This window comes from Drosophila rhopaloa, unplaced genomic scaffold, assembly GCF_018152115.1.
Source record: "Drosophila rhopaloa isolate 14029-0021.01 unplaced genomic scaffold, ASM1815211v1 contig_155, whole genome shotgun sequence".
Lineage (NCBI taxonomy): Eukaryota > Metazoa > Arthropoda > Insecta > Diptera > Drosophilidae > Drosophila > Drosophila rhopaloa.
In genome coordinates, this window is record NW_025335034.1 from 2,604,422 (window position 1) to 2,713,479 (window position 109,058).

Sequence of the window (109,058 nt, forward strand, 5' to 3'; positions counted from 1 at the left end):
TTGTGTGTGAGAGCGCGAGAAAGTTTCCAGCGGAGAGCCAGAGCCAAGGTTGTCTGTCCTCTCTCCCCCACCTCACACGCACACACACACACACTCACACAGGGAGAGACCCCAGAAGACGCGTCTTCCCGCAGAGTCTTATGCTCATCTCCTCGTCTAAAGACACACGCAGACAAAGAGATATAGTTGCTTCTGGAGCCTCACAGATTACAACACATGAGGTGATAAACAGGTGCTGCGCAGCTTAACCCTCCACACACCTCGCCGTCCCTTAACCCCTGCGTGGCCCCCTAGACTGCCCTCCCCCCACCATATGTGTGTCATATATTCTTCTGTTGTTTTGTTAATTTTTTGAACGCTTTTGTTTTTCGGGCACTTTGCCGCAAGAAATGAAAGTTGTGTGTATGATATTTTCATACTACTGTTATTTCTGGCCCCTGGTCTGTATGTCATCTTCGTTTAAGACCCCCTACCCTCTCCGTTTCCATGAAAATAGTTTTGTTTACCGCATGTGCGCGCCTTGAAATTACTTTTCATTTTCGTGACTTTATTGCTGGTCTGTTTTTATTACGCAACATAAAGTGTGATTTATAATGACAGTTATGTAAGGACTACTGGGCTGGAAAAATAGGATAGCAAAGGGCAGGATCTACCGCCCGATAGGCACGTCCTGTTCGGGTCTTTTCGTTGGGTAGTTCGAGTACACAGGTGAAAACACCTCTCCGGGCATAATCATAAGAAACGGCCTGACTCGGCAATTGTGACACATTAGTCAACAATTTGAGCTTAGCAAAAGTGCAAATAACAGCGCGCTTCAATTGCTCAAGTGAAATGAAAGAGAAATTACACGAAAAGCTAACAAAAACGGATGCGCGCAAGATGCGAGATACTCGCTGATGGACTAGTGCACTGACAGAAAATATGAGCTAAGCATGCTATAATTTCGGCAAGGCTCCCGCTTTTAACAAGTCAACATCACACTTTAAGCATCACTTATAGCTAAAATTTTTATCAACAATTGAATTGATTCATTTAAGTAAGAGAAAAAGATTATAGATATTAATATAACCATTATATGGATTTGCTTTCAATTGTGTTTATAAATATCCTAACTGACATTCAGTTTTTTTAATGATTTTTTAAAATTATTGGTCTAGTTTTTACAGAAATGTAAGTAAAATAGTAAATAATATTTTATATAACAATTCTTGAACAAATAAAAGAAAAGAAAATAGAACTTTAAAGTAAAACATATTTTGTGTATAAATATATTAAACACATATACCAAAAAAAAAAGATATTTTAAACTATTCTGTTGATTTTAAAGCCAAACTGATGTTTGTAGTATCATCAAAGAGCCTTTTTTAAATAATAACATTTTAATATAATCTATAATGATTTTCGTAAAACAAATAGCTTTCATTTAAGATTTTACTACAAAAAAATTGGATATGAAACTATCGATAAAAAATTAGATAATATTAGATAATTTTCTTTCGGTGTGTTTGGATGGATGGTTGCTTTCTTGGAAAGATCCGAGCTCCCGTTTCAAGGTGAATGTCTGTGACTGACGACATCCGACACTATCATACGGATCTGCTGCGGTGGAGCTTACGAAACCCCTGAATCATCCGCATAATGGGTGCCAAATTGTTGATGGGCGATGGGGCGTATGTGTAATTTGCTACCACAATTAAATCAGCTTTCAGTTGGCCGTGTGACGTCAATCGATATAGGCGTGCAGCGGTAAAAGTGTGAAGCATTTCGTAACGCAACATCAACAGAAAAATGGGTGCAGCCTCCCAAAGGAGAAAATCAAAACAACCGATGCGATCTTTAAGCTGGACTTCCGCTTAAGGTTTTCTTCGGCCCCTGCCGCTAAAAATCGGCATACATTCGGATGCAAATGGGTTCAGAGCAGCAAAAAACACGTAAATGCCAATGCCGCTGCACATCCGTCTTAACAGCCGAACTTATGTCGGTTCACGCGCCGAGTGTGAACGCCTCCATTTGTCAGTTGGCATGTGCCAACTTCCAAACTACCAACTACCAAACGACCAACTTCAGACGGCCAACGGCCAATGGCCAAGAGCATGGCCAACAGGCTTGGCCATTCATGCGAAAAGCAGCCGTCCAAGTGTCCAATGTGTGTGCTTTTTATGAATGAATTTCGCTCGTAGTTGGACCTGGCATGTAGTTGCTGTTGCTGTTGCTCATGTTGCTGCTGTCGCTGTTGCTAATGTTGCTGCTGTGTTTGGGGTGGTGCTGTTATTGTTTATGGCTGCCACAGAGCAGGGTAAACAAATCGACAAGTGTCTCGAAAAAAGAAAAACAATGTATAACTTGTGCTGCTGGCATATTACATCAGCAACTGACCCAATGGACGTAAACACTTGTGCCATAAAAATACACAGTTTTTGTCTTTCACAGTATTTAAATTTCCCGTCAATTATTGTTTTCATTTCCCAAAAATAAAGGATATCTAAGCAACCAACTTAAAAAGAAAAGTGACTATCTTGCTCTCACACATACAAGTAAATTTATAAACCCTTTGTTTCTTAAAAACGGCAATATATATTCCTCTTAATCCTCCTACAAAACGAGGATTTAAAAATATTTTGCTTAAGCCCTATGGTAGCGCATATGCAAAAACAAAGGTCAGCTTAAGAACTTTACGTCACAAGGATGTGAAGTCAACTGCATATTTTGTATGGTTCACAAAGGGATTTGTTATACCGAATGTGCATTTTAAGATCCTTTGACATTTTGAACAGCTCAAATCCCAATAGGAATGTCTTTATTTTATCTTTAGCAATGACTTTATATGCAACAAAAATTTTATTATTTTACTTGATTTTATTAATTCCATTTTATGCATTTAATATTAAAAATCGGTTATCGTCTTATTAAAATATCATGTTTTATGAATTTTGGATAAGCAAAGTTTATTCAAGAGTAAATAGTTTAAATGTTTAAATTTAATTTCACAGATTTTTATTTTTTTATCGCGTGATTGCCCATGTATGCCCTATTAATAGCGCATTGGTAGAAACGTGTAATGTTTCTTAGGTTAACAAAGATTTTACCTCCGGCATATACTTGCATTTTCACCTGGTCAAATTATGTATTTACCCACAAAAAAACCTTAATGTCTTAAGAAAGTTGGTCACAAGCCTCCAAAAAGCTAGTCAAATACCATCGCGTAGAAAATCTCAATAATTACACTACTTATTAGGCCAATGGCTGAGTGGGCTTCAATCAGCAGATCGAAGATCCGAGCGCTCGTCCGAGTTGATGATTATTTTGGGCCCGGCGGAGATTTCATCGTGTTCTCACTTTCATTTTGCTTGACATCAATTTGGGCCTGAGACTCATTAGTGGAACGAGCGGCGACGATGATGGCCGTTGTGTCCCACACAGAGGCCATTTTACTGTATTATTTATCGGCGGAGAGGCCCTTTTTCTAGCCGTTTGAATTAAATTAAAGCCAATGGTTTAGCCGTGAAAGTTTTTTTCCTTTTATTTTCTGGCCAATTTGCATAAGCGACGAAAGCATCGAGGGCGTGCATTACGGAATTCTGGCGATCGCCGAGCTTGATATCTTAACGGGGCACTTAATGTACCGTACCGAATCGACAGAAAAGTTTCGACCAATTGGTAGCACAATTTCACATTGTTTGCTGACATCTTTTTCACCCGGCTCGTATTTTGCCAATCAATTGCCACTTTGTGGGTGTGTTTGCACTGCGAAGCTAAAAAATTTCGTGTTGACTTTACATTTAATTTTGTTTCTTTTTTCATCTTTTTGCCACGGTCATGCAAAAAGAATTTCGTGTACGCCATGTAGGTATGTTTCAGGTTTTATTGAACGGCAGCAAAAAGCAGAATGGACAACAGCAGAAGCATCCGCGGAGGCATCGCAGGGCAACATCAGCGGCAAAATTTTAATGAATAAATAACAAAAATGTTTCGGTGAAAGTCGCGGTCAGAAGTGAGCCATTTACACACAGCACAGCACAGCAGCCATGGCAACAGATAAATGTGTGTGTATATATATGGCAAATATTTGCATTCAAATTGCCGAATGGTGCCCAGGAATCAAGGAAAGTGAAAAGCGATGATGCAATTTATTTTGCATAAGCCGGAAAGCAATGATTGGGTTAAAGGAAGGACTTATTAATTGAACCCCAGCCCGAACACATTAATTACTTTCCTTTACTTTGCTTCCGATTAGCATCGCTGCTGCATATTTTAATAAGTAAAAGTAAAGTTAGCCCAAGAAACACACACCCTAAAAATAAAGCGGAGCGGACGAGAGATTTCACAAAACCATAAAAATGTCAAGTTAATAGAACACATTTTCCCTTTTACGGCCATTTGAATTAATACGAAATTTGCATAATAATACCGGAAAGGGGATTATGTATACAGACTCCACCGGGCGGCAGTAACCGATACGGCCAGCATTTCGAATAAAGAATTTGCGGTATTTGGGTTAAATATTAATTTACATGTGAAACGGAGGACGGGCGCGCAGCATCATTGAAAAGTGAAATTTTCGAGGCAGCGGCTCAAATGTAGGCTGCGTGACACTTTCAGTCAGTCATCCAGCCGGGCTTGGCCGGCCTGGTCATTTTCCAAGCTCATCGAACGACGATTAATCAGCTAATTTCTTTATGAACTTTCATTTATGCACTGGACTGGAGCTCCAGCATTCACACACGTCTTGGCAGCCATCTCATCATCATCGTCGTCGTCGTGCTCATAAACCCATAAAGCCGGCAGCTTTTATTGTCAACCGTCCTGTAAAAATCAAAGCGCACCGTTTAGAAAATCAATTCCAGGGCAAGTGTGCGCTTATATAAAGCAGCAGATCATATACGAATTGTAAAACAACAAATTTGCCTTTATGAACTTATTTTATAATTTAATTACGGCCGGCAGACGCGCTCGTAAAATGCCGTTGAAAAGGGAAAGTTAGCAGAAGAGCGATTCAACAAAAGAAGCAGCGCAGCGGCACAAGAAGCGACCACCAGTAGACAGAGCAATTAGGCGGCGGTACAAGGTTCGGAAAACCGGGGAAAGAGGTAGAGCAAGTTGCTCTTGGCCAAAAGGTGTAGTGGTGTAGTGGTGGCCGTGTCCCTGCCGGCCGCTTAACGGGTTTTGGCCGTTCAAGTGCTGCGGCTTTAATGGTATTGTGTAACAGAACGCACATCTTGTTTTTTCGGGGTCTGTCATGGCTGTAATTTGTGTTACTGTTGCCCGCGGCGCTTTAGGTGGTCGGAAAGAACCGTTGGCGCTGCCAAAATACAGTGAAAGTTGGCCACGCATTATGCAAATTCAATCGGAGTGCTGCCCAGCTCCACTGCGCCAGTGGTCGTGTACCAGATTCCACGGAAAATAAGAGTTCGGTCGCCATCTGAAGCGCAGATCAGCAGAGAACCCGCAGAAGAGCTTCGGAACTCTGATATCCGGTATCTGGCGACTTCATCGATAACACTGCACGAAAGCGGGCTGACAAATGACGACACCATGCACAAGGAGGAGGAAATGCGGGGTTTCAAATAGGGCGAATGCGAACTAAGATGCTCTTTCATGCAAAGAGAATAAAACATTTGAAAAATAAGGAATTTTAAAATAAATCTTTTGTGACTTCACTTTTTACCAAATTCATTAAAGTCCAAAATTTATTTTTGGAAAGCAAAAAAAAGTGGAAAAGTGCTGACTTTGAGTTTCATTGCTGATTTTATTTTTCTTGTTGCCAATTGCTTTTGCCAAATTCTGTGATTTTGATTACATAAGTCAGATATCTTGATTTAGGCATCAAAGAAAAAATATTCTTCACTGCAAACACTGCTAGAATTTAATGTTTTAAATTGTAACCTTTATTTCTTATAAATTATTTGTCAATTCAAACTAATGAATTGTATATACAAAAATTGACCCCGAATTCCAATCAATCTAAAAATGATTAAGCTCTCTAAGACTTAAAAATGGATTGGTTAAATAAATAAATTTTATTGTGTATAGTTATTCGAAAACTTCAACTGCCTTCCAGGGATGAACCCCGGAATAAAACATTTTAATGCCAAAAAGGCTTATAACTCAGTGGCAGGGTATAGCCACAAATACAACCGTTTCGAACATGTGTAGGTTGCCTTCTGCTGCTGCGGATGCTGATGGCTACACAATACGAGCTCGACTCAAATAAACTTTCACCGATTTCATAAACCAAAGAGCGGCATCCGAGGCAGCAGCAGCAACATCAGCCGTAGCACGACATCAACAGCAACAGCAACAGCAACACGACTGCCCAGAGCCGCAGCAACGTCTCGAGTGGCACTGCACTCGATTCGATTGCAGCGGGGATAAAAACAACTTGCAGCTGTTGCATGATGGATACATTATTAAATTACTTAGGTGCTACATAAGAACTAACAAAACACACAAAGAGAGCATCAGTACCAGTCCCTGTAGGCCAAGGGTTGTTGGCCGGACGACCGGCGCCTTCTCTTGTGGTGATGTCCCTCGCCAGTCACATACGAGATGCTGTGACTGCTCTCTCCGCCGTTCTGGGCCGCTGTCTTCAGGCCCACCATCCCGGCCATCATTAGGGCCACCAAGGACACGCCCAGCGCCTTCATGGCCAGGGCTGCGATCCCGCCCAGGCCCATCACCGCCATCATCTTTCCAAACATCAGGGCCATTGCCAACAACATGCCCTGGCCTTTGTCCTTTTTGCGGGCCTCTGAAACAATCAAAAATACATTTGTGACTTCTGTCTATGCAGCGGTATTTGTTATTTTGTTTTTTGGCCATTTGCCTTTGGGTTCATGCAAATTATTGGCATTGAAATGGCAAATGCGGGTTTGATTTTAGAGCATTGCGACAGTCATTTCAATTCCAAATATTAAACTACCCTTAAAATAATTAGCTATTAGAAGGGATCCTGTTTTTCTAATATAAAATAATGCAAAAATTAAAATTCGTCTATGAAAAATTGATTACAAAGGCAATTAAAAACACATTTATGATGTTAATTCTGCAACGTTGCTTGCCAAGCTGATTTTCAGTATCAACACTGTTTTTCTTGGTCAAATGGCCCTTAATGATTTGTAGGCGAAAAATTACAATTCATGTTTAAAATTTAATTTAATATAAATTTTTTATATTTTATTTAAATTAATAAAAACATTTGGAATACAAATAATTATGGCGAATTACTTAATAACCGTTAAAACCAAATGAGTTTCATTAAAATTTAGTTGTTCAAAATGTTTTATTAATTAAATACGTTATGTATGTTTTAATAATTAAATAATACTTAAATTATAAGCAATCTATCTATGATTAAGATTATAAGAAGGGGACATAAAATTAATATTAAAAAAATGCAAATAAATAAAACGCAAAAAAAAATTATATCTGCTACTATAGTTTAAATACATCCTTTGGAAACCCGATCAATTTAATTTAACTTAATTTCCTTTTTTTCCTACAGCACTTGATTTTGAATTCCACTCACCTGAGACTTGAGCTTCATCCTCCAGAAGATCGGCCAGCTTTACATTGACCTCGTGGGTACGCAGATAGAAGGAGAGACTATCCAGCAGGCTTTGGTCCTGTTCCTGCTCGTCCTCGACGAGTGAGTTGTTCTGGAGCGGAACTATCTCAAGACCCTTGACTACCACAAGAGGCCTGTCGTTCCGATTCAAATTCCGCAGGACATTCCGCAGAGCCCGCTCCCCGCGACAATATAATGTGGCACCCGCATCCTGGTCGCAGTTTTCCGAACGGACAGTCGAAAAGAGCAGCAGACAGAGCAGCGGGAAAATGCGGAACATGTTGCCAAAACGCTTGAAGTTCAACTAAAAGCCTTGACAATTGCATGGTCATATTTTATAGCTCCCATTTCCACGGGGCACTTTCCCAGGGGGAAAAACGGAGGCAGTCAAGCATCCCCGGCCGAATTGTCACAATTGTAAATTAAAACAATGGTGCTTCTGGAAAGAAAGAAAAATGCTTTCAGTTCGCGTTTCTCTGCTTTTTGCCTTGGCCGTGCAATTTTCTTCTTCACTGGCCGTTGCAATTTTTCCAATTTTCAACGGTCAGTTGGTCGGGCAGCCGTGGGATGCGCTTGGCTGCCGCCCGTTCCACCAACAACTTGGCCTTTGGTTCACTCAACTCGGCGGCTCTCGTCCAAATTATACAGATTAGAAGTGGTTGAAGTGCTGCGGGCTTGTTCCTGGCCCACACCTGGTTCCTACTCCACTTCGCACGGTTCTCTGTCTACCCAAACAACTCCATTAGCCGGCTGGCGAGCGTGTCAGCCGAAAAAGCGAAAGTTACCCCGCCCAAAAGATGAGCAATGAAGACGTTTAGTAGCAATTTGCGTTGGCCAGCTCATGCAATGGCCATAAAAATGGGTCGCCAGACCGTGCGAAGGGTAACAGGGTGACCAGTGCGTATCTTGCTACAATTGGAAATCGAAAGCAAACTAGGCCACACATTTTTAGATGATTTAGGTTATTCTATATCGGAATTTATTGGGTTTGCGCACCACCCTTGGCTCCGCAAGCTGCTGGCATACTTTGATATTTCACCAGGACAAAAAAAAAAGCTAAAATTAAAAAATATACGAAAATAAATATAGCCCAAAAATATGAACAAATTTCAAAGATCTTTATTTCGGCACTTATGCTCTAGAAACAACAAAATTAAAAAAAAACTCTACTTTGAAACTAAAATTTTTTTTGCAATATTTACAATATTTTAAAAACATAAAATTTATAACTAATTTTTTATTTAGGTTTGTCTGTATAACAATTTCAAACTTTCATATTTCGTAACTCTATCTTAAAGGAAATTCACATATTTTTCAATATTATTTAAATAATCATAATGCAATTGACTGTTTTAAAAGGGGAGGTGAAAATTGAATTCGTAATGAGAAGCAACGGTCAAATAAACCAAATATTAATGTTATTGTTTATAAGACACGTTTCTTGCACATTTAATTGTGTTTAACTTCTTATCTGACACAGACCATTTTTCAAAAGTCCGCTTTCGTTTCTTGTGATTATCAATTCTGTTTCTATTATTCTATGTCTATTATTATGAGTTTTCTTAAAGTGAAATCAAGTGATGGCAAAAGGTGATACCATTAATATTAATTATGCACTTAAGGGAACATTTCCAATGATGGGTAACATCTAAACTTTCATCGCTGGTGTCCAAATTTTTGGTACAAACTTTTTTTCCTGAACATAAATAAATGCTTTTATAAGTTGTAACGGCGTATGGAAATTCTTAGGGGTGACAATTTAACCATATATAATATGGTTACAAAATTAATTAGCGTTCTTTGCCTTAAAAATTGAGCAGCTGCCCGTGTGCAACATGGAGTCGTAATTCAATTAGACAGAGACACGGCCAACAGTCTTGTGGGGATTTCATAAGCAGTTTCTCAGTTTTTGGGTATTTTGTAATACCGCCAAACTTATTAATCAAGTTAACGTGACCGGGGTCCATCGGGCGAGCGAAAGAAATCAACTTGGCGGCATCAAAATCCCGCTTCGTTCGTCATTATCGCCATTTCTCTCCCTGCCACGAAGCTGCCGGTGATGATTATTTGAGCGATGATGATGATGACGATGATGATCGACTGCGCTCCAAAAGCAATAACTTTCACTCTCAATGTATTAATTTTTATATTTATCATATTGTTGTCCAATACAAACATCACGCACACACACACACACTCACCAGGGCTCTCACTTACACATTTTCTGGAAATTTTGAAACCCCAAACGATGTAAAAAAATTAAACACATCACCGCAGCAGCGGCAACAAAACAAGTCGTACGTTATTGAGCCGAACTGGCAGCGAGTCAACCAAAAATTGATCTGAACTCGTTACGTTTGCCTTGTGTCGGTGTCGGCAATAAAAAGAAAGTATCTCCCCCTGGCAGCAGATCATCAGCTCCATCTCCGCCTCGAATCTCCGATTTTGAAACGAGGAAAGCAGCCAGGTCTCGATTCGATTCATTTGAGTGGGGACTTTGTAACCGTTGTTTGCCGCAGCTTGAATCTGAATCTGTATCTGTATCTGTATCTGAATCCCAGTCCGAGTCCGAGTCCGAGTCCCATGTCTCTGACTCTGCGGCAACTTGTTATAATTGATTGTTGTGCAGCATCATCATCATCGTCATCGTCATTAAAAGAATCTCATTTGCCGCACATTCAATTGAGACCACAATTCAATGTGCAATGTGCATTGTGGTGTACGGAATCGAGTTGATTGAATGAGACAGCAGTTGTGGCTCGAAATTGTCGGGGGAGTAAGCAGGTGTGAGGCCATATGTCCCATGGCAAGTAAACAGATAGTTCGGATCGAGTTTCAGCTGGGAGTCTAAGGAAATCAAAGGATTTGACGACTAAAAAGGATATTATTTATTTACTTATTGAAAACAAGAATCCAAGCATTCAAATTACAATTAGTGGCTAGAGTCTAAATAAATGTCAAGAGCCAATTAAGATTTATGTTTGTTTGTCTTAAATTAACTGTTTCGATTTACTAGACACAATTTGTGGATTGGATATTAGTCAAGGGAAAAGTAAAACAAAATTGTATATTTTATTTAGTTAAAGCTAAAATAGAAGGGCATAGTACTAGCTACAAGAAAATAATAAAATAATTTATCTAAATTGTCACAATTTATCATAAATTTTATCATTATTTTCCATGTTCTTTAATGATAATAATTTGAGAAACTCATTTCCATTATTTCCATTTCTCATTAATCTTAAAATAAAACCACACTTAGTAAGTTTCACAAATCGAAGTCCCACTGCATTGGGTTTTCTCCTGAAAGTCTACCACAATTCGAGATATCTGTGCCAAGCCCCGAAAGTATACAGCACAACTGTACACCACAAAAAATTAGCTTATTGCATCGCAAACACCACGATTTGCAAGTCAACATCCTGCGGCTTTTTAGCTACAAAATATGGGTGGGGCTGCAAATCAGTGGCAGCTAATTAAAGCGCCCAGGAGCTATGGAAACTGGAAAATAATTCGAGCTGAGTCGAGCCGAAACCGCAAGCTTTTTGCTTGTGACACGCACAGGTGAAATCAAACAGAAGTATGTTTTAATTATAAAACAATTAGATTAAAATAAATTAAACGTATCGCTGGGCTCAGGCAATCGATTAGAAATGAAAGAAAAACAGCCGAGGAAAACAAACAAGGTGCCGTGCGATTCGAAATTCGTGCCGGTGAAAATAAAGCTGCAACATAAGCAAAAGCCGCAGAAAAATCAACATCAACAAGGCCAGCCAAACAACCGCAGCCTCAAAGCCACGTAATTGGCTTTAAAATAAACAATATTATTATTATTGTTATTGGCCAGCAAAATACAAACTCCTCGGAATGGCTTTAATTGCGCTTATTTCCAGGCGACTTGCATTTCTCGCATGACTCGTGACAATTTCGCTTTGATTGACTGCCAAACAGTCAATTTGGCTGTCAGCCCTGACAAATCCATGTGATCACGGTGCGATGAGAGTCTGCAGTACGCAGACAAGCCGTTTTCAGACCCACTTGGCCGGCTATTTAGGATGGCTTGGATTATGAAGTTCCAAGGTGAACGATTCGTAGAGAGTCCGTGGCTCTCTCGGGGATTACGGCAAATATTTAACAACTCTAAGCGGCTTTAAATGGCAAATGAAACTCGTCCTGGCTGCGGACAAGCCCTCGTAGGATTGCAATTTAAAGAGAAAGCACTTGCATACCGTGCAAATGTGCTATATTAAAAACACGAGTGACTCAACAAAATCTGTGACTCTCATAAATTGTTCCTGCAAAGTAATATCTTCAGTTGTGCTTTTGAGTTCTTGAAACTTTTGCTCTAAATTAAAAACTCTCTGTGGCTCTGCTACATTACCAAACGCGCAATACAATTGCTTTAGTAAGCTTCCACTTAGGTTGCATTAAACTATACATTTTCAACAAGTGCACTTTTTGCACAGAAAAAATAACACGCACAAAATTGTAAATAAAAGTTAGCAATATTGGGTACCTGTTCTTCAAAATTTGCGTTTTGTTTTTAAACTATTGAAATTAACTTGACTTTTAAAAGAAATGCACAACATATCATTTGCAAGCATCAAAAAATAATATTTGACATTCATAAGATAAAAACAAGAAATAACTCCTCAGTAGAATATACCGATATACCCACAAATTTGCTATGCTTCGAGATAAGTCTCCCTAATATTAAGTTAAAAACTGAATTTCAAATTTTTTTAAGGCATAATTGTATAGAGGGTTAGAAAATAAACTGGATTTCATAGATCAATTTTGTTCCTTTACTTGTAAAAAATTGCTTTCAGCCTTTACCAATATAAATAAATAATAATAAATGAGAGGGTAGACAATCGTTAAGTTGGCAGTGCATTTTTCTCAGTGTGATTTTGTTACATCTTTTAGAAAACACCAAAGCTTATTGCCTCTTCTATACTACTTCTTTTGGCAGCAGACAAAGTTTCCGAGTGCAAACAAGTGACCAAACAATGCTCAGCGAACAAGTATTTTCGGCTGCCAAACTTTCAATCTCCACTCGACCAAGTTCTTGATTGGATTAAAGAATGCAGAGCGATGCCTTGTGCGCATTTCAGTGTATTCTTTTGAGAAGCTTGGTCTAGTTAAAACTCAATTAAAATGTGTGGCCGGATAAAAGTGAAAAGCCTTTGGCCGGCTAGGGGATTAAATTGGCGCTGGCCACTTTTAGTTTCTGTTAAGTGCATTGGAAGTATTGAAATCAGAGCCAATTAAGGCGAAGAAGCCGCTGGCCTTTGGACCGGACTCCACCCAACGGATCAGGTTGCAGTCAAGGATCATTAAACTTTTGTGGCACACGTAAACCCAAAGACGGGCACAAAAAACTGGAGCAGCTAGGTGGGTGTGGACGGTGGGTTGGATCGGGTCGGATTACCGCTTTCGGACTGCGTCACCGCTTTCCTTTCGATGTCCATCTGGGCCGATGGCCCCGGCCTTGGCCATTGTTGCGGCTTTTGGGCCATGTTGCTGCGGTCGCCAGTTGCCAGTTGCTACTTGCCAGTGGTTGGCTTTCTTGGCGAACCGCCTCGCATTACTTGCGCTTTTGCGGCATTGACGGCCGATGGTGTCAAGTTGCGAATGGCGCGGACATCCAGATTACAGTCATCACACTCCCAGTGGCTCCTCGGATCTATAGATCTTCCAGATTGGGCCGGCGGATCGCCGATTAAACGGTGCCACTGCCAAAGAACGGTCGAGGTCTGATTGCCACTGCCTCGAAATTGGCCACAATTACCCAGCCCGCCTGCGTGCTCACCTGGCTGGCTGAAAAAGTGAATATTTATTAGTCCCGCTCATCATGCACCGACGAAAAGTGTTTTATTGGCTGCACTTCGCCTGCTCAGCAGAATGTAACTGAGCCGGCGATTTATGAAAAACGAGAGCTAATAGTTCGTTTCACTTTTCTTTTATTATTTATTTATTTATGGTGTTCAGGCGGCGAGGCGTGGCCACATCTTGAGCCTCCGCCTCTGCCTCAGCTTCAGCCTCCCACTTTTCCACCCACCTCCCCCCAAGATGCAACTTAATTGTACTCGTACTCGAACTGCACTTTGCTTTTACTTTTGCCTGCGAAAATTGTTTTCAGCAAATTGCGGGCAAATTAATGAGCAGTAAATTAGCCGCATTAGTACAGCGACTACATGCCGCGGACTCCATTAAACTGGCTATACCGCCATTCTGCCACTGCCACGGCCACGATGGCAAAAAGTCTTCGACCAGGAGCCGTGTGAGCCGCCCACCTATGCAACCCTAGCCTAATGTCATGTGGTTAATGAAATTGCGGCTAATTAGTTCACCCTTTGAACCTTTCGGGAGTGCAGCTGAAAAACGACGCTGGCAAATAACAAAGCAAATTGATTACTACTGCGTTGGCATTTGCACGTACAGTGGGACATATTCGAATTGCGAGGAGGTGGCAGCTTATTTTATTCATTGCAAATTTTATCTTATAACTTATATTTTCAAGCGAGAGGGAATGGTATATTGCTTTGTACCCTCTTGTTTTAAACAAAAGTTGATTTATCCGCTTGCCTGTTTCTATGCAATGTATTTAACTCTATAGTTATTTCAGTGGGTTGATTTGTATGAAATAGACGTAAATCGTAATTCTGAGCAATATTGCCAAAGGAACTATGTGTTCGAACACACTTTTGTCACTTTATTTTTAAAAATTTCTCAGTAGCAATTAAATTGGGTAAACTTAAATATAAATAAATTAAAGGTCGTAGAAGAACGCAATCAAGCCAATCTATTGACCACTTTCATATTTCCCAAAAATCGATGTATTTTTTTTTTACTAAATGTAGAAAGGCAAACTTGGGCTACATTTTTGCAATATTGTTCAAAATATTTACTAAATTCGTTTTCCGCTAAGATTTTTGGGTACCGAAATCAACACACCCTTATAGTTATATATTTTTTCGCAATATATTCAAATGCAAAAGGCAGTTGGACCTGTTCATAAAATTTTAGAAAATAATTCCATTTTTACTTGGTAATTGATTTTAATGGACAATTAAGAACCTCTTGTTGCAGAAATTTGTTGTATTTAACAAAAATAAATTAAACGGTTAGTATAAACATTGATGAATACAATTTGAAAACTGACTCCAGCTTTAACAGTGGATTTTAAAATAGTTAAAATAGCTTATGTTTAAATAAATAAACGGCTTATAATAGTGGGGATTTATTAAGTTTGTATCACTTACCTAAGTTACTATTTTGAGGATTCTCAATAGATGGTTATTTATGGATGTGCTGTATGTGACGTCCGTGATGTGGAACCACTGTGCGCAGTTGATACTCCGGTGCTCCAGAGCTTTGGTGCTCCGATACTGCAGCCTGAAGCCCACTGAGCGGTGGCCGTCACTCAGCTGGTTGACTTGAAATCAAAACTGTAGCAGAAAAGTGCACTGTTGTTGGTGGACGTGGATGTGGATGCGGTGGAAGTGGAGGTGGCGGTGGTGCAGTGGAGCAGCCAGTGGTGCTGCACGCAGCTTGGTCGGATGCTGCTGCTAATGTTGCCGCTGCTACTGTTGCCGATGCCGCGGCTGCTCCAATAAAACTGAGTTGCATGCAACGGCTGGTAATTAGTCTCCAAAAGGCGCTGCATAAGCTGCCATCGAATCGCGTCCACTCGCATCCATGTGAAGGATACGCCGCGTTCTCGTCCTTTTTCCAGTGTCGTGTGTTGTGCGGTGTTCTACAAAACGAACAAATCGAATAAAGCTTGAAAATGCCGAGCCATCTAGTTGCCAGTTGCCTTCTGTTGGCTTTGGGCCTGAACATGAGCCTGGCGGCCATTCACAAGCGCAGTGGGGCCAATGCCAATTCGCTGGGAGTGGATGTAAATCCTGCCAGCAAGCCGGTGGCAAATCCTGCGGCCAGTGTGGAGAACACGGACCTGCTGGATAAACTGAGCTGGAAGTGCGCCAACAACGCGAGTTGCCTGTACGGCGTGGCCAACGGCATTATGGCCTCCTATCGGCGCGGCGAGACCCTCAAACTGGGCCTCTTCGACCTGGTCAAGTTGCCCGAACTGGATGCCTCGCACAAGCGCAAGTGGGGCACTGGCCGCGGAATCTCCAGCTTCATGGACTTCGTCACGGGGAACGCCATCAGGGTGCCCGTGGGGCCCATGGTGTTCAGTGTCCAACGGGCCGAGGACGACAGCGAGTACATCGAGGTGGCCCTGCTGAAGAAGGCCTCCAGCGGAACAGGTAATGAGACGAGGGTGCCAATCAGCGAATGACAGGTGCCCGACATCCTCGGGAGTGCCATTTGAGCCTGGAGGAGCGGCTTAACCAGCTGCTCCTGCTTGGCATGCCGCTCGCATGTGGGCGATTCGTGATACCTTTACCAGATCCTGACAGATGCCTACACTTGGGAAAAGAAAATAGTAGAGCAATGATCTGGATTCGTAGCAAAAAAAAAGTTATGCCATGTTTAGTTATTCAGTTAACTGCTGAAATGTGCATTCCTTTAGGGATAGAGATTTATATTATTGCATAGTTTAACCAAACTTTAAACTATTTCGAAATAGACAAAACTATTTCTTGGATAAAATGTAAAACTCTTTCATGCTCTACATTTTATGGAAAGTTAAACTGATGACTTTGTCAGCCTTTCTATGTTACTTTTGATAATAAAATATATAAGCAAAGGGTCCTTGTAAAAAAAGTATCCTTTATAGGTAAAATTTGGGTAATTTGATCAATGTTATTTTTTTTAAATGGTAAAATTACCTATTTTTAGTACAGTTCTTTTCATTAATTAAGGTTAAAATGCCATATGAGTTGAAAATAATTTTTTTATAATAACAAGTAAAAAATGTGCTTTATATTAAAAACAAAAGGTTTCACAAGAAAAGAAGAAATATTTTATTGTATTTAAATTTTTTTGTTTTAATTCGAACAAGTTAAATAACCCCATTCTTACCAGTGCACACTTCTGGGCAGACTTACCAAACTCTCCTTTCTCACCCAATGCATATCAATGACTTTGCCCGGTCCAAACTGCCATTACTTGCCCCTATTTAATCTGACATTCGATATACATGGCGGCAGCGCATCAATCATACCGCATCCTGTGACAGGAAAGGGGCGGGCCAATCAAATCCTGTGTCGCACTATTACGTATACGTACGAGTGCCATTAAAGCCGTAAAGCCTAAAACGTGTCTTGTTTCCCAAAATTCAAATACAGGCCGCCTGCAGGGCAACGGAGGTGGAGGAGGACTTCTGGGCGGAGGAGGTGGCTTGGGAGGAAACGGTGGCGGGGGAGGCGGATTGATGGGCGGCGGAGGCGGCGACAACGGAGGCGGAGGCGGCCTTCTGGGCGGACGGAGGCGACACCAGCACCAGGACAAGAAGCAGTTCCAGATGTTCATCCCCATGTACCTGGCGGCCACAACATTTGGCTGGACGATGGTGGCCGCCAAGGCGGTCGGGCTGCTTACCCTCAAGGCACTGATCCTGTCCAAAATCGCCTTCGTGGTGGCCGCCATTGTCCTGATCAAGAAGCTCATGGACAACGCCAGCGAAAAGTGAGTATTGCAAGTAAATATGAAAAACACAGAGCTTGAGTTGTACAAATTAAAGCGGCAAGGCAAGAGCCGGCGATTTAAATTTGAAAAGTTTTTCAAGTAACTTAATCGAGAAGTAAATGGATGAAAATATAAACGATTTAAAATCAAGAAAAGTAAGCTTTTAAAATTTGTTTTGTTAAAAAAAGTGTTTTCCCAAGAAAAAGATGGAAGTGTGAATAGGAGCATAAAAAGTTAAACAGCTTAAAGACTTGAGCCCGTTTAGTCGTGATAATAATTAAAAAGTATGGAGTTTTGCAGTAAAATCCTTTAATACTTTGAGATTACAAGAAAACAAAAATTTCATTAAATTTTGTTTGGGAATAAAAAATTTCTATAATTAATGCCTATAATTTTACATTTTTAAAAATATTAATTAATCTCAAATTGGTTGACAGGATGATGTACCAGTTTCCGGAGCAGACCCCCTACATGATGCCGTACGGCATGGACTACCCGCTGCATGGTGCTGAGATGTCCCCTGAGATGTACCCGGGCTCGCTGCATCACCTGGCGATGGCGGGTGGCGGCCAGCTGCCGGGTCATCCAGGACATCCGGGCCTGGAGAGCCTGAGCGCCGAGAGCCACCTGCACTCCGCCCAGGTGTCCGGCGACGGCAGCAACAACACGCAGGTGCTGGCCGCCCTGGGCGGACTCGGCGGCCTGGGACACAAGATCAAACGTGAGGACTCCTGGATGGCGAAGAGTAAGAGTAAGTTGACCCAGCCTCTCGCTATTTCAGATAGTCGGGGCAGGGGTGGGGCCCCCAGACCTCCCAAATCCTCCCCATCCTTTCACCTCTCCATGGCCAGAGTAAATTCCCTGAATGCGGCAGCGGTGGCAGCAGCTGCATCCGAGGGCGCAATTGAGGACGACTATGAGGACGAAGACTGAGCAGAGTACATATTACTTACATTTGTCACCGAGCACGCACACATGAGGTGTGGTTTTTCGAGGGAGTATCTCGAGGCCAGAGCACATTTATTTGCATTCTAGGTGTCAAACAAACTTACAAAATTAAAATTGAGGCAATTTATTTAGAATTTGTTTAACGAATATCTCTGAAAGTTTGTGAAGGTTATATAATATGGGATTTTATTCATCTAACTTTTAAAGCATACCAATATATGCAGCTATTAAAACGCCTTATTCTGCCAAGTATTAGTTGATGTTTTATATTAAAGTTGGAATAAATATGGATGATAGTACCTCAGGAGAAACAAGAACAGAGTTCAAAAAATAAAATGATCTACAAAATTATTATTATTTACCAAAGGCAATTTTATTTAAGATTCAAACTTTGTTTAATTTAATTTAAAGCTTAGTTTAAAACAAGAAAGAAAGCTAACTTCGGGCGGAGCCGAAGTTGATATACCCTTGCAGAATATTCTGTAAATTATATTCTCCAAGACCGGATCGGTTATTCATATGATGCGTTCTTAATACTCATAAAAAATCCCAACTTCCTAACTTTAAAAACACCAAAGTTATGTCATTTCCAATCGTTCAGTTATATGGCAGCCATAAGATATAGTCGGCCGATTGATTGGCCAAAAATAAAACCCATAGAAAATCCCAACTTCCTAACTATGCAAACACCAAAGCTATGGCATTTCCGATCAATCAGTTATATGGCGGCTATAGGATATAGTCGTCCGATCCTTATGAAATTTGGTAGGTCGGATTGATTAGCCTAAAATAAAACCCATAGAAAATCCCAACTTCCTAACTTTAAAAACACCAAAGTTATGGCATTTCCGATCGTTCAGTTATATGGCAGCTATATGATATAGTGGCCCGATCCGGCTCGTTCCGACTTATATACTACCTGCAATAGAAAGACAACTTTTGGGAAAGTTTCAAGCAGATAGCTTTAAAACTGAGGGACTAGTTTGCGTAGAAACGGACGGACAGACGGACAGAAGGACGGACAGACGGACATGGCTAGATCGACTCTCCTGGTGATGCTGATCAAGAATATATATACTTTATAGGGTCGGAAATGTCTCCTTCACTGCGTTGCAAACTTTTGACTGAAATTATAATACCCTCTGCAAGGGTATAAAAATGAAACCTATAGCAGTGATTAAGATAAGTGGAGTGCTCGATTATCAGTTGCAAAATAGTTGCATACTTTCAAGCTGCCTTAGCTATTTTAAATCTGTCTGCACAAGCAAAACGGAAGTTAGAGGATTGGGTTCGATTGAAACCTTAACAAAGTTTAAAAAAGTGCAATAATCTAACCATGAGCATAAGCAGTAACCTTGTTAGAGCAGAGGTGTGGAATTCCCAATGCGCTCTAAGATGAATGTGATGCACCCTTAACACCTAACTGAGATCCACATCGACCCCTTTCACCTGGGCACTTTGGAATTTATTGCATCATTGCACATCGCAACACCTTACACCTTAGAAGTGGCCCTGGCCAACCAATTACTTGCCTGATTAACGACGAAACTTGTGTTGCAGCCACTCCAGCCCGACGACCTCTGATCTACAACTACGTGCAGCCCCACATGCCGTACTACCGCTCCTGAGGCGACGATTAGCCAATTAGCAGCTACCAAAGACCCCGTGGGTAGTAGGAGGTTGCTCTGCTGCCATAAGGACCGAATATCAGACACCGGACGTCGGACATCTTGCATCGGATTAGCAACCTAGCGAGCTTGCGTATTGTTATTATTTATTGAATCGTTTTAGCTAAGTGAAACCTGGCGCACACATTTAGTATAGTATAATGTCTCTGTAATTAGCAGTGAAAATGCTACAAAAACTAAAAAAACATTAAAGAATTGGACACAAAGTTGTTCAGAAATTATAATCGCTGGCATATGCTTTTTATTTGGTAATAAATATAAATAAATAAATAAATTAAGTGTAAGTGTAAATTTAAATAAATTACAAACGAGAGAATGAGCATCATTGAGAAAACGGAAAAGTGAAAGTGAGCTAGAGAACAACAAAGAGATGCAAAAGAGTGAGTAAGAGAGAGAGAGAGAGAGAGAGAGAGAGAGAGAGAGAGCGTAATTCTAGGGGAAAGTAGTGAAAGTTGAGAGATCCAGAGAGAGATAAGAGAGTGAGAGCGTGAGAGGAGTTACCCCAAGCCAGCAGGAAAGTGTTAAAAGAAAACCCAATTTAGTTCATTCCTGATCTAATGACATACATAACAAGTTAGTCAGTAACTAGCTTTATTGCGCCACTTTCCCCGGCTGCTGGCCACTGTAGGCCAGCTTTTGGGCCTGATCCTGTGGCTGCTGCACCTCCTTGGCCCAAACGTCGGCGGGCACGTCCACCAGTCCCTCCACGAACCCATCGAAGGCCCTCGACCACCCGGAACTGTAGCTGTCGTGGTGCGACGGCACCTCCACGATGGTCTTCTTGCTGGAGAGCAGTTTCTTCAGCGAAATAATCACCGCCAGCAGCAGGGCGATCTTCGACACAATCAGCGCCTTTCCGGCCAGCAGGAAGAGGCCTTTGAGCAGGAGAGCTCCCACCATTCCGGTCTTGGCCGCCATCATCATGAGCATCGGTCCCATGTTCTTCATCTTGCCACGCCCCTCCTGCAACGCCTCCAGCGGGCGCACGGACACGCCCACATTCAGACTGCCCTCCGGATCGCTGTTCATCACAAAGTCCGCGTTCTCCGAGAACTTGTACCGCAGCGATCGCGACCGGATGAACTTCCACAGCTTGTTGGCCATCAGCAGGGCGAAGGTCTCCTCGTCGGAGCCTATAGAGCGGGACAACAGCTGATCCACCTCCGGATCATCCGGCACCATCGAGATGTTCCTGCAAGAAGACAATTTTGATCAGCAAGATATTGTGATTACCGCTTTTACACTTATAAATATATTTTAGTGTAAAATAAAGAAAAAATAAAAACATACCCTTTTAGCTGTTACAAAAATTAAATATCTATATTTCGATATCAAATACAAATACTTAAATACAATTAGGCTAGGTCGATTATCCGATAAATTTGTTAATCTTTTGAATGACAGCTATATGATACAGTTGTCAGATTTCTATAAAAGTAGAACCGCTTTCTAATAAAACCGTAAATTGTTAATAATGACTATACCTCGGGGCTTATAGATATATGCTAAGAAACAGCATATATTTATATTTATATTTCCCTGTTTTTCCGATTGTTTCCAAATAGCTTTAAAACTGAAGGACTAGCTTGGGTAGAAACATACGAGCATTGCTAGATCGACTCGCTTGGTGATGTAGATCAAGTATAAACTGTATATGGTCGAAAATGTACCCATTGTAAACAGTAGAGCTCAGTTGTATACCCCAAGTAAAGCAGACTTTTTTGACAACCTACAACCCTAGTATATATATTTTTGACTAAGCGTTATGTTCGTTCTTCTGCCTGACCGCTTCTACTCAAAACTGATTTTTTTGTAAATTTGCCATAAGTGATTTTATTGCATTTAATTTATGCTAGTAAGAATGCTAGTTGCTGCCATAGGAATAATCAAAGAATATAGCAAAACAGCAAACATTTTTTGTATTTAAAATTATAAGCTTAAAACTTCTGATAACTTTTAACAATTCCGAAAACGGTTTAAATTTATAATTTTGTAAAAATTTTGCAAACGAATTTATTTATTTACATTTACAAGCATAGAGTGCTTTGTAATAAATACATTCAAACTAAATTGATGCTGTAGCTAAGGTCTTAAGATAATTACAGTAGAAGTTTTTAGAAGGATATGGGTAGAAAAATTAAATTTAATTGTATATCGCATCTTCCAAAAATTGATATTGGAGAACGTTTGCTTTTGTATAATTTTAAAGTATTCGAAATGAAAACATCGCAGGCAATTCGGTTGGACTGTACATGTGACAGATTATTTGAAGGATATTTTACGATATAAACAGGTTAAAAACATAAGCTTGCATTCGGTGATAAACTCCAGCACATAAAACTACTTATTCAAACAAACTATTCAGCAAGATTAAATATAAAACTTCTAAATTTGGTTTCAATGAAATTTGGTTAGATTTGGTTATTTTTCGTGTTCTAGGGGTCTGACTGTCCAAAAAAAATTATAATCAGCTTCCTTAAAAACATTTAGCTACAAAAATTAATAAGAGTACACACTTAATTCTCAATTCAAAAATATTTTGGTTTGAGCTTACTTAAATTTTAGTATATTTTTTTGTTAAACTATTAGAAATTAATTTTTAATCCAATTAATTTTATTTTAATACTTATGCTCTTAACATATATAATTAAATTTCTTAAAATATATATATAAATAACTTTTTTATACCCTTGCAGAGGGTATTATAATTTTGGTCAAAAGTGTGCATCGCAGTGAAGGAGTCATCTCCGACCCTATAAAGTATATATATTCTTGATCAGGATCACCTCCTGAGTTGATATAGCCATGTCCGTCTGTCCGTCTGTCTGTTTCTACGCAAACTAGTCTCTCAATTTTAAAGCTATCGAGTTGAAACTTTGCACACCCCCTTCTTTCCTTTGCACGCAGTATATATGTCGGAACGGCCGGGATCGGCCGACTATATCCTATAGCTGCCATATAACTGATTGATCGGAAATGCCATAACTTTGGTGTTTGTAAACATTCGTCCTCATAATAATATTTTGTCAAACTTAGACTCACCAATTTTCCGTGACCTTGACGCGGTCGCCTAGGTCAAGTCGGGTGTTCAGGTACAGGTGGTTCATTACAATCGACATCTTGATCATCCTGCAGGCGCGATCGTCCTCCTGCCTGCAATTCTGTTTCAACTTGGCCAAGAGGAAATCTTCAATATTCCGACGCTCGCTGTCCGTAATCTGTAAGATGATTAAAAGTTTTTAACTTAAAAAAATAATAGTTCGCACTTAAGATAAATTTCAGACTTGAAAAAAATATAAGCCGCCTTTGTAAAGGACTTTGACTTGTTTTAGATGTAGTAGTTTTCATTGAGAATTATTAGCTTTGTCTTAAAAATATATATTTTAATATCTTAAATTAGGAACAAATAAATTTCTTCACTTGAGTTATTACTGAAAAAAAAGATTAGCTTTATTTTATTGATGTTTGTATAAGTCCAGTTTATAAATGGTTTCACTTCTAAACCTTTTTTTATCATTAATCGTTTAATTTTTCTCGGTCGACCTTTAATGCGAACTTTGAAAATGCTATTTAGATGGTCTTCTCCTTTGGTACGGTAAACAAGCCAACCCTACTTGGATTTTAATCCTTGGATATTTTCTCTAGTGACACTGGCGATGAACTTTCAGATAAGGCAATAAATTCGGACGGCCAAAACAAAGGTCACTGGCTGTGTTGTTCTGTGGGCCAAAACGTTATCCTTGTCACTGGCAATTAATGCCCGTTCTATCACCCACTTTTGCCACTTTTGCAACTTTTTCCGGACTTTCCCGGACATTTCCTTACCGTAACGGGGCCATCCCGCCTTTTGCTGCCGCGGGCGGAAACGAGGACGAAACAGAACGCCAGCAGCGCGCAGACCTTAAATGTTTGCATCGTCGGTCTCTGTTTTCGGCTTTTGTTTAGCTTGACCCGTGCTCTGTCTGAACGTACAGTTTGTGGTTGTTTTCTTGGGTCTCACTGGGTGTCACACACGTATCTTGGGTATATCCTGGCCGTATCCTTCTGCTGATAAACACACACACTCTCACTAACGCCCGCGTCTTCGCTTTGCTGGAAGTGCTACGCTCTTGCTGTTGACATCGTCGCCTTGATAGAAAACCTAATGCGAATTTTCCGCCAGTGAATTCGATTTTATATGAAAAGCGGCCAAATGCGCTGCAAACACAATACAGGTCTCTGCCGCAGTCGACGGCGACTGTGACGCCGGCTTTTGTTTTTGCAGGCACTCGATGTTGACTTTGCACCTGGAACTGGTCGCCAAAAAGACCAGCTCCTTGACTGAAGACCCACTCGTTTGGCCAGTTTTCGGATATTCTGCCGGCCGCGGAGGCTGGCTTTTTATGGCCTTGCCTCTGAACTTGCCACCACATTCTGCCACCCATTTTCTTCGACGACAAGTTCTGCTCTGCCTTTGTTGTCTTTGCCAGCGTGGGTCGTCAACAAAAACAGAGCCAGTCGAAAGTAAACAACAGACCTAATTCCCAACAACAAAGAGGCCAATTTTCCCACACAGCCTCAGTTGGAAAAGTGGGCAGAGAATTGGCAGCGAAAACTAGACTGCCATTGACAACACGCATGCAAACCTGAAAGTTTTCAGTTGCTCCAATTAGTCAAAGGCTCTTCATTCCACGGAGCACTTATTGACAGGGGCGCAGCCCAAGGGGAATCTAGGGATCTAGGTTTGGTGAGCTTTAAATATCTATCCAAAACATGCTTCAATTATCCAATGTATTGACATAAAAAGACAGACAAGATATTGAGCAAATACAATAATATTTAATACTAATATTAATTTGTTTATTAGTTCACAGGACCTACCATAGCTCTCTAAGCTCGAAGTCATATTTTTATTGGCATTATGATTGACATATGGTAGTTCGAGCTATGTTGAATATAAACACAAACAGCTTTCTTTAATTTAATTAACAATAAGTTTTACAAAAAGTGTACAACAAATAACAGAATTCAGAATTTTCAGAAAGAATATATGGAGTTATAGTTATAAATTACTATATGTCAATTTGCTTATTCAAGCGGGTATTTTATGTTGTGTTTGCTTAAATTTTCTATTTTCCCTATAATTTGTCTACCGCAAGTTTAATCTTTAAATCAACCTATGTGCTTATTACAATACATTTTCCGACCCCCATTGTAGCTATCAACTGCAGCGATGCGGTGAAAACCCGTGCTTTTTCTTGCCACCGCCGAGGGACCACCCTTCTTTCCATGTAATTTTAACTCGCCACACGCTGCGTTTATCCGGGCCTTCTGCTTTTAGCCGGAACAGATTAAGAGCAGGTGTAATTTATTGCATTTATTACGGATCCAGCCGTGTCCCGGGGGCGTGACGGCCCAACAGGTTGTGCGTCCGTTGGCCATTTGCCGAGGAAATTCAATCAATTTACCCGCCAAGACCAAAAGTTATTGCACACACCGAAAATTGGCGGCCAGCCGCAAGTGCCACTCGAATTTCCACAGAATTTTCACCGATCTGGAAGTAGGCTAGCCGGCTGGACAGTGTGCCACCAAAGTGGGACGCCTGACCACGAAAGTGGTGTGTTCATGTGGTCGCAGAAAACCGCTAGGCGATCTGTCCATAAGCCGATTTGCTCCTCCGATCGCAGCTCCGAAATCAAATCACACCAAAAGCCAATTGCGTCCGCCCAGGCCTCTTGAAGCAACATATACACAGAAAAAATTGAGTGATACCTATTTAATTATTTCTCTTAGTATTTGTCACCTCAAGCCATTACCATGAAATAGTTGAAGTTGAATTTTTCAAGAAACTATGTCAGTTAAGTCAGATTTGAAATTACTTATTTAGGCTTACTATTAAGATTAGAGATAACATATTTTAGTTCAGAAATGTAATAAAATAATTTAAATGTACATAATGCCGATTTCAACGACTTAAAAATATATATTTATACATATAGACAAAAAGTTAGCTTTGCTTTATAGAAATCTGTGACCAGAAATGTCTGTGAATATATGCTTGACAAACTTAAACATAGGTATGGATACCAAGGTTTTTCCTTTTTTTCGCGGTGTCAGTGCCTAACTATCCCCCGGTTGGAGTCATAACAATTTCTCAATCTGAAGCAAGCCACTTGGCAGCCCAGTAGTGGCGGCTGCTGCGCTTTCTTTTGGAAAATGTGGTCCAGGCCAGTCGACTCCTCCGACGGTGTTGACAACGCTAGACACAGGCTTCTCGGGTACCTAGCTACCAATATATCTGCCTCGCTTTTGGCATTGACTTTGAAGTTGGCCAAGCCAATCGGAGGAGGTTTGAATCGTTTTGAGATGGCTCGGGTAAAACTAACCATCTGGATTTTGTTTAAATGAATAAGCTAAATCATTCTATTAGCTGATTTTCAAAGGAAGATACATTTTTTGGGTCGGCTAAATAAATATAAATAAATTTAAAAATATATAATATTTGAAAATTATAAATTTATCTTAAACTTAAATTGTTATTGCTAAAAACTATTATTTAAGTTAAAAAAAAATGTTTCTCTATTCTGGCTGAACGCGGTCTAATACAAATTTCCTTTATCAAAAATTTACAAAATTATGAAAAGTAGTAGTTCTCTATTGTCATTTGTCTTTTCTTCGTTATTGATTGAAATTCGAGAATAAGCAAGTAAATGGTCGAATAATTTGTAAAGCATAAAACTAAATAATACATTTAATATCATATTAATCCATTGTGGAGCAAGTGAAAAAATATTTAATTTTTTCCTAAACCAGAAGGGATAAATATATGTTTAATTGGGACGTCTTAGCCCAAACTTTTATTTTATGACTTTTATTTAAGGTAATTCTTAAATAACTAGAACAAACAAGTATAGTTAGGTTTGGCCGTTATGAACAATTAACTAGAGTTTGACCATGATTAATTGAAAATGTTTTCAATGGAAGCCGTTGCGTTTTTAAATTTTATCAATTTTTACTTCACGTAATTTAATTGAAACCGGAAGAAGAAAGGCGTTGAGTATATTGATTTTACATCAACCTAACTAATGCTTACGAAATTAATATCACACGAAACGACAGCTTTAGCTACTGAAACCTTGTGCTTCAGATGATTTATTACCATTTTCCCGAGCTCTAAGGCAACCCTCGAACAGAAAAAGCAAAACTAAAAAACACGCCAGTCCACTTTTCCTCAGTTTCTCGCCTTGGCATTTCATTGCCTTAATTAAAAGCTGCATTTTATTTGTATCGGCTTCAGTGTGAGTAAAAGCAGAGCAAGCGCAGAATTTGGAGAAGCGTTTTGTAGTGAAATTTTGCCATTAATTGGAAACTTCCATACCCACCCCCGGCACCAATGGTTTCCTTTCTTCCCAAAATACAAAACTAATTGGGGTTCATTTAAAACTTTGTTTTATTTACAATTAGCGTAATAAATACTCTTATAGGAATGCAACAAGGCCGATGGCCAAATAAATAACAACGTGGTCAGAGTCCTCGGAGTTAGCTCTTCTGAGGCTGCTGCTCGGCGGCGATGTCCTTGCCGGAGTTGCGGCCGTAGTAGCCGTTGTAGGCCGCCTCCTGGGGATCCCCGAAGCTCACGGAGTTGCCGGCGACCTGCTGGCCCTGCACCTGCTGGCCCTGGCCCTGGTAGCTCTTGCTGTAGTAGTCGGTGTAGGGCTTGGCGAAGCTGGGCTCCTGGCGGTAGTAGGGTCCTGGGGCACCTCCGTGGCCGCCCTCGAAGTGCTCGTGGTGGTGGTAGTAGGTAGCGGCGCCCACTCCCTGGGGATTGTACTCGGGGAAGGTGTTCTTGCTGCCAAACAGGCCGGACAGTCCACCGCCGAAGCCTCCTCCAACGCCACCTGGCGGGCGGCAGAGCTTGAAGTAGGCGAACAGACCCGGCAGGATAATGGCAGCCAGGCCAAGGATCTTCTTCAGGCCAGCGATGCCCAGGATGAAGGGCAGGAAGAGCAGCAACTTCAGCTTGAAGATCTTCAGCACCAGCAGCAGGGGAATGATCATCTTCTTCAGCTTCTTGCGCGCTGCAAAGGGGAATACGGAATTAGTAAATGAGCTAAGGTAAGTATTATTTAAAGGAAAATATAAAGATTTGAATAACTTTATTTTTGATATCTCAGAAATGGTTTTGGCTTAATTAAAGAACATTCATTTGGTCTCTGTTTAATTGGAACTTCTGCTTATTTTTGAAAGTCTTTAAGTTTTTGTGCCCATTAAGAACCGACTGTATAAATGAAGAAAAACACTAATTTGCATTTTTATTCAATATCCTTCGACATTCAAGCTGCTCTTTCTCAACCGAAAAACGTAATAATTTGAAGACTTACAGAAGTGTCCAGCACGCTGTCCATCATCAATAAGGTCCAGCTCGCCATCGATGTCGTTTCCGATGAAACGGGCCTCGTAACGACCGGCTTCGGTGAGCTCCTCCGGCCACTCGACCTCCAGAGCTGTGGACTTGATGAAGCTGCAAAGGAGCAGAAGAAAAACGTGTCAAAGAATGGGCATTTACATTTTCATAAAAATCTCATGTTTTATGCAAAAGCCCGGCCAACTGCGCGGGCACAAAATTAATTTGCATCCGGCACGAGCCGCAGTCATTTGGCTAATTGTGACAGCTTACCGTTCGGCCCTTCGCAGTCCATATTTCAGCAGTTGATTCCACGGGTCATCGTCGCTTCTGGACTCCTCAGAGTACTCGAAGGGTTCTTGCAGGAGGGACCTCTGCTGGGTTTCCGGCAATCGCACCACGCGTGCAAAGTCGGTGAGCCTGGAAAAATAATGAGATAGCTTGATTAACTTCCCTGTCAAGTGGTGTATGAAGAAGGAAAATATATTGCCATAAATTATTTCGCTACAAGAAGCTTTCACTTTAGAACTTTTTACTGAAAAAAATATATTCTATTTTGGGAATTTAAATGTTTGTTTATGAAAGGATGTCACTTTTAATAGGGTCCATCCTTTTCGAAAGATGTGAGAAAGTTGATTTGCCTTTTTCGAGGACAGATGAAAGAAAAGGGGAAGGAAAAAATCTTTTTTTCTTTGCCATGAAGCGATATCAAGAATTTAAAATATTCGAAGAAATTTTTGTAGGTAAAGGAACATTGCGAGTAAGTAAAAACTTAAAGGGAAACAATGGACAGATAGTTTCTGAAGCGACGAATGATATTGATTGTTAAAGTGGTCCTTACTTGTATTGGTCCTTGAAGAAGAACTCGTCGAAGGTGTTGAGGGCCTGGGTCTTGAAGCACTCGGAGAGATCGCCGCCGAGGCAGTTGCTGTTGGTCCTGGCCAAGTAGGGATCGTTGTCGTTGCCGAGTCCGAAGATGCTCAGCAGGGAGGACCTTCCTCGCTCCTCGCCGACTCCGGGCTGCTGTTGCTGTGGGATCTGCTGGGGCTGCTGGATTTGCTGGATCTGCGGCTGGGGCGCATACACCTGCTGGATGTTGTTGGACGACTGCTGGTCCGGCAGCCGGAGACCTTCGCCGGCCACCAAGGTGAGGACGGCCAGTAAGACGAGCGCTCTCATTGCCATGGCTGTAAGCAGGAGAAGATGAAATGTCTTAAGACGCGATCGGTGGCACAATTTTCGTTTCAGCCGCTAAAGTTTTCTCTCAATCACCCGATTATTCCAGCCTCTTCGGCTCTGTCACGCGATGTCAGAAAAGCGTATGTATATAGAAGCCGCTTTTTTGGCAACTGCTTATTGGCTTAACGGACTGGCTATCCACTTAAAACTGACACACTTTTCAGATGGCTCGGAGGCCCCAATGGCACAGTGTGCAATTAGCCGCAAAGACGTAATAACTCTCGCTTTCAAGCCAACTTGAGCCACAGCTCGCCACTCTTTGCTCTTCAATGTTTACTGTTAGCTTAAGTTTGCTCAAATTTCTCGGGGCGAGCTTTCTGCACCCAAAAATACAGATAAAGCCACAAAAGAAGTTGGCTGTGTGTCGAGCGGGACCAAAGTGAAATGCAGGCGGACCGGTTTGGCCGCTTAACCCTTTGGCGGCAATGAGGCGGCAAATGCACGTAATTGAATCCCGTGCTAAGGCGCATAAACAGCATGCCTAATGTGCTTTAAAAAGGTCGACTTAGCCTGGTCAACCAGAAATGCAGTAAAGTGTGCCTAATGCGCGAAATAGACAGTGGGGCGATTAACACAGCTGGGTGGTCGAAATAGGATCTCATTACTAGGGAATCGAAATTTTCAGTATTGAATACTTCAAATATTTTGAAGTATAATTAGTCATTACTTTGGATAAAATTTATATTCATTGATAATGAATTGAGGACTTTTAACCGGAAACCTATTTGTATTCAATAATTAAAGATTAAATGTAAATAAGATTACTATACAAAGCTCCCAATCCAACTGGTCAAGTTTTTTGTAATTTTTTTGAAATTTTAATTCGCAAAAAAGAAATGATTGGGTAAAATTTAATAAGGAAAATACCACTTTGATTTTGTTTATGGCCACTGTATTAAGATGGGCGCCAACTGAAATCGCACACGAAAACTTCGTTATGCTCGAGGGACTTTTTCGAGCAATCGCTTTTACTTTCGTTACGCTCCTATTTGGGCCAAACCTAGATTGGGACTCATCAGCACGACGATTGTGTGGCAATCCGCTGGAGGTTTCGCTTAACAGAAGTTCAATGTCCAGGAGGAAAGTTTCTGCTGCGCCAAATGGTATGCAGCGAAGTATGCTTTATATCAGGGGAGTGGAAAGTTTATGGCAACTACAAGTCGAGCGCCCGAAAGCAGATAAGAAAGCCCGGATATTTATGTGGCACGGTGATGGAATGGGTGCGGAAGATTTATGGATTACTGAATCAATTAATGATTCATGGCGAACATTTTGCGCAGTCAATGGTCTCCGAATGGGATGTCGAAAGCGAATACGAATTTTGGTCACTAAGCCGTGTTTGTTTTGTCTTTGTTTTGCTTTTCCATTTACATTCGCCAATGAAGGTCAATGAAATGTGGACTGGTGATGGTCGAAATTGCGAAATTACAAAGGCGATAAATGGAAATGATGACTTTATCGGATTGGAAGATACAACAATTTATGTACACCCTTGAACTGCTTACCATGTTGATATACATTTATTATTAATAAAAAACGGTCAATATGTAAAAATACGTTTGCCAATAACTATGAACATCTGAGTTCGAATTATCTTGGTGTGTTAATGAAAGTAATAACTACTGTTTAAGTTAAAAGTTCCTGATTATTTCTTGAAAAAAAAAATTTGTTCCGATTGGAAAGTTAATAAGTGGTTTTTGGTGGCTTTTACTTTGAATAATTGGTGTTGCACAACTATTATATTGGATAAGAATATGAAGAAGTGGCTAATGAATTTAATTTGATTCTGTAACCTCCTTTCTACGAACTATATGAATTCAAAATCGATATTACTTAATTTCCAATAACTGCTTTGGGCCACACTTGAGAGCACGTTTAAATCGACAATATTAGCGGTTCCCACATTCATTTCTTTTGCATATTACACAATTTTTTTCAGTTCATTTCACTTCACTTCACTTGGTTTTACATTATTATTTTTCGGTTTTTTCCTCTGTTTACCTTTTGCTGTTTCCTATAAATGCCTGAGGTGGTTTTTGGGTGTGTGTATCCTTGACGCTTTTTCCAAGCGACTCTGTCTTGCTGCTGGCCAAAAGCGACTGTGCCGTGGCTGCTGGCCGGCAAAGATTTTATATGAAATGCGAGAAGTGGCCAGAGGAGGAGTCGGCTGAGCGCCGAAACAAAGTCAACATGGAAACAATGGCCCAGACGCTGTCGTCGCTTTTGGCCCACAACGATGATGGCTAAGAGGCAGATCTCAACACGCTCGCACTTGCGGTAGGTTGTGGATACGATCGATCCACCGATCGGGTTTACCGTGGCTCAGTGGCTCAGTGGCTCAATGGATCCGTGGGTGAGAGACAACGACCTGTGCGACAACGACTTGCGTCCGGCTGGGCGAGCATTCGCATTCGTGTGCCTTGAGAAAATCCCAAAATTATTGTGGCGCACGTCGAGGCCTTGGCTTTAATTTGAGTTTGATTTAAAGAGACAACAAACTGCTGAAGTGACTCATTCCGGGAAAACGTACGTCACAGCCACCGGGGGATTATGTAATTTTTGGCCTCTTGCCTCACAGACAATCATTACTTTTACTGCAAACTGGTTTTCGGAAACGCCCACGTTTAAAGTCAGGGCGAAATGTGAACAAACCGTGCGGAGAAGCCTGCATCTGGTCTGGTTTTCGCATTCTCTGCAATTTCCTGCGTTGGCATTTGTGGTGCAACTGGGGAATTTCCACCAACTGGCTGCCACAAAAATCAAAACAACAGGCAGCGTTACTGCGGCTTTTCCCGTTGCCACACTTACACGATTTCCCGATTTTTGCCGGTCGGCCGTGGCACGAACTGCCAACGAGGCCGCAATCAGAAACCCGCCCGCGGAAATTGTTTCCGTCAGTTGGAGGGTGTGGTAGTGCCTGGGGGCGTGGCTGGAGGCCAGTCCTGCGGACGAAGATTCTCCTGTTGTGGCGGACATGTTGACCCCCGACGCGTAATTGAATTATCCAGTTGGACAGTCCTTAGGGGAAATTCATGAAATTCAGAATGGATGAAAATTACCAATGCACGTTAATCTCATTTCAGTTAGAAAATCCAAAAAACAGAAGAGCAAAACTAAATATGTGCAGGAACATCCCAAAAAATATGCAAAAGCCCTCACAGTGATAAAGGAACTCTGTTACATCAAAAAGTAATCAGTTCACTTAAGGCAGTAAATATCTCACAATATCTCACAATACTCATTGTCGGACTTTCAAGTGCCCATTTAAAGTAAATTTTAAAGTATTTAAATGGAGTCTTCCGAAAGTACACTCGCCAATATATTTTTTAAGGACTTTCGCAAGTAGGATTGTACTCCGTAAGTAGTTTCACAATATCTTAAAATAAAGATATATCTTAAATATCTTCGGACTTAAGATATATATATTTCGTCTTTAAATATAAATTATCGTTTTAAGGTATCAAACATATATCTGCAAAATAAAAACGACAACTAAAATATGTGTTATTGAATTGGTTAAGTTATAATTTTTAACAAAAAGCTGCACAATCACAATATTTAAATTAAATATTGTCGGCAAATACAAATTAAAACAAACATTATCAGTGGGTATATAAAATATAAATGTTAAAAACAAAGCTAAGCAGATTGTCAACTAATTAATAGTTGTTGAGATCCTAAAATCCTACGTTAGAATAGTTTGAACAAAAATATTTAAGTGTAGAAATTTCAACACCTGGTCTTTAAATTGCATTCATTTCACAAAATCTAGATGCTTTTTTATTTGCATATCTGAGTCTTAACCACTTGTTTGCGTATAATTAAGTTCATTTGGCTTGCAATCCAGGTAAAGATTTCTGTGTAATGCAAATATTTGCAATGAATCTGGTATGGTATTTCAAAGCTCGAGATGTCAGAAAAGCTGCTTCTCCTTTTCGTGAACAGAAATCAATAATACGCTTAAAGGCAATTCCCCTTTCTAATTAAAGGCCTTACCCCTTGCAATATTCAATTCAGTAATTTTGGTGGTACAACATAATTTTATTGATTATTTAGGACATTGAACAACTCTCGCTGACTAATCGCATAACAACAACAGAATAAATATTTAAAAATAGAATAGATTAAGTTTAAACATAGTCGTAGGCTAGAAATAAATACTTAAGAATATTCATCTAAATGGCTAAATACAACAGCATCATCCAGTAATTGGTGTTCGCGCTAATTAAACTACGAAACAAAGTTTTATATTTACAGCGTATTAATGAAGCCCCGCCCTCGCCCCTGCCACCACACCCCCTCCCACCGCTGACAGCTGCCGCCGGTGGAGCGTCTAACGAACTTTAATATATGGCTAGGCTATCCTATCTAGAGTACGATTTGCATAATTACACCTCCCAGTCCCAGAAGACAGGGGCCCAGTCAGTCGGAATTTAGACGTGGCTCCTGCGAACTCTGCTGTCATCTCGACCTTAATCAGAAATATTCCGTGTGACTTTGCGACTCCGACTACGTCAGCTTGCGGGCCTGGACCAGTTTGTTGATGTCGTTGTAGGTGGACAGCATGGCCGGGTTCTCGAAGTCCTTCAGCTCCTTGCACTTGGCGAAGGACTCGTCGCAGTCGACGCCATCCTGGCCGTCCTTTGCCGCCCGCATGTACTTGAAAAACCGCAGAATGTCCGGGTTGTCGGAGGTCGGTTTTCGTAACTCGTTCAGTTCCCTAAAAGTGGAAAGGGCATCACATAAATTAAGTCATATACAATTTATTTCCGAATTAATAAACAGGATGCCTCTCTGTGTCAATATGTACACTTCCGAGAAACAACTAAAATATTTAAATGCATATAAACAATACTATGCATGTAAAATAATTCAATCTTTGAATTAAAGGGATTAAAAGGGATTTTTATCCTATTTACTTAGCTATCCAAAACTTTTTTATTTTACTGCCATACTTAATTTTATAAGTGAATTGAAATAAATAAACCATTTTTTCCTTATATTCTTTTCTAATTTTTAATGCCTATGAATACTGACAAAAAACTTCGGTCCCAAAAGGGAAAAGTCCATGTAAAAAGTTTTTGGGTTTAAGTATGTATTTTTAAATTTTTGGCCGCATGCTATTCTTATTGAATTTGAAAATTAGGTCCTTTCTTAAGTTTCTCATTTAGTTGCTAATGATTTTTGTTAATTTGACAATTAAAAGGTGCTTAAGGCGGAAACGGCGGTTAAGCTTGTGTACCTCTAATCGATACCCCACTGTAATTATTCAGTTTCCCTAAATTACGGCATACTTTCTGGCGAACTGCAAACTCACCTGCTCAATTGGGCGGAAACCAGGTTGCTGAACGGAGCATACTTTGCGGGATTGGCGTACATCAGGCAGATGAGTTTCTCGCGGCAAGCCTCGTTCTCCGGATTCAGTTTTAGCTGGGCAAAAACCGAGTCCAATCGCGACAATAGTGGACTGTAGAAGGGATCGTAGTTGGACAAGAGCAGCGATGAGCTGGGCACCTTCTGGAAGCTCTGGAACGTGTTCATCACCGCCGGCGTTGGCTTCTTCGTCATCCCTGGAGCAGCACCACCACCAGCTCCGGCACTGAAGGATCCCGACATGCTCTGAGAGTTCTTAAAGGACGCAGCACCAATGCTCTGCAGGGCACTGAGATACGTGTCCTGCATCATCTGCTGACCTCCGTAGCGCGAAAGAGTGGCCTGATTCACCGAATTTCCGTTGACCTGAGCATATTGCGCCTGCTGCTGCGAAGCCTCTGCAAGGTAAGCAATATTCACAATCAGTATTATCAGAATACACCCTCCTATTTGCGATAGCCCACCTGCATTGTACTCGTAGCCAGCTGGAGTCTTTCCCTCATCGCCCAGGGAAAACTTGCTGTCGTCATCGAAGTTCATGCTGTTGTCCCGGAAGTCCAGTTCCTGCGGCGGTTCCATGGGGCGGATGAACAACGGCACAGAGCCAGCCGAGCCGGATGTGATACCTGACCCAAATGAATGCAAATATTTAAATTTATTCTAGTTCTCGAAGCTTTTATAGTTACCCTTTCCAATCAGTCGGCTAACACTGCTTATAATGGTCGGCAGGAACATGGCAAAGAGCACGCTCTTCAGCACTTGCAAACCCATGTAAATCGGCCACATCACCTTCTTCAAACCTAAAAGGGGAAAATGCTACGTCGTTAGGAAATATACACAAGCCCAGACTTCAAGTGCACGTTTTTAATACCAGAGTCTGTAAGCGAGCAGTCAACATAATCTTTAAGCTTGATATTTTATAAGCAGACATCTGAATTAAGTTTTTCATAAAATATTCTGTATAAATTGAGTTGGAATGCTTTTATTGCAAGTATCTATGGTATTTTGTGAAAAGCTTATATATATTTCATTTAAATTTTCATTTTAAGTATAAGAACAAATAATTTATGAAATGTTTTAATTGCAAGAAATACATGACCTGGTTTCTTTGTTTAGGTGTGCAAAATGGCACTAAGGTAAAAAAACATTCAAGAAAGTTTTCAATAAATATTGAATAAATTACGTTGGGAATTTCAATGATTTGACTTTTTTTAGCTTAAGCCCTTTACTTACCGCTAAAGAAAAGCAACCGGGCACTTTCGAAAGCTCTGGGAACATTCAGCTCAACATTGGTGTCCTCCAGGATGCTGCGGGTGGTGCGCTTTCCATTTTGCAGTTGTGGGTGCGAGTGGTTCTGCTGAAGGGCCAGGACCAAGCCGGGAGTGGGTTCGAATTTGCCCTGGCTGAAGAACTGCTCCACATAGTCCACCAGTAGATCCTCCAGGCCCTTCAACTCGGCTTCGATTGAGGCAGAGCTGTTGCTCGCGTTGACTGTTGGACCCTTGGGCTCCTCTTTTTGCGGCTTTTCCGATGGGTGCTTGAAGTTCCTGCGCCTCATGGCCACCGTCAGGCGGAGATCGCTCTCACTTTCCGCCGGCTGGAAGACCCTGTACTGTCCCGACTTGGTGAAGACATTGCGGGAAATGAACTCCGGACTGATGTCGATGGGCAGGATGGGTCGGAAGGTGTCGTCGTTGCGCGGCTGACCAGCCATCGTGGTGAGGGGTTGACTATAAAGCGCTCCGGATTCCGATGCGTCTGCTGGCATCATCGCTACTTGGCAGAGCAGGATAATTCCGCACAGCAGCGGACTGCATCGCCGCTTTCTGTGGCTGTTTGCTTTTAATTTCGCCCCGTCGATGGCCTGGCTACACATTTTCATTATCCTTCGCCTTGCAGCTGCACTCGCATGCCAAGGTCCGCGATTCGATTAAGCTCTGCTCTCTGTAATGAATAATTGCGCTGTTGAGAGGGGGATTCTGCTGTTCGATGCGAGGAAGTTTGGCCAATTTCCGCGAACTCAGCGGTTGGCACACGAATAAATAACTTTTTGAAACGTGACAGGCAGCCAAAGAAAATTCACAACCTGATAAACGCATTACGTGCGTCCTTGAAGGGATAAAGGTACAAGACGACTAGATGTACAGTTGCGAAACATTTTTCACTCCATTCACCAAAATAAAAGTTGTTTGGGTTTAAACCATGTTTAAGGTAAACCATGTTAAAGCTAGAACTATCAACTTTCGTCAAAAAAAATAGAGCAAACATTTAAATAAACAGATTTTCATAGATTTTCATAAGATTTTCAAAGAATAATCTTTAATCTAAAAAAATTTTAAATTATCCTGGTATATTAATTGCTGCTTGAGGTAAGGTAATTAGACATAAGTGTGCGCTTTGAAGCTATGAATACTAACGAGTAAATTAAGTAAAATCGATTAAAAAAATGAGGCCTATAATAGGAACCTGCTTTTACTGAATTACTGAATATAGGCTATTTTTAATTAAACTGAATAAACAACTCCGAGCTCTAGAAAATCGATTATTCAATTTTAAATATATCTGAGATTGTATAAACCATTGAAAAAGCTCAGAAGCCATTGTATATTTTCCTTGTAATAAGCAGGATTAGAAGGCATAATTTCAATATGCTTAAAATAATGAGATACAGATGGTGCTATTTGCAACTATTCGCATTTTTTAAAATGCTCTAGAATTCATAAGATGTGATTTTAATTAATACAGTAATTTTATGTACACAGGCTTTTAACCAAAACCCTTTCTTTTCAATTTTTCATTTTTCTTCAAATTATTTCTATCAGGAGTAACTTGATGTTTAAAATTTTTTTCGTGCAAAAAGTAATTTAACAATGTAAGCCATTTAAGTGTTGTAAATATTTTTGGTTTCAGTTTTTGCTAAATCCATTCACTAATCCGTCAGGTTAATCCAATTTATTTTTTGATTACCCCGTCTACAAATTATTTTCACAATTTACTGACTTCGTGCGTGAATTCCAGCTAATTTAAAAAAAAATATTTTTTTTGCGCTAATCACCACGGAAAATATGATTTTGCTGGCTCATTAAATATATTTTAGCAGTGCACTGCTTTAAAAACCATTAAAAAAATGACTTTTCCTATTTACCCTTAATAAAGCATTGACCATTTTAGCATTTGTTCAAATCAACCCAGGCTATTGTTTTATAGCTTTATAACACAATGATTTATATTTCCCTCAAAAAACTGATTTCTGTTTGAGCAACAAATTATTTTTAAAATATTTTGTGGAGTGCACTTTAAACAACTTTGTTTGTTTCGGAGCGAGGCGCTAATCAGACTGGGTAATGTGAATGATTTGCCGTTTCCCATCTGATGGGCATCTCAATTGGAGGGGCTCGTGCCCACCACCAGCCACCCCTCCCCTCAAAACAGTCCTCTTTCAGCACACAAAGCACGTCGCCAACTTTTTATTTGCCTTTGCCATCCGTCGCACTCGTTTTGTGACACGCCACACGCTATGCAGCATTCGCATTCGCATTGGCCATATTCCATCCACATCCAGGCCCGCTGGGGAAAAGTGAAAATGTACACTGTTTTGTTTGTGTTTACTCAGCTTGGGCGCTTCAGATGCGTCGGCGCTACCTTCAGACTTCGGACCCCAGTCCAGATCACGTTATTTTCGTGTTGCATTTTCACTTTCGATTTTTCCCAGCGAGCGGCAATGGCTCGAAAAACTATTACAGAACTGAGTTTGCTGACTGCAAAGCCGCAAATCGCGCACAACAATTGCGCTGCACAAAGCGAATCGGGGAAGTTCTTCTGTGCAATTTATTTATTTGCAAAGCCATCAAAGACTGTGAGCTTAATTGGAAAACACATGTTGGCAGGTGGTAAGAATGCTTCAAGTTAATTATCCGCGCTTCTCTAATGTTTCCGGACTGGAAAACCGTCGAGAGGGGGGTAATGTCAATTCCGAAACGACTTACAGGTTTTGGAAGTCAGCCAAACTTACGGAACGGATAGAACATTATTCTCTCTTCAAAAATTAATTAAAATTGTTGCACCAAAAATAAGTAGTCCTTAATGGGAAACTATTTGAGTTGAAATTATTTTAAACTTTTAAAAGTCAACATGTAAACTCTTTAAGCTAAAATTGTTATCAACTTTAATATTTTAAATTTTGACCTTCGAAGCCGAAGTTTATATACTCTTGCACTGTTACACAATTTAATTATTCCATATTTGTATTTAAATTCTTAAAAACAATGAAACTAGGTTTATTTTTCGATAAGGTCCTGTTCACTGTAGTCGTTCGATTTTTATAAAGATAAGGAATAAAATCAGAAATTGTTTAAAAGTGGAATAAATCGTTGTGTTATAGAAGAAATTAAATTAACACTACAATTATTGTTTAAAATTAGTATATTAATTATATTTGTCCCCTTTGTTCCTATGGCAGCTATAAAATAGAACCGAATTTTGAAAATTTCTAAATAAAGGTTTATCTGTGAGTATATGTTAAGAAACAACAAATATATAATTATATTTCACTTTTGTTCCCGATTGTTTCTATAGGATCTATATTTAGTTATATAGACTTATAAGTTAAGTCTAAATAGCTTTAAAACTGTTGCACTAGTTTGCGTAGAAGCGGACAGATGGACAGAAAGACGGGTATAAAAAAGAAAAATTATACAAATAATTACAAACAAAATTTTCAATGTAGTTGTGTGTTGTTCTATTTTTCAAAATCAAATTAATGTAAAATTTTCAACGTAAGTAGATTAAGTCTGCAATTTAATTTCTAATAATATGATTGTACAGTCTGGCAAACAAATACTAGTTTCTGTTTGTGAGTTTTGCTGTTTTAAACACCTTCAGTGATTCGTATTCAATAGAAACTGACTGATTGAAAATTGTTTCAGCTCGGTGCTCTTGGAATGGGAATTTTCCCATGGCATGCAGTGCGGTTGTTTGTACCCGTCACAACTGTTCAACTCGCTTTGTTTGAGCATCAAGTTGCATCTGGGGATTTGAGCAGACAGTAAGCCAAAAAGTCCGCCGCTAATGGAAACATTAAGATCATTGCCAGCCCATCAGGGACCATCATTTATCAGCTTGCTCTTTTTGTTAGGGAGAATTCCTTTTATTTGTGCGGCTGTCTAAATATTTTATCAAAAAAGTATCGCCGGGCGATTTAAGCTTTATACTCACCCAGCTATAAGCCCAGCACTTTTTCTGCATTAATTATTCAGAGAGTGCGCCCGTTTGGGCCATGGCAATGGCATCATGCAAATTAGTTTTTAACATTACAATTAGAACTCCCTGTTCCAACCCTTTGAGCCACGCCCCTCCCCGCCCGCCTCCCTTTGTGGAGACTTAGTTATGGTTTGTGCTCGGTCTACCTTCATGCTCTGATATTCCGCTCTGATATAGTTTAGGCAAACTTTTCGCAGAACAGTCGAGGCAGCAGAGGAGGCAGCGTTTAATCAGATTTCTGCCTCCCCTGCTTTTACCATATTACTCTGTTCGCCGTGCATCCGCGCTCATCCGAGGCGAAGTTTCCCAATTAAGTCACAAAAGTTTGCCGAGTTCTGATCTAATGGAAACCGATGTCTCGGCCGCATATGCTCCATATTACCATTGGCTTTGGCTCCATAAAAGGAAGGTCACGGGGCTAATAAGCTGGCCATCATTGCTTGGCCATCATTGTTTGCGACACGCTCTTAAAAAACCCGTGAATTCACAAAGTACTGAACTTAGACGATGACAACCAGTTTGACAAACAGCGTCCACTAACGGTCGAAAGAGCTCGTAAACGCATTGCATCGTAACTGTTAGTATGTGACATAACTGTTAAGTCCAACAAAGGCCAAGAACAAGTTGGCCGAGACCAGAAGTTGGCCGAGACCCAGGGAAAGCCATTTGGCCATCTGTTGTGGTCGGGTGGCAGGTGCATTCACCCACAGATTGAGTCTGGCTGTGTCGGATAAATGGGAATTATGGGCGAGAAAGTCAACATTTTGTGGTAGTTCATAATTTCGAGTCAAGCTTAGTTGTAGGGAGCACTACATATTTACTCATTTTTCATTCATTTTTCATTTTCATAGAAAGACAATTTAGTAAATGAAAAATATTGTAATTTTCTACAAACATGTTGTGGTCTAAATCTGGTTTAATTTGAGGCCCAAAAATACTACCTTCATTTTCAAAAATACTCTTTATTTACTTAACACATTTAAAAATGTATAGAAGTACAATTGTATAGAAATTATTTAAATAAAAGATTTATTGATGGACAGAAAAAATAAAATTAAAGATAAACTACGCATTTTACTCGAAACTTCATTTTAAAATCGGTAGGATTTAGTTGATCTGCGTATTCCATATTCATTCATGTTATAACGTTTCTGAAACGACTGTCATTTTTTGACAGCTTGCAATGGTTTGCTTTTTAAAGTAACCTTTCCTTCACTTTTTGATAAAGCACAAGCGATAAAAAGCTGAATTTAGAATTTATTGAATATGTATTTACAGTGCGAAACCTTCGTCACTCTATAATCTTTGGCAGCTTTGCGTCGAACATTAAGTCCCACACGTAAATATTGTCAGGCAAATCCAGAATGGCTTCAACAAGCTGTTTTCTCGACTTACCGGCTCTCACTCGAAAGCGAAATAATGGTCGCTACGTGAGGAACTTGGCCCAGACCTCCTCGGAATGGCTTTAATCGATTCCGGGGTAGGACTTTCGATTTCAGCTGATCCCCCTAAAAACCATGCAATCCAATCATTCCGGGCCAAGTCAAATGGAATGTTGTTTTCGCCAATTAGCCGCCAATTTGGGCGCAATGTTAGCAGGCCCATTAAGAGCTGATTGTTTTACGGGCGTTGTCGCTCCTCGGTTGCCACTCACTTGAATTTAGTGATTTACATGCGTGCCCAGCACCTGGGAGGTGTTTCTGCCATTCCGCTGGGCTTTAGAAAGTCGACTGCTATTTATGTCATTAAGTCGGTGCTGTAAGCCCAAATTAAAATCGCTCGCAGTCCGCGAGTGATGCAATCGCTGCTAGCTGTAAATTCACTCAAACGACATTTAAATCGCCGCCAGTGCCAAATTAAGCCGAATTCAAGTGCCCGTGAAACCATTTTGTCATGCCCATCTTGCGAGGATGGAGAGCGACAGCACTTCCATATGGAAAATAAGTGTGAGTGCGGTCTGCATCTGCATCTGTCGGTTGATTTGAGTGCTCTCGACAAGAAAGTTGCTCCTCCATTCTCCAGCAAGCCAGATTTAAAAGCTGGCAAAATGAAAGTGCGAGTCGTGCGGATGGCTCGCCACTGGGAAAACACTCATGACTCACGAGGATGTGCCTCTGCCACTGAATCTTCCTCCCAGCCCACTCGCATTTCACTAAGCTGCACCACTGCACCACTAACCACAATTCCATGGCCCACTGGAAATTAATACGAGTTTGTGCTCTGCAGTCCGATTAAATGCAATGATGGTTGCACAGGGAAAAGTTTGTATGCCTTCATTTAAATTATTAATTTATTAAAATTGTTTGCCAAGATTGAGGATTTTTTGATCAATATCAGACATGTTGTGTACTTTTTAAGTTGAATGAATGAATTTTGTTCTGTTCCCCTGATAGTGTTTTGGAATTAGAATAAAAGAAACAATAAGCTTACATATTTTTTTACATTTATGGTTTTCTAAAAAAGCTTGCTTTCTGTTTGACTATGCTTATGAAATTTCTATTAAATAAATGGGTTGAATTTTATTAGAGTTATAAATTAGAAATGTCACCATTAGACGGTAAAATCACAGATTATCTTGTTTTGGAATTGTAGGCTTTTTAACAATAACAAAAACATATTTTTAACAATGGCATTGAGTGTAAATATCAAGTCTATAATTTGTCTCTGTGTGGCTCACTCCTCCGCTCGTATCATTTTCATAATTTTGCAGTTGATGGACTGAGACGAGGGCTTTCTTCGACGCATTTTTACGGGCTGTGAGCCGAAAAAAGAAAGTATCGTTAAACATTTGGCGACGCTTCGATTGCCGGCCGTGCTGAGCAGATGATTCCCTTTTGGCCAGTTGGGGTAGGCCAGCTGCTCGGCTTACATAACATCTCTCGACAATTAATTACTGAGCCGCCGAGCTTTTCTATTAAGTTAGCGGCCAGCTCTGGCCCACACAGTGTGAGACTCGCACACTCGAAGATTCGGAGATACAAATGCGGAATGAATGGCTGTGAACAGCAACAACAGTGTCGACAGGGAAATGTTAACAATCGGTTTCTTTTCTGTTTTGTCGGTGGTAACAACCTTCTCCCGGCGCAGGCAATAACTCATTAATTGTTCGAATCGAGACTCGTGAATAAAGATTGCACGGAGGATCTGTGTCTCACTGGTGATTAATGAGGCCACTCACGGGCGGCCATCAATAACATCTCAATTTACCTTATCGCTGGCAAGGCTGTGTAATTCCTTCAGGAGCTCAAATTGTTTGGTAATTAAATTTTTGCATTCGGCGGAGAACTTTCTTCGCCAGACTTTCGTTTCTGTGTGTTTCGAAATCGGAATTGCATTCACTGACGCGCTGTGTCGGCTCTCTGATTTGGCCAGGTGAAAATACTGGCCGAAACCCGTTCACTCACTTTGCCCACTTCCTTTGTCAATGCAATTGCCGCAGCTCGTTTCACTTTAACAGCACTTTAATCCACTGAACACTGTGTGTTTGCCCCTGCAAACAATGGCCCCCACTTTGAACTGGTGCAGCACACGCCGCTGATTGCCAGTATTTTGGCAGTTATTGTAATCGATGGGATTTGCGATCGGTAACAAGCGTTTCTCGGGTTTCTCGCGCGTTTGCGTCTGTCGCTCAGCTCGCGAAGATTTGGACTGCCGGGCGAAAGCCAAACGGCGGGTGCGATCAACCAGTTTGGGCCTTACGTAGCGCTACGCGAGCGGACCACTTCGCTTACGTAGCGAAGAGCGGCTTAAGAGCGCCGCTTGCCAAGTCTTTGAGCCGGCCAAAAGCCGCAGGCAACAGCCAGCGGCAAAGACGAGCGACAATGTCGCCAACTACACTGGATAAAACGGGAATCTTTCGAATATTAGTTCAATGAAAAATAAACATCTTAATGGCTTCTTTAGTAATTTAATTAGCTTTTAAATATACTTTGATTACCTGAATGATATAAGGACTAATATCCAGCAGTAGTAATAGAAAAAGGTTTTATTCTTTAATACAAATGTTAAGTTTTTTATTACAAAATTTTAATTAAATAGTACATTTAAATTGACAATATATAGTACAATTTCATAGAAATAAATGGCCCATAGGAGCCAACTACCATAAAAAGTGTGGATGCGTGGATTTGAATATTTCAAGAGTAAAATATAGTAATCAAATATATTCAATTTTTTAAATATGTTGTATAAATAAATATCTAGTTATCAAACTTAAACTAAAAGATATTTACACACTTGATAAAAAACATATTTTCCCTTCAAAGAATATTATCCCAGTGTACATTCGCATCAGTGGATCCCAATTTTCTCTTGCACACGGGAAATTAGTCGCTAATGAAAACTGCTACTCTCTGGACAATAATAAAAAAATACAAACCCTGTCGTTGTGAAATTACATGGCAATTTTAAAGGTGAATATATATGAATCGCTGGAAATACATCAAGTCATGGCGCAAAATAAGCGTCACCATATGCTAACGGAAAGCGGTCACTTAGTCAGTCAGTCGCTGACTTAGTCGAACTTTCGATTTTCTGTGCTCCAAGAGGGAAGCTGTGGGATCTCTGTTGAAAAACTTGACCAAGAGTTGACGCCAACTTTATTTAATTTGTTACAATTTGTTTCTGTGTGTTTTTCCCCGCCAGAAGCGACGGTTAAACTTTGGAAACACTGAACTTCGCCACGCAATTTGCGCTCGATTCAAAATAATTAATATTGCAAATTGCTAAACAAGTATGGATTTCCGAATTTAATAAACTTAAAAGCGGTAGAGCGGTGGGCAGTATAAAATTACTAAATAAATTTTATTAAGATAATGATATTTTCTGTAAGTAATGAGGAGATATACCCCTGTAAATGTACTTGAAGATTTCTCATTTGCCTTAGCATTACTATTTTAAGAACAATTTAAATAATGAATATTAAAATGGGTAAAATGACTATACTATTTTTATTAAAGCTTGGTTCTAACTACAATATTACGAATAGCTGACAGGGCTCTGATTTTGTAACATAACAAGGTAATATTTTTAAAAAAAATACAAATATATGGACTTAAGCCTCAAATTTTGATGAAAACTTGGTTACACGTTTCCAGATTTTCTTGACAAAGGTTCTGGCTGCAAGCTTTTTAAGTTTGTGGGTTTCATGGCTCAAAGCAACCATGCTCTAGTGATTTTTAAGCGGAATAAGCCCACAGGACAATAGCTTCCTTTCTGGCTTCAATAAATTTCAGTCCTTTTCGCAGACCCAATAATGGCAGATGGGAGCTGCCTTTTTGCAATGCACATGTTGTCGTCGTGGGAATTTGAGGATTAGGGAGGCCGAGCACAGCAGCATGTGAAACATGCAACATGCATTTGTGAACATCTGCCAAGCATTTTCGATTTCTATAAATATTCAATCTGAACTAGTTTCAGCAGCGTACAGAGTTAGCAGATTTTCACTTATTTATTAGTGTGCATCGTTTGATCTGTGAACGGGTTTCGTTGGCCGGTTTACGCATGAGAAAGTCGTAGTTAAGAATTGGCCAACTGAGCGTCACTTTGTTATTAATTTCTGGTGACAAACTTTGCCATTGACTTGTGGCTAACAAGCGGAAACGCCCCACCTACCCACCTCCCTAGCAGCAAGCCTCCGAACCACTGAACCACTGAGAAGCTCAAAAGCCAAAACGAAATGAAAGCCAGTTTATGGGACCGCAAAATCAATAGCCACTCTCGGTGTAACAATGGTCCGAGCAATGTTTTCTAAAAAGCAACGCAAATCGGGGCCAACTTCTTTGCCCAGACAATGGTTGAACTATTGGCGAACGCCCCTATTGGCCATCCCCGTGTGAAAGTGCTCGAAGCGAATTCATTTAGCGCCTATTAAAGAGCCGCCAAAGATGTCAAAGAAAGCCCTCGACTGCCTCTAATATCCTCCATCATTTGCCACTGACATGTGTCCAACAGCAGCGCAGATGTAAAGACTTAAGTGCCCCGAGCTCAGACAACTATTACGTTATATCTCACTCTGGATCTGAATCTGAATCTCAGTCCGACCAATTGGTATGCAGAGAGGGTCTTCGGCTTACCGCAAATATTTGCGAACCTTTGCTTTGAATTTTATTCCAATCATTAATTTCACTTTTACTCATAAATATGCTAATTGCCAGCTCACGCTGGTTCCGTAAAACTTCGATGCCGGCGAATCCATCGATTTGGGCGATACAATGGCACCCAGAATTCGTTTGTCAGCATTGCGCAATCTGCATGAGAAGAAAGTGAGATGGGTTTTCATAATCAGCACTCGATGGAGATGGAAATGGAGATGGTGGTGTTGACCCAGGGAGGGGAGGAAGGTGCGGAGCCGGCTGACAGTGACAAAAAGTAAGGTAAACACTTTCACAAGCCGCAAGTAAGTGCATAGGTCCGTTACAGGCCGTCAAAACAAACGGCCAACTGCCCGTTGACGGCTTTACAGCAGCCCCACCTGTCGCATCACGCATTCCCCAAAGAAATTTTTAATTAGTTTGTTTTATTTTTGTTTCATTTTTCACGCTGCCTGGTGGGAACATTTCACTTTTTCGGTGATACATAATTCACTCGCCACCGGTCACGTTTGTGTCACACGTCGGCGAACTGCGAACTGCGTACTGCGAACCGAGCTGCGAATAAGAGGAGATGGTGACTGACCTTTCGCCCACGGCGATGCGTAGGCCCTAATTGAATTGTAATCACACACTAATTTCCCTTACCTGACGCCTATCAAGAAATCATTCCGAAAAATGCGGACTAATGAGTTTATTATTAGTGACCCGAGACTGCCTTAATTGGGGCCCAGATTTAAGTTTCAATGGTTTTGCTTTTATATCACACGTTCAAGTTTCAATGGCTCATATTTTTATACACTAAACATATTTGTAAACAAAACCTTTTTGGAGAACAGACATTGTGGTCCTCCAACTTCCTTATGGCAGTGTCTATATATAGGCATACTTACAATTCGCATGCTTAAACGCTATTTTTATGGGTCGTAGGTTTTTATGCTGCGGTTGCTTGAGTGTCTCGAACCCACAAAAGTGTCAAAGGTTAAGTGTTCGCCGGGTCAGCTGCTGTTTATAGCTGAGTTGTTAAACTGGTAAACACGATGTCCCTTGTTTGAAAACTTATTTAAGAAACATGCCAAGTTTCATTCCTGCAATGCTTAAAAATCTTTAAACAAAAATTGTAGCTCTTTTTTCCTTTCGAGTATTCTCCAGCAGACTATCTTTTTTATTTGTTATACTTATTTGATTTAATACCTCTAAAGTACATGTTATTTTAATTGTTTTCGACAAGAAACAATCAGAAATTCCATGTTAATAAGAGCGCTTCAGCATTCTAGTTAGCACACTCTATGCAATTTATCTGGAATCCCTAATTGGCACTTCACTCGCATTTCGCATTTATGGAACAATTTCGTCTTTTTTAAATGAAACAGCTTTATTATGCAGGACTTGTAAACAACATTTATTAAAATATTTTGTAGTTTTTGTGTAAAGTCTGCCATTGACAGACATGGAAACTTTTTAGCTTCGGATGTTTTTAGAGCTGCTGACATTTATTTCAAAGTTTTTTTACATTTATGGACTATATTATAAACTCACTTGTGTTTTGTGGGCTTTCAGTTAACCTATTATTAGAGAATAAAGAACTGAACATCAATTATAACTAATCCTAATCTTAGATGATAACAAGAAATACATAGCTCTGCGAGAAACTGAAAATATAGCCTAGGAACTGTTTGAAGGGAACTTATTCGAGGTCTTAGGTGTATTCGACTTATCAAATACCCGAAATCCAATTGGGGGCTCAATCAATTACTTTCCGGCATTCGATAGGAAAGTGATCAAACCAAAGTGGGCCTAATACTTAGTCCGACATTGACGATGAATGCGATGAGATGCTCAATTAGGAATAGATTACAGGCTTCGAGATTTATACTCGTTATGTGTCTTAAATTAGGTGTAACTCAGCTTGGCTTTGGATCACTGGACAATATGTGTTTTCCGTAAATTCTAAGAGCGAGTTGGAAGTCTCTTCACTCGAACGCTGCTCCAGCCTCCCGCTGCTCCAGGATTGATTGCCAATTTAGTACTGTTCCAAACTGAAAATGTGTCACAAAAGCAGGGTCATAATCGATGGCTGCTCAAAGCAAATAATGTCACAACATGGCAACGACAAGAGTTACAGCTCGACAAGGCAACGATAAAAGGAATTGCAAGCGCATGCATACACTGGGAAAAAATCATAGTCAACCGAGAGCAAATTATGTTTGAAGAGCAAACACCTTAAACCAGGAATAATAAGTCTCTACTGTAAATAAGAATCATATTCTCAATTCTGCCTGTTCTTAATTATTTACAAAAATTGAAATTTTTAAAATTTTATAATTATATTTAAGAATTGTGAAAATGTTTGTAAGTTAAGTAAAATAAGAGATATATTTTTGGAAGTGAGTTTAATGTGAATTGTAAAAGCGGAGATAAATTGAACAGCCTCAAATCGAAACATGTACATAATAAGTTTAAGGCAATATAAATCCAGCTGGAAGAACTAAATTCAAAGAATAAAAAACGATATTTAAACTAAATGGATAACCCTGTACTGTTGATTTTGCCTTCTTTATGATAAATATTACCTAGAGGAAGAAGTGAATTTACCATATATAACATAGGTGTACCTATCTCTGTAACTCTGTAACCGGAGTGTAACGAAACGATATGAAACCTCATCTTCAATTTAGAACGACTTTGAGACCCCGTGCGGAAGTGCAGTATAGAATCTGAATAGCTCTGATTGTTACCAGTGTGCACTGGAAATGGCAGTCGGAACAAGTGGGACGTAAAAGGGAGCAGCAGCGACGCTTGGAGCATGCAAATCCAATCAGCCCAAGGGGCGCACAAAAGGACACGGATGTCCTTCGAAGGTGGGCGGCATGCAGATGCAGAGACAGATGCAGATGCAGATGCGGACTGGACCGTAAGAGTACCCTGGGCTTTACCGCGGCATCAGCTTGGTGACCTCCGAGGGCATGTTCTCCGTGAGGGCCACCGACTCGGTGATGGCGCTGCGCAGTCCGCCCTCGTGGTGGCCGGTCATGAAGTCGGTGGCCGCCATACCCAGGCCGCCCTCGCCGCCGGCGGTGCCGCTCTGGGCGCCGCCCGGACCCAGCAGCTTGAGCTCGCCCCTGGAGAGGTTGGCGCCCAGCTTGCGACGCCGACGCGCCGCCTGGACGTTGCAGCCTGTCGTGTGACCGTTAAGAGCAACATTAGTGGGTTCTGAGCAGAGGCAGAGCAGTTCGTGAAATTCTTTACGGAAGTTGTCGTTGAGCCAGCCGTAGAGCAGCGGGTTGGAGCAGGCCGAGCTCATCCCGATCATGTGGCAGATGGCGTAGCGCACCAGCATGTTCTGGGTGACCGGCGAGCGCTCCATGTCCGCGTACAGGTTGAAGAAGTTCAGCGGCAGCCAGGACACGCCGAAGATGATGGCGATGCTGATCAGGAGGCAGTTGGTCCGCTTCATCCGCCGGCCGCGCTCCGACTTCCTCTGGGCGGACGCCGCCTGCACGGCCACCACGGTGATGCGGCTCTTCAGCTTGTTGTAGATCCCGAAGTAGGCCACCGAGACGATCAGGATGGGCACCAGGTACTGCACGCACAGCGAGAAGATCGAGTAGTAGAAGCGCCCATTGCGACTCGGCCAGTCCTCGATGCAGTACGGGATGGTGTCCTGCAGCCCGATCTGCTGCAGCAGCGCCGGCGTGTCCGTGTTGATCAGCTCCTTGTAGACGAACAGCGGCGAGGCCAGCAGCAGGGCCAGGGCCCAGATCCCCGCCAGGATCGTCACCGCGCCCACGAACTGCAGGCTGTCCCGGGTGGGGTACACGATCACCTGGAAGCAAAGTCAGGAGTTGATTCAGAGATAACTCGGGTAACTCCAATGGTAACGCAGAGGATCAATCATGGACCAACCTATGCTAGACACCTAGTGTTAAGTATTAGTTAGTTGTAAGAATGATTTCATTGAAAGGAATTATTGGTTTAATCACATAAGATAAGACATATTATTATACTTTCATTACCTTATATATGAAAAGACTGTTTAAAAAACATAGACAAGTGTTGTATAGCCAACCCCACCTTAAATAGTCAAATATCAGAACCCTACACTAACCCATATAACTGACCTATAAAATAAGAAAAGGCAATTGACATCTCGAAGGAAATTTCAATTTTCCGGTGCTTTTTAAAAATTAAACATAATATATAAAATTGAAATTACCTTTTTTGTTCATTTTGCTATCATTATGCCATCACTTGTGAAGTAAAAATAAAACTGTAATCTGCTTTATTATTTTTTAACGACCCCTTATTTAATTTCCGACCCATGGATAATTTGTTTTATTCCCTTTAATAACCCCGTTTCGAGCCATTTATAATTACCACTTTAATAGTGGGTTAAGCATTCGTGTAATCGCCAAATATTTACTCAGAGCCCATCGATTTTCCCTCAACGTCAAATTTAATGATTACAAATTGAAGCCATTTTCCTCATTAATATCGGGGCATGACTCGGCCCATTCGATTGGCCTTGGCCCCATTTACATACTAATGTTGGCATTAAAAAGGCTCGAACAAGGACTAACCTGATAGCGGTCGAAGGCGATGGCAGTTATGGATATTGTCGACACGAAAATGCAGAGTGCCTGCAGCATGGCAATCGTTTTGCACAGGATGGAGCAGGAGCCGTAGGGCCAGTACTTGGACAGGATCTCCATCAAGGTCAGCGGCATGGTGACCAGGCATAGAAGTAAGTCTAAAAAGTCCGCTCGGATGAGACAGGGATTTCCTCCGGCCGAGAGTAGCGGTGGCAAACTCACCCGATATGGCCAGGTTCAGGATGAACAGGTTCCGGGCTGTGCGCATGATGGGCTTCCGGACCACGGCGATGACCACCAGGGTGTTGCCCAGTGCGCCGAACACAATCAGCACGCCGTACATGCTGATGAGCATGTGGTACCAGGGACTGTCCACGGCCCGGTTGCTAAGGAACCTGCCGATGAGCACCTGGTCCAGCGGCCTGCTCCCAGTCTCGTTCAGCTCCGAGGTGTTGATGGCCGTGGTGTTGAGGGCGTGGACAATGCCCAGGTCCAGGTAGTCCAGGGGATGCCGGTCGTCGAGGTACCTCCCGCTATTGCTGCTGCTGGCATAGCCGCTCAGGTGCTCCCCAGCTGCCAATGGCCCGGTCTCCGTCTGGTTCATGCTGATTATCTGGCAAACAGAGGGGGAGAACGGAGTCTCATTACATCTAAATTCAGCACCCAAAATATGCAACTTTCAGGAGGCAGGAGGAAGCGACTTGCGTGCCACATCACGTATGATTTATGAGATTGGCTTGCAGCACACGCCACACACACATTTCAGGCAATTGCTACTGGTTTATGGGGCCACCTGAAAAATATGGGGCAATATTCCTATGAAAAGTTTGTTCAGTGCCAGTAGGTGGCCCAGCACCAAAGGATTCTATGGGTATTCGACATGACTAGAAGTTCTGACGCCTCCTTGGCAGGCAAGCACTGCGAAAAATTTCGGTTAAAATCTTAGTCACCCAAATTAAAAAAAAATGCTTGGTGTTCAAAAGTAATGTATTATTTTTAACTAAACTTTATTTTATCTGAATCTTTATTAAAGCAACATATGTATATGTTCACAGAAATATAGATAAATTAATTTATATTTGGTGTATGATATTTGAATTCAAAGCAGTAAAAGAAATATAAAACAAAATGTATTGTTTACAGAATCCTAACCAAATTTCGATTTCCTAAAAGTTTAGGAACTTAAACCTTGAAACCTCTCTTTTCGATAGTACAAAAATCAATAAATAAATAAATTTGGAGTCGAAAAGCCATATAACGTTCAGACTTTTTGGACTTCACTTACTTCTCTCATGCTAGAAACCAAACTGCCGTGCACAGGATTTCATGCAATCTTGATGGTAAGCCCATTTTCCTGTGCGCAAAATTAATAACTGAGTTGAGATCTCAGGGCTTGATAAAAAGTTCAAACAGCCTTGGTATTTGCCTTTTAATGCCTTTTTGAACACAGACAAAGGTCATGGCTCATGGGACCTGGATCGCAAATTAAATCTTTGGCTTTGTCTTAAAGTTTTGCCCATTCCTTTAATTCCGCAAAAAGCCTGTTCGTTTCGGTGCGAGTCTGTGCAATATCTCAATTTGAAATGCGTCAGTGCCAGGGATCAGAGTTAGCTGCTTGTTTTGCCTCGTAAATATTCATGCATTATGGCGACATAATTTATGCAGCACATCAGGGCAAGACATGCACTTAATTGGATAAAGTCAAAAGCGCTGTTCCCGGGGAAATGTGCGCTTGATGCCTGGCATTTGCTCCCAGAACAAGAAATCGCGGTGTCGAGGGACAGCCTTCAGACACAGATACCGATACGGCCAGGTTATAAATGACGACATTTGCTAAAAATAATTGTGTAATTTTATGCGCCGAATGGCTGCGCACTTGTCAGTTTGTCAGTATCGATAAAAGCCGATGGCTGGGCCGAAAGTGGGCGAAACAAACTTATGGGGGCGCCTAAAGGTATGCATTACTCCTGACAGCTGCGATAAATGAGGCGCTAATAAATCTTGCCAATCGGGGGATTTGCTCGCCAGATAGCAGGGCGGTGGTGCTGAAAACGAGACGAGCACACAGTTACCATGGAAATTCAATTTCAAGTTGGCCGGCACTTAATTGACTAATATTTGCACTACCAACTCAAACATCGGAGCCCCAAATTGGCCAGTGCTAAATGGAAAAGTCTGCAGACCGCAAAACTGCCCAGATTGTAAAATGGTATGCCGCTATCAACCGAAAACAGCCGGGGGATTCCCATTCCGGCTTGGACCAAGACGTAATAAAAAAGTTTTCCCTCAACAAAAGGAGCAATAAAAAGCCCGGACAACATCACCCGAAGTTGATCACCAATTTGTCGCAGAAGTTCCAATCACAGTTCGAACACGACTTCGAGGAATTGACTTGCAAGGTGCAAATTGAATTTCCATGTATTTCTCCCCTTCGCAACTGTTTTCTCGGCTCGGTTGAAACAAAAAAGGAAGTGCGCGCCAGGCGAATTATGTAAAGTAGCCTCAAGTTATCGGCAGTTGTCACAAATTTGGTTTAATTTTTGGAAATCCGAGTGCCTTTGGCCCTTTCGCTTCACTGGATAAGTGGAGCGTGACAAAGGTTTTAAATGCCAACCAGTTTTCGAGAGGATTCAAGCCCGGTGGAGCAGTTGCCTGCTGGCACTTTGACTCAGCTATTTTTGTGATTTATTTGTGGCTGCCTTCTTGTTTCGCCCACAACAAGATGAATTTTATTGTTGCTTGTGCGATTTGTTTGCAGCAAATACTTCTTGGCCCCTGCCGGCTGATGAATTTATCAGTTTTCCTGCTCCCAGGACATTTTCCTTATTAATTAAAGTCGATTTGGTTTGAACATAAAAGAGGTAAGATCCCGTTGGAATTGGGCTCATCTGTTCGGATGGTCAAGTCCAAATTATTCATTGCGAGAGTTATGTGCTGTGCTTAAGCGGACACATCTGGCCGAGTGCAAATCTGGGTTTCTGGGGAATTAATCATCTAAGCTTCTTAAGAGCTGAACACAAGTTCTCGCCCGTTTGTGTGAATCCTTTGCAATTTAATCATTTTCCGTGTGCCCTTAGCACTTCTTAGGTGTCAAAGAAAAGCCACTAAGTGCTTAGGCTTCTCTTGAGATAAAAATAAAAATTCATAGTACGTAAAAATGATGCCCACAAAAATGCTTTGCGATTGTGTAACCAAGACAGCAATTATTGCGTAAATTGATATGCTTTTGCGCGACTTTTAAGCCTTCTCCGAGTTTTTTAAATTGCCCACGAGAAGCGAGCATTATTTTGAAATTTGTATGGTTCCTTCCCCAGCAAATTGGCCCCAATTTCGCGGTATATCCTGCAAATGTCAAACAAATGGGAATTTACACAGCCATATGGCCAAAACAGACCGATTCCCCCCAAAGCAACTCGAACAAACTTTTTCATTTTAGGAACAAAGTAATTTCGTTCCATTTGACATCTACTCCGAAATGGCTTCTTGGGCTGGCTTTAAGTATTTATATTGCAATTACACTCACCATCGTTCTGGCAATCTCCTCCGCCCTGGGGATATATACGCTATAGAATGTAGTATTGTTCTTCCTGGCCGACGGTTGATGTCTTTTCGTCTGCGAGTGACACGGATGTCTCTTAGTTTATCTGGCTGCTTCAGCAGCAGTTGCTCATTTAGTTTCCAATTTGGATTGCACTGTTGGGATTTCGCTGTTGTCTTTGCCGTCTTAAAATCATAAGAAATAAAAACATTTCTGCTTATGGAAGTGCTGGCTTAAGGGGACACGAGTATCTGGCTTTTAATTTTGCCAACCGTTCAGCTGACAGCAGCCAAGCTGCCTCTTTGCATAATCAACTTAATTAAAATGCTCCACAAATTCTCGAAATTGAGCGAAGCTCGGGACATAACTTAATCCTTGGTGCATGAAACACCCAACTCTGAAAAAAGTTTGCACAAGACTGTTGCAGTTTTTAAGTGCCCTTGGGTTGTGTCGCAGTTTTGCCTGCATTGGTATGCATAGCTTTTGGCACATTTTCCGGGCTCTGGGGCACTTTGAGGATGTTTTTTCGCACTTAAGCAATGTTTTGCTGAGCGTTAATCCATTATGATGTACTAACTTAAATTGTCTCGAAAATCTGAAAAGGCAACGTCTTATGTCTTATGAAATTTACTTTCCTTGAATCAAATTTAACATGTTCAGTAGCAAATGAGTAAAACCTTCTTTTTTAAACTTAATTTTTAACTTCACTTTTTTTGGGGTCTTTCATCAAGAAATAAGCTCTCATTGTGCAACATATTTTGAAATATGGGCTGCAAGTCTACGGAATAACGGCTAAATCTAACCTTAATCAAATAAGAGTAGCATAAAATCAAATCTTTAGATCAATTTGTAACGCCACCTGGTTTATGAGAACTATAGACATAGAAGGAAACAAGGTCAAACTTTAACTCCCTAGCAAAAGTCTAACATAAAGACCGAGAAAAATAATATTAAAAAGATACCACACACATGGGAGATCATGTTAAATTTAACATTTAAAAGTTTAAAGGAATTAAAGTAGAAATTAGAAATTAAAAAAAAATCTCGTGTAATCTGGTATACCTAATTTTTGTTTCCCCCTATATTTACAACCTGCTCAAGCTGCTACATAGGTACACTGCTACTTGTATTGTTTTAAAATAACTATATACACTTTTTACAAAAAAAAACTTCAATTTTAAATTTATATTCAAAAGGCACATTGCAAAGCTATTTTGCTTCCGTAAAAAAGCAATAAATAAGTACGACACAAGCTCTTTCTTAATTATTTCACATAAGTTGCCGGACTCAATTTGTTGGCCTCAGATGGTTATTCCTTCATGTCATTATAATTATAATTGCAGCACAATTCTTGTCAGTATTTGTATGCCCAAAATATGGCTTCAATATATTGCTGGAATAATGCTTCATTATTGAAAGACCATTAATAATGCCATTAGGCAAATTGCCTTTCGGTTGTAATTTGTATTGAACTGCAGCACTCGTTTACATCTCATTACGCGCGATGCACATTCATTAATATTTCATTGAGTGGAACTGAGCACATCAACTGCCCCGCAGTTTGGAAAACTATTGATTCTGCTTCTTGGCCGCACACGTCACTTGGCATTTCGGACGCCAAAGATTTGTTTTCCCGGGAGACTCGCGGCGGAATAATATTTTCTTTCGATTAATTCGTAGCTTGCAGTTCAGATTCATTGGAGCGCGTTCGGGAAAATAATCATAATAAATGCCGACAACTGCGGAGCGTCCGGCAGGCCATTAGCGAATTTCCGCGGCCCACTTACGGAGCAGGGTACGGATGGTCGTAAATGTCGAGGCTCCGTGCGAAATCTTCACGCCTTCAACTTTTTAATGGCGGCACATTGTTGGGGAAACAAACACAAAACACAGCGCCGAGGGCATACCTCTCAGAATTCGGAATTCCGTGTAGATCCAAAGAGTTTTTGGGCCTCCGCATTTGGCCGCCTCAAAATTCTGAATAAATAAGCGGTCGCATTTTGATTATTTCGCTTATTCCCCGCGTTTTTATTACAATAACTTTCGGTGTTTAGTTTGGCTGTTTACTGATCTCCGATAACCACACGCGTGCACAGTCAGCGACCATCTGTTGGCTTTCGGTGCGCATCCCCTGCTTATATAGCCTCGCCTCAGTCTATATATCTGCCCGATTATGGTTCTGACTGTGGCGGAGCTCGCGTTGCGTATACGCCGCGTGGCACACAAGAGGCAACTGAAGGCGCCGCATTCCGTCAACAGGCCATGGCCCTCGCTTCCGACTTTGTTTTGGGTCTGGGCCATCAGCTGTGCTGAGCTTTCTTATCACTGAAGCTGGGGTGGAAAAGCTCCGCACATTGGGCCAAGGGTTGCCAGAAATTGGCACAGAGCTTCCGCCTTGTCTACCCGGGGACTTGAGTCACATAAAATGAGTTCTCTGTTTTCACTCTTGGCGGAAGGCTATCACACTTAATCATCCACACTTAAATTGACGACAAAATGACGCCAAAATGACGAAACGCTCTTATATGGCACTCTAAAGTAATTTGATGTCTGCTGATAGCTTATCTAAGGAAGTTACCGCTTTCATATAATTCTGTATACAAACAATATTAGTGTACCTACCTTAATTGCAATCCGTAGACTACCCCTTCATAATCAAATAAAATAAATAAAAAACATTGATTGTTATCTAGAATTTCCTTAAATTTTCTTTAATTTAGGGGATGGAATTTTAAAATAATAAATACAAAAATTACAAAAATGTATATATATTTACGTAAATTAATATTGAAAAGTTTATAATAGCTATGACAAATAGTAAAGAAAACAAAAAGCTTTATCACTTAATTGTGTATTTATATACATTTTTATTAATTGTCTTTACAAATTATTGCACATATTCGTTAAAGTAACCAATCTTAGCCTACTGAAGATCCAAAAGTCCCTTGCTATCTAGAATTTCTAACAATTTGGTTGCACTTCTGAGCACCACTTCACTTTCATAAACGGATTTCTGAAATCGAAGTCCTTCGGTGGTTTCCTTGTACAAACTCGAAAAGTCCGAGGTTTCCTCACTGCCATTGTAGATCATAACAGGCTTGAAGAGATGCGCCAACAAACCTTAGAAATTATAAAGGTATTAGCTATGTGTTTCGCTGGTATATCTTCATTTACTTACTCATAAAACGACGACGCTCAAACTGAAGTTTATACTCCTGAAGGCTGGGAAATAATCCCTTATACGAAAACTTTTCGAGGTTCGCTCTCAAAGCGTTGTAATGATGCTCAACCAGTTCGGGCTCCTTATTCTGCACTTCCTCCCTCAGCGAAGTGGTGAAGAAGTAGTGCAAGTCGATGGCCGGTGAGGTGCAGTTGCTGAACTGAAAATCTATGGCGACGACTGTCCGGGGAATTCCCTCATTGTCGTACTGGAACATAATGTTGGTGGTCCAGCAATCGCCGTGGTTCAACGTCTGCAGTTCCCCATCGGCCACATCATAGACCCGAGCTCCGTACTCCATGATGTGGGTGCGCAATTTCTCCAACTTGTCGGCATAGCTTTTCTTTAAGTTTGGATGGCCGTTTATGAACTTCAAGAATGCCCTGAACATGCCCAAATACACTTCCGAGTAGGCCTTTTTGTCCCGCGAAAAGAAGTGAGTGGAGAAGCACTTGGTCAGGAGCTCCGGATGACGCTGTTTTAGGATGATGGATGCGGCGTGAAACTTGGCCAACATTTCCAGCGTCAGCTTGGTGTGAGCCAGATCCAACAGCTTCACTCGGTCCGCATTGACGTACTTGTACGGTGCCAGGTCCTCCAGAATCATGGTGCTGTGCTCCCGGTCCACGGCGATGGCATCCGCAGTGAGCTTTCCTTCAAGGCCGGCCTCCTCCAGCAGTTCCTTCATCTTGGGCAGCACGAACTCGTACATGTCCATCTCTCTAGTGTAGAGATCGTACTCGAAGAAGACTTCGGCCTGGGGAACATCCGTGGGAAGGGCCTGCTTGACGATGAAGGTTCTATTCTGCACCGATCCATCGCCCAGCTGGAAGTCCACGTGGATGCGGGTCATGATGCCCACGAAGTTCTCACCCTTTCCAGTCGCTGCCTTGGACCAGATTTTGAGGATCCTCAGCTGCTCGTCCTTGCAGTAGGCCCTCAGCCTGGGCTGCAGGTACTCCTCGGTTAGCCAAGTGGGAAGCATTGTTTACGTGTTGCGGTTTGTCGGACTTCTGACGTCTTGGCTCCGCGCCTCACGTTTATATTATGACGAAACGGGTCTTATCAGACACAATCACAATTAAGTTCAGCTGCGATAAGCTTTGTAATGGCAATTCGTATACTATCTCTATTCTCAAGTGAATTCTCAGTTGTACTAAGTCATTGTGAGATTGCAAATTCTATAAGAACCAGTCATTCTCCCTAGGTACTGCTTGAGATTCGTCTAATCATTCCAGGTCTCGCAAAATTTTATGAGACGCATACATACCACACAATCTTTATTTTTGTTTGTCCGTATAAAAAAAATGGCAAGGCGAGAGATATAAGCTTTAATGCAAGATAACAAATATCAGTAAATCATTTAAAGGAAAATAACTAACCTATTAAAACAGTTATTTCCAGACAATGCAAACAGACTAAAACTGCGATTTGATCGTTTATTGATCTTTATTCATATTCAGAAATCGACGTCATATATCGATAAAGACTACCTAAGTACTGATAATTTTCTAGTTAATAATTGGCTTAAAGCATGCGCAAATTATGTTAAGATTAGAGTAAATTTATTCTCCAATAATTTAACAATTGAAAAACCAAAAAATAAAGAGATTCGTAAGCTTGGGGGAATAAATATAATTATTAGATATTTGAACATTGATAGTCACTTAATTATTGATATTTGTCATGAAAGTATTAAAAAAGCAACCAAGTGAAATGTTATTTTAAATATAATCTAAAAGTGTGTTAGGTTAAATTTGTATAAATTTATTTCAAGAGCACCAAATATATAAAAAAAATTTCATGTTTAGATATCTAGACAAATTTGTACTACCAATTTATTTTACCCATAAAAATTTTATACTGCTATTGTGACGAGTGGATTAATCTTTTGATTTTTCCAAGTCAATAAATTTACACAATACAATTATTTATGCACCCAAATCGCATTGATTTTATTATTAATAAAATTGTATATTCAATAAAAGTCTTATTTAATGAGCCTCCAAGAAGCCTTTGGCATCGAGGATGGGTAATATTGTGTCAATTCTTCTCTGAATCTCTTCGTTTTCATACATCGAGTCCTGAAACTTGATGCCTTCTGGAGTATCCTGATAGAGATTTATGAACTCGCAGTCCTCGTTGCCATGGTACACCATAATGGGTTGAAATACGTTGGCAATAATCACACCTTTGAGAGGCAAAAGAAAGAGATTTTGGTAATGTTGATGTTCTGTAATGTTCTACACTTACTCATGAATCTCCGTCTCTCGAACTGAAGCTGATACTCGAACAGGCTGGGGAAGAACCCCTTGTAGGAAAGCGCTTCCAAGGTCCTTTTAAGGGCGTAGTAGTGATACTGGACAAGCTCAGTTTCCTTCGCCAACACATCTGCCTTCAGCGACGTACTGAAGAAGTAATGCAAGTCGACTGCCGGCGATGTCCAAGTACTGAACTGGAAGTCAATGGGCAGGACAGTGGTGGGATTGCCCTCGTCGTCGTGCAGGTACATCACATTGGTGGTCCAACAGTCGCCGTGCACCAACGTCTGCAGGTCCTTCTCCCCCACATCGACGGATCGGGCAGCATATCCCATCAAATTGCCGATGATATGCTCCAGCTTGTCCGCATAGAGATTCCTCAAGTTGGGCCTGCTCTTCACATACCTGATGAATGCCCTGAACAGGCCAATAAAGACCTCCTCGTAACCCTTTTTGCCCCGCGAAAAGAAGTGCGATGCGTAGTTCCGGTTGAGGAGATCCGGTTCGCGTTGGTTCAGGATAATGGCTGAGGCATGGAACTTGGCCAGCATGTCCAGGACGAGCTTGGTGTGGGCCATGTCCAGTTGCTTCACCCTATCCGCATTCGAGTAGCGGAGCGGAGCCAAATCCTCGAGGATCATGATGGTTCGCTCCCGATCAACGATAATGGCCTCCGCCATCAGCTTATCGTTGAAGTCAGCCCCTTGGAGAATCTTAGCCATTTTCGGCAGAACAATGTCATACATATGCAGTTCCCTGTTGTAAACATCGTATTCCTTGAAGATTTTCGCCTGAGGAGCGTCCGAGGGAACGGCTTGCTTCAGGATGTAGGACTTCTTCTGCTCAGCTCCATCTCCCTGCACGAAGTCCACAAAGATACGAGTCATTACGCCCACGAAGTTCTCGCCCTTCTCCGTTGCTGGCTTGGCCCAGACCTTCTGGACTCGAAGCTTCGCGTCCTTGTGAAAATCCCGCAGTGCCTTCTGTATGTACTCCTCTGTTAGCCAACTCGGAAGCATGGTGACTGTTCTTGGGTACTGCGATCTCTCGAATATGATCTTACAGCAACTGGAAACGCGTTTATATTCCCAGCAAACCTGTGTCTTATCAGTATGGTCACGATTATCTTAGTGAAATTATAAGATGCCAAGCACAGACAGGTGTAATTACTATATAGTCTCCTTTAAATCAGTTCTCTGTTCTCTGTTCGTGGCGAGTGCAGCTTTATGGTCAGATGACGGGACAGATTTAATAACAGAAATATTTCCCTTTTTTCATATTCCCCTCCCAAAAATGTATGTCGCCAGATATTCAAGATTTTGTGGTTAAGAAGGTGAGAATAAATGTACTGAGAAGGTGATATCATATCTGCTTAGTATTATTTCTGAATATTCTTAACAATACAAGTCAATACACTAAAAGGAATCATAACCTTAATAGAAAACAAGAGAGTACGCTATAGTCGAGTGCCCCGACTATTAGATACCCGTTACTCAGCTAAACAACTTAATATAAATATGCGCCATTATATTGCGCCATCTACCCCAAGACATTGGTACCACGGGCCATGAAAGGCGGAAATGTAGGCGCTAGCCAGGCTTAAGCGTTTAATGGGTTTTTGGGCGTAAGAGTGGCATTGGCACCATTTTGAAACAAACTTGCGCTGCGTAGGAACTCCTAAAATCTACATGCAAAATGCCAATCTTCTAGCTTTTATAGTTTCCGAGATCTGAGCGTTCATACGGACAGACAGACAGACGGACAGACAGACAGACGGACAGACGGACATGGCTAGATCGACTCGGCTAGTGATCCTGAACAAGAATATATATACTTTATAGGGTCGGAAACGCTTCCTTCTACCTGTTACATACTTTTGCACGAATACAATATACCCTTTTACTCTACGAGTAACGGGTATAATCAAGAGTACATTATGATTAACTTGTTGAGTTTATAATGGTAGTTTGGGGTCTGACTATAACACTTATTCGCTTTAGGAATATTCGGCTAGTCAAAAGCGTTATAAAATTCAATATATTTTACAATACTACTACGGCTTTACAATATTTTACATTTTATGCACACTCTCGTGGCTTTAAGTTGCATGACCCTGAATCGCTCGCAAAGTGGCCTTCCTATCTGCGAGGGTCATAAATTTTAGCTCGTATTCGCTGGCACCCGTTTTCATTCCTATTAAAATGGATACATAAGCTATATCTGCCAGTTGTTAGAGCGACACTAAAGTGCAGCCTTTTGTTTGGCTTTGCATCATGCCATAAATGAGAGCAAACAGATGAATGTGCGCACCGATATTTGCCCGGCTAAATCATTTACATGTGTAGTCAGGAGATAGCAGCCAGTTGGCCCGAACTCGACTTAAATGGCATTAGGTGGTCCCATACTGCCGAATTATACATATTGATAAACTGGCGTGCGTAGTTGGGTGGCTAAACAATTGGCATGGCTTCTTGGGAGTCCGAGCCAAATTGTACTGCAAACAAAGGCAGGACTCTGATAAGAAGCTGGTAAACATCGGGCCAAAAGAGCCGACCGTACATATTTGGTCTACGACAGCTGTTCGAGGGAACGGAGCTGCGGGCATAAATAAAATGCAGAAACAACAAATAAATCTACATTGGACGCCAATGTATTTCGTTGTATTCGCAAACAGAGAAGCTATTCTCGGAAATCTATTTAGCCTATGAATTGATAGTGCTGGAAATGAAGGTGGCGTTAATTTTCGGTTGTGCGGAAACTCCGCTGCAGTATAAATAAAACCATTCTATACTAAATTTTTAGGCTAATATTTACCACATTTGTTTTATTTTTTAAATGTGCTTAAACCGGAAATTTATAAGTAAGTTTGGCTGGAGCTTCATTAATTTGAACGTGATCAGCATGCACTGTGTAAATGTACTGCGTCGAAGCATACATATACATGGCAGCTCTAGGATAGAGTTAATTGAAACATGATCTCCGTTTACGTAAAATATTCGATTGCAAAAGTTTTAAGTCTATAGCTTTTCAGTGAGCTTGCAAGCAGCATAGAAACAGACAGACGTGGGTAATTCAACCCGCCTAATGATAATGGTCAAGAATTAATAATTGTTTAGCTAAAAATATTTAATACAGATTCAAGTCGCATCCATAAACAAAATTGTTGAAGTCACGTTAATAAATTTTAGACTCCTCACGCTTTTCCGCGATGTTTGTTTCGTTTACAACTTGTTATTAAAGTGCCCCATTCGCTGCCACAGAAGTTGCTAGACTTTCTGGCAAGATTCTTTGTGAAATTAATTAATCTCACGCACATACAATTTTTTCTATGTAAACAAACATATGTACCTTTTTCGTGATTATTTCAGCAGCTTTGCTGTAAAGTAATTCAAAATGTGTACTATCAATTTCCTAGGTCGAAACATTTATTTGAGAACTTTATAGTTTTAAACATTTCTACCCGCAATTGAATTTCCCTATTTTGGCCAGGGGATTGGGCGCTAGTAAACGCATTGATTCGACCAAATTGAAATGGCTTCTCGGAAGGCAAATCCCCTTTGTTTGGTAAACAAAGGCTATGGCACTGATAAGAGCCCGGGTAAACACGAGGGCCCAACAGCACACTCACGTTTTTGTTTTCATTTTTATTTGGCCAGTGGTGTCTGTGGGGAAGTGCTTGTTTGCCTTCGTCATAAACAAATTGCTTTATGCTTGTACGAGAATTGTTTGCGCTGTTAAATCCAAGGGGCCAGAGGGAAAATTATACCAGAAGATCTTTACAATTTGTGACATCACATGTGCAGATTTAAAATTTAAATAAACTCGTTGGATAAATATAATAATTATTAAAATATGAAATGGTTTAAACACATGAATATATGTATATGTATACATATTTTTAATGACTTGAGTTTCAGATTTGGTTTGATTAAGGGGGTATGGTATTAAAATTTGTTTTTGCCTTTCTTAAATTTTTTTTTCTGAATGCACAAAATTTGAAGAATATTGCGATTTGTATTCGATCTTTGGGTGTGCAAGACTTTAAAACGCTGTCCTGAAAAGTCGGTAAACACGATCCTCTAAAATCTACTGGTCGAATCGTTTTGAAATTTTGCATACTATTTCTGTTCCTAAATCCGCAGGTACTGACGTCGAGAGTTTTTTTTACTGAATATTTTTCATTTTATAATAACTAATATATCGTTTTTGACTTCAAAGTGTTACCAAAAATCCAAACATTGAACAAAAAAAACTGAACGTAGTATCTTTAAATACATCTTAACTAAAAATCAATTTTTTTTTGTTTTTCTAATGATCCAGTATCGAGTTATGCTGTTCATCGCAAAACCTTTTTTCTTTGAGTCGCCTAAGGAGCTTGGCTGCGAACGGCTCATTTATGTTTTTAAAATAATTTACCTGACATTAACCGTATCGTGTGAAAAATTCATAAAAATAGCCCTTTTTGACCGAATAAACTTGAAATATCAATAACCAATTTGTACTTACTGGGGTACTTCCAATGCAACTCCAGACTTAGATTTCAGCTCCAGATCGTTTAGGTTTGCAGGATAAAAAAATAATAAATAACTTTATTAGGATACAATAAGTTACCTAAGCTAATTACGGCTAAGACACGACGACGGCGACGGGTAACAATTCACTAGGTTTCAGTGTTGCTGGCACAAGTCCGCTTGGCTCCTTCAGGAGCTTCTCCTACTGGATCCGCTTGCTGATCGTGTCCAGGTAGTTGTGGGCGTGGTAGGCCTTACTCGTGGCCCAGTCCTTGCTGTAGCTGTTGCCGCCGACCTCGTGCGGAGACCCGGACCCCGAGCTGTACGGGGAGTAGGAGTTGGAGTAGCTGCTGCTGCCCACGAACTGCGAGTAGTCCGTGGGATCGTTCTCGTAGACGTGCGAGTGCGTCTGCACCAGGTGGGGATGGATCTTGCACATGGTCTTGTACTTGAGGTAGTGGATCAGCCAGCCCACTCCGCCCACCAACAGCACGTTCATGCCCAGCACGGCCAACAGCATGCTCACCAATGTCATCTTCAGGTGGGCGATCTTCATCAGGATGATCAGGGGCAGGATGATGAGCCACTTCTTCTTCTTGCGCTTCAAGCGGGCCTCTAATTGGGGTTAGATTAGGTTAGTCTGACACTGGGAATGTCATGTTGTGAGGACCCACCGGATTCGTCCACGACCCGCGCTCCACTCTCGCTGGACAAGTTCAGCTGCAGTCCGTGGTTGCGTCCAAAGGTCTCCACCGCCCTCTTCAGAAACTTAAGAACCAGCGTCAGTTCGCTGTCACCTGCAAAACAAACACAGCGGCGGTGTTAATTAACCGCACAAAAAATGCATAAGAAAAGCCAGGGGCTATAATTCCTCAGATTAATTTACAACCGGATGGATCGTAAACATCCGCAGTGGGTTATCCATTCAGGCAGGCAGCGAGTGCTTTGGATACTGACCAGGCGCAGGTGATCAATTAAAGTCCCCGTCCGCCGCGCAGAGATTCCAGCTGCGGATTGGCCTGAAAACAACTTTCGATTGCGGACCCCGGACCCACCTTCCAAGCTCTTGGCGTCGTTGAACACGACCACCTCGTCGGCGGGCTCCCCCAGCTGGACCAATCTCAGCCAGCGGCCCTTGTCCGCGCCCAGGTCGCGTCCATACTCGCTGGGGAAGAAGCCCAAGCTGTTGGTGGCCAGTTTCCAGATCAGTTTGCTGGCCTTGTACTTGATGCACGACACCAGGCTGCGCGTCTCGAAGCACTGCCTCTGGTTGCGGGCAATGTAGGCGTCGCCTTGGATGGCCCTCGATGGGGATCCTGCCGATCTGGCCAGGGACTCGGCCAGGGAGACCGCCAGCTGCTCGGTGGGCTCCTCCTCGGCCTGGCAGTAGTGGAGCAGCAGCAGCAGCAGCAGTGCCAGCACAATGCGACACAGCAGCATGTCTTCGGTGAGTGATTCGATATGACCGCGAGATGACTGGGACACCACCGAACGGCTGAATGGACGAGTCGCAAATGGCAGCCGAGTGGTGCTGGCTACTCCTTTTATCGCGCAGCCGCAACCGCAGGCCAGCTCCATCTCCAACTCCAGCTCCAGCCAGTTTTCCCAGCTAATGTTCATGTGCATGCAGAGTGCAGTGTGCAGTCCGGAATCGCAATTCCTGCTGCTGCCACTGCCACTGCCACTGAAACTTTCTGGGTCAGAGTCGCTCCAAGAGGCGATTGCTCCGTGGCGATCAGCGATCCGCGATCTGTGATCTATGATCAGCGCTCGATCGACAACAAATTGAATCGCATTGTCGCGGGATTATGAAGCCAATGTCGAGCAACAGGCAGCAGGCAACCGCCAATTGACCGCCTTCCCGCTGCGTGTGAGTCGCAATGAAAGCCATTGAAAGTGAATCGTGGAACGGTGGCATAGTAGTAGTGTTGTGGCAGTGCAACAAGATCGCTGGCCTGGCGCCAGTGGCAGTGACAGGCGAACGATGCCAATCAGAATAAGTGCAAATGTGCATTTATGCGAGTTTAAACTGGCTATTGCGTCGTGCAATTTGCATACTTCAGCCCGGCCTGGGAATGATTAGCTGGAGCGGCCTGTGACCGTCTTAATTACCAAGCCGCAGACGCGGGATGCGAAAGTTGTTGTTGTCGGAGATGCATTGCCCCCGTTGCATTATTGACTAGTGAAAGTAACAATTGGCGCAGTTGTCGACTCTTGTTGCTTGGAATTCTTGAGCGGCGCTGACTGACACCGCTCGCAATGCAAGTGATTGGTCTGCAGATGGTAGTGGTGGGTCGGCTTAATGAGAATGAGGTAATCGGATGAAGTGGCTCCCGGCTGGCTTTCGGCTAGAATCCATCGGCTGCGCAGCTGCGAAGAAAGTTGTCCATTTTCTGGCCGGCAATTGGTGTAAACATTGTTTTTAAGCCAGCCTCGAAGATATTTGGCCGGCGTGCGGCTAACAATAATTGCCAAAACCCACCCCACATCCAGCCCGATTTGATGGCCACATATTAAATCACGAAAAGCACGCAAGCGTGCGGGTATTCGGAGGATCTCGGATTTTGCACTACAATCCACAGCCCCGAAACCACTTTTACGAGAAATTAACAAAGGCGGTGAGAGGCTGAAACCGAGACCGAGTTGCCTAGGCAATTAAGCAAACCCGAGAGCAGATTTTCGGGCCATTTGGCTGTGGCAGCCGGCGGCCGGATGGGCTGATAATTGTCAAAGTGCCAGTGGCCAAGGAGAGTTTCCCACCAGACAGACCTGGGTCGTAAAGACGTGGTTATGGCCTTGGCCAGTTCGACAGTGAAATTTCCGTTCAAGTACGTCTGCCAGATTGCACGGATGCGTGGGTCTTATTTCCAAGCTCACCGATTCCGATTCCTTAACTATTCTTAATTACTCTTTATTGAGGGAAAACCAATGTACCTGTTAGAAAATAGACCGGTTTTCTTAAGTGCCTCCATTAAATTTATTTGCTATTAAACCTGGGACGATATGAAAGTGCCTTATCTTTTCATCCCAAATATTTTACGGTATGTATACATTTTATTTTTATTAATCTGTTGAAAATATAGTCTCTTTATACAAGCGGTTAGTGTGATCCATAAAATGAATCTCTTTCACCTCCAAAAAAAAAAACAACAAGCAGGGAAATTTGTATACACCTCCAGTTAAGTAAAAAAGTACTTGTTTCACCCGTTCCTATTTAAAAAATAATGAATTATACTGTTATATATAATTTGTAAACAAATGGCTTCAGAAATAGCCTTTAGACTACAACAGTCCCTTTAGAAAAATATTTCATTTTGTAAATCATTTGCTTTTTATAGTAAATTAAGTCCTATAGGGTTCCCATGTGATCTTTATACCCGTTACTCGTAGAGTAAGAGGGTATATTGTATTCGTGCAAAAGTATGTAACAGCTAGAAGGAAGCGTTTCCGACCCTATAAAGTATATATATTCTTGATCAGGGTCACTAGCCGAGTCGATATAGCCATGTCCGTCTGTCCGTCTGTCCGTCTGTCTGTCCGTCTGTCTGTCCGTATGAACGCTGAGATCTCGGAAACTATAAAAGCTAGAAGATTGGCATTTTGCATGCAGATTCTAGGAGTTCCTACGCAGCGCAAGTTTGTTTCAAAAAGGTGCCACGCCCTCTTTAACGCGCACAATCGCTTATATACGATTTTAAAAATTTAAATATTTCGGAAAAGTAAAAATGCAGTTTTATTGTGTTTATCAATACCTATCGAAATGTAGAAGAAATTTTTCAAATCGGACCATTCGTTAAAAAGTTATGCGTGATCAAAGTTTCTATCTCCATCTCCCTCGCACTCCCTTTACCTGAGTAACGGGTATCTGATAGTCGGGGCACCCGACTATAGCGTTCTCTCTTGTTTATTTACTTGAGACGTCACACAAGGGAGCCATATGTAAGGCTTATTTTTGTATTATTTATTAACACGTCCTTATGACACATCTGCCTTAAGACTTACAATAATCTGATAGTCTTTTGGACTTGAAATGCCCTTAGTGCAAGGTAAGGTTCCGATTCAACCCACAGTATGTTAAACAAATAGTAATTGGTTGTTCTTTAACTAAAATCATGTGTCACTTGGCATCCTTCCATTATTTCTCTGATTTGTAATCATTTTAGATCAAACTATGGTACCTTTTGAAGTACCATGTTAATACTATTACCACATGATTTATACTACTAAATCTTTGCAAATCTATTCAAAGCATTTATTGCTTTATTAAACAGCTTCGTTATGTCTCCATAAAATAAAGCCTTATAATCACTTGCTTTCGTTTGGAATCTTGTTTAGTGTCATAAAAAACAAGTTCACACTCGTACTTTTTCTTGAGGCGCAAACGCCAGATAAATCTTAAACAAGGATGTTTAACAAACCCTAACCACTATTTTGTTGATTGTACTTTTAAGCAGCACAAAATTGTTATAATTAAAATTTACTTTCATTACTATTTTTAAACTATAAATAATTATTATGTTATGCTAGTTATTCTTTTATTTACCAGTTGTATATAAAATTAAAAAAGTAAAACTTGTTTTTTAATATGTATTGTTTAATATTATTTAAAAAATGGGATGAATAAATCATATAGCTGCCATTGGAACCTATAAAAAATATATTGGAAAATCGACATGACTTTATTGTCTTTAAATATAGTCGTTTTATGTAATCTTTAATTTAAATAAAATTTGCAAGGGTACATAAACTTTGGTTTTCTTTGTTGTTCATCTTAATATCGAAGTGACGATGCACTACGTATCGTATATCCTGTGTGTTTTATATATTTGATGTGGTAACAATTGGAAGTGCAGCCTAATTTATTTTTAAAGCGTTAAATGTGGGTTTTTTTCGTATTATTTGTTATTTATACCATCCACAGATTATAACTTTCTGAAAATGTTTCGGTTTTAAATAATTATGAAACCCTTGTATGTATTTTTTAATATTTTAATATAACGAAACATCAAAACATTTTGGATGTAGTGTAGTGAAATTTATAGTTTTTTTACATGCTTTAATGGCGCCACCTTACGTTTACTTTTGAGAACAGCGATAACAAATGCCAGCGCTGCCACTTTATTTCCGTTTCGTTCCTCTACCAAAAGAGGGCGTATAACGAGTCATGTAAAATACATGTGAGTATAAATCGTGTAAAAGGCGAATACAGTCGTTAACCGATTCATAACGGATATTCGAGAGGCTGGCAACGCTGGCAGTCGTGAGGGTATGAATTTGGACTTGTGGCTTGGGAGCGCCTCCCACGCACTTTTGAGGGGGGCCCAGGGTCGTGGCATATGCGGAGGATCGGGGCGCAGGGGGTCTACCGCCGGGGGGCAAGGTCGGAAAACTGAGAAATTGGGGAAAAACAGCGAAAGTTCAACGTGATGTTTTGGTACCACTGTATTTTCCACAATCGTAACACGCGCGGCTCAAAAACTGCTGCATTTGATCACTTTTCATGGAAAACTGAGCGCGGCGACCTGCCCCTATATAGAAGAAAAATGCATTTACGGCCATCCAAATAATGGCTGCGTTTGATTGAAAATAAAGACAAAGATTATATATATATTGTTTCTCTTTTAAAGAAATATAACATTTCACCCATTGAGGTGAAAAATATGTTGTTACTTCTAAAATTGTAGAGTTGAACGTGATAATAAGATTAAAGGAAATTGATTTCCTGAAACAATTAAATGTTTTCTAGTAGTTTTTTTTATCATTTTCAAAAAACGAGGAACAAAATTATAATTTATTTCACCTTTTTTCCCGATTGTTACTATGGGAGCTATACGACCGATCCGGTCTGTTCCCACTTTTATACTACCATTCCCGCTAATAATCGTTGTAGGTTTGAAAGGTGCAACAAATGTTTCCATCTCTATTTTAATTAAATTCTTAAATTAACACGATGTAATAGATTCTAAAACTCGTAATAGGAACGGAATGTATTTAACAACTTAGGAGTAGTTTTTAACAGTGGCTTACACATCTAAATGAGCACGTTTTGATTACTTCTAGCTCGTAACAATCGCATTATCAGAGAGTTCTTGTCGAGCCCGTAGATGGAGGTCTGACCACTGGACTCCGAAAATGACTCATCCGCCGCGTAGTCCGCGTTAACGGTGGTTGTGGCCAGCTCGCTGGAAGCCACGGTGCTTGACGACTCGCTGCCGGTGGTTTGGCTATTCAATTCCGCGGCTTCAGTGGTCGAAGATGGTGGTGCGGCTGTGGTGCTAGAGTCCATTCTGGTGGTTGGCGGTTCACTTGTCTCCTCCGAGTCAGTGGTTGAGTCTTCACCAGTGGTTTCCGCCGAGGAGGAGGCGGTATCCAAACTGGTGGTGGGTAATTCCGAACTCGAAGGCTGGGTGCTGCTGGGCGGCTCAGTGGTGCTTGGAACAGGTGTGGTTGATGTGGCTTCTTTAGTGATCCCCACAAGCAGCAATTCAGGCTCAGCATCCTCGTACACATTGGCGGCATTTCCAATATCCAAATTAAGCAGCTCCGTGGACGCCATGCTCAAAATGGAAGGCAGTTTCGATGGTGGTGCTGCTGTGGTGGTGCTCCTTGAGGTACTAAATGTACTGGTGGTGCCTGTCGGTGGGACAGTCCAGTAATAGAGTGGGTTCTTCTCACTGCGCGCCTTCGCGAAAGATGTTGGCTTTTTGGCCAAAAAGCCCTTGACATTATCGAGAGTTTTCCGCACCAGCCAATTGTCATTGGAGGACCAGGAAGCGTCTTCATCTGTGTGCACGTGATTCGAGCCACTAGATCTATAGAATCCCGCAGTGGCCAGCTCTGTTTTGCGTATTTTGCGATTGTTTACTTCAAGGGAAGGGGAAGTGGCCTTGAAAGTCCTTTTCTCCATCTGGCGATGTTTATGTGGTGTGGTTGGAGCCTTAGTGGTTGTGGTTTTCAATGTAGTTTTCCCAGCTCTTGGTTGTGCTGCGGTGGTGTTCCTTTTACTCATCCCAAACAGAACGCGTGGCACCAAAGTTAGTGGCCGACTTTTTTCAGGGGAAATTCTCTTGGAACCCTCGCGCTTGGACTTGAGGCATTCACCCTTATGGGATAGCTTCCAAACTGGAGGACAGTGTGCGTTATATATCATTTTATACATACATATTTTATGCAATGGATTTCACTTACTGCTGTTTGGATCCTTGCAGCGCACTCGCTCCAGATAACACTCGTTGATGATCGTGTGATCGATGCCATTGCGAGTGGCACAAATGGGCTGATAGACTGTGGGACATGGTTTGTCACAGCGACGACAGGCTCCGTTGTGGGAAATGGTCCATGCTGTGGGGAGTGGAATCACCATTAGCAAACGTCTGAACAATCTTATTATCAAGGCAATAAAGTACAGAAAAATATTAGGAAAATCTCAGAGTTTAAAATCTTATACATCACTGTTATCCCTCCAAGATTTGCCTAGTTATTTTGTAGCCAATAGCTTATAGAATGTTTCATCAATCCGCTGAATAACTCCCAGGAATTGCTTACCGTTTCCGACTTTTTGGCTGTACTCCATCAGCTCACAGACACTGGAAAAGGTGCGGTTGTGCCCCCTAAAGCTGCCACAAACGGGCTCATTGCCGAAAACGCACGACTTCGCGGGGAGCCGTCGCACCTTCGATTTGGGGGCGACCACCACGTAGGGCTTCCTGGCGGGCAGCGAATAGCTCTTCTCCATGGCGCCCGTGTGGCTGATGAACTGCGTGTGGAAGGTCGAGGGGGCGTAGATCTGCACGGCGTCCTCCGGTATCTGGAAGTCTTCCGCCTGAGTGGACAACCTTCTGCTTTTGTGGCTCCGCTTCGTGCGGTCCGCATCCACTTTGGGCTTGGCCTTCGGCTTCTGCTTGCGACTGTGCTTCATCTTGGTGCTGTCCTCGCCACAAAGGCCCTCGGAAACGATGCGCCAATCTGTGCACAGGAAAAAACACAGGAAATGATGGTCAATCTTATCGCATTTCGCAACAAAAAGGGGCGACATCGGGTACATTTAAGCAAAAGAGGGTCAAGTTAGAACTTAATGCTTCAGGTTTTTCTTATTTCTCTCAAATAAAATTGAGTAAGTATTTGAAATTTGTATGTTTGTGGCATTTCAGCGTGCTAAGAGCTATGACTACTCACTTCTCCGGGTCTTAATGTTCTCCGCGTTCACCAGGCACTCGTTGGAGAAGGTGGACTTGACACCCGCGTACATGGCACACACAGGCCGGTAGATCCTGGTGCAGGGCACGGCCACAGGTGGCTTCCGGCTACTCTGGGCCACCGTGTTGGCCTTGAAACACACTCCCCACCGCTGGACAAGCCAGTCCGACCGGGAGAGACAGGCGGTCCGCATCATCTCGCAGCGGCTCTTGAAGGTCTGGCGTTTCCCTGTCCTCGAACTGATCCCACAAACTGGCTGGTATCTGGAGCTGCACTCAAACTCGCAGCTGGGAAAGCAATAACGGAGAGTTACGTCATCTACAGAGGAAATAAATAATGGGAAACGAATATTACAATATTGGGAATTTTTATTTATGTTTACGAATTCATTGCTTATCTGGAGTGGAATCAAAAATGTGCAACTCAGGTGTTGATTTATTATACATTATTTGTAGATATTTGTATTGTAATGTGTTTTAGCTTAAAAGGTCGCATTAAAAACAACAACAATTTAGGCAAATTCTAAAATATTCTTTTCGTGATTTATAATTGATTTAGGAAAAGCCAAGCATTTTGAAAGATAATCATCTTGTTCACAAAATGTCATATGAAAATAGTATTTTGTTCTGCTGCTTTATTACATAACCCGTTTTTGATCGAATACTCACTTAGAGGACCATTCATGAGGTTGCCCCGCTGGGCCTTTCGCAGGTCACACTCGTTGCTGAACAAGAAGTACATCCCATTGTTCCGACTTTGGGCACATGCCGGAGTGTCGTCGTCGGAGCAGAACATGCTCATCTGGTTCTGATCCTGGGCGGCGGATGCCATCAGAACTTGTACAAATAATCCAAGACAGAGATGCAGGCCAACCATGTTATTGCAGTTCTGAGACAGTTGCAAAACTCAATGCAATTCGAGATGCGTCCGGGCCTTTTATAAGCCAGAAGTGGCACGCGTCGAGGTCTGATACACTCATGCCCATAGTTCTTCGGCTAAATGGTATTATCGGAGCCGAAATTCTGCAGACATCAGATTGCGCGATAAACACGCTTGGCATCGGCATTCTGCGAAATTCGTCACAGCCCGATAGATGCTTCGATTGTTCGGATTCGCTATTGATAGCGACCGTCGTCAATTAGATGCATTCAAACTGCGAAGAGCAGACTCTGCGGATACGTGATATTCGGTCGATTTCGGAAAAGCCGCAAGATAAGCCCCGACTTGGCATTTGCATAGATTACGCGGCGACAGCTTTATAGTTAGTATCTTTTCCGCTCGTCTCTAAGCCGATAATATGCTTATCCTCTGCCAGTTTTCTGGCATAAATAAAAATAATGTGTGCGTGTAAAATGCACAACAGAAATTCTTTTTTGGCCAACTCATGGCGAGCTGCCAGCACATTTTCGCTGACGAATGAATGAATTATAGTAACTTATGCTATCTGTGCAGGAAGTTGTCCGAGATGCGGTGGATAAGCTGTCGATGACTGCGACTCATTCAATAAAAAAATTCAGAAAATTGTCACGCGTATTGTGTTCAGCTTGTCTGAAATATAATGGCTTTTATTTGCTTAAAAAAACGTTTAATTCTGATTAATCAGGGTGCCTTTAATCATTACGATTAAACAAAAGCAAGATGTTTTTGATTTAAATTTTTTGCACATTTATGTTTTTAGCTGAGCAATCAACCGATTTTGTATGTACATCTTACAAGATATTTGGGAAAGGTCATGCTTTAAATGTTCAACCAATATTAAGAACCATAATTGTTTTACAGAGATTCACAAAGTAGATAGAGCAACCCTTCTATTTAAAACCAAATTAAGTCAAAAGCTGCTATAAACTGAGTAACACCATTTTGTTTATTTTAACACTATTTTGTGTCTAAAAATACCCACCACTTAGGCAAACTCAATCCCCACATCTTATGATAAATGTTGTAAACTTCTAATAATTATAGTTTTTTTCAGATTTGTATCATTAAAGCATTTAACATTTCTTTCATTTTTGTTTTAGGTTCTTAAGAATTGCTGCCAAAAGCATTTGGCCAATAACCGCTAGCCAAGAAGCGAGTCAAATAGGTCAAGTTCCGCCATCGATGGGACCCCCATAATTGAAATGTTATTTAATAACCGCAGCGGAACAGTAGATGCTGCTGGAGACTTGGCTAATTCGCGTTCTTGCGGTTCTCCGCGTTGGCTAATCTGGCCGAGCGATCGGGCCTTTTTTCCATTTGGCATCGCGTCACAGTCACGCGCAGGCGTCATGCCAACTTTGGCAGCTGCTGATGCTCCGCAGCTCTGTAGGCCAATTGCTAATTCGCGAGGCGGCCAGAAACTTCTTCACCGGCTAATGACAAACAATTTGAGCCCCAGCAACGGGTGCTAAAATTACAAAATCTAATAACGCGCGGCGAAGGTGCAATCTGGCCGAAAGAAAGCCACGGAGTTGCTGAATGCCACTGAGCGCTGAATAAAGTGGCCCAGAGAGCGGGAGAGAGCCGAGTGCTGCGATCGCGGCTCTGGCTCGGCGTCTTGGCCAGAAAAAGTCGGGCCAGTCTAACGACGAGATCTGAAGCAGAAAGACATGCGACGTCTCGGGTGCAACGGCCGTCAGAGTCATTGAACGCTTGCATTTTCCTGGGCCAAAACACAGCTCTTTTTCTAATTCCGAGACAGTGCCAGCCGAAAGTAGGCTTACCAAACGAACTCTCAACAAATAAATAGCAATGGTGCTGGCCACGCCCCCTGTGAGCAAGGGCGGAAACGCGGGCGGCTGCTTCATGGATCAGTACCAGCAGTACTCGGCGCACTGCGAGACGGCGGACAGCGGCAATGGCAGTGACCTGGAGAGCACCGGGGTGCCCACCAAGCCGGACGACAGCGAGGAGAGTGGTCCCTCCTCGCTGGGCAGCGACTCGATGCACGGCAGCAGCACGGAGTACGTGCGTCAGGCCGCCTCCCAGCCCAGCGGCCAGCGGCAGCGCCAGAAGTCCTTGAGGGTCCTGGGCGCCCTGCTGCCCGACAGCCTGCTCCGGGACATTCGCGACCGCCGCGGCACCGACTACGTGGTGCAGTTCTCCCAGCCAAGCGAGGAGCAGGTCCAGATGCAGGACAAGATCGCGGAGAAACCCAAGAGCAGCCCGTTTCGCCTGGCCCGCGAGTCGCTGAGCGAGGAGAAAATCGAGGAGCTGCGGGCGGCCGTGGAGCGGGCCAACTTTGTGCAAACCGGTGAGGAGTCGCTGGACAGCATCGAGGCCGCCCCGCAGTCGCTGCCAGCGAGCAGCAGCATCGGCGGACACCGCAGCAACATCAACTACAAATATGCAGACGACCAATACTACAGCTTTCACATTAACGAGCACGAGAACTTCAGCAGCAGCTTCTCGGGAAACGGCGACGAGCTGGACATGGCCACCAGAGCGGGATCGGAGTGCGGCATCCTAACGGAGCAGCAAGACCTCTTCGCCGGCTATCGGGACGTGCGCTGCGGGGCCAGCTCCACGCAGTCCACCATCCGGTCCGCCAAGGGAACGGTGCGGGGCGTCAAGAACCGTGTGCGCAATGGAATAGCCACGTTCTTGCAGCTCCACCAGCAGCCCAATGCCAAGGTGAGTTCCGGGGTCAAGGTGGGAATTGAGATGGGGATGGAGATGGGAATGGAGATGGAGATGGGAGGCGGAATGGGATGGTTACAATACCGAAACACTGTTGAGGCCCCAGTCATGCATTGCCAATCAGTTGCAAACTCCATTTACCGGTTTCAATAACTATTAACTTGAACTTATTTGCCAGCAATCTCTTCGCACTGCATCTTATAAAGACTCCAAATATCGTACATACGTCGCATACTATCTAGATAAAATTTTTTTAACAATTTTAAAGAGATAACGAATTTTAGAATTTTTTATTATTTTGGAATTTCTATATAGTAGATTTTAATAAAATTTCACAATGCATTAATAAAATCTAGAACCAACTAATTAACAACTTAGTTGAATTATTGATTGGTAATCCTAAAACAGTTTCAGATTATCATAAAGAATTAAAAAATGTAAAAAGTATATTTTTTTTTTAAGCTTTGTGTTACAAAAGAACTTAAAAGTTTAATATGCAACATGGCTTGAAAATTATAAATTTATAAATCGATCGTTATAGAAATTATATTGTGACATATGTAAAGTTACCAAGAAGCGTTCAAAATTAAACATTTTAGCCCCTGAAAAATACAAACTTATAGTTTATCAAATGCTTAAATGAATTTAAGGAAAAAAGGGCCCCTCAATTTTACATATGCTTTTGAAGTTATAAATATTTTTTTGTTTATCAACTCAAGAACAAATTACAAAAAATGGTTTATATGCTTTGCCATCAAGTCCGCTATACATTTGACCGCAGCTGTAGTTATGAATTCGAATATGAATATTCAGGTATTGATGGTTATTCAGTTCCCACGCTGCTGGGCGTCGGCCTCCAGTGGCGTTGAGTCACCTGCCGCCCAAATTATGCAATTGGCAATTGGTGCGAGCAAGCATCTTGCCAATTGTCTGCATTTCAGGTGGCCGGGAGAAAGTGCTGCTGGCCAACAATTGAGGCGGCTGCGGCTTTTCAATATATCTTTCACATTTCGTCTTGCCCGTAATCTAATGAACTGCCAGGGAAGCTCCGCTCGAGCCCCTGCGCTTTCAGCGTCTTCGTCGGTTTCTTCTTCAATTATAATGGAAACCGTTAAGTGGCTTATTTTGTCTCCGCCGATGTCGTTTTGTATGCGCTTAGCGCGTTTACAACTTGCTCGGATAGCGCTTGGCTTATGCCAGATATCGCCTCAGCCAAATTCGGGTTTGTCTCTCGCTTTTCGTTCCCAGAGACATGTAGTTTGGGTGCGCGGGATTGACACGACTAATCGCAGTTAATGTCGGGCAGTTGGGGAGCTGGAAAACAAATAAAAAATAAAAGAACAGCTAATTCCACGGAGGCGAGACAATGGAGCTGAGTGAAATTGTCATCGTAAAAGCGGCGTTTGTAATGGCATCTTTTTCCGAGGCGTGTTCTCGGAACTAGTTTTGCATAAAGCGATCTTTGATTGTGAGGCTAATTAATTCATTTGATCTCGCTGATTAATGATCATTGTCTTGAAGAGCTTTCTAGTATTTTGATTTACCATTTTCACTTTAAAGAATTCGGAATTTATTAGCAAAGACTTCTTTGAAACTCTTGATTAATCGATGAAGTATACAGAATGTTTTTTTGGGGTAGACACTTTCCTCATTTTGAATTCCACCTTCAAAAAACATAGCAAATCTTTATATTGAGTCATCTGACAAATCTGGGGGAATTCCGTGTCTAATTTATGATTTCGTTTGAAGAGCTTTCTAGTTTTTAGAAAGATAATATGGTACCATAGTTTCATAATCTTTAATAAATACTTATTTATTTGCTTAAAACTAATGTTGATTTATGACTATTGGATTGCCGCGCTTTCTAGTATTTCGATTGCGCAAATCCCCTTCAGAGTTTTTATCACAAATCAAACAAATTTTGTATCTTAATATCGCAAATTATCTGAATTGCCACCATTAGGAATGCCACTTCCCAAATCGAAGCTGCCATTAGTGTTTCGAAATAGTTGTGATTGATTTCGAGTCTTTCCACACTGAACGCCATTTAGGATTGGAAACCTGTCCTCAATTGATGGATTATCACTCAGTCGCTTTTCCGCCTATATAATCGCTTTTCTCCCGTTTTGCCTTTATCAACCGTGACGGGAGTAGAAATCTTTTCTAGTCCATATACACACTTCTGGTTAGGTATGATATTGTTTTTTATGCTTTTTAGCTTTTATTAGTTGCCCCGCTTCGAGATTTCCCTTTATCTAATTTAATGAGCAGATTTTAGATCACATTAATTGTTTTGTTTTGCGTCTCGGCCTGCGACTCTCGCGCTTTTCACTTTCTGAACCTGACGAATTGATGGAATGATAGCTGGCTCGCCGGACTAGAAACAACGGCGGATCAGCATAACTTAAGTGGATGCTAACTGAATAGAAATGTTTATGGCCTTATAGCGGCCCGCATGCAAATGAGAGATTCGGGGAAGGAGGAAGCATCCGAGTCGATGGCCACAATGAGGAAAGTGAGATGCTGCTAATTACAATGCAGCCGGTATGCAGAGCAGTAAAATCGAAAGTGAAAAGGCGGGCTGGCATTGTCTTGGCCCCTGTCTTTTCCTCGGCCCTTTTCGGCGCCTTGCTGAAAGCCATAATTAGAGCGTCCACCGAATTTTCGATGGCCGGCCACAAATTGGAGGTGCTGGCCACAAATCAGCCGTTCGGAAAACACACAGCTCACTTTGTCACCTTCGAGAAGCATCAGCAATATCGGCTGGCTCGGCATTAGCCTCCATCTCGGCGCTGTTGCCCAACTCTTCGATTGCCAATCACTCCACCGCTGGCTCTTGGCCATACAAGTGACCTGCTTTCTCTTTTGTCCACTTATATGTAGCAGTTGCTGCTGCGCCGAAGTTGCTGCCGTGCTGTTGCTGCTGTTGCTGGTGTTGCTGCTGCCCGCGATGCTGTTGCTCGCGTTGCTCTTGATGTTGCTGCTGTGACAAAAGTCGCGCCGAGGTCAACCGTGCAAATCACGTGTGGTAATTGTTAATTGCCGCCGTGTTTATGTTTTCGGCAATGCAAATTATCAGCTCGAGTTGACATTGAACCACTGACGGATGAGGGGCCACCACCAACTCCCGTCCATTATTATTAGCCCGGCTCGGGGGCTTTTCTTTTCGCCAAAGACAACCGCTGGAATTGAATTGGAAAAACAGCTCCGCAACGTTCACTTAGAGCTGGAGTTGACTTTCCATTTGACCGCAGCTCGCTGGTTGTTTGCTTGCCAGCTTGTTTATTGTCGATTTGGTTCGTGCTGCGTGGCTTTGAACTTTTTCTCTTCAGTTTTGTCGTGAAATATTTTTCTCGCTTTTGTCGTTTATCGTTGACAACGGCACTTGCAGCTGCATCTCTTTCGGAATGTTGTGTCTTTGTCTCGATGCATTTTCCATTTCCCTGCCTCCGCCAGCTTATTAATTTTCTTTCTTTCTATTGCCATGCAAATTCTCGTCTCACCGGTTTCAAGAGGCTTCAATCCAGTACACGGAGAATAACAAACAAATCACTTCTCTATATTTACATATGAACATTGCATACCTAACTGGTATTTAATAACACTTATTTTTTTTTGTAAAAATGTGGAAAGATTTTTATTTATTTCTCGGATTGGTAAGCTTATTTTTGTAATGAAAAAAAAATGTATATTTATTTGCCTGCTTATCAGGAATGATGTAATATGTAAACAACCAACCAAACAAGTAAAATTCAAAAGTTGGATACAGAAGATTTTTCCAACATATTGAGCCATCCTCCTCTTAGCTTAAGTTTGCTAATAGGCTACAAAAAACAGACAATTCTTTTTAGGAATAACCCGCAAATCATTCTTAAGTGGACCAACATGTCCAGAAAGCAGAATTAAATAAAACAACTGAATCATAAATATTAATTTATTACAAGGCCAGTATATTCAATTATGAAACTCACGAAAGTTAAGTAAGACTAGGGTTTTATCAAGTTCCTAGCCTTCCAATCAGTTTATGACTTTTAATAGAACATTGTCCATTCTTTCAATTAACAATATAACTCTTTTGTATGAGCTAACATAACATATTCATTTTCAAAAGGGTTATTAGTACTATCAAAGATGTAAAAATATACTCTTTAGAGTTTAGACATTTCTATAAGGTGTTTTAGTGCATTTACAACATTTTCTTTCTGTGCACAAAATGCATCTGCACGGTTCATTGATACCTGATGAGTGTTGCAGGTGGGGGAACCGGGATCAGATCGGATCGCTTCGGCTCGGCTTGGTTCATTAGCCAAAGCAGACGCCACCAAAGTTGGCCAACTAACGGAAATGTTAATTGTCAAATGAAAAGAGCGATCCCCAAGCTGCGAACCGGTTCGGACTTACAAAATAAGCCATCATAAATTGTCGGGAAAACATTCCAGGTTTCCATTGTGCCGCCGTCTCAGTCCAACTCTGGTTGCTGGCGACTTCGATTGCCTAGCAGTTTTCCTATTATTGCTTAATTGTATTGATTAATAGGATTTTGAGTGACATGCAGAGTTGCCCGGTTACGTGACTCCGAGCTGCGAGCTAATGAACTGAAAGCCCCGGCAGAGAGTGGCTGAGGTTTTCCACCAGCCGCAGATCGAGTTGCCAATTCCAACCAGTTTTCAGCACCCGAAATCCAACTCCCCTTGTGGGTTTATGGCCCAGACCAGGTTCTAGCTTCAAGTACTGCCTTTACAGTTTGGGAACATTGGAGGGGGAAGTAAAGCACTTTCCAAACTCAATTGGAAAAGATGTTGTTGCCAAATTTTATCATTAATTCCGGCTGAAATATTAAACAACGGGTTTCGCTTGATTTATTCGTAAATATAAAAACTATAATGTGAACAAATCCAATTAAATCGGTAATAAAAGACCAGACAATTGTTTATTCGTTATTACTAAACTAATAACTATAATAAAACTGTAATGTGTTCATTATGAAAAGTATGAATGATAATACTGAGCTTGCATGTAACGAGGTAAATAACATTTATTTGGTAGCTGTACAAGATCAATTGCATTGGTTGGCTAAAGCAACCTCAGTAACCACTAAAGTAAAGTAAAAATAAAGTCATCTGTTATTTTGATCTGAATACATAAAACATTAAAAATAAAATCAAAATGCATTGACCAACTGTATATAAATATCAACCAAGTCGGGCGTATTAACTACTGTTTCGAATGCTGAAGTCTCTATTGATTCGGCTTCCGCATCGCCTTTGTCTACAGTTGGCCTTCATCCTCAGCCGGTAGAGACCCAATTTGGCATTGCCATTCTTGCCTGACCATGACAGACTCTGAAATCCGCGCTCTGTGGCGAATGGCGCGCCAGTTTCCAGTTTTCGGTGGCCTGCTTTTCAGCATTTCAGCCCGCCGCCAAACCAGAACTCGAACTAATCTCTGATCTGCTCTTCTCCCCCTCTCCGTTTGCCCCGCAGAACTTCAAGGAGAAAGACCTGGGGAAGGTGGTGCTCTACACGACCAGCATGGGCATCATCCGGGAGACGTACACGAAGTGCGCCAACGTGAAGCAGATCCTGCGCACCCTGCTGGTGAAGTTCGAGGAGCGGGACGTGTTCATGAGCGTGGAGTACCAGGCGGAGATGCGCCAGCGGATGCAGAGCGGCCAGGTGCGGGTGCCCCAGCTGTACGTCGAGGGGCAGCACATCGGGGACGCCGAGACCGTGGAGCGGCTGAACGAGTCCGGCGAGCTGCGGCAGCTGCTCAAGCCGTACAAGTCCATGTCCAGCACCTTCACCTGCCAGACCTGCGGCGGCTACCGCCTGCTGCCGTGCCCCTCCTGCAACGGGTCCAAGAAGTCCGTGCACCGCAACCACTTCACCGCCGAGTTCGTGGCCCTCAAGTGCATGAACTGCGACGAGGTGGGCCTGGTCAAGTGCCACAGCTGCTGAGTCCTCCCAGTGGCCGTAAGCCCAGTTAGTCTTAGCCACCCCATTCCCAGCATCCGATCACTTTAGGCCTAAGTAGTAGTTAGCTGAAACGTAAAAGGGCTTTGTGTTTTCACTGGCGGGAGGGAACGTAGGGGATACTGCAACACTTGCTTTTAAATAATGTTAGATTTTTACCTAAGCATTTGTATTTGTAAAAATTGAGAATTATGTACTAAACAATAGGTTAAGTTTAGGGATAGACTAAGTTTTGTTTACTAAGACTAGATTTCTAGATTTTGGAATATTCTGGGCGTAACAGTAAAACAATTTGTGTTTTTATTCCAGCAAGTAAGCAATTGGTTATGAACCCTTTTTTAATTAGTTATTTCCTTAGTAGAAATCGTTATTATTTTACAATTAAAATTCAATTTTCTTTGCGTCACTTCTTCGACTCAATTTACATCGATACCTATGTTAATGGGAAGTCAATTGTTTACAATTTAAAGTATGGTAGTTAATTAGAAAAAGAATCACAATATTTTAGATGAAACACAAAATGTAAAAAATGTGAGCTTACTGAGTACTTATGTATAAGTCTATCTAATTGTAAGCTAGTGTAACAATCAATAACACTAAGAATTCGGCAATAAATATAGAGTCAAAGAAGAAGGCACTATGTCTTCATCTGTTCTCATGTGTGTGAAATGGGGGGATAATAAATTTTCTGGGTGGCTTAAATATCGCTACGAGCGTTGAAACAAACCAATATTTGCCGGCAAATAAATATTTTGCCTGAAGTGCAGAGCATATATTTTAGATGCAATTAAACCAGTTTAGCGCTTTAATTCCATATTAATTTCCAATTGAACCGCAAAGTATGCAAAGCCTAATACCAATTTTGCGTTCAATTAAATGCTGCAGGCCTCTTCAATGTTTGGCGGGGCTTAAAATTAATTTAGATATTTGTTGATTGCGTTGCATACTTTTTGGCCAGCCGTGCGTTAGGGTTGCCAACACACATTCAAGAGGTGCCCCTGGTGATTATTCCTGTTATGATCGCTCGCCCAAAATGACCTTTTATTACCACATCACCCGGACCATTGCTCTCCTGCCTTCTGTGGAAGTGACTTACTGCCCAACTAAAGCAAAGGAGCAGCCAAAACTATGCCACCGCAGAGCAGGCCAAGACAAAGAGTATATATTTCAGGAAATAGTTAAATGTTATAGGGGGGCAGCCAGGGCGTACATGCACATGAACGCTGTAGCAATGATTGCTTTCCACTCTGGTCCTCAGCCTCTGGCTCATGCATCTATCCTGCTGAGTCTGCACTGCAAAAAATAACTATAACATCCAGGAAATATTTTCAGATTTGAATAGTAATGGAATGTATCGCATGATTACATTTTGATTACGACTTTGCCTGTCTAAGGAAACATTTCTTAGCCCCCGCACATTCTACGGCTGTAAATACTACAACTTTTATTTTATAAGCAAACACAATTTTGTACCCAGCGTGTACTTAAATTGAATTAAAATGTATATTTTATACGTGAAATTTTTTTTATTTCTTTCTTTTTCCTAAATTAAAATAATATTTTGCTTCGCAAAGTTTGCCTAAAAGTCAGTATTTAAGTTAACAATATTTCTACCAAAATAAAAATATTTTAAATGAAAAGTTTTTGTTCTTGAAGCCATTTTGGCAGTTTAAATAGAGTTTACATTTTTTAATTTTACTTTATAATTTTTATCTAAGTGTGTATTCTGGCTCGGGGCAATTATGTAGACCGGCTTTTCTCTCTTTGCACCACACCGACCATGCAATTTTCTCGCGCCATTTAATTTTTGTCGGCCTGCTCCTGGTCGAGTCGGGAAAGCGAGTGGAAAGCGGGAAGGACCGTCTGCGTCCTGGCCTTTCTGCCAGTTAGCCAGCCATTCGGCATTGCCATTTGCTTTTGGTGTCTTTGTTAGTTATTGTTATGGCTCTTTTTAATGTTATTTTCCACTTGGCTCACACTTTTGTTAACATGCCGCCCCCGAACGCACAACCGGCAACCCGCTGACCAACCGAACTGACCGAAGGAAAACCCTTTCCTTGGGGGCAGTGGCTGGGATTGTTGTGTTTCCGCCACCCCAAACGCCCCAGATCGTTAAATTCACAGGCGGCTACATTGTAATTACCAAGCGGAGCCACCGTCGAGCTGTTGGCCCAAATCCTCGGCCAAGGCGGCTTGATTTATGGGCCAGCAGCGGCGTCGTCATACGCAATTTTTCATAAACAATTTGGCACAGTGGCACACACACACAATCAGCAGGGATTGGAGATGGAGTTGGGCTGGCCGAGAGTGCGGGGCCCCGAAAATATTAAAATATATATTGTAAATACCGGTAATGCTGACAAACGGTGGCCACGTCATGTGAGTGCCGACTGGTGGCCAAAAGCAGCGGGATGGCAGTCGAGTCGCAGGACGCCGTGTTCGAGTCGGGATCCGCTGTGCCACATTGCGGCAGCTGGTCGCCTGGCAGTTAAGCTGGAGCCAGCACTGAACCATGCACTGAGCACAATCTTGGCTAGTTAAAGGCACAACTGATTGGGAGCTTAGGGAAGACTATTCCAAAGTTTTAATGGTTAAAATTTAAATAATCTGCATAAGCTAAAGATGATGACTTCCGCCTACTATCTACTTCGAAAACAGTAGAGAAAACGATTAAAATGTAAATTAAAATTTATTCCATTATTCATACTAATATTTCCTTACAGTCTTAAAAAATATGGCAAATAATAGGATACATATTTTATATTTTTTAGAATAATTCCAAGCCTTATGTTAGGATATGCATACAGTTTTGCGAGTAATTTCCCTTTTATGTTTCCAATTGAGTTAATAATGACCTTTTAAATATTTTAGGAATTAAGACCTAAAGGATGATTCCAGCCCATATATATTTTCTACCCTTAAATAAATCACAGTTTTTCAATGAATATTATAAAAAGAATATATTAATTTTGCAACTTAAATGCGGCTAATATTACCTAAAATTTAGCAGTAAATAACCTAAAGGATCCAGCACATATATTTTTGTTCTGCCATTAAATAAATTACAGTTTCTTCTAGAAATATTCTTAAAGCGTATATATTAATATTAAAACCTAAATGTAGCTTCCAAAATTTTTTCAGTGCATAGAAACACCACACCGTAGAGAACCCTCTGCCTTTGTTAAACTTTATCCGCGGTAATTAGTTTATGCGCGCAATTTCATGTGCAATTTGGTCATTAAATATTTTTTGTGCCTGGCGAGGGCGGTGGCTGCGCATTATTATTTTGCCATATTTTCCGCAGACTTCGGTGACGGGGGCCCAGGAATACGAGTATCTAAAAGCGATGCACAGTGCCGGGAACAGGTGGTCCGGGGCTCTGGCTCACTATAAATTAGTGTGTCAGGCGGACGGCGGACGGCGGCATCGCTCCCAATTGGCGACAAATAAAATTAGCCACACATTATGTTTTGGCAAAAACTTTCAAATTGTTTTGGCCACCGCTCCCGCAGCTCATTACACTGTTGTTCGGCGCGCTTGTTTTATTTTCCGTGCTGTCCTGTCCTGTTTTGTGCTGTTCAGTTCCCGGCGAATCGGGTCGAATCGGGATGGCCACAAATCACGGGCAGCTACTCAACGGATTATTAAGTGAAAATTATGGCACTCCGAAGGCTCATAAAGCATTTACAATGCCTCGACCGGGGCAGCGGCGGTTAGCTACATTTTTTATTGTCACTGGGCTCGGGTGCTGCCGTAACCCATTTGCCGTCTGTCTGCCATAAAACTAGCGCAGCTCACATTACGGGCCAGTCTAAGTCGCGCTCCCCAGTTCCGGACCCAGAAAATACCAACTTGCCGTCCCGCGCTGAGTGTGTGCATAAGTTTTAATCTGCCTTCGTTACAATCAGCTGGATTCTGCAGTTTCCCGCAGTAAAAAGTAAACAATAATGTCTTATCCGACGATGAGGATGGAATACGCTTCCTAAATCTAAAAACAATATCATTTCGGACTGATATTGACTCGAAATATCTTTTTAGGGTTATAAGAATTTGAGTTAATTCGGAAATCCTTTAAAGTCAAAGTCACGAGAAATGGAATAAAAAACTGATCAAACATATAGGAATAAACAACTATTGTATAGGTAAAAGTAAAAAGTATAGATTATTCCTTAATATTTCGGATATAATAAGTTTAATTGAAGTTAGTCCAAAAATATTTACTCCATTTCAAAATCTTTTTAAAATATTTGTAAGATTTACACATTATATAAATTCTAAACCAATTCGATGTATTTTAACTTTTCGGGGTTGTTCTTAAACTTTCAGTAAAAATTACTCATACGACCCGCCATTTCATTTAAAATAAAAATTCACCGGCAACAGAACGTATGAGTGATAAACTTCCAATCCAATGCGCAGAAACTAAAAGGCATTTTTCCATACAATTCCTTCTGATGTGCGTTGAGAGTAGTCCCTTTAAGTGTTCATACAAATTTTTAATGTTTCCAAGAACATATTTGTTGGGAAAAGGTTAAAAAACTTATAATTTTTCCTGCCGAGCAGCCGCAAGCAAGGGTAACCAACTCCGCCGCAAAGTCAATATACGCGCTCGAAACTTGTCTAAAAATGGAAAGTGCATACCAATTCGAGAGGGGCGCACTCCGAGCAGTAAATAAAATAAAAAGGCAAAGTGCGGCCAAGAGATAGCAAAAGTAAGCAAAGAATTGATTAAAATTTATGCTCCCCACTCACAGGCAGACTGCCACACCCGAAGACAGGCGGCACATGTGCTCTATAAAGATATATCTCCCCGACAGCCATCCGACTTTATCGAAATCTCGCCTGCGCCTCGTGGGATGCAATGGGCAGGGTTGAACAACATTTTGATTAAATTATTTTAATGGCAAGTGCGAGATATATGGTAAATATATGCGCCGGATCTATCGCCGGCTCATCTTGGGCCTCCGGCGCAGCAGCCAATTAATTCAGCTGCGAACTATTAAAGCACACACTGGGCGCTCATAAATCGAGGCATGAGTTGGGGCCCAGGAGCGGAAACTGCGGCAAAAACAGAATCAGGACCTGGAGCTGGAGGAGCTGAAGTATCAGCAGAGAACATCATGAACCAATTCTCCGGAGTGAGCTGCAAATGAATGAATATTTCATAGACGCGAATCCGAATAGATGCAGAGATGCAAAGGCACTGCCAGCGCGGTATTAGCTAAGCAGCCATCTGATGGACGGCGCGGGATTTAGTATGGATGGGAAAAAGTCGCTCCACTGCGAGAAAAAGGTAAGGTAAATCATGAATGTCTTTCTGAAATCGGAGTTTATGGTATTTCAAGCCATACAAATATTTTGTAATACAACCATGAATGTTATAGAAAAGCAGCAATGTATGATTTAAATTTAAGATAGCTGATTTGGGCCAAGATGGGTCAAATTCTTTTTGACTAAATATATAAGATTAGTGTAAGGCACTTTTCATTACTTTAAACAAAAAATAATCTCCCCCTTTACAGAGGTTTCTTTACAATTCAAACGTAGTAAAGCTCAAGCTTACAAGCCAGTGGCTTTGAACTCGCAATCAGGAAATGCGATGTACATATTTAAAATCAGGATTGAAAGTAGAAATGTTACCCTTTCTTTCGCTAAGTGAGTGACCGAACTCAGTTCCTGTTTTGGGCACCTGCCCGCATAGAGCGTCTCAGCACTGTCTCCGTTTCCCAGCGCCCGCATTCAGGACGGATTCCGTACTCCTCCGAATCCTCCGGTTCAGGGCCTCCTCGACTGACTGGTAAATATTTATTGAACACGATTCGCTCGTTAGGCGGACGCAGCACACACATCGCACATCGGGACCTGAGTCCCTCATGTCTGCTGCTCTACTCTGAAGCTCTGATGCTGTGATGCTCTGTCTCGCACATTCGTTTTTCACTTTGATTCATTCCGGAGCATTTTTCAATTTCTTTGTGTGTGCCGGTGGAAGAATACCCTTACGAAGGGCTGCCTTGGCTGGGCGGTGAGTTCGGGACTTCTTTGGAGAAGCGCAGGGGCGGGGCTAGGGGTTTTCCCCATTAACTGGCTCCATTTTCCTGCTCACCGGCCATTGTTATTTGGTTAGGGAGAGAGCATACATTTTGCCAGCTGGATTTTCCCCCTGATTCTTATCTAGGACGCTTTGCTCCGAGTCAAGCGATCTGTGTGCAAATTTCTTCTGCTTCCACTGCTGTGTGTTAGTTTTAAATTTCGGCTTAGCCTGTCCGTCGGCTCAATAGGCCGGGCCCAAAAAGAAGCAGTTAATAAAATCCCCTGACACGGAGGCGTTTACATAAGCTTTTAGCAAATAATTGAGTGTGCGTGCCTTTGTTGCCATTGTTGTAGCTGTTTGCACGTGTATCGTGCGATTGGCTAAATTGCTGGGATTCGAGTCCCAAAGGATATCGGCCCTGGGTCTCCTTGGGTTATGCTCTCCGTTTCATTTCCACAGCTCGAAATTCAATTGAATTTGCAAAAATTGTTGTTTACATGTCGATTTGCTTGTTTGATTTATGCAAAAAGAGTGTGCTTGGGTGTGTGAGTGTTTGTGTGTGGGAGGGACACACATTCGCCCGCACACTAATGCCACTGATGATGTGTGCCTGGAGATTTGGCCAAAACAATCTTGGCCCGAAATTAGAGTAACTGGTAGGCTGGTCAGCGATGGGCTGCTTTTGGCATTAAACGAAATTAGCTGCCAATGGGCGAATGGCAGATTGCATCTGGGCGGTGGAACAGTGGGCGCTGTTCTGTGGGCGTGGCATGTCCGCCTAATAGACCTGTGAGCCGAACCTTTTGTTCGGTGCTTGGGGATATATGCGGCGATTTCAATCTTGTTTGATAAATTTTCTATTTACATACGATTTTGTTGGCTTCTCGTCCTCGCAATTTTCCCTCTTGGCATGGCCATCACGTATACGCATTACGCATACGCCGCGTTATCCCAGGAACTAAGAGCTTCGCCGCTTGGCCGCTAAGTGCAGCCCCGGCACTCTGAATTCCATCAACGTCAGCCCACATAATGACCTGACCAACACAACTCCGGAGCTGGCGGAGAGCCCTACAATGCAATGCTCGAGGAGAAGGAAAATTTGTCTTCCCAACAAGTTGCAGTCAAGTTTGCCAGCGAGCTGGGGCGGATAAACATTTTTCAGCAGCAATAAATAATAACGCAGGACAGCGAGGGGGCTGGCGAGGGGGAGGGAATATTAATAATAAAAGCACACAACAGCAGTGCGCATAAAGGGACAATGGATGCGAGCTGGACAGAATCTGGGCAGCCAACAAGAAAAGTGCATCCACGAATAAAATCAAAGCCATCAACTGCAATTGCGGCAGTGGAGGAGCGAACGGAAAGGCGGATTGAATGGTTATTGGAAGTGCTCGGTGGGGATGCTGAAAATAAAACTTTTGCGCTTCCCTCACGGCCATAAAACTATTACGCAAGATGCATAAAGACTTTGTCAAGTGGAAAAATATGAAAAAGTTTTACATTTCTATGCAAAATGCAGAAGGACGTAAATTGCTTCCCCCACCCAATAGATGTATGTATATATAATATATAGGCAAAGTCGGGGCCAACTCCATATGCGGTCGTGTTATCAGCTGCATGCTGTGCGAGAATCGACTAGCGTTGATCCGCAATAATTGCCCCAAAGAGGCCATAAAATTTGGGCTTATTAGATGGCGCAGCAATATGGGGCACTGCGTTATTAAATTACAGTTAATAAAAAGCTTTAATGGCCGATTTAAAGATTACAGCAATTCCGAAGGCGAGGGCAAACAATGTGGCAAGTCACCAGGCACACTTTCAATTTTCGGAGAACACATAAAACTTGATTATCTTGATTAAATTGCAAATCAAAAACATGTTTCAAGGATTACTTGTGTGCCACACACACACACACACACACACACGTGCACGCATAGCGAGGGCTTATCAAACCACACACAAACACCAGCACACATCGAAGGATATTTGTATACACATGGCAACAATGTGAGGATATAAATAATAATTGTAAACTGCAGACAAGATTGCCAGGCATCCCAAATGTGTGGGTTCGCCCATGTTAATCTGTTAACAAGGAGCTTAGATCGATTTCATTTCAAAAGTGTTTATATCAATTTAAAGTAATTACAAGCAGCCACAAACACAAAGCAAATCGGCAGATGTACTATGTGAAAGTCCCTCGAACATGGGCCTGCGTAATGCCAAATATTGCGAAAACTGATTATAGCCACGCTCCAAGGACTCCTTTCACAGGAGCAGCTCCTCGAGAGGCTGGAAGAATCCCCTCAGCTGGCAGGAAAACTCGGCTGACAAGTGTGTTGACAAATGCAGTCGGGATTGTTTGGATTGCCAGAAGTTGCTTTTCGCAATTAATATGATTATTGATTCGGTACGACAAGAGTTGCACAGGATTCGCTTGTGGGCGTTGATTAATGTCAATCAACTGATTAGTTGCAGCTCAGCTAATTGAATTAGGGTCCTCAGGGAGTTGCAGCCTGTTTGCTGCCAAACTTGAAATGGAAAAGCAACAAATATCCTGCTTGGCTGCACTATTGTCAACGATTGATATTGTCTAGGCACCCGGAAAATAATTCAAATTGAAAAAGATGCAAAGCACACATTAAATTGCACCGCTTAAAATTTGAATAATTTGAATAGGGAACCCGCTCTGGTTTAAAAAAATCTGTTTGTTCAGTTCTTATCTGCAGGCTAACACCTGATTGTTTGGTCAATCTTCACAAAGATCACAATAACGCAAATCAATTTGGATTTTAATTAAATTTTGCTTATGACTTATGTTTCACCAGTCAAGGCCACAAAGCAGCCCAATAATTGTTAGACAAAAATTAATTATATTCTGCTTAAAGCTATCTATCAAGCTTAGTTTTTGTTCTCACATGTCAAAAGTAAATATATAAATAATATTGTAGGAGGCATTTTTGTTTTAACTATTCTGAGTCATTTAAGTTTTAAGGGGGAAAGTATTGTTTTGGCACACTGAACTTTAACAATAGTTGTATTTTATTTTATATATGAAAATTAAACCTTAATTGATTTTGCCTAAAGTTGATTATATACTTTTAATATCCGAAGAATTTATAATCCACAAGTTGTGAAACCTAGGACCTTTGCAGATTTATCGCAACCGTTTTTCTCTCCACTCTTTTGACAGAGCTTAGAACAAGTGACACGGGGATTGAAAACATATGGGCCAAAGCTCAGGGGAAATGGCATCTGTAAAACTGCATATTATGTGAACTAATTAAATGCCAACCCGAAAGCGACGACCCAAAAACTTAGTTGTGCCACTGCTACCGCTGTTGCTGTTGTTAAAAATGCACAAGGCACGAGTCGCAACTTTCGCAGAAGAAGCTCTTTTAACTGGGCACCTGGCTCAGTTAAATCTGGAAATGTCAAAGAGATTAGCCGGGGCGGGGGCGTGGCCTGGGGGCGGGGGCGGTGGCGGGGCGGGGCTCTGTGTGCCGAATGCCCGAACTAATCTTACCAATTCTAAGCGCATTGTCTTGCCAACTTCTGCGGGCTAGTTACGCCTTTTGTCCGTGTTCTTGCTGTCATTCCTCTGCTTTTTTGCTGCCCCCTCCTTGTTGTCCAGGAGCCGATGTTTGTGGGCGTGGCATGGCCGGGTGGAAAGGATAAAAAACCTGGTGTTGGTACGGTACGTGCGAGCAAAAAGCAAAAAGTGCCAGCGGCTTCGTGTCGATGTGTGTCTGCTCTTACCTGTGTATTGGTGTCGCTGTCGCAGTGTGTGTGTGTGGGCATGTGGGTGTGTATGTTTGCACTGCACTTATGCACATGTGTACAAACAGACACGAGGGAAAGGAGCGAGCGGCAGGAGTTGAGTAGATGACGCTGTAATAGCATTCAAAACTCTTACTAATGAGCAGGCCAAGTCCATTGGAGGAAGCGAGAGGGAAGTCGGGGCGAAAGGGATGGCGTAAGGGGCGGGGCTGGGCTTGGAAAAGCGGGGGCAGGTGGCGCGCTTTTCCGGGCAGGTGATGTGTTGGTGCCTGCAGCGCGTTGCCAGCAATGCTTGAACCAATTTTACATTGTACCTCGCAGAGCGAAAGGGAGAGGTTATACACTCAGAGAAAATATGGCTTGCATTTGAAATAATTTCAAGCACGTCATTTCACACAGTATATTTATAATTTTTTAAAGGTAGAAAAATCATACTTTCCCTATCAAATTAACTAATTTTAACGGCATTCGCAAACTTTTAAGTGCTAATATGAAGGAGTCTTAATCTTTCAGAAGTTTGTTTCATTGTGATTATGACTATATTTTTATCACGTTTTTTATGTATTAGCTATAAATATTTAATTTATGATGAAAAATAATCCAATTTAAATAAATACCAGGAAATTAAAATTGTGTATATTGTTTACCTATCCTATTAATTGTGTCATTATTGTGATTGTGTGAGCTTAGTAGTTTAAAAGTTTATTTAATTGGATACCATAGTTATTTCTTTTTTTCTGAGTGGCAAAGTGACTGGGAAAGGGGTGGAGCGGAGGGCAGAGGTCATTCTGAGAAGGCAGCAGCAGCGGCAGCCAGCTTCAAACTAATTGTGCAATTATTTTTGCATAAAGTGGCATAAACACGGCTAGAAGAGGTATTATGCGAGTGGCCTGACTCTTGCAACACAGGAGCATATGTGATGCTTTTCTGTGTTCTCACGAGCAGTGGAGTAGGCGGGGAAATGCGGAAGGCGGGGGGAAATGATGGGCAGGGGCGGCGTGGAGAGGGGCAGGGAGGCACGTGCCTAAGTGGCACTCGTAAAATTTGAATGTAATATTCATTATTTTTTGCACATTGTCTGTCCGTCCGATTGTCTGCCTGTCAGTTAGTTACATTTTGGCTTTTCTTTGTTGCGGCTGCCGCCAAACTGCTGCTTGCAAATGAGACTGTGTGTGGAACTTCTGTTTAAGGATGATTAAAGTGGCTATGAAGCTGGCTACGTTACGCATACGTCAAGTGGGCCGTGTGTCTAGTAAATTCACTGGCTACTAAAACTAGACTAATTATTGCCAGGCCAACTTACTAGTGGAATTGTAAATTGTACAATTATATTACACTTTCAAATGATTGTGGTTTCCCAACGCCAATTAAATATGCTTGTATTCTTGAGAACATCTCCAAGGAATTAAAACGCGGTAATAATGCACTTGACTTGTTAATGTATAAATATATTTATTGAATCTATAACTAGTTCAAGATTAAAAAGCTAATAGAACTAACATTTTTGCAAAGAATACCAAAATAATATAATAAAGTTGTCAATATCTTTAATTGCATGGGTCGCATCTGAATCCCTGCGCCATCCTTATTAAATTTATTTTTAATTGAAAATTGTGCAATCAATTACCTATTATCTAATTAGTCTTGAAAATGTAATTGATTGCACAAATAGAATGTGTAAAGGGTAGCTTTTCGAGTGGTGTAGGTTTATTTAGGGATAATTAGGTTGAATATATATTACATATTAAATTGTAACTTAAAGCGTCTTAACACGTTCTGCCCAGGAGTACGACTCTATTTCGACTGCCTATAATTATAAGTCTGGTAACACTACCAAAAGGGACTTATCGATACTTTTCGAGGGTTGATGACGATATACTAAATTAGGCGCTGGTCACAGTCGGCCTCTCCTGACAAATCTCTGCGTCCTCGCAAGATTCAGGGGGTGGATCATCTTCCAAGTCGTCATCTTCATCTGGCTCCTCTGGTGGCAGCTCACACCAGCGTTTCATCTTGTCGGACGAATACACCGACTTGTAGTGTCTCTGCTTCCGTTGTGCGTGAGGGATATCTTCAACAAGATATCTGTCGTTCGGCAGGACCTTGTTGATTATAAAAGGACCTTTATAGCGAGGCTCCAATTTGCGAGATGTGCCCGTGCTGAATGGCTCATTCTCGACCAACACAAGGTCTCCAAGGCTGTACACAGTTGGCTTTGCATGTTTGGCATCGTAGCGTTTCTTGGCAGTAGCTCGATGATCGTTGACAGTTTTCGCAGCATCTGCTCTAAGCTGGGTCAATTCCGCATCTGTTAGCATCTTTTGGTCCTGGCTTTGAATGATGTTGGTTATGGCGTTCTTCAAGATATCTCGGGGTTCATAACCGTACAGGAGCTGAAATGGGGAGCATTTAGTAGTACTATTTACCATGGTATTGATGCTCCACTGGATTGATCGAATGTTGTCATCCCAACGCTTATCGATGTCATTCGATGGCAACAACATTGACAAGATGATTCGGTTTGTTCGCTCTGCGTGACCATTGGCTCTGGGTGTCCTTACAGCATTTAAGATATGTTTTACATTGTTTGATTTGCAGTACTTCTCGAAGTCTTTGGATGTAAAAGCTGTTCCACGATCGGTGACAATGCGATCTGGCATTCCCAGGTAGCTGGTTACCTCTTGCAGGACATCCAGGACATGTTTTGTTGCTGTACTTTTCACTGCTCGTACGATGGTGAATTTGGTGAATGCGTCGACTATCACGAGAATATGCTCGTTTCTCTTGGAACTCTTTGGAAATGGTCCCAGGTGGTCCATATGAATCGTGGAAAAGGGGATCGGCTTGATGTCATCGTAGTGGTATTGACCTTCTTGACGTCCACCTGGTGTTTTATAAAGCGCACAGCCCACACATGACTTGATGTAGCTTTTTACATAGTTTCGCATTCGGGGAAACCAAAACATATTTAGAATTCGTGCCATTGTCTTATCTGTGCTCATATGTCCGGCCTTATCGTGACATTCATGTAGAATGTGGAATCTTAACTGCTTCGGCACAACCCATAACAAATTGTCGTTATGTTTTCGAAACAAGCGATCTTGCTCAATCACGTACTCGTCGGTTTCAGCTTTCTTTTTCAACTTCATGTCTGCAACAATTTTCTGAATCTTCTCGTCTTGTAGTTGTATAGAAAATAGCCAATCCTCTTCGTCGATTATGGTCTTTGCTATCTTCAGACATGCGGTATCCATCTCTCGAGCATCTTCGAATGGAGCTCGACTGAGTGCGTCTACATGGTTCATATGGGTTCCTGCTCGATGAACGATGTCTATGTCGAATTCCTGAATACGCAACCACCATCTTGCGATCCGCGGTATCAGTTCTCTCTTTTCCATCGACGTCTTAAGGGCATTACAGTCGGTGACAACCTTTATCTTCTTGCCATAAATGTAAAATTTAAATCGCTCCAATGACTCCACGACGGCTAGAGCCTCAAGTTCGTAGCTGTGATAATTCTTCTCCGGTTTGGAAGTAGCTCGGCTATAATAAGCGATTGGTTTCAGCTGATCCAACTCACGCTGTAGCAATACTCCGGCTAAACCAACGGCACTGGCATCCGTATGTAGTTCATGCTCTGCGTCTAGGCGATAACTAATGACAACTGGATTTGAGATTAGACAATTCTTCAACTCGTCGAAGGCTTCTTCTTGTGGCGTTTTCCAAGTAAATAGCTTATCCTTGAGCAATAGACTTCTCAATGGCGCTGAAATTATAGCATACCCAGCAACAAATTTTCGGAAATAACCAGTGAGACCCAAAAACCTTCTCACATCGGTAACATTTGCTGGTTTCGGAAACATTCTGATGGCGTTCGTCTTAATTTCTCCAGGACTGATTCCTTCTGCGTGTATCTGGTGACCAAGGAATGTGATTGACTGCTTATATAACTCACATTTGTCCAGGTTTAACGTTAATCCGCACTCCTTTAAGACTTTCAGGATCCTAGCAAGCTTCTCGTACATCTCATCAAATGTTTGGCTGCCAATAAGGATGTCGTCCATGTAGTGTATCATATCGCCTTTCTGCACCCTCTTCTGTAACTCTGCCATGAGTCGATTGAAAACTGCAGGTGCGTTCTTCAATCCGAACGGAAGTCGCTTGAACTCGTACAATCCCTCTGTGGTGATGAACGCTGTATACTTTCGGCTCTCTGGTGCTATCTCTATCTGATAGTATCCACTGTTGAGATCCAGGGATGAGAAGTACTTAAATCTTTTCGCCTCCTGCAGACGCTCTTCGATGTTCGGCACTGGGAAATTCTCCTTTTTTATCAGCTTATTCAGGCGGCGGTAATCGACGCACATTCGATCGCTACCATTTGGCTTCTTGATGAGCACCACCGGGCTGGCGTACTCTGACGTTGACATCGTGATCACATCCTGTTTTAGCAGCTCGTCGACCATTCTGCTAACGACTTCCTTCTTTGGCTCGGAAACTCGGTATGGGGCTTGTGCTACTACCTGATTGCTTTCGACGGTGATGTGTGCTTTGACCACGCTTGTCTTTCCTATGCCTTCCAATCCTGTCGAGAAAACATCGGCGAACTTCTCCAGTAAGCTGCGCATTTGCTCACTTTCCTTGTCGTTCTGAAAATTTTCCAGAAGCTTCGCGATCTTGGTAGCATTTACAGGGGTTGTCGGCTGATGGACTGCTCGTTGGATTTTTGAATCGCCTGACTCAAAGTTGAGCTCGAGATGAGCGGAGATGATGACGTCCTGTCCCAATAGAAAATCCTCTAGCAATAGATCGTTGTCCGCTATATACACCTTTGCTGTGATCGTCTTCCCATCGATTCCTATATCCACAGTCATCGCTTCTGTAAGGATTCGTGAACCTCCGCAAATGCCTCTTATCTTCATAGAGCACTTGTGGCGCTTGGCGTTGATTTGCTCGGCAACTGCTTGTCGGATGAGACTGGCTTGACTACCTGTGTCGATGAAAGCGCTGTAATCGTGCGAGTGTACGCAGATTTTCCGGGTGAACAGATTGTCCTGATTTGCGGCTCCTAAACGCATGACATTCGTAGCTTGGCAACGTCCGTTTGGCTCGTGGAACCTGTTGCATTTGGTACAGCGTGACTTTTTGCTCTCCTTTGGACACGAATTAGCAAAGTGCCCCATTTCTCCGCAATTGTAACACTTCAGGGATTCCTTCGACCTTGGCGGCTTAACTTCGGTGTCCTGCTTCTGCTCGAAGTTGCTGGCTTTCGTTGAATATGGTTTCTGGGTCGTACTCGGCCTGCCTCTGTAAAGAAAATAAGACTCAGCTGCATCTCGAAGTTGTTTCATTGTTGAGAAATGAATTGCTGCAATACTATTTTGAAATTCTCGATGTTGTAGACCTGAGCGAACATATCTGATGATCGCTGCCTCGCTGAGCTTGTATCGCACCCCAAGGGCTGACATCCTGAAACAGTACTCCTTTACCGTCTCCTTTGATCGCCTGGTTGCATTGGCCATGTTGAAATGCACTTCTGCTTCGTCTGGATTGGCACCAAACTCGTCCTGTATAGCATCGGCGAAGTGCTTCCATGTAGTATGTAGAACGGGCGATGAATCTAGCCACATCTTGGCTGGACCTTTTAGCCTGGTATAAATGGCAAGTAACAGGAACTTCTCGTCCCACTGGTAGGCATCAACCACTTTGTTGACACGATCGATGAACTGTTCGACTGAAATGGCACTGTCGTCGCTGGGATCATATTCTGGCAAGGTGTTGGCAATTTCCTTGACTGAAGCTTGCCTCACGTTGTTCGTAGCCTGTACAGGAATGTTCCTCTCGTTGCTGATTTCATCGATATCCAAATCGATAATTGGCTGCTGTTGCTGCTGATAATTTTCTGCCTGTGCAGGTGCTGCGTTTCCCATTTGAACGGTAACTAATTGCGCTAGCATGTCCTTTAGTTCCTTCATTTCGTTTTGCAATTGAGAAATTGCTGCTGACTGAGCTGACATCGCTTCTTCTTGCTGCATGGTGAGCCCCACTGATGCTGGCAACTCGACGTCCTCTGATTGTTCAAATTCTATTAATCTTTGAACCAATTCGGCTCTCGTGCCCGAAACTGACGCGTTTCTAGATCTTAGCAGGAATCTTAACACGTCGCACTTAAGTTCTGCTATCTTCGGCATTTCTGGCAATTCCTGGTATTTTTGACTACTAGGTGCAAGCGAGACAACTATATGTACCTCACAATCTGCTTGTTCACTCTACGAATACACACAAACTCCTTGTATGCTTCTAGAGAATTCGGCTTCTAGAGAATTCTTATTTTCTTCGAATTGTGAAATTCACCAATACTCACAACTGGTTTGTGTGTATGTGCTCTGGCTTGTCTTGAGACTTCTGCTGCTCTTGAGACTTCTGCGGCCACAGGCTCACTAAGAATCCTGATCTTACTCCTTTGCTTGAGTCCACGGGTTCACTAAGACTCCCGATCTGTTTCGCTTGAAACCGCCTGCCACGTAGAACTGGAACACATCCGTAATCTGCAATTTCCGTTGTCACATAGACCTTTGGGAACACATCCCATTGCAAACTTTCCACGCCGACGATTTTCGCTGCTTTTCCTAGAGTTTTTGGCACAACTCCTCCGCTTCACACATATCCAACCACACTAATCTCACTTCTGAACTGTAAAGGGTAGCTTTTCGAGTGGTGTAGGTTTATTTAGGGATAATTAGGTTGAATATATATTACATATTAAATTGTAACTTAAAGCGTCTTAACACGTTCTGCCCAGGAGTACGACTCTATTTCGACTGCCTATAATTATAAGTCTGGTAACACTACCAAAAGGGACTTATCGATACTTTTCGAGGGTTGATGACGATATACTAAATTAGGCGCTGGTCACAAATGTATCATATTTCATATTTAAATTTTAGCTTGCCAATAAACACAAAAGTACCAAAATACATGTTCTTCTGTTTTATTGAACCTTTTTTCTCACATTACACTTTATTTTGTATTTTTATAATAATATATATATATAATATGTTGTAACCAATAAGAACACACTATTTAAATAAATATAATTAATATATTGTATAACAAAAAAATTGTTAAGTGTGGAAATAGTATATATCCTACAATAATATTGAATTGTTTCTGCAGAAACCTTAATTGAAGTTTAATTTTTTACTCATAATGAATTCGTAGATGTGTGTGAGTGTGTGTTTTGAGGTTGGCGTTTGTCTATGATGACGACGCCTTTTGAAAGCCAGCGATGCGAGCTGGCCAAACAGACCAAACGAACTTGGCCAACTTCTCCGATGGCTTCATGGCATTTTTTCGACAATTAAAATTAAAATTTCAATGAAATGAAGGGCGGCGTGTGTGTGGGACTGTAGTGTGTAGGAAACCACAACAGAGAGCAGGTCCTGGCGAGGACAACAGCAAAGCAGACCGCAGCAACCAGAAAGCCAAACAGAAGCGCTACGCAGCAAGGAGTCGACTTGCTTGTTGACGGCGTCGTCTGGGCCAGGAATTTGCACAAATATGTAAATGAAATTGTGCGACTCGGCACACACTCGTGCACCCGCATACAGCAGCTGCAACATCCGAGGCAGCAGCACACACGGCAGCAGCAGCAACACCAGCACTCGAGCAACTAGCAACTTGCAACTAGGCGAGGTGCAAATGGGTCTGTGTGGCTTGCTTTCTGCTTGTAGTTCGTTGACTTCTGAAGTTCCTCGTCGGCCGAGGGTGGCGCACTTTGGCGTTACATTTATTACATTTGTAATTGTTGTCAGTCGAAGTTGCGCTGCAGTTGCTCCGCTGCGACTACAACTGCTTTGATTACCAGGCCGTTCCGAATTTCGCTTTCCTTGAATTCATTTAGGTTCCTAGTATGCGAAAGTGAAAACCAAAGATTATTCTTATTTATAACAAAGAATAATTGTTGTCAAACATAAACATATTTTAAAGAGGCTGAAATTAAGTGGAATAAATATTTATATTTACTTACAAGTAATTACCTTATTTTTTTAATATTATCTTATTCGGACCACAACAGCTCAGAAATTTAGCCCTTAGCGTACTTTTTAAAGCGTGTTAAAATCTTATAAATTCAACAAAATTGTGCGTTTGAGTCTGTTTAAAGAAAACTGTCAGAGATATGTGAAAAAAACTTTTAGCTTTATTTTTATAACATTTTGGTAACCCCTGTGCGATTCGACACTATGTGGACTGCGGTTTAGTTTACATTCCGAATTCTTATTGGCTGTCATAGGTTAAAGTAAACGAAATTTTAAACCAAGACAGTTCATAAAATTATTTGGTTTTTGTAGGAGAGAAACCAAGTTACAAAAATGTAGTAAATACATTGTAATATTAACAGGGTTTTTTTTTCAATAAAAAACAACATTTTGTTTAATCAAAATGCAGATCTGCTTGAAGGACGGAACATCAAAAACGAAAATGTATGCTTCTTCCCGTATTTAAATTAGCTGAATAAAGTTTTAGCGCGGAACCAACCTGTTCGCTTGTGTCAACTGCAATTTCGGGACGCGTGTTAGCGGAAGTCGTTGCCAATCGAAGGAGCTTCCTGTTTCGCTGGCTTTTCGCCGTCCTGCGGCAACGCCACTAGCCGACTCCTTTGACTTTCACTTTTAGCCGTCTTGGGTGCCCGGACTTTCTGCGCCTTTCTGCATGCGAGTTCGGTATTTAAAATGCCTTTGCATATTTCATAAACATTTTAAAAATGCATGAGCTGCTAATTGAAAACGTTTGTCGTGCCCGAACGCACACAAACAGACCCGTACGAGGATACCCCAAGCTCGGCGGTGCGTAGAGGAGGGCAGTGTCCGAGAGTGGAGTAAAAAAGGTTAAAAGGTGCCATCGTGGCACTCAAAAGCCGGGCAACATAGTTTAGCACTTTGCTCCGCCGTTGCCCAAGAAATCAAAGCCTTCCGCCCCTTTGCCATCGGTGCTAATGTATGCGACCTGCACTCAAAGTTCGCCTATAACATGGCCAGTCCTTGGGTCGTCGGGCTTGGGTTCCCGGTATTGTGTGCTAGAATACCTAGACACATGTGCACCGGGTTCCTCGGGGTCAGACCCCGCACAGTCGAACCCACACACACTGGCACACCTTCAATCACTTCCGCCGAACGATGAAGTAGCTCCTTTGCACGCTATTATTTTCCTGGATCCCGCCGTGGAGCCGTAGTCGTATGTAATTGGAACGTGTGGGAAATATCAAGCGACGGCACAAGTCAAAGCCAAAGCCGGCCTACACTCGAATAAAATAATTGCAAGGGGGTGGCGGCTCAAATTATAGTAATTCTAAAATGGAAGAAGACATACGAAAGCGTAATGATGAATCATTATCAGAAACTCAAGAAATTATTAGTTTGGAACAACCTTTTTTATTAGATTTATCCAAACACACAACAAATATTATTATTAATTTCTTATTTTTAAGTCACTATTTAACCGACTATTTCAAATTTATTTTGACTTTATCCCTGAAAACTATTTCTTCATTTTTTTAATGAGCAATAAGATATTTAACATAATATATTGATTATTAATAAAAGGTTAAGTAATCCTTTAAATAATATATAAGTTCACCCTCTTTTTTTAAATCTATTCTAAAAAAAATTAACTTAAAAACAGATTTCCAGAGAATAAACTTTTAATTCGCCTTAAACAACGCGTTGTAGTGCAATATTCATTAAACAACTTTTGCCTTTAAACTCCCAGTAATTGGAATATTGTTTTTATTCACCGTGTATCTCGAGCCAAAGTCGCTTTAGCTGCGGCCCTGTTTTGCCGGATGTCGTGTTGGAAGCGTAAATAGGCATAAAACAACGAAATGAACATTTCTATTACCCCTTCGGTGGCCGCCTGGCATTTGTCTGGCCGAAGCCCCCAGCCAGCCGTGAAAACTTGTCTAAAGTCCTGCGGCAGTGAGGCGGAAACGCTGCCAGGAGCTGTCTAATGGCTACGCAGCAATAGCAATCCTGCAGAAATCCAACAGCCATCAGCGATCCTTTTGCATGGGCATTTCAATTCGCCGGCAATGCAAAATTCCATGGAAACGCGAGCAGCCAAAACGCCACCAACGGCAGCTCATTATGCCAGCCACGGCTTTTGTTCTGCCTTGGCAGTGGAAATGGCTGGAGTGGAAGTGGAAAACGAGTTGGCTGCCACCTCGTCCACTTGACACCTGGCTTGGCTTGGCTTGCACCGCTCCGCAGTCCTGCAGAAACTCCTGCAAACCGCAAAAGCTTGCTTAGCCAGTCTTAAAGTCGCGACTCGAAAAGAACAAGGAGCTGAGCCGGAGACAAAGCAAAAGAAGCCGTGGCCAAGTGCCAAATACACGTGCACCTTGCACGTACTGTCCTCTTTTCAAATACCCCGCGCAGGACGATAAACTGCTTTTAGTCAACTTTAGTTACTTTGGTCAGTGCCCGCTGCTAATGCAGGACAAGGGTACTGAGAGAAATGAATAGGCAACCTGAGATCATTTTGATAAAAAATAACTAAGTAAAAAATCATAAAGGCGCCCAATCTAATAATTTGAAAATGTATTCAAAATGTACTTAGATGTAGTATTTTTATACCCGTTACTCGTAGAGTAAAAGGGTATATTGTATTCGTGCAAAAGTATGTAACAGCTAGAAGGAAGCGTTTCCGACCCTATAAAGTATATATATTCTTGATCAGGGTCACTAGCCGAGTCGATATAGCCATGTCCGTCTGTCCGTCTGTCCGTCTGTCCGTCTGTCTGTCCGTCCGTATGAACGCTGAGATCTCGGAAACTATAAAAGCTAGAAGATTGGCATTTTGCATGCAGATTCTAGGAGTTCCTACGCAGCGCAAGTTTGTTTCAAAAAGGTGCCACGCCCCCTTTAACGCCCACAATCGCTTATATACGATATAATATATATTTCGGAAAAGTAAAAATGCAGTTTTATTGTGTTTATCAATACCTATCGAAATGTAGAAGAAATTTTTCAAATCGGACCATTCGTTAAAAAGTTATGCGTGATCAAAGTTTCTATCTCCATCTCCCTCGCACTCCCTTTACCTGAGTAACGGGTATCTGATAGTCGGGGCACCCGACTATAGCGTTCTCTCTTGTTATGCATTAAAGTTTTGAAAAACTGAACTGCTTAAATAACATTTTTGAAAAAAGGCCCGAATCTAACCATGCACTAAAATAAAATGCACACTTAGTTAAAGAATAGTGGATTATACAAAATACTATTTTATATATTTTTCTAACCCATAAGAATGAAGTCCACTAAATTGTTATGAACCTAATAAGCAGAAAATATTAAATTTTCTATTTCACAATAGGGCGATCATACAATCAAGTATTCGATTCTGATAAAATTAAAACAACCTTTTGCCAACTCACTTATAAAATGTAAGTGTAGCATACATTTTTAATCTGAAATTTAATTCTCCATCTTAGGTAATGTCCTTTCCCCCAGTGCACCGTCTATGAAAGTTTCCTTTCCTCTTCTGCAAAAAAACAACTCCAACTCCGGAGCTGCTGGTCCACTATTTACAGCTTTAGTTTTGTGCTTTTCGGCGTGTTTTGTTTGTTTGTCTCGTGTGTTTTGTCATGCCTCTTATGTCCTGCTCCGAAATGTGTAAACAACTTTGGGCGCTCAGCCAAGTGCAAGGTGTACAGTGTGCAGTATTCAGTACACACTGTACAGTGCACACACGCCGTTGGAGGCAGCATCACGTGCCACGCTCCATGTCGAACCCCCACCTGCCTTCTGACCAGCGTCCGCCGTTAATCCGTGATGTTTGTTTACCTTGGCGCCGGGTCCGGGCAACTACGGCTCCGGCTGCAGGATTCGGCCACGGCCACTACTGCGACTACGGCTAGGACCACGGCAAAGGAGCCCATTTATCTTGCGAACGCAATAACAACGACTTAGCCGAAGATTTGGTGCAGCCAGTGTGCAAATCCATTAAATGCATTGTCTCGATATGGAGTTGGGTTTAACGAGTTTGTCACTCTGGTTGCGTCAGTGGCGGATCCAGAATTTGGTTTTTTTGGCAAGTTCTTTTGTGGCATACTTTTGTAAAACTACACTTGCTATTACTTTTCAGATGTTTGAAATTCATAGTCCTCCTTTGGTCCATGGCTAGGCTATACCAATATAGAGTAAAGTATGTTTGGCATTTTTAATATTAATTGATTTAAATAAACACTTGTAAGCTAAAATATAAAAATTGTAAGTAAAAGTCAAAATAATTATTAATAAATGAATCCGATAGCCTATTCTTTCAGAAGACTATACACCTACCAATACGCTCCAAACCACAAGTCCATCGTCCAAAGTTTTAATAGATTAAAATTGTATTTTATCTGAAGAACTGGACTGTCAAAATATATTTGCCTTTCAAATTATAACTTTATCATCCATTGTGAGAAATATAAATAATTTACATACACATCAATACTTGAATATTAAATATTTTTTAAATGAAGTACACTAAAAAGAGTGGTTGTAGAGAAACATCAATAAGTGTTTGGATATAATAACAAAAAACTGGGCTTAACAAGTATTAATTGAAACTTTTTATATTTGAAATCACTTGAATAGAGTTTGGATGTTATAATAAAAACTGATGCTTTAAATAATTGAATCGATTTATTAGTGAACAATTAAAGATAGTTATATTTTACCAGCGGCAATCATTAACAGTTAAACTACTTGCACTGCCAATTAATGGATTCCATCGAATTTCGAATGGACTGAACAATCAACAATAGAAGGACGGGTACGAAGACACGCGAAAGAACCGAGGAAAGGTTTTTCAAATTTAATTGTGTTTTCCGCGGCGGTGTAATTTTTGAATTTTTAATCGGTTCAACCGCTTTAATTCGCATTTAAATTAATTAAAATCACTTGCGACCAGACCGAGGCAACAAAAACAGCAACTGCTCAACAACGGCGAGGGAAAACCCCAAATTAACTTTGCAGCGATACAGAATACAGAATCGGAAAAAGCCGCAGCTGGGGCTCGAATCGGGTGGAATCGGGTGGAATCGGTGGGTTGGGGGGACTGGAGGGGGGGCCCAGCAGGTGGCAAGCGACGGATACAAAGGGCGCGACCGCAGAGTCGAGGGGCGGGGGGCGTGGCCAGGAGCCCGGGACAAGGACTCCATGTTGCATTTTATTTTAATAAAGACTTTTAATTGAATTTTCAATTGTTGCGCTGGCTTCGATGGAGCCATGCCATCGCTGCACGTGTTGTTGCCCGTTGTAATTGTTGTAATTATTGTTATCATCATTACAATGTTATGTAGTATCGGCCGCGGTTGTAGTTGTTGTCGCAGCGGCGCAAAAAGCGCAAGTGTGTGGTTAAACAATTACACGGGGGGCCAAGGGGCGCAGGGGGCAGCGATAAGGGCTGTCCGTCCGGCCGATCACTCAGCCCACGTGCCCGGATGGGCTGTCCGGCCCATTGCGAATCACGAATGGCGTTCGCCACTTCCGCTTCCGCTGGCGCTGCTGTCGCTGCTTAGCATTGCAATGCCATAAAAATTAATAAAAAGGATTCTGGCCCGTCGCTTTTTTGCCATTTTCCGCGCGCACCGCGTTAAATCAATGAACGTGGCAACAATTAAAATATTCTGCCTGTTTCCGTTTAACCAGCGACAAAATTCTCTGTCCACATTATTGGACACGCAATTGAGAGTATGCCGGACTAAAGGTGTTTCTGTAAAACAATTATGATATTTAATTTTAAAACAAAGCCACTACAAGTAATTAATTTTTGTATCATGTTTAGAATATGTTATCTAGCATACACTTCTAAGGACAATCCAAGGACTATAGTAGTCTTGGGACTCTTATTTTCTGATATATTATTTGCACAAATTTTAATTGCTAAAAAAATTTATTAATAATTTGAAAATAGCAAATTTTTTTAATTTATGTTTCTCTTTCTCACTTTTTAAAAATTATTGGGTACCCAAAATTCGCATACGTTATCTTGATCAGCCTTTTTGTCTTTATCTTGTGTAATTGCGGAATTTCAATAATTTATTTATTATGTGTAAATAAAACACAGAGCCCAGTTATTAATTTTTAATTTTCTCCTCAATGTTGCTTTTGTAAACACAGGCGTTTCATTGTTTAATGTTCCACATTTTTTCGCTTAATTTTCAAGCTTTTTATTGCACTTAAAGGCAAGTGCTTCCACCCATTCTCGTCGAACTCACTCTCAGTATGCAATCGCTGTAAACTGCGAGTGCATAAAATGCAATTGTTGTTGGAAATGCATTTGAACAACCATTTATTGGCCAGCATTGTGTATCCCGAGAATTTTGTTTTACAACATTTTCAATTAGTTGGCGATGCAGTTTATTGGCTATTGTTTCCACGCTAAGTACCTCCAAACGCACCCGCAAATGCAGCGAGTGCATCGGAACCCAGACATTCTTTTGTTGGTTTTTCAGCAATAATAAACAAATTGAAATATTTAATAACTCGTTTTGCGTTAGTGTAAGTAATGCAATAGTCAAACACTTCAGAACGAAGTTCATATATTCTTGTAGCTATAAAAATAAGTATGTTATATATAACGATAGCAAAATGATGGTTTATTTAAAACAAAATAAAAACCGTATTTTGAACTAATAAAAAATTTCAGGGTATGACCTTTTAATTTTTAATATGTCTGAAATTGAAAATAATTATCATATCGCTGCTTTAAAGTAGATTGAAATGTTTTAATGCTGAAATACCAATTTATTTCAAAGTTGGTTGAAATGAAAAACCCATTTATTTGTTTATTCGAAATGAAAGGCATGCAGTTGAGAATTTTATAATCCGTTGGTTGTCGTTGGACTATTATAGAATTACTTTTACAAAACTACCAATTTATATATATTTATACATATGTAAATTGCAATTTTGATGGTCAGTTGCTTTATGTGCTCACTTCATCCCGCCTGAGTTGATTTGAAAGCCTCCTCAATACTTTTCATTAAATGCAGCTTAAGATGAGGCTTTTGAGCCAGAACGCAGTGCACAGAGTATTTGCAACATTGCATTAATTGGGTGCAATGGAGACGTCTTCCTGTGACGTGCAATAAAATTTTAAATTGAGTTTCAATGACTGCAGGGCTGAGGCTTGGGCTGGGGCTTCGCAAATGGTTCAAATTAGTGCAGCTCGCACATTTGCACATTTGCAACTGCTGCTGCACACTGCACAAATGAGATAAATCAGATGGTGACGTTGGGCGAGGGGAAACCGTAATTACCTTGCCAAAGTGTACGAGCCAACTTTGCTCATTTCCGGAAGGAAAACGTGGAGGGCGCAAATTAAAAAAGATGAAGTGAAAAGAGCCCTGCGTCTACAGCTTGTCCATTTTCCGCATTTGCCTTTTTTCGGGACGGAGCGAAACAAAACTCGAGAACCGCAGACCAAGGGCGTCCGAACATAAGAATCTCGTTGGGGTCAGAGTCGGAGCATGTGAAAATCGAATTTCCACCCGAAAACCTTCTGCAGTTTCCGCCCAGCTGCACGCCAGAAGCGGGAAGAGAGGGCCGAGGCGGGGGAAAGCTGCATTAATTAAAATTTGAATGCAAGCTCAAAGGAAAAGAGCAAATCCGACAAATTTTTCATAGGCTAATAAACTTGAATGCCACTCTGGCAAAAAGAGAGCAATCCCGGCCTGACACCTGCCATCGGAAAAGCAGGGGAGCTAGAAGCTGCGTCACAAGAGCTGGCCAACAGTGTTTTTCGTTTTCGCCTCCCATTGCTCGTTTTTCATTTTTCGTTTTTCGTTCTTATTTATTTATTTTTTATTCTGCCGCACTGTCACCCAATTATGTCACACAGTGTACAACAAATTAATGCCTCGTTGCGTTGATTGCGTCGCCGTCGCCGCTGCGCGCGAAAGTATGCAATGCGAAATGAACGCGCAAGTGAAATCACTAAAAACATTTCCAGCCTGAGACGGCAGACATCAGATGGCAGTCGGCAGACTATGGCCTACTGCTGTATCTCCGGCTATGGCCACAACCATGGCCCATAGCACATCGCCTACTGCCTGCCAGTCGTCTGTGTTGATGTCTGCCCGCCTGGTTGTGTGTGCGTGGATGTGATTGCGTGACAATTTCAAACAGATTTAACCGCCAATTTAAAATGAAGTCAATACACCCGAGAGCTGTCCAACGGCGAATGCGTTGGATGCCAGGGGAAGATGCAGGCCACAAATTACCCAGTAGTTCAGGAAAAAGGTATCGGGACATATACAGAAATTTTAGTAGAATCTCGACAGTGCACCGTGTTTAGGGTTTAAGAGTGTAAACGCTGTTTTGACTTCCGACTCTGAAAGTATTTATCGAAACTTGTTCATTTTAATTTGGGTTTCTCTGGTTTAACTTTTCTTTCGATATTGAACAACTACTTAATTCTTTTAACTTAAAAAAAACAATGAAACAAAACCATATTGAATTTATTATATGTTAATACCTTATGATGCTGTCTTATATTTTCATCTCTGTATTTGACATACTATATTAATAACAGAGTTTCTTTTACATTTGACTTATTTGTATCTAGACGTCCAATGCTGTTAAAGACATGAATGTTGAATCTTAATCGGCTCAAAAGATAAATAGATAACTGGTATATAAAAACTCAACACTTCCCCTTTTTCTTTTCTTTAGGGATACAACTACTAGGTTTTCGAAAATAAGCTGATGCTTCTTTTGTCCTAAAAAATCAAAGTAGCTTTACCTTAGTATCGAAGTGGAGCCAACGTTTTTACCAACATTCAAGAAAAAGTTCTTAAAAGAGTCAAAAATTTACTGATTGATATGCACAAGATCCAGTCTTTAAATTTAGGTGAAGACCTATATTATACTTTACATATGTACATAGGTCTACCATATGGTTAGGTTATATTAACTACTGTCTAAATAAACAGGCAAACGAATACATTTTTAAAAAGGGTTTGTATTCCGACGTTTTGCAAAAGCATTTAGTTGTCAGGCATAATGGATCAACCGAAGAAATATACCTTAACTCAAACACTGCTTCAATATTTTTGTTAACTCTACAATGGTTCAATTCCAGATTGGGCACATCTTAACCACAAACAATATTTTTGTTATTTTACAATAGTAACTTACAACCCGCAAC

General features: G+C 41.6%; 11 protein-coding genes across 14 annotated transcripts; 2 read left to right on the forward strand and 9 right to left on the reverse strand.

The window, feature by feature from the left end:
• Positions 1 to 4,594: 4,594 nt before the first annotated feature.
• On the reverse strand, positions 4,595 to 9,822 carry LOC108045971. Its single transcript, XM_044457013.1, has 3 exons — positions 9,782 to 9,822; positions 7,526 to 8,003; positions 4,595 to 6,748 (listed from the first exon to the last, which is right to left on the reverse strand). Exons 2-3 carry the CDS (start codon positions 7,842 to 7,844, stop codon positions 6,459 to 6,461), a joined length of 609 nt encoding a protein of 202 aa, XP_044312948.1. The 5' UTR covers positions 7,845 to 8,003; positions 9,782 to 9,822; the 3' UTR covers positions 4,595 to 6,458.
• Positions 9,823 to 15,356: 5,534 nt separating this feature from the next.
• Positions 15,357 to 19,740, forward strand: LOC108042046. Of its 2 annotated transcripts, none has more exons than XM_044457257.1 (4): positions 15,357 to 15,840; positions 16,825 to 17,164; positions 17,602 to 17,915; positions 19,673 to 19,740. In XM_044457257.1, exons 1-4 carry the CDS (start codon positions 15,357 to 15,359, stop codon positions 19,738 to 19,740), a joined length of 1,206 nt encoding a protein of 401 aa, XP_044313192.1. The 2 variants fall into 2 exon arrangements, with proteins under 2 accessions (XP_044313192.1, XP_044313193.1); XM_044457258.1 differs by having other exon boundaries at positions 17,602 to 17,909.
• Positions 19,741 to 20,253: 513 nt separating this feature from the next.
• LOC108037114 lies at positions 20,254 to 23,920 on the reverse strand. Its single transcript, XM_044457186.1, has 3 exons — positions 23,626 to 23,920; positions 22,843 to 23,018; positions 20,254 to 20,992 (listed from the first exon to the last, which is right to left on the reverse strand). The coding sequence occupies exons 1-3, from the start codon at positions 23,713 to 23,715 to the stop codon at positions 20,392 to 20,394; spliced, it is 867 nt and encodes a 288-aa protein (XP_044313121.1). The 5' UTR covers positions 23,716 to 23,920; the 3' UTR covers positions 20,254 to 20,391.
• A 3,291-nt stretch (positions 23,921 to 27,211) lies between these two features.
• On the reverse strand, positions 27,212 to 31,509 carry LOC108038101. Of its 2 annotated transcripts, none has more exons than XM_044457053.1 (5): positions 31,424 to 31,509; positions 29,025 to 29,370; positions 28,457 to 28,603; positions 28,161 to 28,300; positions 27,212 to 27,857 (listed from the first exon to the last, which is right to left on the reverse strand). In XM_044457053.1, the coding sequence occupies exons 2-5, from the start codon at positions 29,366 to 29,368 to the stop codon at positions 27,319 to 27,321; spliced, it is 1,170 nt and encodes a 389-aa protein (XP_044312988.1). In that variant the 5' UTR covers positions 29,369 to 29,370; positions 31,424 to 31,509; the 3' UTR covers positions 27,212 to 27,318. The 2 variants fall into 2 exon arrangements, with proteins under 2 accessions (XP_044312988.1, XP_044312989.1); XM_044457054.1 differs by lacking the exon at positions 31,424 to 31,509 and adding an exon at positions 29,456 to 29,703.
• A 1,947-nt stretch (positions 31,510 to 33,456) lies between these two features.
• On the reverse strand, positions 33,457 to 43,688 carry LOC108038103. 2 transcript variants are annotated; one of them, XM_044457237.1, is made up of 6 exons: positions 43,459 to 43,688; positions 36,029 to 36,739; positions 35,482 to 35,595; positions 35,260 to 35,421; positions 34,740 to 35,193; positions 33,457 to 34,142 (listed from the first exon to the last, which is right to left on the reverse strand). In XM_044457237.1, the coding sequence occupies exons 2-6, from the start codon at positions 36,675 to 36,677 to the stop codon at positions 33,932 to 33,934; spliced, it is 1,590 nt and encodes a 529-aa protein (XP_044313172.1). In that variant the 5' UTR covers positions 36,678 to 36,739; positions 43,459 to 43,688; the 3' UTR covers positions 33,457 to 33,931. The 2 variants fall into 2 exon arrangements, with proteins under 2 accessions (XP_044313172.1, XP_044313171.1); XM_044457236.1 differs by having other exon boundaries at positions 43,262 to 43,688.
• A 3,852-nt stretch (positions 43,689 to 47,540) lies between these two features.
• On the reverse strand, positions 47,541 to 56,485 carry LOC108038354 (neuropeptide F receptor). The gene is made up of 6 exons (XM_017115133.2): positions 56,181 to 56,485; positions 54,259 to 54,458; positions 50,958 to 51,348; positions 50,724 to 50,893; positions 49,080 to 49,969; positions 47,541 to 48,182 (listed from the first exon to the last, which is right to left on the reverse strand). The coding sequence occupies exons 2-6, from the start codon at positions 54,259 to 54,261 to the stop codon at positions 48,167 to 48,169; spliced, it is 1,470 nt and encodes a 489-aa protein (XP_016970622.1). The 5' UTR covers positions 54,262 to 54,458; positions 56,181 to 56,485; the 3' UTR covers positions 47,541 to 48,166.
• Positions 56,486 to 57,108: 623 nt separating this feature from the next.
• On the reverse strand, positions 57,109 to 58,491 carry LOC108038353. The gene is made up of 2 exons (XM_017115132.2): positions 57,452 to 58,491; positions 57,109 to 57,393 (listed from the first exon to the last, which is right to left on the reverse strand). Exons 1-2 carry the CDS (start codon positions 58,476 to 58,478, stop codon positions 57,197 to 57,199), a joined length of 1,224 nt encoding a protein of 407 aa, XP_016970621.2. The 5' UTR covers positions 58,479 to 58,491; the 3' UTR covers positions 57,109 to 57,196.
• A 929-nt stretch (positions 58,492 to 59,420) lies between these two features.
• On the reverse strand, positions 59,421 to 61,945 carry LOC108038351. The gene is made up of 3 exons (XM_017115130.2): positions 61,867 to 61,945; positions 59,747 to 60,880; positions 59,421 to 59,684 (listed from the first exon to the last, which is right to left on the reverse strand). Exons 1-3 carry the CDS (start codon positions 61,943 to 61,945, stop codon positions 59,488 to 59,490), a joined length of 1,410 nt encoding a protein of 469 aa, XP_016970619.2. The 3' UTR covers positions 59,421 to 59,487.
• A 2,522-nt stretch (positions 61,946 to 64,467) lies between these two features.
• On the reverse strand, positions 64,468 to 65,705 carry LOC108038352. The gene is made up of 3 exons (XM_044457339.1): positions 65,321 to 65,705; positions 64,940 to 65,062; positions 64,468 to 64,880 (listed from the first exon to the last, which is right to left on the reverse strand). Exons 1-3 carry the CDS (start codon positions 65,703 to 65,705, stop codon positions 64,468 to 64,470), a joined length of 921 nt encoding a protein of 306 aa, XP_044313274.1.
• A 4,591-nt stretch (positions 65,706 to 70,296) lies between these two features.
• On the reverse strand, positions 70,297 to 73,337 carry LOC108044080. The gene is made up of 5 exons (XM_017122946.2): positions 73,130 to 73,337; positions 72,441 to 72,779; positions 71,811 to 72,230; positions 71,454 to 71,606; positions 70,297 to 71,387 (listed from the first exon to the last, which is right to left on the reverse strand). The coding sequence occupies exons 1-5, from the start codon at positions 73,335 to 73,337 to the stop codon at positions 70,297 to 70,299; spliced, it is 2,211 nt and encodes a 736-aa protein (XP_016978435.2).
• Positions 73,338 to 75,031: 1,694 nt separating this feature from the next.
• Positions 75,032 to 82,716, forward strand: LOC108044087 (glutaredoxin domain-containing cysteine-rich protein CG31559). The gene is made up of 2 exons (XM_044457195.1): positions 75,032 to 76,073; positions 81,563 to 82,716. Exons 1-2 carry the CDS (start codon positions 75,192 to 75,194, stop codon positions 82,034 to 82,036), a joined length of 1,356 nt encoding a protein of 451 aa, XP_044313130.1. The 5' UTR covers positions 75,032 to 75,191; the 3' UTR covers positions 82,037 to 82,716.
• Positions 82,717 to 109,058: the final 26,342 nt, after the last annotated feature.

Excerpts from the sequence above, each read along its gene's own strand:
- LOC108044087 (XM_044457195.1), top strand. The coding sequence starts at position 75,192 with ATGGTGCTGGCCACGCCCCCTGTGAGCAAGGGCGGAAACGCGGGCGGC. Across the intron at positions 76,074-81,562 it reads ACCAGCAGCCCAATGCCAAG|AACTTCAAGGAGAAAGACCT; the intron begins GTGAGTTCCGGG and ends TTTGCCCCGCAG.
- LOC108037114 (XM_044457186.1), bottom strand. The coding sequence starts at position 23,715 with ATGCAAACATTTAAGGTCTGCGCGCTGCTGGCGTTCTGTTTCGTCCTC. Across the intron at positions 23,019-23,625 it reads GGCGGGATGGCCCCGTTACG|ATTACGGACAGCGAGCGTCG; the intron begins GTAAGGAAATGT and ends ATCATCTTACAG. Across the intron at positions 20,993-22,842 it reads GTCAAGGTCACGGAAAATTG|GAACATCTCGATGGTGCCGG; the intron begins GTGAGTCTAAGT and ends GTCTTCTTGCAG.
- LOC108038101 (XM_044457053.1), bottom strand. The coding sequence starts at position 29,368 with ATGGCAATGAGAGCGCTCGTCTTACTGGCCGTCCTCACCTTGGTGGCC. Across the intron at positions 28,301-28,456 it reads GGACTGCGAAGGGCCGAACG|CTTCATCAAGTCCACAGCTC; the intron begins GTAAGCTGTCAC and ends GCTCCTTTGCAG. Across the intron at positions 27,858-28,160 it reads ACAGCGTGCTGGACACTTCT|CGCGCAAGAAGCTGAAGAAG; the intron begins GTAAGTCTTCAA and ends TCCCCTTTGCAG.
- LOC108038103 (XM_044457237.1), bottom strand. The coding sequence starts at position 36,677 with ATGAAAATGTGTAGCCAGGCCATCGACGGGGCGAAATTAAAAGCAAAC. Across the intron at positions 35,596-36,028 it reads CCGGTTGCTTTTCTTTAGCG|GTTTGAAGAAGGTGATGTGG; the intron begins GTAAGTAAAGGG and ends TTCCCCTTTTAG. Across the intron at positions 34,143-34,739 it reads GTTTCCGCCCAATTGAGCAG|GGAACTGAACGAGTTACGAA; the intron begins GTGAGTTTGCAG and ends TTCCACTTTTAG.
- LOC108044080 (XM_017122946.2), bottom strand. The coding sequence starts at position 73,337 with ATGGTTGGCCTGCATCTCTGTCTTGGATTATTTGTACAAGTTCTGATG. Across the intron at positions 72,780-73,129 it reads CCTCATGAATGGTCCTCTAA|ATGACGTAACTCTCCGTTAT; the intron begins GTGAGTATTCGA and ends TTTCCTCTGTAG. Across the intron at positions 72,231-72,440 it reads GAACATTAAGACCCGGAGAA|ATTGGCGCATCGTTTCCGAG; the intron begins GTGAGTAGTCAT and ends TCCTGTGCACAG.
- LOC108038352 (XM_044457339.1), bottom strand. The coding sequence starts at position 65,705 with ATGCTGCTGTGTCGCATTGTGCTGGCACTGCTGCTGCTGCTGCTGCTC. Across the intron at positions 65,063-65,320 it reads CGACGCCAAGAGCTTGGAAG|GTGACAGCGAACTGACGCTG; the intron begins GTGGGTCCGGGG and ends TTTGTTTTGCAG. Across the intron at positions 64,881-64,939 it reads GCGGGTCGTGGACGAATCCG|AGGCCCGCTTGAAGCGCAAG; the intron begins GTGGGTCCTCAC and ends AACCCCAATTAG.
- LOC108038351 (XM_017115130.2), bottom strand. The coding sequence starts at position 61,945 with ATGAAAACGGGTGCCAGCGAATACGAGCTAAAATTTATGACCCTCGCA. Across the intron at positions 60,881-61,866 it reads CACTTTGCGAGCGATTCAGG|ATAATCGTGACCATACTGAT; the intron begins GTCATGCAACTT and ends AATTTCACTAAG. Across the intron at positions 59,685-59,746 it reads CGAGAGACGGAGATTCATGA|GTGTGATTATTGCCAACGTA; the intron begins GTAAGTGTAGAA and ends TGCCTCTCAAAG.
- LOC108038354 (XM_017115133.2), bottom strand. Across the intron at positions 50,894-50,957 it reads CCTGAACCTGGCCATATCGG|ACTTACTTCTATGCCTGGTC; the intron begins GTGAGTTTGCCA and ends CGGACTTTTTAG. Across the intron at positions 49,970-50,723 it reads TCGCCTTCGACCGCTATCAG|GTGATCGTGTACCCCACCCG; the intron begins GTTAGTCCTTGT and ends CTTTGCTTCCAG.
- LOC108042046 (XM_044457257.1), top strand. The coding sequence starts at position 15,357 with ATGCCGAGCCATCTAGTTGCCAGTTGCCTTCTGTTGGCTTTGGGCCTG. Across the intron at positions 15,841-16,824 it reads GAAGGCCTCCAGCGGAACAG|GCCGCCTGCAGGGCAACGGA; the intron begins GTAATGAGACGA and ends ATTCAAATACAG. Across the intron at positions 17,165-17,601 it reads ATGGACAACGCCAGCGAAAA|GATGATGTACCAGTTTCCGG; the intron begins GTGAGTATTGCA and ends ATTGGTTGACAG.
- LOC108045971 (XM_044457013.1), bottom strand. The coding sequence starts at position 7,844 with ATGTTCCGCATTTTCCCGCTGCTCTGTCTGCTGCTCTTTTCGACTGTC. Across the intron at positions 6,749-7,525 it reads GGATGAAGCTCAAGTCTCAG|AGGCCCGCAAAAAGGACAAA; the intron begins GTGAGTGGAATT and ends TGATTGTTTCAG.
- LOC108038353 (XM_017115132.2), bottom strand. The coding sequence starts at position 58,478 with ATGCTTCCCACTTGGCTAACCGAGGAGTACCTGCAGCCCAGGCTGAGG. Across the intron at positions 57,394-57,451 it reads TGAGCGTCGTCGTTTTATGA|GTTTGTTGGCGCATCTCTTC; the intron begins GTAAGTAAATGA and ends ATAATTTCTAAG.